Source organism: Coffea eugenioides, chromosome 3 (genome assembly GCF_003713205.1).
Source record: "Coffea eugenioides isolate CCC68of chromosome 3, Ceug_1.0, whole genome shotgun sequence".
Lineage (NCBI taxonomy): Eukaryota > Viridiplantae > Streptophyta > Magnoliopsida > Gentianales > Rubiaceae > Coffea > Coffea eugenioides.
The window spans coordinates 7,370,235-7,513,710 of NC_040037.1; the positions used below are offsets into that span (position 1 = coordinate 7,370,235).

The 143,476-nt window shown below is 33.3% G+C and overlaps 8 protein-coding genes and 2 pseudogenes across 11 annotated transcripts; 7 read left to right on the forward strand and 3 right to left on the reverse strand.

Moving 5' to 3' along the window:
- Nucleotides 1-8,550: 8,550 nt before the first annotated feature.
- On the reverse strand, nucleotides 8,551-9,252 carry LOC113765909 (transcription factor TGA2.3-like). Its single transcript, XM_027310151.1, has one exon. It carries the CDS (start codon nucleotides 9,250-9,252, stop codon nucleotides 8,551-8,553), a length of 702 nt encoding a protein of 233 aa, XP_027165952.1.
- Nucleotides 9,253-26,547: 17,295 nt separating this feature from the next.
- LOC113765580 lies at nucleotides 26,548-30,063 on the reverse strand. Of its 2 annotated transcripts, none has more exons than XM_027309805.1 (3): nucleotides 29,862-30,063; nucleotides 28,681-28,789; nucleotides 26,548-27,057 (listed from the first exon to the last, which is right to left on the reverse strand). In XM_027309805.1, exons 2-3 carry the CDS (start codon nucleotides 28,775-28,777, stop codon nucleotides 26,834-26,836), a joined length of 321 nt encoding a protein of 106 aa, XP_027165606.1. In that variant the 5' UTR covers nucleotides 28,778-28,789; nucleotides 29,862-30,063; the 3' UTR covers nucleotides 26,548-26,833. The 2 variants fall into 2 exon arrangements, with proteins under 2 accessions (XP_027165606.1, XP_027165607.1); XM_027309806.1 differs by having other exon boundaries at nucleotides 28,681-28,798.
- Nucleotides 30,064-31,793: 1,730 nt separating this feature from the next.
- LOC113764861 (3-ketoacyl-CoA thiolase 2, peroxisomal) lies at nucleotides 31,794-36,393 on the forward strand. Its single transcript, XM_027308892.1, has 14 exons — nucleotides 31,794-32,075; nucleotides 33,144-33,220; nucleotides 33,312-33,396; nucleotides 33,496-33,622; nucleotides 33,711-33,809; nucleotides 33,907-33,974; nucleotides 34,071-34,178; nucleotides 34,267-34,344; nucleotides 34,459-34,591; nucleotides 34,672-34,768; nucleotides 35,163-35,286; nucleotides 35,392-35,500; nucleotides 35,829-35,912; nucleotides 36,019-36,393. Exons 1-14 carry the CDS (start codon nucleotides 31,980-31,982, stop codon nucleotides 36,126-36,128), a joined length of 1,395 nt encoding a protein of 464 aa, XP_027164693.1. The 5' UTR covers nucleotides 31,794-31,979; the 3' UTR covers nucleotides 36,129-36,393.
- A 3,099-nt stretch (nucleotides 36,394-39,492) lies between these two features.
- Nucleotides 39,493-49,667, reverse strand: LOC113765270 (E3 ubiquitin-protein ligase RLIM). Of its 3 annotated transcripts, none has more exons than XR_003467709.1 (10): nucleotides 49,638-49,667; nucleotides 47,580-48,484; nucleotides 45,751-46,456; nucleotides 45,585-45,665; nucleotides 44,027-44,227; nucleotides 42,138-42,223; nucleotides 40,594-40,693; nucleotides 40,267-40,365; nucleotides 40,005-40,158; nucleotides 39,493-39,775 (listed from the first exon to the last, which is right to left on the reverse strand). XR_003467709.1 is itself a non-coding variant. In XM_027309389.1 (10 exons), exons 2-10 carry the CDS (start codon nucleotides 48,479-48,481, stop codon nucleotides 40,096-40,098), a joined length of 2,142 nt encoding a protein of 713 aa, XP_027165190.1. In that variant the 5' UTR covers nucleotides 48,482-48,484; nucleotides 49,638-49,667; the 3' UTR covers nucleotides 39,493-40,095. The 3 variants fall into 3 exon arrangements, 2 of the variants coding, with proteins under 2 accessions (XP_027165190.1, XP_027165189.1); XM_027309389.1 differs by having other exon boundaries at nucleotides 39,493-40,158; nucleotides 47,580-47,871; nucleotides 47,968-48,484; XM_027309388.1 differs by having other exon boundaries at nucleotides 39,493-40,158.
- A 5,655-nt stretch (nucleotides 49,668-55,322) lies between these two features.
- On the forward strand, nucleotides 55,323-63,670 carry LOC113767058 (dihydroxy-acid dehydratase, chloroplastic-like). Its single transcript, XM_027311228.1, has 14 exons — nucleotides 55,323-55,934; nucleotides 57,465-57,536; nucleotides 58,124-58,171; nucleotides 58,833-58,987; nucleotides 59,101-59,295; nucleotides 59,365-59,476; nucleotides 59,562-59,631; nucleotides 59,837-59,895; nucleotides 60,056-60,179; nucleotides 60,286-60,356; nucleotides 61,539-61,640; nucleotides 61,870-61,950; nucleotides 63,031-63,189; nucleotides 63,287-63,670. The coding sequence occupies exons 1-14, from the start codon at nucleotides 55,389-55,391 to the stop codon at nucleotides 63,335-63,337; spliced, it is 1,845 nt and encodes a 614-aa protein (XP_027167029.1). The 5' UTR covers nucleotides 55,323-55,388; the 3' UTR covers nucleotides 63,338-63,670.
- Nucleotides 63,671-80,948: 17,278 nt separating this feature from the next.
- On the forward strand, nucleotides 80,949-83,822 carry LOC113764804 (chalcone synthase 2). Its single transcript, XM_027308808.1, has 2 exons — nucleotides 80,949-81,218; nucleotides 82,640-83,822. The coding sequence occupies exons 1-2, from the start codon at nucleotides 81,041-81,043 to the stop codon at nucleotides 83,635-83,637; spliced, it is 1,176 nt and encodes a 391-aa protein (XP_027164609.1). The 5' UTR covers nucleotides 80,949-81,040; the 3' UTR covers nucleotides 83,638-83,822.
- Nucleotides 83,823-85,993: 2,171 nt separating this feature from the next.
- LOC113765910 lies at nucleotides 85,994-86,619 on the forward strand (annotated as a pseudogene).
- A 19,331-nt stretch (nucleotides 86,620-105,950) lies between these two features.
- LOC113764806 (salicylate carboxymethyltransferase-like) lies at nucleotides 105,951-108,327 on the forward strand. Its single transcript, XM_027308810.1, has 4 exons — nucleotides 105,951-106,128; nucleotides 106,400-106,804; nucleotides 106,884-107,138; nucleotides 107,703-108,327. The coding sequence occupies exons 1-4, from the start codon at nucleotides 106,054-106,056 to the stop codon at nucleotides 108,060-108,062; spliced, it is 1,095 nt and encodes a 364-aa protein (XP_027164611.1). The 5' UTR covers nucleotides 105,951-106,053; the 3' UTR covers nucleotides 108,063-108,327.
- Nucleotides 108,328-126,153: 17,826 nt separating this feature from the next.
- On the forward strand, nucleotides 126,154-129,107 carry LOC113764805 (chalcone synthase 2-like). Its single transcript, XM_027308809.1, has 2 exons — nucleotides 126,154-126,421; nucleotides 127,897-129,107. The coding sequence occupies exons 1-2, from the start codon at nucleotides 126,244-126,246 to the stop codon at nucleotides 128,892-128,894; spliced, it is 1,176 nt and encodes a 391-aa protein (XP_027164610.1). The 5' UTR covers nucleotides 126,154-126,243; the 3' UTR covers nucleotides 128,895-129,107.
- Nucleotides 129,108-129,394: 287 nt separating this feature from the next.
- On the forward strand, nucleotides 129,395-131,287 carry LOC113765911 (annotated as a pseudogene).
- The last annotated feature ends 12,189 nt before the right edge of the window (nucleotides 131,288-143,476 follow it).

A 143,476-nucleotide genomic window follows, 5' to 3' on the forward strand; every position in this document is an offset into this window, starting at 1 on the left:
TTTAGCTATTATTTTTTATTTTTTTACAAAAAAAAAACTGGGGTTTGGAAGTTACGTGAAATAAAGTATAAGTAGTAGTTAATTTATTTTTTGCATGGATAGGCTCTAATTGACATTTTGCAACATTTAGCTGTTACTATTCGAATAAATTTTATATATACTATCAGTATTGAATTCATGATACATATGTAAAAGTTAAATTTTAAATTTATATTTTATATAATTATAATTCATCTAAAACTGATAATGTACGTACTATTATTAGTGTATAGAAGATTAATTGTTACCCTTTTTTTTCACCTTAATTTTCCGACCCACAGAAATGGAAATTCAAGGAGCAATGTATCTAGTCCTACGTACCATGTAAAGATGCCACGTACTTGTGGAAACTGTATTCGTGGTCGCACCGTCCTATCTCACCGCCGTTAATGGCCTCCTCCCTCTGTCTCCCTCTTTCCTGCCAATGAGTGTGTCATGGACTCATGGGTGATGTCTTTTCTCCATCTCTCTCTAACACTACCGTCACGTTAAATTGCAAAACAATTGGGTTTCTCATCTAGATACTTTAATTAATTAGGAGTGTCACATTTGCACTGTTTTCTAGTTTCATAGTATTGTGTTTTTCAAGCCTGAGCATTTTTGGCTTGTTTTCCTCGTGCTAAATTCATCCTCTCCTACTCAACAACTCCCTTTTCATATTTTAGGCCGTATTTAGATCAAAGGATTTAAGATTTGATGGATTTCAAATCCTTCTAATTATTTTAGAAAGGACTTGTATGCTGAAAAATAGTCTACAATAAGTTTAATTCTTTCGTTAAATTCTTTGATCCAAATGAAGCTTTAAAGAATTTATGCTCAATGAGTTGATACTCTGATCAAATTTAAGCCTAATTGGCATCATTCTTTTTCTGTTTTTTCACGAATAGGAGACTAGCATCTTTAAACATGTGGTAAATACGTTTTATGTACTAAATTATAATTCATTTAAGCCCTTAAAAGAGAACTTTGCTCCACGACCATCAACAACTTGTTGTGCAAAATCTTTTCCTATACTATGTTAGAATAATAATCAGCGATTGGGAGAGATAATGTACATTGATAAAGTGGTGTCCCAGTATATATTAGCATAAATGGTCTATATTTATAGGCACATATTAATTTAGTAATCAAGAAACAATATAAAAGAAAACGTGTACAATCATCTGAGGATATACAAGTTAGTATACACACATCTTAAGATCATTAATAAACAATTAGGACTATTAATAGGGTCAAGCAGGCTTTAATTTAGGTTGTTTGACATTAAAAGCCACTAGTATTCTGCCATCCTTGAAAAGTGTTAATGATCACTGAAGCTATATGCATTCAATGCTAACCGCTACTCAGGTCATGCATGACCGACCACACAATCAATTGAATACTGCGAACATAAATTGATTCAATTGACAATAATACATGATTTTCTCACAAAAAATCATGTGTTTGAATTCTACCGTCGATGTAAGAGATGAGTTAGTAGGCAATCTGTAAAAATTTTTGTGAATAATCAATGGTTTCATAGGCATGTTCTGACCCACAATAATGATCGGAGTCGAACCTACCCAAACTTGTTATCTTATCAAAAAAAAAAAAAAAAAAAATTGAACACCGTCGTGGATTGCTTGGACGCAGTTCGAACAACGTGCATCATATTTCTTGGCTGTGAAAACGATTGCACAAAATAAATGTGCTTCTTAGCTAATTCTTGGAATAATTTTAGAAACCTCCCTTGAGATTTCTGACAATTTTACTCAACTCCCCCTAGGTTTAAGTTATTATACTTGTCTCTTTTGACATAATAAAGTACCTATAATGCCTCCACTTGGTAGACAATTCACAGTCTAAGGCAATAGATCTACATGATCCAAGAAAAACAAAATCCTATTTCTCTATCTTGTGCCTATTTCCGTTCATCTGTTTTCCAGATATTATACTGCTATGCCATTTTTCTATTGTTTTCAGTTTTCTGGATATTAACAAATTTAAATTGCAAAATCAACAGAAATAGCAGATTATTTGTCAAACTAAAAGGAAATAAAAAGGCTTGAAGTGATAAAGAAATAAATAATGAAATTTATGATTGAAATAGGAAGAATAACAAAAAAAATATATAGAATTTGTCTTATTTTATTTGTTGTCAAGAAAAATTATTGTAAAATGTCAATAACTTGCATAAGAATTTCTTTCGTTGAATTAATAATTGTTGGTTATGATTTTTTTTGTAGAGGTGGAATTTATTCTCTACTTCTTAGATGTTAATATTTTAAAAAACATGGAACTGCTATAATGGTGATTTTAGACTAGATTAGCTTATATTTGAAAGGTATTTGGATATTGTGATTTAATTTTGGGGTATAAAATTGGTTGTCAATAGGAAGTGTATGCATGTGTGTGATGTGTGTGTGTGTGTGTGTTTTTTTTTTTTTTGCATGGCAAGCATTGTTGTTGTATAGCATAGCAATTTGAGATCTTTTGGATGGCTACTTACATTTGAAATTGGAATTTATGTTTGGATGGTTGTTAAGGGCTAGGATAATCGATTGATGCAAAGTGTGGAAGAAAGTGATCTTTTTTAGTTTTGTGCAAAATAGCAATTTAGGATTTTTGAGAGACAATCTAAATTGTTGGGTCTACATTGCTGCATAAATAATAAAAGTAGGGAAGGTATATGTAATTTTTAAAACTTGAGAAGAGATCTCTTTAATTGTTAAATCTCTTAGGGGAGGTTTGCGAAATTATTCCCTAATTTTTTAAACACCGTATTCTGGACCCTGCATGAACCAAGTGCACAATATTTCATTGTCACTCAAAGTCTGGTACATGCTTAGGTTAAAAAACAAAAGTCTGGAACATGCATCTAAAATTATATGATTCATGCTAACTTGGCGCTCTAAAATATCCAAAATGTTTCAATTTGGCCCTCCAAACTTAAAAAGCTCAATAAGGTGCATCCTAAAAGCTACATTTCTAGATATGAACTTTTATACTTCTAGTTTCTTTAACTTTTCAATTGTTTTTCCTCTTGTGTATATTCTTTTTCTTCCTTAAAAAGAATCACATCAACAAGAATAAGCACTTTTTTTTCATTGTTTTGTTATTACGATTTGATTATGTAATGTGTCATTAAAGATGGCTTTTGGTTATTTTTACCTCATTTTGATTGGTCTTTTGTACTTTGTTTAACTGAATTACATTTTACTCGAAAAATCAAATTCAAAAATATGTAATTTGTTAGAAGTTCATCACATGATTGAATTGCGGCTAAAATGTCACAAGTCAATCGCCTGTCTTGTTAGCAACAATCTCACTTTTTCTTGTTACTTTTCTTAGGGTAGAAAGAGAGGGAAAAAAAAGGAATAGAGACGTTTGAGACGATAGAATTATAAAAATTATTCATACATATGTTTTAATCGGTATGTAGGTTCCTTATTGACTAATTAAACATATGAATTTGAATAAAGTTGGAAAGGCCATGTTAGACTGCAGTTTTCAGTTTAGAGGACCAAATTAAAACTTTTCATAGTTTAAAAAGGCCAAACTGAGATTTTAACCTAGTTTGGAGGATTAAATTGGCATTAATCCCTAAATCTATACGAACATACGTGCTGTCAGCTGAAAAGACGTCTTTTCAAATTGCCTTGTCCAAGATTTTCCAGTCTTGGTACAAACGTCATGCAAAATCCAAAACACGGGCATGGACAAAACTATATATTTTGTCGTTATTTTCGACTTTTTGCATGTGTTTTAGACTATGTTTTCGTACTTGAACAGGAATCAACTCAAGTTCAAGGGTCAGAATCAATATGTTCGATTGGAGTCGATAAAAGGTCGAATTGGATAAATATGTCATATATATATATATATATATATATTCTTATAAATCAAATTTACAAAATATAATCAAAGAACCTAATTATCCAAATTTATATCCAATTCATCAAATTTATCAAACTCACAAAATTTATAAATTAGAACTCCCATAAATGTTTAATCTTTGACAAATAGCAATCCAAATAAGGCAACAAGTTCATGTTCAATCCTTGATAAATATCAATCCAAATAAACCAACATGTTCAATTTCTAAACCAAAGAACTATCTAAGCGATTCTTCATCTTCATCTTCATCATCCTTATCTTCAATTTCATTATCATCACTATCATCCTCATCATCAAGTTGCACAATATTTGTGTCTTTTTTACCTAAAAATCATTTAAATACTCACAAATAAAAATATTCAAAAATAGACAAGAACTAAATGAAACTTAAATAAAGTTAACAAACATAATCTTACGTGATTGAGAGGCATTCAAAGTTTAAGTAATTGATATTAATTACATTTTAAAGGAATATAATGATTTCCTTGACTATCATTTTAAAAGAAGTGCCCAAACTCCATTTATTAGTCATAGGAGTTTTCCCATCTTCTAATCTACTATTTTCACTTGTCATCTAATCATATAGGTTGAGCCCATCTTTCGGATTTTCATGAATACAATGACCTAAAATCATAGCATCCCAGGAAACAAAACTCTTCATCGGCATCCTATCAAAAGCTAATCGAGTATTATCCACCCTTTCACATCTACTATACATATCAATTAAGGATGTATTAACAATCACACTCAAATTGCCAGATTCTCTAATAAGAGTTCCATGAACTGATTTTCCTTCTTTCAATCTAGTAGACCTACCACAAGCAGTAAGCACGTTCACTATAGTTGTTTCATTGCCTTTAAATCCTAGCTTCATCATTTCCCTAAATAACTTTAACCCATTTCTGGGATTCCCCAAATCCAAATACCCTGTCATCATTATATTCTATTCCTTTGGGCATTGGTATTAATTCGTTTTCTCTAAATCAACAGATACCATTTTTTTTCTATTATCATATTTGAGTTTATTAACAACTTGTCTCTTTAAATAAAGAAATTAAAAACACCACTACCAACTAAACAACTTTATTTGCACCCATAATATCCAAATCCCAAATACCCAACATAATGAATAAAAAAAAACTTAAATTCCATTCACAAATCAACTTTTGCATAATGAATCAGCTATAATAGCCTTTACGACTGTGTAAGATTTTAAAAATTACCAGATTCAGCTTTGGTTCACCTCACATGTTGATTACTTGATTAAGCCTTGAAATCTGAAGAAACCGGTGGTGTTGCGGCGGTGGAGGCTAGAGGTTGAAGGACAGATGACCCGGCGGCAATCATGATTAGGAAATGATCGGTGAAGCTCAAGAGACGGTAGTGGAGGCCTTTAGGGTTATCAGAGTTGAAGAAAGGAAGAAAACTAGAGAAAGAGAAACAGAGTAGCAGACTAGCAGAGTTTTGTCAATTTCATTTGATTTTTTTTCAGTTGTTTTTTTAGCTTTTTTAGTTGGTCAGTCAAAGTGTCAAACTTTTGACTGAAAAAAAGGCAGAAAAAGGAAAAAAAAATCGTGGTTAATTGGATTCTTGGTTCACCGGTCAAACCTGAGTTTTGACCAAGTTTGACCGATTTTTTAATATCCGAGTTTTTTAGCTAGCTCGGACCGAATGCCTAGCCGGTTCCTGGTTCAAGCGGTTTGATCGGCCGGTCCCGTTCGAGTCTGAAAACACAGGTTTTAGGTGGAAAATATAGGTGAAAGAAAAATGTCCTCATAACTTTAACCTTTAGTTGTGGGATCCAAGTTTAAAAAAGGGAAAAAAAAAAAACTCATTCATGCGCCTGCTATTGAATATAATCATGCCTTTCGTTAAAAAACAAAAAACCAAATTATGTACACAACACACAACCAAAAAGGGAAGAGAAAAAAATAATCGATGCTAGGTGTGTTATTGGCCTGTTTTAGAAATACAAAATATGCTTAAAGTACTATCTACAATAACATTCAAAAACACGCATCTAAAGAACTGTAAAAACACTAGCACAAAAATATGTTAGAGAGGGTACCAGTAGTGAGTGACAGATAATTGAATTCTGAGAAGGGTTCATCTTGGAAAAATATTAGTGTTTCAGGCGAACACCAGTATTGTATATAAAATAATTAAAGTAAATTATAATAAAAACGAAAAATGACCTATTTCATCCCTTACATTTCACAAAAATATTCTTTTCGTCCCTCACTTTTAAAGTGAAGCAATTTGGTCCATGACATTTAAATATTAAACCTATTATATCCCTGAATCTAATTGTCAATCTGAATTAAACCATCCAATAACCCAGTAATAAATTTCGGAGATAGAATTGATAGATCATTCCGTCAACTCCATCATATTCACATGACATTTATTGAACCAAAAAAAATAAAAAGTATAACATAAAAGGTCATTTTTTGTCTTGGAATAATAGGATTTCTTTTTTGGGTAAATCTTTTCGTGTACTGTTAGTATATACGCTTGCAAGTCTACATGTATATCATAAATATAAAATTTGGTGTTTAAATTTAAATTGAAATGATATGGCAGGTACATAAACCCATCAGTGTATACAATGACAATGTAGGAAAGATTAATTCTTATTTTTTATGTTATAATTTTTTATTTTTTATTTTTTATTTCATTAAATTTCACGTGAATATCAAGTTGAGTTAGTCAAGTGATCTACCAATTATATCCCCAAAATTTGTAATTAAGTTGATAGATGGTTTGATTCATATTGAAAATTGGGTTCAGGGATGTAACAACTTCAGTTTTTAAATGTCAAGGATGAAATTGCTTCGTTTTAAAAGTGAGGGACGAAAAGAATAATTTTGTGAAATGTGAGGGATGAAACCGGTCATTTTCCCTAATAAAAATTTAACTAAATATCCAGAAAACACACCACCCAAACGAACAACACTTTTAGATCTCTACACAGCGTTCTTCGCGTCCATAGATGATAGTTTCAAGGGCAGGATAATGTACCATATTAGTTCAAGCTGTATAGATCTTGTTCATGGATTAACGAATATAGGATCATTTCCTGTTCCTTCTATGTCGTAGCAGCGCTGATAGATCGATGCAAGATGTGATAAAACTGCAAAGAATTTTTGTGAGCTTTCGAATTTTATACATGTATCAATGTCAATAAAACTAATCGTTGTCACTCTCCAAATTGTTTACATTCGTCATTCTATAAAGACGTTCTTCTTGGACAGAGTTTGACCATCTTACTTCTGTTGGAGTGTTGGTGCATAACTTTTGTATCTGGGCTGTCCTTGTTTTGTTCTATGTTTAGGTAAACATAGAAATTATATTCAAAAAAATTTGGGCAAAAAATAATTGGCCCTGTAAAGATACTGGGTTGTTTGGGTAAAGCCTAAACAAATCACAATTGGGTAATTAATGTATGCCCACAGTAGTTCGGTTTCAGTAGTTTCAAAGCAATGGGAAACAATTGCCCAAATTCAAATGGTGTTCCAACTGAAGCCCAATACATAAAGGTAAATACATAAAGAGCAGTTTGCCAACTTCAGGGTGTAAACTACTCTAGGTTTGAATAGAGAAAGGAAAAAAAAATAACAAAAAGGTATAATCTACTGCATTTTTTTGTTGTTGGTTGGAGGGTGGTATAATCTACTTTCAAATGAAGTACTCAAGTTCTCAAGTTCTACACCTATTCTGTTTTTTGGAATTAGTATTATTACCTTTTTTTATTTTGTGGCCATGTAGCATCTAAACCGTCTATATACGATTTATAATTGTACAAGAAGTGCACTTTAATATTAACTCTTGGTCAATTGGAATTACAATATGTTACTATTTATCATTTAGAATTATAATATATATTAGCCTTCTTTACAGAATAGTGTTCGAGAAGTATATTTTAATATTAACTCTTTGGTCACTTGGAACTACAATGTGTTCCTATTTGTCATTTAGGACTATAATATATGGATATACGTTGATAGCGACTAATCTGATTTTGAATTTAAAATTTAAATTATGTACATATATCATTCATTCAACGGTGATAGTATATACATTATCAGTGTATATATAATTAATCCATAATATATTCTTATAATCACTTCTTTGTCACTTGAGACTATGATATATTCTTTTTTGAAGTGGTTTAAAATTAGGTTTAAATGGGGCGAGACAAGATATTTTCCAACTTCATTCCTTTTGGATTGGGAAGATTTAATAAGTTGAGGCCTCCACAACTTTTTCTTTTTTGGATAGAAGACCTCCCCAAGCTGACAAAAGCACAAAGGACTCAAGACTCTGGATAACATTGGTTGTGATTCTGTTGGGTCGTCCTTTAGTATAGGTTAAGAAAGGTTAGAATAGAACTAGAAGTAGGAGTAAATGTAAATAATAATAATAGACTGTATATATATATATATAGATATATATATATATATATATAAGGCTCCCCTAAAGGCTAAAGGTCCCCCATGGCCAAAACATAACCAAATGAGAGAACTAGCAGCCTTTTTTCCAAATTCAAACACAGCAATCATCTTTGACAGCACAAGGAAAAAGCTAAAAACATCAGAATCATGATATAAATGGAATACCAAACAAGCATCCCGTTTACGGATGAACATCTCTTGTTATTCTAGAACTCTGGGCATCCCTTTGCGAACCCCACCTTCTTACTTGAAGAGTAAACTGGAAAGCACCAGCCAAGAACTTGATAGCCTGAACAAGGCTCAAAATCTCCACCAATTTCGTCACAGTTGATCCTCGAAGAGCATCAGCATTTTCGATGACCCTCATCATATTTTCCTTAAACTTATCGATAGCTGCATCTAGCTCTGATATTTCGCCATCCACAGTTCTCTCGTGTCTTCTCAGCAAATCAAAGATTGGTGGGGCGACAATGCTTTCTTGAACTGCAGCCATTGCTTGTTCAACTTCCTTCTCTAGTCTCCTAGTCTCAGCTCTGATCACCTGAATCATCTCCCGTTGTTCATCAGCCAAATCTTCTCCTAGTGAGTTATCAATCAGAGGAAAAAGAGTGGTCGGTATGAAGTCAGAAATCCAAAGCAAAGCTCTTTCATAAGAGCTCAACCATGGTGGAGAAAGCATGAGAAATACATTCTCATTTACAGCTCTTGTTTTCTCTTCATAGTACTGTTGATAGTGAGCTAGAACTTCAGCAAGCAAGTCTTGACATTTGTCATTTTTATCATTAGCTAAAGCGTCTAAAGATGAAAAGCTCAAGAGTTTTTCAAGCAAGTTTTGGTGGTTCATCATCCAACCCTCGTAAAAGGCAGGGAATGCTTGAGCCATTTTGGAACTCTAGCCTCCAAAGTTGAATTGAAGAAGCAAGACTGTTTTCCAGTAGGAGAATTTATATGGGATGTTTCTAATCTTGTATTTCTTGAAGTAGCAGAAGTACCCGGAATTTTCTTGGCAGGGAAGCTCATAGAAGTTGATGTTGCCGACAACATGGGAAAAATTGATTAAAAAACTGATTGATTTGTGTAGTTCCAATAAATTTCCTTCTTCGATAAGAATAATGAAGTGCGGATGCGACTTGTTCTATCTTCAGGTGGGTGGGTGTGTGCATGCATTTCTTTGTTTGTATATGTTTAGGTGTTCTTTAAGCTGGGAAAAATGGCGGTGAAGATGATAATGAAGAGAAGCTGGGTCGGTCGGTCACTCGGTCCAGTCTTGATGTATGCTACATCTTTTGTTGTTTCCTACTTTTCTTCTGACCTAATTCTGGTTGATTTTTGTGCTTTATTTGTACAGTGGACTTGATGACAAAAACAAACCTGTCAAGACTTTGACGGTTGAGAAATACTACATAAAGAAATAAATAAAGCAATATAGAAAATAAGGGAAAAAGAAGAGAGGTCTTTCTTCGGATACTGTGCATGAAATTAAATATAAAATTGTTAACTTGACACAGGAAGTTTGCTGCAGAAGTAAAATAATTTATTTTTTTCCTGATTTTGTTCCATATACAACTATTGAAAATGGCTGGGGAAGTTTGTACCATTAGTCTCCAAGAACAACAAAAGGGACAAAAAAATGAAAAATTCCAGTAACAGAAGGGCACATATGAGAATAGTAATTCATCAACGTTATGTTACAGCTGAATTGAATGCAATACGCCGCCTATATATATATAAGAATATGATGCTCATTTCTTTTGAAGTCTGCAATGAAATTTCTCTTACATTGACCGTCCTTTAAATTTTTTTTTTCAAGTTATACATGGCTAAAAGTCCTTTTTTCAATACAGTGCAAAATAAGTGATTAACTTTTATGGGAGGCAATTTTGGGGAAGCGGGGATATTTTCAAGTTTTATAGGCAGGCCAATGTGGAGATAAGTTTTTTCTTAAGATTATTTTGTGATTCAGAGAATTGAAAGGGTGTGTTTGATGCATATAGCTCATTCAATGGCAGGCTAGTTTCAGCACCATTCTATGAATTTATATTCAATGGCTAGTTTTCAAATCCTTCAACAGTATACTTCAAATAATTGCACTTGATACAATCAAAGAGTCACGAACTCCTCTTTTTATCACTCATGGTGTATTAATTTAAGTATGTGACATGTAAAAGAGAGTAAAATATATTATATGAACTTTTAGAATTCGCAGACTTGATTTAATATGTAAATAACACATCGCTGTCATTGTAATTTACAAGCAGTGATTCTGTTACATATATTTAGATGTAAAACCTGTAAAATAAGCTCAATGGCCCTTTTAGCATCAACAATATATACATTGATTGGTGATGGAGTAGGAATGGGAGGATATTGTATGAAGGCATTTTTGCAACCATTAACTCCATCCAAAACTTTTCCAAGAGCCTCGATATAATCTGGATAGTTTGTAGAATTAAACTCAGACCAAAATAACATTTCTAGCGCCGATTTAGCATTAGTATATTGATCTGAACAAGTCTGAAGAGAGTATTTAAGACGAGAGCTAGGATTGCCCCTGAGAAGATCACCAATTTGTGTTTGAGTTGTGATAATATATGACTTGGCTTTATCTGAGAGAATGGTTAGATGACCAGTTGGAGTTTGCTTTAAATTGGCGGAGCCGGATGCATCAATGATCTCATTGCAGAGACTAGCAAAAGTTGTTCTTTGACAAATCACCTGAAAATCAACTGATTGAGGGTGGCCAAAGCGGAATAATGCAACAAAGATGGAAAGAATGAGGCAAAGGTGGACAGTATCAGGCATTGTTTTTGGAGTCTTTGTTTGTTGTGCTAACTAGAGACCTTGGTTGGGTGCTTCATATGTATATGTATTAGTTCGTTCTTGCTCCTATATTTAGGCAAAGAATACGGAATATATAAGACTGATAATGCTGGGGTGATGGGTGCCATTAATATTTGTCGAATGAAACGATTGGATGAAGAATTGTCGAGAAGAAATCAAAAAGGGCTAGCTGTATAGACATGATGGTAATGTGTGGTGTTGGAAATTTTTCAAAATTTGTATGATGTATATACATACATTGTATTGTAAATGAATTGTACATATATTATAATTAATATATATTCATTCATGTTTTTGATGTACATACATGTATAATATTGTGAATGATTCTAAAATGTACATACATTATGTATATTCATTCATGAATATATTCATGTATGTGGGAATCCTTGAATACAAGGATAGATTCATATCTTTGATCTTAGGATTATGAGATGCATGAATTAAAGTGTATAAATTTATACACAATACCTTGAATTTATTCATACAAAAATTTAATAAGTTTTTTTGTTTCTTAAACAATCTCTCCTATATAAAGAGATCAAGTAGCGAGTGATTTGTTGCAGAAAATTACTTTCCTACTATTTTGAATTTTTTCAAAAAGCACTCCTTAATTCAAGAGAGTTTATTTTACTTTGTACAAGAGTCTACGACAAATAAACTTCATCTTGTCCTAAAGGATATTTCCTAAAGGAAAGTGATAATCTATCACGATTTAAAATCAATTCTTGTCACGATATTTTCTAGTTCATTGTAATATTCCCAACAATCTTTAGCCTTTATCTTGTACTCTACAATGGCAGGTACCTTGAAAGAGTTGGCATTCAACATTGTCAAATTCGAAAGGTTTGATGGAGGAAATTTCATTCATTGGTAAAAAAGTGTTCATTTCCTTTTCACTGTACTCCAAGTAATCTATGTTTTGACCACACCAAAGCCATTGATCATAAATTCCGAGAAAGAAACTCTTGAAGACATTCGAAAACATCAAAAATAGGAGAACGATGATGAAATATGCCGTGATCACATCTTTAATACCATGAGTAATAGCCTGTTTGATGTCTACCATTTAATTACTATTGCCAAGGAACTTTGGGATAAGTAAGAAGTTTCTTGTCTCATATTTTAATAATTATAAAATGGTAGATAATAGGTCTATTATGGAGCAATTTAGTGAAATTGAAAGGTTTCTTAATCACTTCACACAACACAATCTGTACATGGATGAATCCATTATTGTTTGCTCTATAATAGATAAATTACCACTTATTGGAAAGATTCCAAGAGAGACCTCAAACATAAAAAAGAGGATATCTCTTTTGAGATTCTTACTAAATCTCTTCGAGTAGAAGAGAAAATTCGCATGTAAGAAAAGAAGGATACTCAAATCGTTGAAGAGAACAAAGATTCTACTTCAAAAGTACATGTGATTAAAGAGGGATAAACTAAGTAGTCTCAAGGAAGTAAGAAGGACCAACAACCCAAGATCCAATCCAAGAAAAGGAAGAAGGGTGCTTCTATTGCAAGAAAGAGGGACATTACAAGTCCGAATGCAAGATTCTTAAAAACAAGAAGGAGAAGCAAGAGTCTTCCAAAAACACAAGCAAAAATTGTGTGGCAATTATCTCCGAAATCAATATGATTGAAAATGATTTTGCTTGGTAGGTTGATTCTGGAGCTACATAACACGTCTGCAATAATAAAATATTCTTCAGGTCCATGAAACTAGTGGATGAAAGCACCGTTATTTATATAAGAAATTCTGTTACAATTCCAGTTCAAGGCATTGGAGAAGTAGAATTAAAATTTACTTCCGGCAACGTTGTAATCTTGACAAATATGTTTTATGTACCGGAAGTTAGGAAGAGCTTGATGTCGACTAGTTTGTTAAATAAATTTGACTTTAGACTTGTGTTTGAGGCTAATAAGTTTATTTTGTCTAAGGGTAGTATGTTTGTAGGCAAGGGTTATTATTGCAATGGGATATTTAAATTGAATGTACTTGCTATTAGAAATAATAAGATTAATATTGTTTCTGTATATTTGGTTGAGTCTTCTTTTGGATTGTGACATAATATGATTGGCCATGTTAATTACAAAAGAATACATAAAATGATGAGACTTAATTTGCTGCCATATTATGATAAGATTGAAGGAAAATGCAAAACATGCATACTAACGAAAATCACAAGAAATTCATTTCCTAAAGTTGAAAGATCATCTAAAATCTTGGATCTTGTTCATAGCGATGTGTGTGATTTGAATGGCACTCTTACTTTAAGTGGTAAAAAATATCTTATGACTTTTATTGATGATTATATTAGATATTGTCATGTTTACTTGTTACACTCAAAAGATAAAGTAATTCAAAAATTCAAGACATCTAAATCAGAAGTTGAACTTCATTGTAAAACATTTATCAAATGTCTAAGAACAGATAGAGATAGAGAATATTATGATATTACCTATTTTGAATCTATTGGGATAAAAAATGAGGTGATTGCTCCTTATATACCACAACAAAATGGTGTAATCGAAAGAAAAAATCGTGTATTGATAGAAATGGTTAATGCACTTTTGTCAAAGTCTGGACTAAGTCAAGGATTTTGGGGTGAAACCTTGTTAACGGTTTGTCGTATTCTAAATAGAGTTTCTAATAAAATGAGTTCTATAACCCTTTATGAATTTTGGAATAAAAAAAACTCAACCTAAACTATTTGAGAATTTGGGGTTGTAGGGATGTTGTAAAATTTTCAGAACCTAAAAAAAGAAAATTGGGAAAAAGAGGTGTGAATGTATATTCTTAAGATATGTACAGAATAGCAAAGCATATAGGTTCATGATAATTGAATCTAATGATTCAATTTCGATTAATATCATAATTGAATCTACGGATGTTATTTTTGAAGAAAATAGGTTCACCTCTATAAAAGATGTTACTCCAAAATCAAGTGAATTGATAAAAGATGATGAACATGAATCCATTGAATTGAAAGGAGCAAAAGAACTAAAAAATCAAAAAAATTTGGTTCGAACTTCTATAAGTATCTAGTTGAAGGAACTAGAGATACAGTGAATAATCAAATTCCATATTGTTTCGATATTGAAACTGATCTCAAGACCTATGAAAAAGCAATGAACTCACAAGATTATCCTTTTTGGAATGAAGCTATAAATGATGAGATGGATTTAATTATGAGTAATAAAACATGAAAATTAGTAGACTTACTACCTGGTTCAAAACCAATTGGTTGTAAGTGAGTCTTCAAGAAGAAAATGAAGATTGATGGAACTATTGATAAATTCAACACCAGATTGATTGCCAAAGGGTTTGTACAAAAGTATGGTGTGGATTATTTTGACACATATTCTTTGGTAGCTATAATTGCTACAATTAGAGTACTACTTGCAATAGTTTCTATCCAAAATCTAGTCATTCATCAAATGGATGTTAAAATAGCATACTTGAATGGTGATTTGGATGAGGAAATATATATGGAACAACCCGAAGGGTTTGTAGTACCCAGTCAAGAACATAAGGTGTATAAACTTGTAAAATCTTTATATGGACTAAAACAAGTATCGAAACAATGGTATTAGAAATTTGACCAAGTTATTCTTACTAGTGGATTCAAGATAAATGAATCCAATAAATGCATTTATAGCAAGTATAATGATGGCAAATGTGTCATAATTTATTTATATGTTGATGACATGTTAATTTTTAGGACTGACTTGGAGCAAGTTGAAGCCAACAAAACTTTGTTTTCAAGCAAATTTGGCATTAAAGACATGGGTGAGGCAAATGTCATTCTTGGTATAAGAATCTTAAAAAAATGATAACAATATAATGTTATCTCAATCGTATTATATTGAAAAGATTCTTAACAAGTTCAATCAAAGTGATTGTATTCCAGTTTCAACACCATTGGATCCCAAAATCAACTTTGTGAAAAATAAAGGGGATCCAAAATCTCAATTGGAATATGCCAAGATTATAGGGTGATTAATACATGCAATGACTTGTACTAGACCTAATATTGCATATGCAATTGGTATATTGAGTAGATATACAAGGAACCCTAGTAGGTTATTGGCAGGCTGTAACCAAAATTTTAAAGTATTTAAAGGCCACTAAGAACTATAGTATATGTTATACCGGTTATCCTTCAGTTTTAGAAAGATTTTCAGATGCTAGTTGGATCACTAATAAAGATGATCACTCATCGACAAGTGGTTGGATCTTTATGCTTAGTGGAGATGCAGTTTCTTGGGATTCTAAGAAACAAACTTGTATTACCGATTCAACAATGACAGTAGAGTTTGTAGCACTTGTTTCGGCTTGTAAAGAAGCTGAATGGCTACGTAATTTACTTTGTGATATACCGTTGTGGCCAACACCTTTGTCACCGATTTCAATACATTGTGATGGTGTATGTACACTTGCTAAGGCATATAGTCAAGCGTATAATGGTAAGTCAAGATATATCGGTTTAAGATATAGTTATGTCAAAAATTTGATCATAAATAGAGTCATATCAATTGACTTTATGAGATATAATGAAAATTTAAGTGATCCTTTGACAAAAGGGTTATCAAGGAATTTGGTGTTAAAGACATCAAGGGAGATAGGTTTAAAATCCAAAATCCTTGATCACTAATGGTGGAACCTCAATTCAATGTTAGATACAACGTCTAGTCTTAAATTCAATGAGTGAAAGTACATCATTTTAGTGGTTGGTGCACTATGTGAAGTTAGACATCCCAATGTAGAACAGTGCATGTTATTCTCGCCAGTGCAAATGTAAGGGTGAGTTATTGGACTCTTAACGAATCTTAAAAGTGCTATCAATGGCGGGGACACTAAGATGTCGCCTATATGATTGTCGATTTTCGGCAAACCACAAAGCTAAAGTACTTTACTTTGTAGCATTTATGAAAAGATAGTGATACAAAGCCATAAAATGTATCATTGAAAAACTTATGGTAGTGTATTGCTCAATGTGTGATGTATTTATGGGATTAGTCCACTATACAAGTGGTTCAAAACTTGTCTACTATATTGTAGGAATGATTTCAAAAAACCTTCACAAAATGGTGGTTCAATTGAAAGACACCATTATTTATGCATATGAGTGTGAGATTATTTTGTGACTTTTTGGAAGTTTATTTTCTAAATTTTGAAAATGAGGGAGGGGGGATTGTTGAAAATTTTTCAAAATTTATATGACATACATACATGTATTGTATTGTGAATGATTCTAAATTGTACATACATTATAATTAATGTATATTCATTCATATTTTTGATATACATACATGTATAGTATTGTGAATGATTCTAAAATGTACATACATTATGTATATTCATTCATGAATATATTCATGTATGTGGGAATCCTTGAATGCAATAATAGATTCATATCTTAGATCTTAGGATCATGAGGTGCATAAATTAAAGTGCATGAATTTGTATACAATACCTTAAATCTATTCATGCAACTATTTAATAAGTCCTTTCGTTTCGTAAACAATCTCTCCTATATAAAGAGGTTAAGTAGAGAGTGATTTGCTATAGAAAATCACTTTGCTACTACTTTGAATTTTCTCAAAAAGTATTCCTTAATTCAAGAGGGTTTGTCTTACTTTGTGCAAGAGTTTAAGACAAACAAATTTTATCTTATTCTAAAGGATATTTGTCCAAGATTATTATACATTATATCGGACAAATGAAGTCTAAAGGAAAATGATATTCTATCATGATTTGAAGGTAATTCTTGTCACGATATTTGCCAGTTCGTTGTAATATTTCCAATAGTTGCATTTGACGGGAAAGATTCTAAGATTCCGTTTGATAAGATTGAATCTGAATTTTGAAATCTGAAATTTGAAATCCGAATATTGAAACAATTAATTTATTGAATTTTAGGCACTGAAAAGAAATATATAAATGTCTGAATTATAATACTAAACCTATTTCTATTGTTTGATAAACATTTATAACTGAATGTTTAATAAGTTAAATTTGATAATTTTGCCCTTATATCTTTTCATCCTAAAAAGAAATAGAATTCATGATTTAATTAGCTTAAAATTGTTAGGTATGAAAATGACAGTATTTATTTTTAAATCAAATTAATATAAAAGATGTAATATATTATATATGAGGAGTATGGAGAAGATGTGAAAGTAATTAAAAAGAGAGAAAAGAGAAATCGAAAACCGTTAGATAGAGAATATCAGGTTATTTAATTAAATAAGAATTTTGAACATAATTAACAAACAAGGATGATTTGGTTGATAAGATAAGATAGTTGAAATAATTTTATTGATTCTTATCAGAATTAAGCATTAAGTTAGAATTCTTGTGTTGAAAAAAATACATACAAGTTCAATACTGCTTAACAAGTTTAGTAAATGGATTTTCATTTATCAAACACTCAAAACATCCGAATGTCTAAAAAAGTTCAGTTTTAACAATTTTTTATATTATCAAACAAACCCTAAATCCATCTCTAATCACCCTATTGTAACTGTAATTAGGTATGGTTTTACAGATGGGGTTAACTTGATCTGGCACCAACCTAAGCCATTTAATTTGGAGAACAAAACATTTTTTTTCCTTAAATTTGAAATAAATTATCTAGATTAGACCAACCTGATATCGTCTATCTATACCTTAGAAGCTTATATCTAGGCCATTAAGTTTGAATTTTTTTTAAAAATAAAATTTGAAATGAACACTTCAGATTGAACTGATTTGATTTGATGTAGTCTGAATTGGGCCGAAAATCTTAGTTTACAGTCGCAAAAGCCCTAGATCTATTGCAATCTACCACTTTAGCTACTTACCGTCTGGATTGCTAAGTTTTTAATGTTATTTGGTTATTTAATTTACTCAAGAGTTATATTTAAAAAATCTATTTTCTTGTGAAAGTGTAGAAGTTTGAGTAGAATCAGTGATTTAATCTCTTTTGAAAGTCACCTTCACTATAAAATTTAATTATTTGTTATTGCTTCAACCTCTTATGCTATTAGTTCTAATTGTTGAGGCTAATTTTTTCTTTTTACTTTATAAATATAGTTTTCATTAAAGTAAAATTTTTAAATTTTCTTAATCAATAAAATATTGTATTTAATTCATATCATTTTGGAATATGTTTTAAAATTTGGTAGTGCTTTTGGGAACTAAAGGAGAACAACGAAACAAATTCTTGTAAAACATGATTGTAAAGAAAATTTTTTGGAAACACTCGACACAATAAAATTTGGTAGTGCTTTTGGGAGGTACTGGCTGGTTTGACTAGTCGGACCACAAATTGATCATGGTTTTGATCCGATTCGTACTTTAGATTGATTGGATTTAAGAACTAGTGTGAACTATGTGAACATTTCTAACCGAAATGAATCATTGAACAGGCAATTTTTTTGTTTTTGTCTATTACATAGAAAAAAATAATAAAGGAAAAGAATTGGTTCTCCTTAACCTCAAAGACTAATCACTAAGCGCCACACTCACTCACTTTTTTCTAACTTTTTGCCTTTTATCACGTTTTCGTCTCCGCTTTCTAATTTCCTGACTTCCTTTAGACTCCAAGTTTCTTATTTTTTTTCCTTAACAAAGTTGCAATGTTTAATTCCCAAAGATTGGTTTAAAGTTTAAACTTATAATGTCTTATTTCCAAATACAAGAATTTTGTTTCATTTCAAAATATTGTGGTGTTTTTAGGTAGGATTTAAGATTATTTTTTGGTAAATACAGTTGAGATGAAATTTATTTGTTTCAACTTATAATTTTAAAAATTTATTTGTGAAAGTCCAAATTCTTTGAAAATATTTTTATCAGATAAAATCTTCAATTTGTCCATTGGATATCTTATTTTGTGCACATGTATTTCTACAATTTATTCTTTAAAAAATTCATTGTACCAATCCGACTAGTTGAACTACGACCGAAACACCTTGCTGGTTCAAGTAACGGTCTGAATTTCAACACATTGCTTTGGATTTGTTGGATTTGTTAAAATATGAGTAATTTGACTTTGACAACTAAAAGAAAAGTCAATGTGTAAGATATCCTACTGTCTTTAAAAGTGATTTCATTCCTATAGAAATATGTTCACGGTGCAACATAATTCATTAAGCGGTCACTTTTCAAGACAGAGTAGCTAGCCTTAGTCACTCGCACTCTTAAGTCAAAAGTTTTGATCTTGTAATGGATTACTCAATACCACGGAGTAATAAGAAAGAATGAAAATAAAATTCACCATTTGACTGAAATTCTAAGTCTTCTATTTATAGGAGCATAAGGGTATAAATACACGTACCATCATTATCATAAGTACATGAATTCAGAAAATTTCATAAACAAATTGATAAATTTCAAGAGGTACATGAATCTTGAAGGAAATGAATGTACAAATGAATTTGAAAGGGTGATGAATGTATTAAGGAATCACAAATGAAAATGAATAGACAACTCTTAACTTAGAGGCATAATTTCCAACATGATCTAATCTTATTGATGCGTATACGTATTCAGTTAATGATGAGAGGAACATAGTATGCATTGGGAATTTACATCAGTATAGTTTATTTAGTTAGCACCAAATTAACAATTGGACTAATTCTAAAAGCGCCTATAATACACGGCTGACAATTGTTTCGATATACAATTTCGGTTGTCAATTTAGCAAAGGACGAATCCTTCAGGGGCCAAACGTAGAACAAAACCCTTAGAGAAAAAATAATTAAAGAAACAAAGCAAAAGCTTCATAGGATCTGGGGTAGGATGATGATAAATCGATCACTGTAACCTACAAGCAGTGATTCTGTCGCATGTATTAAGATTCAAAACTTGTAAAGTAAGCTCAATGAGCATTTTAATGTCTACTTGATACGCATTGAGAGGTGATGGAGTAGGAATAGGAGGAAATTGTGTGAAGACATTCATGCAAGTATTAACTCCATCCAAAGCATCTCCAAGCTTGGCCATATAGTCTGGATAATTGCTGTTGGGATCAAACTCAGGCCAATAAAACCAGTGTAGAGCATAAGAAACTCTCATGTATTGATCTGTACAAAGTTCAAGACAATATTTAAGACGAGTGTCATTAGCTTTTCCCTCGATAAATGGCATAAGAAATTGACGAATTTGTTCTTGAGCGATAAAACTAAAATCCCTGGCTTTTTCTGAGAGTATGGTTAAATGACCAATTGGAGTTGTCTTAGAACCACTGCCATCATCTCCTTCAATGACAGAATTGCAAAGATTGGTCATTGTTGTCCTTTGACAAACAACATGATAATCTACTTGAGGGTGGCCAAAGGGGAATAACGCAACCAAAAGGGATAGAGTAAAGCAAATCTTGATGGAGTTAGCCATACTTGTTTGTTGTCCGATTATGACCTTTGGCCGGATAAAATAGGAGGGCAAATTGCCTAAATAGGTATGTGCAGAAGTTCTTTCTTTGTCTGGGTAAGTCATTAACCCCGTATTTAGGCAGAGAATATGGAAAAAGAAAGACAAGCCTGTGGTGACGGGGAGTCACCAATCTTTTTCCAGTGAAACAATTTGCCAATGCGAAAAAAAAACTAGCATATCCATATTTGTGATAATTGATATCCAACAAAATTTTTTTTTCAATAAAGTGTGCACGAGGTTACCAAAATTTTTAAAGTGATTCATCTCGATCATTATATTACGTTTAATTATGCGTCAAAATAGAGAGAAATTGGCCACGTTAGAGGCAAACTCAGTTTTTAATAAGCAATTTCATCATTTTACACTTGAAATCCATCTGCCTCAATCAATTTAAGTCTTCTATTGCTCCAAAAAAAAAAAAAAAAAGCCCTGAAATCCAGTTTTAGTATAAGGCTAGGAGATTGTATGTTGACATTTGGGACTTATTCTAAAGCGATGCAATACTTTAATTGATTTGGACAGAGCAAGTTTGGCTGCAAAATGATGAAATTGTTCATTCAAGAAGAGATGTGTCTCTTACATGGGGCTAACTTCAAACTATCTGAAGGATAGAATGGATCATAATGGCCAAAATAATTCACTTCAAGAAGTTTGATAAGTTATTTACTACCAAAAATAGTTAAGCATGTGAAATGAATCTTTCGAAACATTTTGGTAACCTCCTGCGGACATCTTATTTGATGATACCTATCATTCAATTGCCAGATTCTCATTTTTCCCCCCCAGAGAAAGCAATTTAGAATCCTATCTTAAACAGGTACTAAAACAGAAGCTTTTTTGAGTGACAATTTTGCTACTTTAGCGTCTTTCTTAACTTGGAATCAAATAATATTTCCAGCAATAAGTTTCTCAGTTAGTATGAGTTAATTTCTGTAGTAGAGGATAAGATTATATCATTTTCACACTTTTGGCTTTGAACTCTAAAAAATAATTTTCCATATGTGTAATATTCATTTGCAACTTTGCGACTTGAAATACCTACATACGTGAAGCGAAAAATAAAAGAAAACAAATTTTTTTTTTAAAAAAAAGAGAGAGACAAACAACCCATAAAGCATGTCCAAAGAACTACAATGTCCATTGATCGAATAAAAAGATAATCAATTGTTTGATAAAATGATTCACATGTAAAAATGCATCATTCTAATCTTAATTGAATTCGTCTATTTGGTACCCAACTAACTAAGAAGTGAATCCAGTACGAAGGATATAATTCAATGGCCTGAATAAAATTTAAAAAAAAAAAAAAAAAACCAAAGGCTTTGAATGGCCTGATCTAAATAACAAATACGATTTGATATAGAAAATAACAAATCCTTTGAATGGCCTGAAATAAATATATACAATATATTATTTATATGTTGAAGACTTTGAAGGAAAAGCTTCTTAAGATGTGGTGTAGCATGACGTTAATCCAATCATGCATACTCATTGCTATAGATACTTAGAATATACAAGAAGTGATTCTCTTACATACATTAAGATTTAAAAATTGTAAAGTAAGCTCAATGAGCATTTTAATGTCTGCATTAAACACATGGATCGGTGATGGAGTAGGAAGAGGAGGAAATTGTGTGAGGACATTTATGCAAGCATCAACTCCATCCATAGCTTTTCCAAGCTCCGCCATGAAATCTGGATAATTGGTGGTGCCATTAAGCTCAGGCCAATATAAATTTTGCAGCACGTAAACAACTTTGTAATATTGATCCAAACATGTTCGAAGACGAGATTCAAGAGGAGGGCTATGATTACTCCGGAGAAGTTCAGTAATTTGTGTGTAAGTAGTAATACTATATTCCTTGGCTTTACTTGAGAGTATGGTTAAATGACCACTTGGACTTGTCTTCCAATAATAGGCATCGTCTTCATCAATGATAGCATTGCAAAGACTACTCATAGTTGTGTTTTGACAAATGGGATGATAATCAGATGATTGAGGGTGGACAAAGGGGAATAATGCAACAGAAAAGGAAAGAGTAAAGCAAAGGAGGATGATGCGATCAGCCATTGTTTATGGCCCCAGAGCCTAATCTGAATCTCATGGAGTAGGTTACCTCTCACTATGTGTGTGTGTATATATATATATACACAGAAGTCATTAACTCTATAATATTTAAACAAAGAATACAGAAAAAGAAAGAAAATCCAGTCCCTAATTCTTTCTTAACAATAAATTAAGGTGATTGGATAATTTCAAGTATATTTTTAGGTTCTAAATTTAGCCTCAGCTACCTCATTTTAGTTTGTAACCATCCACTTCATTTATCTACCATTTGAAATAATAAATTCTCTTTTTGGGTCCCTATTCTTTTTTTCTTTTTTTTTTTTGGTATGCTTATCTTGTTTGCTTTGAGGGGATAGGACGTAAAAGGAAAGAAAAGGAAAGGAAATAGAGGGATAAGGATTTTGATGTTTAGATTTTTATTTTATTTTATTTTTTTTTGGAAGAGGGAAAGGAAAGGAAGGGATCAGGTTTAGTTATTTTTTTTGTTAATTTGCTTGCTGTCTGAAAATGGATGGAAATGGAGGGAAGGAAACCAAAACAAATGAAAATTTTAAAAATTTCTAAAAAATCTGTGTTTTTAAATTAAGGTTTTAAGTTGTTATAAATAAATATGCAACTAACGCATGATAGTTTTCTTTCATTTTTTTTCCTTCCCTAATGCAAACAATAATTTTAATGTATCCTTTCTTTTCTTTTCATATTTAATCCAACCAAAATGGATGAAATGGGCATTTTCCTTCAATCGGCATTCCTCTACTTTCCTTTCTTTTTCACTAGAATTTTTTTCCTTCTTTTCTTTCATTTTCCTTCAATCCAAACTGTGCCTTTAGAGTACAAAGTAGAAATACCAGAAAGGTGCATCTCCTCCTCTTTCTTCTCTCTAACTTCCTCCAAGCCTTTCAAACCAAATATTGCCTTCCTAAGGCCTCATTAATTAGTACGAAAAAAAAGAACAATTCATAAGGTGCCTATTTGTATGAACAACCAATCCACTCTTTTCTTTATTCTCATTTTCTTTCTTGTAGAAAATACTTCACTACTTTACACATCATGCACTTGGAAAATGACATCCGAATTTTCCACCTAAATATAACAGCAAATTAGCAATTAGGCTTAATTTCAAATGCCCCTATAACATTAGGCTACAAACCGTTCGAAATAAAACTTGGGCGTTCAATTTATTGGAGGACCAATAATTCGGAGAATAACGAAGAAGGAGATAATCTAATGATAGTCAAAATAACAAATGCTAAGAATGAAAAGCTTCTGAAGACATGGTGTAACGTAATATTCGTCTATGTACATGGCTATGATTATAAACTACAAGCAGTAATTTTGAGACATATATTAAGATTTAAATACTGTAAAGTAACTTCAATGAGCTTTCTGGTGTCTTCATTATACACATTGATTGGTGATGGAGTAGGAATAGGAGGATGTGAGAAGACATTTGTGCAAGTATTAACTGCATCAAGAACTTTTTCAAGGGTAGCCATATGATCTGGATAATTATTATTGTCAAGATCATTCCAATTCAACTCTTCTAGCAGACAAATAGCTTGAGAATATTGATACGAACAAGTGTCAAGACAATATTTAGCTTTAGAGGTAATATTGATCTTCCTGAGATTATCGCCAATCTGAGTTTGAGCAGTAAGAAGGAACGACTTGACTTTATCTTTGAGAATGGTTAAATGACCAATTGGAGTTGTCTTCAATTTATCCGAGATGGATCTACCAATGACTTCAATGCAAAGATTGCCCATTGTTGTTCTTTCACAAATGGGTACATAATCAACGGATTGGGGGTAGCCAAGGGGGAATAACGCAACAAAAATGAAAAGAAGGAGGCAAAACTTGATGGGATCAGCCATTGTTTCTTGAGCCCTTTTCTTCTGGTTGTGTCCTAGATAGAGCCTTTGGCCGTGTATTCCTCAATATATATACATATATGTGGAGAAGTTCTTAGTATCTTTTTTGTTGGCAAGTTATTAACTCTGCATTAAGGCAAAGAAAACGGAAAAAGAAAGACAAGCCTGTGGTGACGGGGAGTCACTAATATTTTTCGAATGAATTGAATTTGAAGCAATGGGACGAGGCATTGCCAATGCCAAAGAAGAACATACATTTCCATGTTCGTTGTATAGTGACTAGCTAGCCATAAGGGGTTCTAAATCCACCCACGTTAACTATCTACCATTTGAATTGCTAAAGATAAGAATGCTTTCTGAAAATTTTACAAAAAGATAAGCTTTTACATAAAAAGAAAATATGGATGTTACACGCATGAATTATCAACCGAGTTGCAGAAACTTTGAAACACTAGAGATTTTGTCATAGCGTAAATAAATTGTTTAGTTAATTGAAAATCTATTCCTTAAAATCACATCGTAAACAAATTGTTTAGTTTATTAGAAATCTATTCCTTTCTAGGACCTAGGAATATAGACACCCCTATTCTTTTCCCAACACTTTTAACTATGATGTAAAATCCAACATGGTGAAGTAGAATTTAATTGCCCGCGCTGGGTTGGTCTGCTGGTGGAAGTAGCCTCCTTAGGTGAGTTCTATCTGGGTTCGATCCCGGGCAGCAACCCAGTTGTTATCTTCTTCGGCATCGGTCGGGCCCGCTCTGCTGGAGCGCTGTGGGATTAGTCGGGTGTAGACCCGGATACCCACAATGATGAAAAAAAAAAAAAAAGAAGTAGAATTTAATTTGATGTCATGATAAGGATAATTTTACAAATTAATATTATATACATTGTTAACATAAAGGTTCTTTACACTAATAGGTATAAATATATGATACATGAATAAAAAGTGAATTTTAAAATTTGATCAGTGATAATGTGATATTCATCTAAATCTACTTGCATAAAAAAAAAAATTTTATACCGACAGTATATAAAAATTAATCCTAGATTGAGATGAACCGTTGAACCTTACTTGTTGGATAATGGCCTCTCTTTTATTCAAGCAATTCATACACCTTACAATATATGCAAACGATAAATTGTAAATTCCTATCTAACAAGGATTTTTCCAGCCTACGCCCTTTTCTATCAATGCCACCATGATTATAAGGGCGCCGCCATGATTATAAGTGAAATCAATATTTTTTTTTGGCTACTAAAGTTTGTAATTTCTAGATTAAAGTGTATGCGATTTGGGGGTGGGTGATTGTACAATTTTACAACGAACACCCCCTTTCTTTTTGTGTACTTGTGTGCTATTCTGTGTCCTAAGCACATATATTAGGAAAAACCTAAAAGAAATTGTAGACATAATCAAAGGAAAGGTGTATGCAATTTACATGCACCATCTCAATTCAAATGGCAAAAGTTGTAATACTCTGGAAACATATTTTCTAATCCTTTCCCACAAAAAAACATAGGAACACCGAAGGAAGTGTGTGACAGGTATAAATAGCAAAACGAAAATAAACGTTCAATAGATGAAACATCAGTTCCCATTAGAAACATTGCCAAATCTTCAAAGCCTCAAATCCTGTTGGGTAGTTGCGTCTTTATCAAATGTGTATGCAAAATTATTTCATGTGGACCTTCAAAATTCCTTTGTACCTGGTTAAAATTGAGTTAGATGCTTGTTACAAACATTGGAGAATTTGTCGATATCTCCATGATGATCCTATACCCCACGGGTTTCATTCTTTGTAGATTCACTATGCTTAATACATGATAAGTGTGAATTTGGAAGCTTGATATCAAGAAAGAAGCTCCAAAGTTCAACCTACAACTCAATACTCCTGTCAACCTATGGTCCCTTGGACAGAACAACAAAAATGACAAAAAGCAAAAAATAGTAAATCAAAAAAGCCGATGGAATGACAATAACTAAGACAATACCGTGAAGAAGATGAATCAATGTAGCTGGACTACCAGCCCTCTAAAATTACAGTGTATTCCAGTTCTACCGTTGTTACCTGGCGAAATTTGCCAACACTATTTCCAGCACTATAACAGAACCATGACTAGGGAAAATTAATTTGTCGCATTAGCACGCAATTAGTATGTCAATGTACTGGCACATTTTCTCAATTAACAAGTCATTGTGCTGGCACATTTTCTTTTTAATACAATCCAGCAGCTGAGAGACTGCAACCAGATAGAGCTACTCTTGTTTCGTCCGTGTACTTGATGAATCCTCAAGTTCAGTTGATTCAGAGTGCTGAATACTAGCCTTGGCCTCTGCAAGGAATCTAGGATCGGGCTCGTGCTTATATGATGGTTCCTTCATTGCCATATAAATGTAGAATGCGATAACCATGTTCACAGATATGACAGCTAGGAAGCCGCTCAACAATGTAACAGAATAAGGAGACAATTGAGTAGAACCTGTTCCAGAGTGGACATGTCAGTAAAAAATGTCTTATCATCTCAGCAATAATGATACTGAATACTACCACAAGGCCAGAACGGAAAGGGCAATGGAAAATAATCTACACTCTTGAGTTTTCAGGAGGTTAAGCAGCTAAATCACAATCATTTAACAGTGGTCCAAGTGCGACAACGATTTAAACATGACACAAAATGCACACATCTGTAAATAACAACAGCTAAGAGTCTACTTTAAACTATCTAAACTGCCTTCAACAATGAACTCCTAAACTGCAAAAAGAAAAGAGGACAACACTGAAGGATCAGAGCTAAAACTAAGACAAATATTTTTCAAAATATTATACTTCAATGTAGAATCAATGATTTAGATTTTCACATATGTTCCGTCATAATTAACATCTTTCTAAAAATTTCAGATAAGGACAAAGAAATATGATGATATTTAGTAATGAGTTATGAACCATGTTGTGTAATATTCTTTCCCCTAAATGAATCCCCCTCAAGGAAAGGGAAACCAAAAGGTTAAAAAACAAACACAAATCCTTAAGCGAAGGGAAGATTTAGGCTGTAACATCTCAATCAATATATATCTTAGCCCACACCCACAATAAAACTAAACCTGCTTTTCAACAGCAAAAACATACAGTCGGTAATTAAGAAATTTAATGTTGAAATAGTGCCCACTTGTAACAAACATCAAAAGCAAACTACATGTAGCAAGCAAGAACAGATCAACGATGCCCTCAATGACAACTACTAACCTAAAACCATCATTCATGTGACAAGCCACCATTTAGCCTTCCTTAGATAGAATCTGTAAACTGGGCTTAATAAATATTATCACTCTGCAGCATAGCCAAAGGACAACCATTCAATCCTTCCCACTTCTCACGACCTTACATTTTATAGCAATTCCAGTAACATGATAGTCATCAAAAATTGACCAGAAAATATCCTCCACAGGACATTACATTACCGGTCAACTCACAGAAGCACAAATCATTACCTATAATACTTTACAGGATAAATTTAATATTCTACCTCCTTCCTTTGCAAATAGGCACAACCTTTTTATGTCTTTAACCAGTTCATTTTCCTACTTGATTTGATTTCCTAACATGAAAAACTAAAGAAGTTAAAATTCTGTAGGTACCAGAAAAAACAAGTAGTACATCTTAGCAAATTGTGAACAACTCTGCATTTCTCATTTCAATTCAATGGTAACACTTCTGGCTGTTAAATGCTTATTTTTCTAGCAGGAATAAAGTGCCTTGGTCACGAGTGACAGACATATTCCTTCTGCCAAAGATGCACCTCAGAGTTCCATATAGTAATAGAACGTATGCTTAGATGAAAACAAGCAGGTTGTCTTCGATTTTTAAGTCAACTTATCTTTATATAACTGGCAGTTTTCAAGCCCTAAGAACTTCATTACCCTTATAAATCAAGCTTCATGAAATGCCTCTTTCAAGGACAAATTTATGACAAAAATCAAGACTGGCACTTTTCACTGTTTTCACACTACAAAGAGTCAAAAACATCTTTTTTCATGCAAGTCTGTGTATAGAAAATGACTAACTATAAAAGAAGCATGAAGCTGCAAAAGAGAGTTCTACTTACCAGGAAAGAAATTATGGTTGAAACCATATAAAATAGCAACAGGAGCGGCCCACATAAACATAGACGCAATAACAAATTTTTGTATTACTCCCACCATAACACCTTCTACCTGTAAATGCTACGCAGTATCAAATTAAAGTACAAAATGAACCAGCCAAGTCTTTCATTTAAAGTTTTCACAGAAAACATCAAAATGTGCAACAAATCACGTAAGCATCACCAACTATTCACCAAATTTGTAACTCTTATTTAATGTGAAATCCATCCTTGAAAACATTTCAGTTGCAAAATTTATAAATAAATGTGAGAAAATGAATCATATAACCAGGGAATGTCAAAAGGGACTGGAAGGCAATACAACATTTATCAAAGCACTCCATTAACAAGATTGTGCAATTGATTACTAAACATTAATATCAAATATCGCTACAAGAAGGTTTCTCAGCGAAACCTCATTTTCATGCCTTGTTATGGATTGGTTTTTCTTTTTAAAGCAAATTACACGATATCTGTGTGAAATTTCAAAAACATTTTATTCTTTCACATCTTTAAAAAAGCTAAAAGCTGTAACAAACACCATGAGGATCAATTTTTCTTTAGCTTAAAGTAAGCTAAAACTAAACGCTCTAATCAATTGAAAGCACCTCAAAGCAGCTTTTAGCCGGGAAAGCAACAATGAGAGGGCTGCGGAAGTACCAAAATGGTTAGAAGTTTGGCTAGTATTGAGTGAAACTAGGATTGAAAGCCTCCAGGCAAAAATTTAAGTGTAGTAAGGACATGCCAGTGAAGAAAGAAGCACAAATTAATAAATAACATACAATGAAAAGATATGACAGACAGCACGAAAGATTTTGCTATTCCCCTCAAAGTACACCATATGTACATGAATATCTATGCAGATGTGCGTGCCTTGATCATGTGAAAATATAATACCAATCAAATAAATGGATTACTTTTGCATGTCAATACAGCGACTTTCTTAGGAGAAGAAAGCAGTACAAGTAAGTGCATTGCATTTATTGTAAATTGATACTGCTCGCAATTCAACTTATCCAACAATTCAATAAAGCCTACAAAATTAGAAAGGTTGCCATACTCAATCTTCAACCCAATTTGCTTCCGAAAAATAAAACCCTAATATTGACAGTCGTTTACATAATTACATGCATAGATGAACCAACCTGAGGTTGCCAACGGGCTGAATTGAAGGAGGAGTTGCCTCGATGAGAAAAAAGAAGTCCGGACTGTGTAGTAATACTAGTTTGAACGGACAAAGCTGCAGTTCGGATAATTTAAATCAGCTTAATTGCGGCGGTGGCGGGGAGGCGGTGGCAGAGCGATGGGCCTCCGAGTCGCCGACGGAGTCTGACTAAAAGCTTTGACTTTGGATGTTCGAAAGAGAGGAACAAATTTTTAACGTAAATGGGAAGGCAGCTTACAGCATAAGATAGTAGTATTACTAAATCGTACGCCCTACTTGCTAATCTACGTTGCTTTGGTAGACTATGATGGGAAGTTGAATTTTGACCAATGAATTATCGGTCAGATGAATTGCGGCAGACTCGGAAGTTACGTGTTTAATGTATGAAAGGACAGAAATGGGGAGCCCAGTGATGATTTCTTTTCTATTGGTGGCCCGACACGCAATTTGATGTGACGCTGTATCTACAATGAACCACTCACCTATGGGTGCACGTACTAACACGCCAATGCTTTTCAACTTTCCTTTTTGTTTGTTTTATTTTCCAATAAAAGAAAAGGAAAACAAGTTTTATTTGTTTATTAAGGAATTAGATAAGTTGAACCAATCTATGAAATTGTCTAAAATTTAGTTTGCTCAATCAATGGAATTGGAATTGAATTTTTTTTGTAATCTCTATTTCTATTTCGCATAAAAAATTTTAAGTGCAATTTGATTCTAATTTATGTATAGAATGAGAAAACGACTTGAACATCCTTCTATTGACAGGAGAATAACAAAAAATTACTACTAAATAGTAAGAGAAATTCAAGGACACAAAATGACAAGAAAACTTTAATTGTCTCTGCAAATTGTCCGCACATCAATTTTGGAAATAAAAAAAAAGTTAAGTTTATGAGCAAAACAACTTCCTCCTTAATATCAAATCCAAGAACTTTCAATTCTATTAAAAATGAAATTTTAATAATTTAAAATAGATTTTTAAGAAAATGATTTGATATTTTCATATTATAAAAGCATAATGATGACATCAAGAGTAGGATGAATTATCAGCAAAGATTAATTATTCGCACCATTGAGAGAATATTGAAGTTCTATTTTTAGGAGGAATAAATGAAGGATCTTTAAAGACTTAAAAGTAATTATCTAAAATCCAATAATGAAATAACATCAAGCCTCAAACATACACATGATGTGCATTGGATATTCTAAAAATCAATATTCTATTACTGATAAATCTACAATACTTCAAACAAAGAAATATCCCACCATTCAATTACTAACAGAGAATAAGAGTAGTACTCCCTCCTTTTCATTTTAATAGATTTGTTTTCTTTTCGTTCCTTCTAAATTATAGTTCACTTTTTCAATTGAAAAATGTAATTATCTTTTAACTTATTTAAAATATCACTATTTAATGTAGATTGTTATTAAATATAATTTAACTTATTTAATGTAGAGTTAATTAGTCACGCTCCATTTAATACAAGGGTCATATAAAAAGATGGTAAGTTAGATTCATTCTTTCAACAAAGTTACTTAATTTTTCTTAAACTATAACTTCGAGGGAGTAATAAACATTCTCAATACAATCTCTCTTTCCCTCCATATTTTTTAGATTCTATTCCTCCCCTACTAGAAATTTTTTTTTAAAAAAATAAAGTATCATAATATTTCAAAAATAAAAAATGTAATCAAACCTTCTAACGAGAAGCTTCTAAAAAAAAAGTAGAAAATTCATCCAAATACACTAGTAGTAATTTCCACTTGCCAAATAAAGCGCGTGGGCCATAACAAAATTTGCGTAATTTCGTCAGTGCCACATAACATATCCTCATCAAATTCTTATGCATATCCGCTCTCTATTATATCTTCTCTTTGCTTCTTCTGAGAAACATGGTGTATATTTAAAAGATAAAGAAAACAAAAAAGGTGTATTTTTCTTTTCAGTTTTTTCTTAATTGTCCTTATCTCTCACAAATCCCAATACAAGCACACATCTATATAAACGCAGTATTCAGTCGTCCAATTCAATCCAATCGTTGAATTTTCAGAAATATTTTGGGAGAAGAAGAAAAGAGAACGAAAGAAATTGAGAATGGAAAGAGCGATTGAGAGGCAGAGAGTTGTGCTGCAGCACCTCAAGCCATCTTTCACTTCTTCTTCCCTTGAAAATCTTGACTCTTCCCTGTCTGTAAGTCCTTGATTGACCCTTTGCTTTTTTTCATCATTTTTTCTTTTTTGCAGAAAAAAATGGTGTCTTTGAGCTGTGGAATGTTCAATGACCCTTTATCTTTAATTCTGAATTCTGGGTTCTATGAGGAATTATGAGATGATTTGAATTTTGAGTAGAAAAATGGTATCTTGAAGCTGTGGAATTGTTAAATTTCCTGTTTTCTTTATTTCCAAAATCTGGTTTATAAGAAATCGTGAGATGATTTGAGTTTTGAGCTTCTAGATAGAATACGTGCTTACGATCTATGCAAGGATGCATGAATTGCATATCTGTCCAAATAGTTGGTATATCTTTTTTTATTGAATTATTATTTGCTACGAGGAGTTGTTCTTGAATCAATAAATTAACATAAGATGGGGTCGCGGTTCATATTGTTTTAATAGGTTCTATGTTTTCCCCCCTGTTTTTGTTGATGTGTGAAGAAAATGTTCATGGATCAAAGATTAGACTAATCAAACATGTGATATTTACAGGCTATCCTATAGATTAGTTCAAGATCATGGGCCTGTTCTTGTTAACTTAAAATAAGCTAATCACAACATCTTTCAGAGCTACAAGTTGTCCATATGTTTAACTTCTGCTTTTAGCTTATTTTAAGCTGAAAAATGCCAATGTCTGGACACAAATCTTTAATATGTTTTGAAATAGTTTTTGAAAACATGCTTTTAGTGTTGTAAACAGTTTTTGAATGATTGCTTTTTAATATTCAGGTTTAAATTGAGAATGTGCCCTTGATGATTTTGAGCAAACTGACTTATAGCAGGTTTAAAAGGTTTCTAAGCTTGGATTTTCTGATTATCATGGAAAATAATATCATATATTTTTTTGGGTAGTGATAGTGAATAAAAATGAGAAATTTACTGGAGTTCAGTAATACGTTGTATAATAGTAAACTGGAAAGAATGACAGAAATATGCATATGTATCCGTTTTTGTTTTGGTTGAGGAAAAAGTTACTTCAGCAGGGATTTTGCATTAGATGACTCTTATAGTGGGGTCTGCTTAACTTTTTGCGTATTCCTGTCAGGCTTCTGTGTGTGCAGCTGGCGACAGTGCTGCATATCACAGGACATCTGCTTTTGGTGATGATGTGGTCATAGTAGCGTAAGTTATTGCCCCAAATTTTTTTTTTCTTTTTAAGAATGAGTTGCTGCCTTTCCTCAAAATGTTATCTTTGTTGCTTTTGTTTGTACAGTGCATATCGAACTGCACTCTGCAAGTCTAAAAGGGGTGGTTTCAAAGATACTTATCCTGATGATTTACTTGCACCAGTTTTAAGGGTATGTATCCTTTGTCTATTTATCCTATATCACTGAATTTTAATGCTGACATTGCCATACATTTGCTAATAGTTGATGGTATCAAAATTATCTTCTCAGGCATTAATAGAAAAGACGAACTTGAACCCAAGTGAAGTAGGTGATATTGTTGTGGGCACAGTTATGGCTCCTGGTTCTCAAAGAGCCAGCGAATGCAGGATGGCTGCATTCTATGCTGGTTTTCCTGGCAAGGATATATGTTATTGAAGTTTATGGGCTAAAATATCTTGTAGACCAATGCATGTATGCTGATATACTTGTATCTTTTGCCACAGAAACTGTGCCAGTAAGAACAGTGAACAGACAATGTTCATCTGGCCTTCAAGCAGTAGCTGATGTAGCTGCAGCAATTAAGGCTGGTTTCTATGACATAGGTTAGAAGATATCTGTTCTCTGGAGATGCTTTTATTATAATTTGGAACATATGGATGCTTTACTTTGTGGTTGTTGGCTAAAATTTGCATGAATTAGGGATTGGTGCCGGATTGGAATCAATGACCACAAATCCAATGGCTTGGGAAGGATCAGTTAATCCACGAGTATGTTTCTTTCTTTATGCTTTATAATCTGCACCTCCATGATCATGGGTGCTCAATGACCTTGATGTTTGCACATACTGTTTGCTCTGTTCTTAGGTGAAGTCAATGGCGGAGGCACAGAATTGCCTTCTTCCAATGGGTGTTACTTCAGAAAATGTTGCACATCGCTTTAATGTGACAAGGCAGGAACAAGACCAGGCTGCGGTAGTTTTCCAAAATTTTGATAGTATATTTGGTCCAATGTTCATTTTCTCCTTAAATAATGATTGACATCCATTTTATCTATCGTAAGGTTGAGTCACATAAGAAGGCTGCAGCTGCCACTGCTTCTGGAAGATTTAAAGATGAGATAATACCTGTAGCTACCAAGGTGATGACTGTTGAACTTTAGACAGCTACTTTCTTCATGTGCTTCAATTCATTTTGCTCATAGAATATAGGAATAGAATTGGCTTTAATATGGATTTATACCGCATTTGACTAGATTGTTGACCCAAAAACTGGAGACGAGAAACCTGTCACGATCTCAGTGGATGATGGAATTCGGCCAAGCACAACAGTAGCTGACCTCGCAAAGCTAAAGCCTGTATTCAAGAAAGATGGATCAACCACTGCAGGTAGTAGTGGACCATGTATTGTTGACAGTATTAGGAAAATACAAACTTTCCTGTGCCGACTTTATCTTGCTGTTTTGTAGGAAATTCTAGCCAAGTTAGCGATGGAGCTGGTGCTGTACTTCTGATGAAGAGAAGTCTTGCAATGCAGAAAGGACTTCCAATTCTTGGTGTTTTTAGGTATGTCAATGGCAAATTGAATCTTCAGTAAGAATTGAACATAATTTTATCAATAGGCCTGACTGAATTTTTACCTTGTGATTTCTGTAATTTTCCTATCATCTGAATGTTTCATCTCTTTCCATGTTTCTTGGTAGAAATACATATTGTTTATGTATGAAAAGTTGGTATATGACCACCCTATCCTTGATGTTTCACCTGATGGTTCTCTTTGTGCGTGAAATGCCTTGTCTTCTTATATTCTGCCTTCTTTGGTCATTGAGCAGCATACTGTTTGGTAGTTTGCAATATATAGCTTATTCTGGGGGTTTCTTATGGGTGTGAACCACTTCTGACTGAGCGGACAAAGTTGCTTTTCAATGTTGAACAATATTTCCTATTGCTGCTCTGGCAGGACTTTTGCTGCAGTTGGTGTAGACCCAGCCATCATGGGTGTCGGTCCTGCTGTTGCTATCCCAGCTGCTGTTAAATCTGCTGGACTTGAACTTGAGGATATTGATCTTTTTGAGATAAATGAGGTGATTCTTATGCAGCAACTTTAGCATTTTGCCCTTGGATACTTCTGATATTTCTGTTCCTTGATTATAATTTGATTGTGAAACCTGTTAATGGATTATGTTCAGGCTTTTGCATCGCAATTTGTGTATTGCCGTGAGAAGCTGGGACTTGATCCAGAAAAGATTAACGTGAATGGAGGTGCAATGGCTATCGGACATCCATTGGGTGCCACAGGTATTCAAGAAGCAATTGATGTTAATAAGATTCAACGTATACATGGCTCATCTTTTGTCAACCACTAAAGAGCTAATGCTATAATTTGTTTCCTGTGCATGATAGAGATATTTCTTGGTTTCTGATTGAGTCTTCTTTTTTGTCCTTCTATCAGTATTCTTAATTTGCTTGACATTCTAGATCAATTAGCAGTCTAACATAGAATGATGCAGTGATTTGTTATTCGAGTAAATCTACTTTTTGATGTAACGACTGACCATAGATGTGTATGTAATACTCCAAAGTCCTAAATTATGTGTTTGCTGAGATATTCTGCATATTATTACAGGTGCCCGTTGTGTTGCCACCCTCTTACATGAAATGAAGCGCCGTGGCAAGGATTGCCGTTTTGGGGTGGTATCGATGTGTATAGGTTTGTTCTTTCTCTGTTCTTAGTCTCATTGTTACCCAATGGTGCATAGTTATACAATTTTGCTTGAAGATCTGACTTCAACATGTGAATTTGAACATGATTGCAGGTACCGGAATGGGGGCTGCTGCTGTTTTTGAACGGGGCGATTCGTGTGATGAATTGTGCAATGCACGGAAAATTGAAGCCAATAATTTATTGTCCAAGGATGCTCGATAGACTCGATCAAGCACTGTGGGATACAGGATTAAATGACATCAATGGGCTAGATCTTTGTAACAATAAAAGCATGTAATAACTTGGGTTTGTATTGCTTGAGAATAACTTATTATAGACTAAGGTCATTTTGCCATTCCCTTAGCAGTGCAGGCGGAATGTTTCACAGCTTCCTCTGAAATGCGGCCTGTGCTGCTTGATACTTGAAATTCATGTTTGTTTGTTATTTATGAAGGGGCAGACTAGCCTGTTTAATTTTCTTGTTTTTGCTACCATCATCATTATCATTATCATTACTATATAAAAAGTATGAATGTTGGTATTGGGTAGTGCAAGTGTAAGCACTTTTTTATCTTAGTTTTTGTTATTCCTAAATTACCCTCATGACTTTTAATTAGAATTATTGCATTTTAATGTGGCACTAATTAAAAGAAATGAAATACTCTAATTGATTACATTTTAATGGTATTGGTAATTATAATTAAAAATTCCTCATTAAAAACTATTTACCTACCCTGGGACTCCATCTTCTATTATTATACGTATCAAAATTTTTTAATTGAAACATGAAAAATTTCTCATTAGTCATTAGTTGAGATTATTAAAAAAAATCAATTTCAAAAAATAGATACTCTCTAGAAACGGAGAAACATACAATGACAAGAAAACCCTTATTCATCTGCATATCTTCACACAAATATCACAAGTTAATTTTACAATTATGCACTTTTACCAATATGAAGAATTTTTCATGTTGCACCCAATAAAATTTCAATATACAAAAAATAATGACACCTTTATAACTGAAATAGCAGGATTAAACTAGAAAAAAGTAATCTAAAATAGCACCATACAAACCACTATTATCATTAATAACAACTGATCAAAACAAGAAAAACTAAAATAAAATTGAAAACTATTTATAAAATGACATAAAGTAAATACCAAATGAATTAAAAAGCTAGAATACAATTCAAATAATGCCAAAGACAATATCCAAATCACTGATATCCACGGGAAGACAAACATTGTTCTTGACAATAATATAGTAATGCTTCATTTGTATTGGTTTGAGCAAACCAAATCCATCCATCAAGTCAGAAACCATCTCCAATGATAAAATAAGGATTATAATAAGAGTAAATATAAAATGAAGAATGATAAAATGAAAATGATATCCAAATTGTTTTTGGTGATATCCAAAATACTCTTATTTTCTAATGATTACATATATTTAATTGTTTTTGCAATATTAGTGAATAAGGGAAGCGATTATGAAATGAAAAGCTTTAAAATTAAGTAAATTTCATTTATGATGACAATTGTAATTAGACAGATTTAATGCATTCCAATAATTAATAATAATGATAGCGGTTATGGATTAAATGTTGGCAATTAAAAACTAAAACACTGCAATATACAAAAAATTAATATTAAATTTATTAATTAGCCACAATTCTCATTCCAATTTCATGATCATCAAAAAAACTATTATTAAAACCAAAAATATTGTCCTCATATGAAAAAAGTAAACTTGCTCTTGCTTCGCATTGGATTGTGCTAAAAACATGAATAAAAGAAAAGGAAAATAGAAAAACTCCAACTATCTCTATCTATAAAATTTCAATTGTTAGAATGTACAAGCCAAAAAAACTTTACGTGGTGGATCATTTATACTGCATTTTTGACAAAAATAAAATTAACATAATACAAAGAATTCAAATTACATGTATGTTTATTTTTCTAACTTAATTATATTCTTTGTTTGTACAAAATTGTGATGATTGTGGTTTATATGCAATAGAGGCATGAATATACAATAATTTTGGTAAAACATGATATTATCAATATTTGATATGTTAGAGTTCAAGCTATAAATCAAAAAGTGTTTTGTTCATGATTTCAAATTCAATCGTAGGGGATGTGTCAACTACATTGGAATGTTTTCTGTCCCTTTTTCATTTAATAAAATTTTTAAAAGTAACAAGCTTAAAAAAATAAATAACATAAAAATACTATATTATGATGTTGATGATCAAAATTTCATAAAAAATTTTTAGTATCTTTTAAGATATTACAATCACGTGCAAAGCACGTGAACTATTACTAGTTCTTTTAAATAGCTTGTTATGCCTTACCTATTTCTTTCCAGCATCCCCTTCCCCTTTATGATTGATGATAAACTTAAGGATGGTCATACCCTCTATGCGGAATTGCAGATTCCATTATGTTGTTGAGATACTTGTCATTGCAAATTCTTGTGTGTAATGGTTGCTACTTCGTACTCATATATCATCGTAAAAGATTAACAAAGGTGAAATTAAGAAAGAGTACGAGTCATCAATCACATTTTATGATCCCAAACAGAGACTGAAAAAAGAACTGCTGGCAAGGTGAGACAGGTCTGGGGTTCGACCCTGAGCTTGAGCAACCGGGGTATCTTCCTGGGGATCGGTGGGGCCCGCTCTCCTCGGGGTTGGGGGACTAGTCGGGTGTAGGCCCGGACACCCCCAACTGAAAAAAAAAAAAAAAAAAAAGGTAATTGGCAATTAGTCCATTGGACTTTGCGTTGCCTTTGGGAAACGGTGGAAGCCGGGTGCCTTTGAGATGGATTACTGAAGGTGCATAGGTATGGTTTGATGAGATATTTTGATGTAGCAAGCTTTAGAGGCTCCCGGATTGCTTTAGGAGAAGTCTAGAGCTTGTACATAAGAGTGTAGGCTAGTATAAAAGCTTCTAGAGACCAAGTGTGGGAAGATTTAGTGTAGAGTTTTCTAAACTTTGTATGGCTTTTTTGGCTTACCTATAAAAAGGCCAAGCCCCTTCATTTGTGAGACATCTTGTAACATTTGTGCAAGAGCAACACACTGTTTCCGTAACCTCCAATACTTCTTTTTGTTTACTACTTTTATACTTCCGCACATCTTTCACGCACTTAGAGGTTTAGGCTGAACTAGTAAGGCATTCATAGCTAGAGTCTCGGACAATTGCTAGTGCCGCACGATGCGAGTGCTTATAGGAATTTAGGCAGCCCGTGACAAGTTGTTTACAATTTAGAGATAGTATTATTGGTGTACAAGTGGAGGGAGGATTGTGTGGCATTCTATACTTTTGCTTTTAGATGACAGCTTTGTGGGGTGTGCTTGTAAAGTAAACTTGGAAGGACTCTTGAACTCGGTCCCTTTCAAAATTGGAATGAGACTTGCCAACACCAAAAGCTTTGTCTGGTTAATCCTATTTGCATTAATTTCCCAAGAAGCACCTTTCTTTACAGAAACGTCTTTGGATTCCCAGTTCATCTCTTAAAATCCAAGTTAAGAAGGCCCTGATTAAAAGATAGATAAAAACGAACAAAAACTCCATAATCTACTGCATCAAAGCATAAAGCAAACATCTTATTACTGCTTTTCTCAACAAGAAGTTTCAGTGCCAGGGGAAGGCCATCGCACCTTCTGGCTCTGAAGATTCGAAAAAAAAAAACAAAAACATGGGTATATGGATGGCCAACATTTTACAAAATCAATACGGTCATCAGAGAGCGACATCAAATCCATCCAAGATGTGATTGATGCCTAATCAAAAGCTTGTGGCTCCCCTTCTGCACCTACTTTATCATTTCACTATGCAGCTTGCTCTAACCCGTGGAGAAGCTGCATATTTCCATTCATTTCCAAAGCCAAGTAATAATGCTCAACGCAGTTAGCACACATTGTAAGAGTCCATGTGCTTGCTCTCAAGCTTTACCATTAATAACCATAAGACTATATAGCTAAAAACTCAAAAATCTTTATTGGTAGTAGTTACATGAGGCTTTTCAAAAGAAGCCATCAAACGACAAAGCAAAAGTTTGAGGCGACAAAAAGACTTGCCATATGTTACCTGAATAATCCATAAAAGGCCCACCTGTGGTGCCAGGGCCCTGCTCGCCACAAAAATGAGTAATTTCTTTCTTTAGACTGGCAGAAATTACTCATGTTATTGATGACTTGCAGACTGGGCATGATCTTCTTCTCCTCAGCCATGGATCGATGCACTGTATAAGGCCCAGAAAAATTTCAGATTGCTCACTTTCTCGAGAGCATTTAAACAACTAATACATCAATAGAATAAAATATAAAAAAAAAAAAGGAAAGGTATTCACATCTTTGTGGAACTTGTGAAGGCAAGGAAGATGGCGTATAGTGTCCCCCAAGGATGGTGTTTCAAGACAAATCGCACAAGCTTCTTCGAGATTGTCACTCTGCATGGAAGGGACAGAAATGCAGTAAATGAGTACCAAGAACACAAGGTCAACAGCTTACTTTTATGGCTCAGGATAACACTGTCAAGTCCACAGCTTTTATACTTTGCAACTAAGCAACCCGCACATTGTACAATATATTGTGTATACAAACAAGCAAGTCATCAGGTGTATCACAAGGACATCAAGTGCATAGCTTATCAGGAATTCTAGATTTATGACGAGTACCTGAACTGTCGATTGTGGCAAACCATTAATCTGAGCAGTAGATGCACCGCCATGTTGGTGATTATTCTCATCAAGGGCTAACAGCATTTCATAGTCATTCCTTAACCCACAAACAAAGCCAAAATAAATCGAGACATGGACAGAGGACCATTAAAATAAAATAAATAAAATAAAAATAACAAGAACTACTACTACAACAACAGCAATAACAACAACAACAACAACAATAATAATAATATGAAAACCTTTGGCTTTTAGTGAAATCACAAATATTCTTCAGGTCATTTGTAAAGACGAAAACTGTAGAACCCATGCCTTAGGTGATTGAATAAGCATAGAAAACATATTGACACATTCAACAGTCATGAATTAACAACCAAAGAGTAGCTGTTACACTCAAAACCATAGGAAAACCCACCCACCCCATTACACCAAAGCAAGGCCAGCTGCCTCTATATTCCCTCCAAATCTCCAATCCACTAGAATTTACCACCACAACAGGTGAAAGGATGCAGTCAGTTCTTCAAACATTAGGGTTTAAAATTAGAAAATGAAGTAATGTATGATATAGAAAAGAGACTTGTTTGCCAGGAATCAATAACAGTGCACCATTATTGTAAAGCAACAGCTTTCTGATTTTAAGCAGAAGCAAAAGGGACACGTTAGTGTTCTTGTGGTCAACTTTATGTGATGAAGTAAAAAACTTCAAAAATTCAACTACTGGTAAGAGTAAAACAATTATCTAATGAATTTGGTTTACATCATGATCAACTTATGATAGTGGATGTCTTCCAAAAGTATCAGGAAACAATATGCAACTTAGTACTGAAAGATAACATGTGCTCTTCCCAGCTTTTTTTTTTTAGCACATGTAGCTGGTTAAAATCTTGTGCCACAAAAGAATTTTACCTGCTTATCACAATAGTTGTCGAATTTTGTCAAATTAAAATAGATCATCATGAGATTGATCCATCATATGCGAAGTAAACACACACTATCTACAAGGAGAAGAAAGGAAGAAAACACAAATTGCATGGGCAGAAGAGCACTACAAACTTTTAAATGTCAAAATTCAGTGGGGATCAGGAAAAGAAAATTAAACTACTGCAAGGAAGAAGCCTATTCAATATAGGAGACAAGTTAATTTTCTTGCATATAAAATACTCAAGCAACCTAAACCTGTGCACAGGTAGACCAAACAGGAGAGCTAAGCAAATAGATTGCTAACTATTTGCAAATCCAAGATCCCACAAAAAGGTAGCAATTTAGTTTTGGAAGCATATAAAACTCCAAAAATTTTCCAAAAGAAGTATTTCTATGTGACTATTTTAAATCCGGGGATCGAAATGATTTGCATCATGATTCTAAATTGTCTAAAACTCTAACTAAGTGCATGCTGTTTATTTATGCGACTGTTTTACATGTGAGGATAAAACGATTTGACATATGACTCTTAATTGCTTTATGCTAGCTCACTGGAACTTTTCTAAACAGAGCCAATAAAGAAGAAGTATACACAATTATCTACTTCTACAGCATCTTACTCATTAAAGTCACGCTGGGTTTGAAGAAAGCCATTGGCTACGCCCATGTCATTGATCGCCTCTAATGTTTCCAATATATACATCCTCTGCATTGCACAAGAGGGATATCAGAAAGCAACAAGTGGTATAACCAACCACCCAAAAAAAAAAGCCCAATACATTTATATTCATTTCCAACGTCAAATAGATATAGGCATTATGAATACAATGCAGCGTGTTTACTCTATACTCTATACAGATCATGATTATCAATTGTACTTGTATTTTTCGGTAGACACCTATATAATATATCGTGGTCATCAATGGTCTTTGTTCCTCGTCTTAACATAAAGGCAAAATACATCCCCTTACGCTTCCAGTTACTTCATTCTCCCTTACCTTTTAAAAAATATTGTAAACGCATGGCATGCAGGAGTGGTAGGACTACAGGTAAGGGGGGTGGTAGGGCAAGGGAAGTGGGAGACACGTAGGGGTGGCAATTCCTGACACGACCCGAAAACACGACACGAACCTAACACGAAATTAATGGGTTTGGGTTGAGGTTTCGGGAGTTCGGGTCAGAATCGGGTCGAACCCGATGAACCCGAAAAAAAAACAGGTCAATTTCGGATCAACCCGTGGTGACCTGATATGACCCGATGTGACCCGTTTACGAATTAAAACTAATTTAATAAACATTAAAATTATTTTATCTAACTAAACTAAATCATTCTTTTTTTCCAAAGACATTAATTACTTAATCCTAAATGAATTTATTTAACTTGTGTGAAGCTAAAATTATTATATTTGGACAAATAATATATTATGTTATTTTTTACTTTTATGCTGTTTTAATTTATTTTATATTTGGTTTGGGATAAAACACTTTTATGGTGTTTAATTTATTTTAGATTTGGTTTGAAATTATTTATTTAAATTTTTATTACTTGATGATGTAATTAATTTTGTAAAAAATTGATTTTATTAGAAATTACAGTGATAAATTAATAAATTAAAATTAAGTTTCGGGTCATTTCGGGTCGACCCGCCAACCCGCCAACCCGAAAATTTCGGGTTCGTGTCAGGTACCCTGACCCGTTTCGGGTTGGCGGGTCGGGTTCGGGTCAGCAGGTTCCTTGTTATACTTAAGTCTCAACCCGACCCGCCAACCCGAACCCGACCCGATTGCCACCCCTAGAGACACGTCATGCAGGAGGAAGGAAGACATATGGGGTCGGTAAAACACAGTTTCCAATAAGATAAAAAATGAGAAACAGCCCTGAAGAGTTCACTAGGATCAAATTATCCATTCTCTCCCTAGCCATCCCTCCAGAAAAGACATAAAAACAATATAACCGGGTAAGCAACATGGCTAGGATGCCACAAACTACACATTGAATAAAACTGAAAAACATTTTGAGTCTCGGGGTTAAACCTGAAGATAACTTTACTGCCAAATGCTCTTTTCTAATCCTGCCAATGATTTTTTCTTTTTCTTTTTGCAGTGTTTCTGTGCTCAATAAGTAGTTATGACACCAAAGAATTCCTCAAATAGTGACAACCTTCTAATTTGAGCACCTCCTGATTACTTGGAAGTTACTGTAAGAACTCATAAACTTTCTACAATCTAAACTAGTAATAACTGGGGTAGGAGGATAGAGAAAAACTAAAGTAACAAAAGCAAATCCTATCTGAAAGGAAAAACAAATTCTGCCCAACGGGTAGTATAGGCAACCTTCACTCTTGCGTATAAACATTTTTTTTAAATATCCAAAGACATAATTTAAAGACATAGTAAACAGCTTTCACCACAAGACATTTTATTGAACACAAAAAAAAGTAAGGCCTTAACCTAAGATTAGGAAAACAACAATAAAACTGCAAATAAAAAAGGGAAGCAAGAGGCATACAAGGTCAACATCCATGTCTGCAGGAAAGACAGGGTTTCTCTCTCCAGATGATGATATAGTACGAGGCCGTCCAGGAAAACGATTTCTCAACCTAGCCATTCTATTGCCAGAAGCGGCTCGAGCTTGAGAACCTCTACGCAAGAGGCCCAGAGCTGAGCTTGATTGAGACTGTCTAGAAGAGCTAGTTGTAGATGAGTTTCTCTGTGTAACAAAACAAAAGAAATTTTCGTTAAGAGAGAGTCATATGGGAGTAAATATTGAAGACTTAAAAATGTAAATAGTCACATCCCCAGTTATTAACAGTAAAACCAAATCTAATAGCAATTACTAAAGCATGAGAACGAGTTTCCCAGAAAGAAAATTAACTAAGCTTACTGTCATTTTGAGTCAATAGTGAAAATGCATCATTACAGTACTAAAATTGCGTGATAACCTGTATTGCCAGAAAATACTTTGTTGAGGTTTTGGTTTCTTTCAAGAGTCAAACAGGTATTTGCTTCAAAAAATTGCTAATTTTCAATCTTTGAGGGGAAAGAAAAACGAACCTGAAAGCAAACATTAATGATTCTTTTCGATCCAGAATTTTTTTTCCTAAAGTGGTATAGAGGCGCTCAAGCTTGGGCCACAAACTCACTCAGTGTATCTTAATCGATAAGAAAGAAACTAGCAAAGACCAGATATTTTTTCTTTGTGAACTAATTTATTTGTCAGATATACATGATTCAGTAAAAAATTTATTTGAGAGCTATATAACCGAAAAGGAGTGCTGAGCAATTGTAATGCTGAACTGTTTGTTCAGTGGATTATATACTCTAGACTAGGTAGGAACAAAATTCTTAACCATTATACACTAATTAAATTCCTTGGCACACAATATATTAGTCCATCTCCATGGTACCAATATATATTCAGTTGTGACTACAGTGACCGTTACATCTTCTGACCCAGACTCGAGCATGAGAAAGTGAGCATTTGGAGGATGATACTGCAAATCTAAATACCACATCTAGCATTAAACATAAGGGCTCATAAAACCAGCTACTAAATTTCAGGCAATATCCTTTATGCCCATAGCAACCTTTGATACCTTCATGCAGAAGAGACGTCCAATACCTCTTATCAATGAATCAGAAGGGCATATGAGCACATATTTACCAGTCTCTCCACAAGGTTTTCATCCAGATGAGACCCACACAGTTATAGATACTTCAGTAATCCGAGGTTCTACTGGAGGTAGATAAAAGTAGGATATGCGCATAGCCCAGGGAAAAAATATAAAAGAAATAACACCACTAAGTCATGCATGGAATGCAATCAGCGCATTCTAAGAAATAATCTAGAACCTACAACTAGTGCTTAAATCACATAGTTCAAGAACTCAACGTATTGTTGTTTATTATTGTCCATAAAACTTCAGCTACAAGTGTTGATATAATCCTCTAAAATCTAGTAACTACTAGTGTCAAAATGCAGCAAACATGCATGCATGCATGCATGGATGCATGTATGTAGTTCATACAGTTAGTTCAAGAGAATCATTAAACATAAGTTGACTCACAGCATGAAATGCACGACTTCTAGGAAAAATGGGTGATAAATCCTCTCCATGCTGCAAGGCCAATGCCACATGCGCATCGATCTGTCATTAAATGGAGAAACAGTTGGAAGCACCAATATGGAAGACACGTTAAATGAGGGCCATGATCATGAAACTTGGGTATTACCTCACCAACACCAACACCAGGTGCCTCATTATAAAGCTGTTCTTGCAGTTCCCGAGCTAACATTTCATCAGCTTCGATTTGTCTGGCCATATCACCAGCATCATTACTATTGCTACCAACATTGCTAGATCCATCACCTCTAACTTCAGGATTAGTTTCATCAATTTCAATAACTGGCTCTAATGAGTGGAAGCTGTTTTGACTAACTGTCCCACTTGTTCTTGGTTGTCCTGCATTATTCTCAGGTGAGCCAAGAAGTATAACATCTGAATTATCCATGGCTGCTCTAGAGCATTCACCATGGCTACTTGAGGCAAACCCCTGCCTTTGTCTCTTGGACAGTGATTTTGCAAAAGAGCTGTGCCTGTTGAATTGGCCTACTTGAGACCCAACATGGGATGTCCTTTGCTCTCCAAAAGGCAAAGAGGCATCTCGACTAGAGGTTGCATCAAGATCCAAAGGATTGCTGTGACTGGTCCCAGTTGCACTTCCAGTTTCTCCCCTCTCCACCGTATGCCAAGGCAAACCCTTGTTTAAGCCAGGACTATCCCTAGGAATACTGCTATTCTCACGAGAGCAAGGCAAATTGCCTTTCTTACTTCGGTTACGTGTATTTCTCCATCCACTAAGTTCCTCAAAGCTTATACCTGCATCTCCATTGGTGTCACTAACTTCATTAACTACCTCATTGATCACAACAGGATTCCTGCTAGTGTATTAACAGAACAATACACTTTGATTAGCACATAAAGGATTGATAAACTGAAGCGTCCATCAACAGCAAAGCCGCCAATAACTCCAATAAAATTAATAAATTTAGCTAAGAATAGAAGACAATAATTAGTCCTTAGTGTGATTGAGAATTAACCGTATCTTATGGATGCTTACTTCAAAATTTCTCAACTTTTTCAGGAGCAAAATATTAAAATAGAGAATTGAAAAATCCATAATTCAAACCACGTGTATAAATGCTTCAGATACAAAACCACTATGGTACTTTTGTCAATAGGATAAGCAGGATGAAGGCCAAAATGCAAGTGCATGAATATATGTCAGAACAATTTGCTGATTATTAGATATTAACACAACTCGTCTAAAATGAGACATACAAATTTTCACATCAGAGCAGACAAATGCAAACCTCTTTATTGATTACAAAAACAGGACATAATTATTTCCTGTGAACATTTAAATTTGTAACACAATGTTTAAATTGACCATACCACCTTATCGTTATGCAATAAAAATGAAAACTTTAAGGAAAAAATAAAAATGGGATCCAAAGCTATTTGGCCTTCAGTTCTCTTTGATCCTTAATATCAACTCATCATTTTCAGTAAGTGCTAAAATTCTTTCATAATATTCCCTTACCTAAAAATATTGGTTCACTATCTACATATGTGCCAATTTTGGTTTCAACATTCATCTAAAAACTCTGATAACTTTACGATAACGAAGATCTGACATTCTTTTCTCATCAGTTCAGTCTAGAAGGTTAAAAGGGAGGTGCTAGAAACAAGATGGTGATGTCCGAATTATCTATTTAGGAATAATGAAAAGATAGATAATCAAATTCCTCCCATTGCATAAATTATTTATATCTCAAGCTGCTGACCCGTACCAGACGTTTAATCCCATCTACTGTATAGAAAGCATAGAAATTTTATATATAGATGAAGAATACATTAACATTTCCTAGCAGTTTGACAATTAGACAGGGTTAACAATTTTTTTTAGAAATCTAAGACTTTCCATTGTCCTCACCCGTCTCCCAATTTTAGAGAGACAGGTTTATATAGACATGAATGGAACCACAATGGATTAATTACCTGCTAGGCGGATGAGCACTTTGAGCATCAGGCTCTTTGACTGATGAAGGAATCTTCATAACACCTTTGCCCTTTGTTCTATCATAGCTAAGGTCTTCACCAATCCATTCCATTTTACCAATTGGAATCTGTGGAGAACTGGATACAGCCCGTACACTATGATTAGCTCCACCATCCAAGCCATCATTGTCCATCACAACAGACTGTTTAGCCTTTGCTATGTTGTGTGGAGAAATGCATCCATTTCGAACCAATCTCTTTTGACCAGTAGCTCTAGGTAACCTAGTTGAACCTAAAGATGTGGAAGCAACCTTGCCAGCTTTAAGTTGGGTGCAATTAACTACATTACCACGATCAAAGCCTGAAATAGTGTCTTTAGGCTCTTTACCTTTATTAACAAAGCATGATGTTATAGAAGAACTCCCCATGTTACTTGCCGGTGCTCCACGGGGGAAAACATTTTTATGCAGTCCATTATGTCCATGTCGTTCAGTCAGATCTACCAGACAGCCATCTTGGTCAGCAGATGATGGTACATAAACCGATCTATCAGTCTTTCTAGGTTGAAAATTTATGCGCTCATGATTATGAATTTCATCAGTTTTCATTCTTCGAAAAAATGAAGGGTTGTTGGAGTATGATGGATTTCCTGAGACAAAGTCTGAACTGTGGTGATCAGACGAAATAATGGCACTTTTTGGAGTACCCATAGAACACTTCCCACTCCCATTATCATTAACCTTAAACTGAGTTCTAGTTAGTCCATCAAAACTATTGCGGTTACCAGAGATGGACAAATTACTGCATCTTCTTCCACTGCTCTTCCCCTTAATCTCCTGTGCAGTCAGTCTATCAGGGGTGTCAGGAACATCTGGCACACGATCAATATCCATCTGATCCATAATCTGCATAAAAACCCAAGGCAGGTGTATTTAAGGCCTAGAGAGAAAGCAAAATACACATATACATACTTGGTCACATCATAACATGGACAAATAAATGAAACAAGATGAAAGATTGACTAATTGTTGAAGCACGCAGAGTTTTCATATCAACTCCGACAGCATGAAATGAGAATATTCCACTACACTCATGCAGAAGCATTTACAAGTAAAAACCAGCACAGAGGAGGAAGGGGAATGTATCAGAGGGCAAAGCAATTTCAAGAAATGTAGCTCTGTTTCTTCCCTTTACTGTGTTTCTACATCATAGAGATCACCTAATGCTCCTAGTGATCACTACACAATGCCGAGGCATGATACTAAATTAAACAATCAACTGGCAATCTCAACTCCAACCGAAAAATGAGTCAATAGAACATCTGGTGATCAACAATTCGTCCACAAAACATGATCAGATCATAAATTAAACACCAAACTAACTCAGAAATTCCAACAATTTTCCCATTTGCTGGCAATATTGCGAGCAAAACTATTAAGAACTCAGACTATAGACTAAATTTTTTAAAAAATATCAATTCTTTTTTCACCGTTTATTTGTTTTACTAAGCCCAGTTTGGCTTCCATGAAACTGCCATCCGTCTCTGTCCTTTTTGTCTTCCTGGGTGAAAATAAACCACTGAAAGAGGCAAATGCACTTAGACTAATAATCATTAAGAGAATCAACAAAAAAAAGGAAAAAAAATAGAACCCTAACCTATTACCCAAAAATTAGAAAAAAAAAAAGGGAAAAAGAGAAATAACAATATGAAATGCTGGAGATACCCCTTTCCATTTCAATTATTCATGAAAAGCAATAAACTTATAAATAATAATAATACCTTTATCAAAAAAACAACAAAAGAAAAAAAAAATCTCCCAGAGAAACTGCTCTCAAAAAATGGGAAGAAAAGGCCAGAAACCCAATTCAAGATTTAAACTTTCAATCTCAAACAAAGAAGAAAAACTGAGAAAGATCAAAATTTCGTAGTATTTACCATACAAAACCGATTTTTAAGAATTAGAATTTTAGCTCCTAATAGCAGCAAAAAATTTAAATAACAACAATGAAGCAAAAATAAGCAATTCCTTAGTATAAATTGAAGAATAAAGATCTAACCCTTGATGGGTTTCCTTGATTTTCCGAAAATCCAAACCTGTAAGGTGAAATGTTCATTGATGGGTGTAGACTTGTTATATCCCAAAACGAAGATGCGTCTTAAATCACGCGCTGACCGCGAGCGTGGATAAGATTTGGAATTTTAGGTTTTTTTGTTTTTCTTTTTCTGAATTTGAGATTTTTTGGCCAGTTTAATAACTTAATTTAACACTTAAACTTAATAAATTCACATCTTAATATGTAAAATTGAACATTTGAATTTATTAAATGACACTGAATTTTCTAAACAAAATTTAGTTTCAAATATAATGGTAGGTTTAATAAAATTGAAGTTTAAAACCTGAAATTCAAAATCTGAATTTATTAACTTATTGAATTGTTAAGTATTAAATCTTATTCATTTAAATGTATATCACATTTGGAAGTAAGTTTTGCTTAGGAAATTCAGTGTGATTTAATTAATTCAGATATTTAATTTTTGATTATCAAACGTTCTAAATATATTAAGATCTGAATCCATTATATTTAACTGATGGATTGGATTATCAAATAGAATCTAAGCGATAAATTAGATCTGATATATACTCAAATATATTTGATTTAATATTTATAATTTAACAACTTAATGAATAGATTCTAGGGATAATTTCAAAAACCTCCCCTGAGGTTTCTGACACTTTCACTGGCACCCCCTGAGGTTCTCAAAATTTCACTGACCTCCCTTGATAGAAAATTGGGCCCCTTTGCTGACATCATGAAGGCCAAAATTACAAATATATCCTATGAATTTGGGTTTTATTACTGAAGATGGAGTGTATTACTACCGTTTAGTTTGAGAAAAAGGCATCTAAAATGATTAATCAAGCTTAACAACAATAACACAAACTTGATGGCTAATACATGAATTAAAGCTGGATTAGGGAGTAAGGCGCCATTTTTGTGCCTGCTGTGAATATATAAATGTTTTTAAGTAAAATTCAAAAAATGTTACAATAATTTTTTACGAAAGAAAACTAGTAGGTTATCTATTTAACATAAATTAAATATTTTTTAAAAAAGAAATATCCCATAAAGTACCAACTCTTTATGGCTTTTCTTTATTACATGAACCAAGTACCAGGTTTTATGGACATTTTATTTTGAATCATTTAATTTATGTTAAGTTCATAATATTTGCAAATAAAATTCAAAAGCCGTTACACAAGTATTTTTACGAAAGGAAAAGTAGCATGTTTTGTATTTAATATAAATGAAGTATTTGAAAGTAAAAAAAAAAAATTCCATAACATACAAGTTCTTTACGAGTTTCTTCTATTGTATGGATAAAGTACTAGTTATTTATGAGTAATTTAATTTGCATCATTTAATTTATATTAAATACATAAATGTTTATAAGTGACATTCAAAAATTGTTACACTAATATTATTACGAAAGGGAAACTACTAGGTTTTGTATTTAACATAAATTAAATACGTGAAAGTAAAAAAATAAATTACCCACTTTTTAGTAACTCTTTACGAGTTTCTTCTATTATATGAATAAAGTACTAGCTATTTATAGGCATTTTACTCTGAATCATTTAATTTATATTAAATATACAAATGGTCATAAGTAAAATTCAAAAGTATTACACTCATATTTTTACGAAAGAGAAACTAGTAGATTCTGTATTTAATATAAATTAATTATGTAAAAGTAATACTCGCAGGTAATTTAATTAGTTTAATTAGTTACTTAAGTTATGTTAAATATATAACATACTAGTTGACTTAAGATTTATGAAAACCGGCATTTTCCCGGGCACATCTAGTGCTTACAATTTTTTGTATTGTACTTACACCCCCTCAACTTTAGTAATCATTCTAATAATTTATTATTCTTTCAATCTTCTACTAATACAAGGAGCAAAGGGGCAGCCATGGAATAAAAATTCCTTCTCACACATGAAAATAATATTGTAATCAGATTTGGACTGCATTGTTACCAAAAACTCAAAAGCAAGGGAGGTTAGTGAAATTTTGAGAACCTCAAGGGGTGTCAGTAAAAGTGTCAGAAACCTCAGGGTAGGTTTCTGAAATTATCCCTAGATTCTAATTTCATTTCAGTTTCCAGACGCATCTTAGACTTTGACTAGACGTTTTTGAACTTTGACTGGACGTGTAATTAATGGGATTTGGTGCCCAATCGCTGCCGGTTTCATTTTGGGCGTGGAAAAGGTAGCACGCCTTTTATGCCTTACGGTGGACTAACTGCACGGCTTTTCATCTGATTGGATTGGTCATGTGTCTCCCCACCGAGTCATCATTGACAGCAATAAGTGGTAGAGACAAATTGCAAATTAGCCCCTATCTATATGGGACTAGCTATATTGGGCCCCAAAACAAATGTATGCCTAGCTATAAGAGTACATCCAAAAGAGGGTATCTAAACACTAACAACAAATGTGACACTATTTTTTTTTAAGTACATTATTTTAAAAAATAAAAATTTAAAGGCAAATAAACCCAATCAATACCTTCCTAAGAGCATATTAAGCAAGATCTTTTAAATTTTTTATTTTTTTGGTAATTAGAGAGATTAAATTAATGACAAACTAAGTCTAGCTCTAACAGCAAACAGCTATTATATAGAGTCATCTGAATTAAAGTTAATCCCCTCCAGAAAAATGAGAGAGAAACAAAGGGTATACAAAGTAAATGAACAATTTACTAAGAATTGTATTGAAGGGCAAAAAGAGAAGGAATTATAAATAATAAATCTTAAATTCAATGCCTCTTACCTAAAAAAAGAAATTCTGGCCTTTTGCCCTCCTTCTCAGCCAATGGCCAAGTAAAGGTAAATATAGTTCTTGATATACTTACTAGATTTGGGCTGTCTGCAGTGCAGAACAATCGTAGATTGCTGCCAATGACTCAAATTGGTTGAATAAATTCAGTTCAATTTGGACTGCCCATTTAAATTAGTAAATGGGGCCAAAATTGAGCTGAACTCATTTGACTAGGGATGGCAACGGGGCGGGGTTGGGGCGGGGCCCGCTGCCTACAAACTCCCCCCGCCCCCGCTCCGTCCCCCGCCTCCCACTCCCCCCGTCCCGCCCCCGCCCCGCTTCCCCCGCGGGGTTAATAAAATTTTATTATAGTTAAATTTTAATAAATAATCAAGTACTAAAATATCAACACATCATCAAGTTATTATTCATTTTAATTTTACAATTGAAACTCATAAAAACAATCAAACAAAAGTTATTTGAATACAATCCAACATAATGAAATAAATACAACTAAAATAGTTAAGTTTTCACTTTTGGTACAAATACAATCACTAATTCATTATTGTGTTTGTGCTTTTTTTTGAGAAAAAAGTGTTATTCTATTAAGTGTAATTAGAAATTTAGTATAAATGTATTAGTAAATTTAGTATAACTAATTAATAAATTCTATTAGTAGACATGTCTAATTATTCATATAATTGATAATATCAATTATATTACATACACTAATATACATTATATAATACATCTAACTAATACTATCATTATCATAAGTTTATAACTAATTAAATTACATATTATATATAATTATATATATAATTTTGTTTTTGCGGGTGGCGGGGCGGGGGATGGGGCGGGGGTATATTCCCCCGCCCCGTTTCTAAACGGGGGGAAAAAATTCCCCCCCGCCCCCGCCCCGAGAGCCCCCCGCGGGCACCCGCCCCCATTGCCATCCCTACATTGACCAATAGGTCTGTTGAAAGTATGGTGCGATTTATAGATCTTGTAATTGCACCAATCCTCAATCCATCTTTTTCAGTCCACCCCTTTCAGTTAGTGTGCCTCGATAGTATATTATTTGTGATAATTTTTTTTTTAAAATACTGTAATATTTTTTTTAATATGATGTATGAGAGATAAAAAAATTATTGAAAAATGTATTAATAATGCAAATAAATAATTTTTTAGAAATAGTCCACAAATAAATTTTTTTCTCAATGTTATCTTTATATAGGAATTGGGCTTTTGGAAAAAGAAAGGACCGATTTTCACAAAAGAATTATTAGTGATCGATCGTTCTCATCAAAATATGGACCACCCTCCAACATTTATGGCTTCATTAGAATAAGGTTTTTCGAGTTTGGAGCAAATACTCCTGCAATTGTTTCGTCATTGTTGTATATGTTATATGATTTAGTTTATATTAACATTACATTGTTGTGAATTTTGTTCATGTAAAACAACCTAATATATGAATACAACCACATTTATAAATGTGTTCCAACTTTTAAAAGAAATATAACAATTATACCAATTGTATCAAACCTTAAATGTGCTCGCTCTTGTCCCAAACTTTTCTCATCTGTCATTCTCCTCCTATGAAACATACCAACTTCAAACAATTCACACATGGCGGAGCTAGACATTTTTCATAGGGGCACAATTATGTTACATTAGTGTTAAGAATATATTTTTATCTTTTTTACATCCCCTGCTCACACTTGGTGTTGTTCTTTTATATGTCTCCAAAATTTCAAGCTTTTATTAAATTTAAAAATTGTTGTATGCTACGAGTAGACTGCGCATATAAATGAAAACTAAAAGTCAGTCTGTCTCTCCACACATCCAAATTAATAAGACATGTAGTTATTATAGTGCGTTCTTTTGGATATGGTAATTTGGAAAATTTTTTAATTATTTTCAAGATACATTTTTAACTATCCTTTTATTTCATATGCATCACATAAAAATGTACTATAATAAATAATATCAAAAAAATTTATCCAAATAATCTTCAATCGGTACAAAACCATAATTTTTACTCCAATCAAACCTTTTTGTACTCGCTAAACAAATTTAATTACAACAGTGCAATCAATGATTTAAATTGATTAGTACTTTGAACATGCTAGCTATCTCTTTAAATCCATACCATAAGATTACATTAATCTATAGTATACGTCAACCACAAATATTGTTGCTAAAAAATTGCATCATGAATATAATTTTCAACCATTTTTTAAAATTTTAAATTATATTTTTCCTCACATATATCACATTATAATACTTTTAAACAATTTCCTATTCAAACCCACCTAGTGTAAATTAGTCAAATTAGTCTTTATCTCACTGAAATTAAGAAAGAATAGACATTTTTTTTGTTCTCTTCTCAATTCAATTTGGTCACATTTCCACTTCCACGTTTTCCTCTAAAAGGCAAAAGCAACCGGTACGGATCTTCTGTCCCACACCCTGTATCACTCCCTGTCACATTTTTTATTATATTACTATTTCTCCTATATAAACATCATGTTTTAGTTCTTTTTATTTCTTTAAAATCCAATAACTATTAACTGAGTAATACAAAAAAATTAACAAACTAAAAAAATCAAAATGCATAAAAAATGAGATTTTTATGAATTTTTTGCTGTATTTTCTAATTTTCTATTATATATTACATTTTTTAAACTATTGTATTTATGTTTTATTTAATTAATAATTATTAAATTTTAAGAAAATAAAAAAGAACTAAAATATGATATTTATGTAGAAGAAATAACCATATAATAAAAAGTGAGACATGAGCCTGTAAGGGTGTGGGTTAGAAAACTCCTCCATCGTGGCTTCCAACACATTAAAAACTCCTCCATCGTGTCCAACAGTGACTGCTCCCTTTCAAATCCTAGTACCCTGACTAAACCCCTACTTTATCCTTCTCTCTCTCACCAACTCCGGCGCACACACGACCACCGCCGCCACCATGCAAGCTGCTCTATTAACTCCGCCAACCAGCCCAACACCTGTCCCCTTCAAAAGCCACATCCCAAAATTCAATCTTTTACCTAAAAGGGTTCCCAACTTCACCATCCAAGCATCCACGACTCAGACTGCACGACCACCTCCGCCACCACAAACTACCGCTTTATCGGAGAAGCTGAACAAATACAGCTCAAGAATCACTGAACCCAAGTCCCAAGGGGGCTCACAGGCAGTTCTTTATGGAGTAGGATTGACAGATGATGACTTGCATAAGCCTCAAATTGGAATATCATCAGTTTGGTATGAAGGGAATACGTGCAACATGCATCTGTTGAAACTTTCTGAAGCTGTTAAAGAAGGAGTTAAAGAGGCTGGAATGGTGGGATTTAGGTTCAATACTATTGGAGTTAGTGATGCCATTTCTATGGGGACTAGAGGAATGTGCTATAGTTTGCAGTCAAGGGATTTGATTGCTGATAGTATTGAGACTGTTATGGCTGCGCAGTGGTATGATGGAAACATTTCCATTCCGGGTTGTGATAAAAATGTAAGGCCTTACATCTTTTTCTGCTGTAACGCCTTTTTTCTATGAAATGTGGTCAGCATTTTTAGGTAAAGATTTGAGCGTTACAATGCTATTTCATTGTTGGATTAACCTTTGTATAGAGGGATTAATCGTTTGTATAGAAGTTGTGATTTTTGGCATTTCTGGGTCTTCTATATGGAGGATCATTTTCTCATTTTGGAACTATTACCTTGAATTTTCAGATGGAGAACTTATCCTAGTTGCTATATTGTTAGCATGCGAGGGCTGACATTCGCTTTTGATGTTGATTAACTTTTTAAAGGGACAGATTAGTATAATATTGCAACTTGCTCGAACTTTTGATGAGTGTTGCATTGGAAGCTTGAGCTTTGATGAGGGACTTTAACAATTAATGTAAAAGTCTCGATTATTGAATTATTCATGGTTTTTCTGTACAGAGGGGTAAGTAGTTCTCCTTTTGGAACTAACGTGTTGATTTTCCAGCAATGGGTAGTCATTTTAGTTAGCAACACTAGTCTGCGAGATCTTATCTTAAATTGTTTGAATTTAACCCTTCAGTGGGACAGGTTAGCTTAATTTCAAATGCTCAATAACCTTCTCTTTTAAATTGTCAATGTTCTTCAACCTGCCTTCTGTTCTGAGCTAATCCTTTCACTAGTGTAGTGGTACCAGAATATGATCTAGGAATACAATCATTTCTAGTTGTCTTGTTTTTCATTTGTTTTTGATTTTATTATAAGAGGCGCTTGAATTTATGAATGTCAACGCAGATGCTATCTCTTTGTGGATACTTTTGTTGGTGAATGAAGAATCAGATTTTCTGAGCCTGGAGGCCATTAAGAATTATTTCTGAAAGTGGAAGGAAAAATCTTTATGTTTTCTACCATGATGGGATATGACATTTTTGGAGATTGAATACTTTGTCTGATAAACTTAGTACTTAAGCAGACAGATAAAGGATAGGCTTCTTTGCACCTTTTCAATTTAATAGAAGAAAATATGTAGACGTTGCATTTTTTTCTGTATTGGTTGTCCCTTCCCCAATATATTTTACAACTTCTGCTGGCTACCTCCAGAAAGCATGGTTTGAGAATTTTAAGCATTTACTTGTTTGAGGAAATGATTCATTGCAAAAAGTCCTCTAGTTATAGCACATTTTGAAATGCTGAATCAATTTGAGCTCATGATGGTCAAGTAATATAAAAATCATGGCCTCAGACTCAAAATACAGAAAGTTTTGAACTTTGATTGTTTAATTTTCTAGAGACTTTTTGCATGTTAAGCATGATACTTTTGTAATTTTGAGCATTAGAACTCGCCATTTCCCTGATTTTTGTGGGATATACTTTGTCTGCCAAACAAATTTGCCGTAGTTGTCTCCTGTCTTTTGCCTTCTATGTATCTATGATAATTAGTACATTGGAAATTCATTCTAGGAGAGTCAAATTTTTAAAGTTATTTATAGATGAAGTACTACTGAAACAAATCTCAAAGTGAAATGAATTCAGTTTAGTGTTATTAATGCTGCAGATGCCCGGTACAATTATGGCAATGGGACGGCTAAATCGGCCAAGCATTATGGTTTATGGGGGAACCATAAAGGTTAGTTTTATTATAGCTCTGTTTAATACTGTTAACTATTCTTTCCATTCTTAGTTAAAAACAGAAGCTTGTTAAGGATCCTGTGGTGCTTTTCCAAATCATCTAGTAAAACTTCAAGCAAGAAGCTCCTGGGCCTTTCTCTTTTTTCTTTTGCAAATTTTTATGTCGTGGACCATCATTGAGATTAATAGCTAGATTATGTCTTCTGGGAATCACATGGATGGTTATTTAAGAGTTTACCTGGTGAAGTTGGCACCAAGGGACATGGAGTCTAAAAGTCTAGAAGATGATGCAAAAAACAATACTACCAAGTAGGATATTTGGTCAGTACTCTATATTGTGTGTGTATCCAATGTTGGCATTATATCTTGAGATATCCACTCTTTAATTGTAAAAGCTGAAAAAGTCTGCAGATAGTGTCAGGATCAAAGTCACTGCTCTGTTTTTTAGCATATAAATGAATATGCTGTTGAACTGGTTGTTGTATCTGTTATTCAGGCTATGATTCTTAAATAAAATGCCTGTGAATCATTCTTTTGCATCAGGATGTACTGCTTAAAGTTTCTTTTTCTGTTTTTCTTCTGTAGCCTGGACATTTTCAAGGCCATACATACGACATAGTATCTGCCTTCCAGGTATGTATGCTGCATTGCAGTGTTGCTGAATTTTTGCTTATCTTTTGATTTGGGTAGGTGGTTTTTCTTGCTCTCTTATGTTCTGTCCTCCCCCACTCCACCTTCCTAGTTTCCTGTGTCCTTTCTGCTTGTTAGAGTGCTTTTTTGCTTTTTCATACAGGCTTACTGATGGACAATGTCAACTAGTTCAGAGCTGAAACTAAATTTAGTTTTCCTCAGATAATTTGAGTTAGTTTTCATACAACTGAAAGTTGAGGTTTAGAAAACAAAATAACTTCGTAAATATTTTTCTATTTTTCTTGTTTTAGAAGATTTCAAAAAATGCAAGGAGATGAAGAATAGTGAAGTTACTCTCATTCTTCCTTTAATTTCCATCTTGTGCAGATAAATAGGGTCTACCCGCCAGAACACAATCTTATGCAATCTGATTTGGAGGATTTGTTTGTAGTTGAACTAATTTGCTACTCCTGCAAAAGCTTATGCTTCTCCTTCTTTTAATTTAAATTACTGGGAACAACTTCAGCTAATCCTTGTCTGGGGAGCATGTAGTTTAGTTGTCATCCTGTTTCTCTAGTTTCTGTCTTCTCTTACTAATGATTGATCAATTTCTATATCCGTAAATACTTGGATTCCATGAATCTTGTCATAATTCTTACTGTAGGCTTATGGGGAGTATGTCAGTGGTTCTGTCAGTGATGAACAGAGGATGAATGTAGTTCGCAATTCATGTCCTGGAGCTGGTGCCTGTGGTGGAATGTATACTGCCAACACCATGGCGTCTGCCATTGAGACTATGGGAATATCCCTTCCTTACAGGTAGAGAATTTAATAAATTCTTCTCCCATCTTTGATTCAGGTTACTTGGGTTGTCGTATTGTTCTTAGCCTAGATGCTATTATGTGACGCTGTTATGTTCTTTATTCAACAAGCTCTTCAACACCTGCTGAAGACCCACTCAAGTTGGATGAGTGCCGCCTTGCTGGAAAATATCTTTTAGACTTGATAAAGATGGACCTGAAACCACAAGATATTATCACTCCAAAATCACTACATAATGCAATGGTGATGGTCATGGCATTGGGGGGATCCACAAATGCTGTTTTGCATTTGATTGCTATTGCAAGGTGAGATGCCGGATGCTAGCCTTTCTTCTTACCAGTTAATGGAAAGTAACACATGCTAGATGCTGGCAGGTCTGTTGGTTTGCAGTTGACTCTTGATGACTTCCAAAGAGTCAGTGACAAGGTTCCATTCCTCGCAGATCTAAAGCCAAGTGGCAAATATGTCATGGAGGATGTCCACAGGGTTTGTATACTTTTGTGGGTGACTATTTTGCTCCAGTTTTCGTCTTTATGATGTACGAATTACTTTCTCATTGAACATTTTGTAGATTGGAGGTACACCTGCAATCATCAGATACCTATTAGAGCTTGGATTTCTGGATGGGGATTGTATCACTGGTATGCTTATTGTCATTTTTTTAGGTGTCAGGAAATGGTAGCGGGGGAAAATTTCTAATTCTGCTTCAAAGCTCTCTTTCATTTCCAGTTCTTTCTTTAATTCTGCTTTATAGGTTGAAATGTGCATTCCACCCTTATTGTGGCTTTAAATTTCTTAAAAGTTGATTTGGTGTTCTTCAATCTTTTATGCCTGTTTTTTGTGTAGTGACTGGAAAGACTTTGGCTGAAAATGCAAAACTGTTCCCATCTTTGTCTGAGGGTCAGGTAAATTCCTGTCAGCAGAAGATAATGTCAATCTGTGGCAAAGATGTATTGTTATTTTCTGTTGGTTAATTGGTTAGCAAAATTAAGGCCATCTTAGATGTATTGTTATTTTCTGTTGGTATTGGTAAAAGCAAAATTAAGGCCATCTTTCTTTTGACAGCAAATTATAAGACCATTGGCAAACCCCATAAAACAAACTGGTCACATCCAAATATTATATGGGAATATTGCACCTGAGGGTTCTGTGGCAAAAATTACAGGAAAAGAAGGGCTATATTTTTCAGGTGAGGTGTGTTGCAACCATAATATTCCTTTTGATGAAATCTATACCTTTTCTTCTGAACATATCTGCCATGCTAAAGAGAAAATTGTTATGCATTTATCTATCAGGTCCGGCTCTTGTCTTTGAAGGAGAGGAATCTATGCTCCAGGCTATCTCAGAAAATCCTGCAAGTTTTAAGGTGAGGTCTCTACTTGTGTGACTTCTGTTTTTTACCGTGTACTTGCTTTTTAGAAGTAGGAGAGAGGACAAAAGATCTGTCTACGGAAGGTGTAATGCTTAGCTCCTGCATTAATTGCTGATGGCCTATTTATTCCTACCTGTTACTGCCTGATTATGTCATTAAACTTCAAAGACTGGGGTTTGCTAGACTTTGGTCTAGTTTCGTAGTCAATTTTTTTGGCACTTAAAACGGCTCTGCAAGTTCTGTATTGGAAGTTAGCCAATTCAAAAAGTAAAATTCTTTAAAAACCCTTTAATATCTTTTTTCTTTCTTTCTTCAGATAGGGACCTAGTAACTTATTGTTATTCAAGGTTACATGGCATTATTGTGTTTTGGCACAAACATGATTTTTAGTTCATTTTAAGATCTCATGCCTGTCGCTATTTTTGAGAAAAACAAACTGAATATTTTTCATGGCATTTCAGTCTCTGTTTCTGGTGTAGGTGTTAAACTGTACACTTTCTCAGCCCATTTGTGTACAATTATATGCTATTTATCTTGAATGTGCACCTCTTTGCCTCTCATATACAATTTCAAGCAGGGATGGAACCATTTTTGAATCTTTTTCTCATATATTTGACAGAAAAATCTTGAGTTCTTGATAAATGATCCCCTTTTCCACTTTGGATTCTTTCTCATTTGATGCTTTCCCAATATTTGTCTTTGTTTAAGCTGATACTGGTAGGCACTATCCTCTGATATGAATGATTGCTTACCTTTATGTTTTCATCACATCTAAGAGAACAATAAGCAGACCTGTATTTTTTTTCAAGCTTGATTGGTTTTATATTCAAGCCACACTGAACAACATTTAACCTTGCAACTTTAAGTAAAGCCTGATTGGCTTTTTCTTTCCTTTGGCATATTGTGCCATGGTCCAGGTTCATAAGTTAATTAGTGCTAAATAAGTTGAAGAAAGATTGATCTCTTTGTAGTTTAGTGGAAAAATGAACCTTATTGAGCCAAGTTGTACTTGAAATGTGAGCAGCTTGCTCAATAATCTTAGCTGCTCCTACTTTCTCTCCTCTTTATACTTCAGGAAGTAAACTGTTATAATTAAACGCATCTTTTTGGTATGATATTGACTAGCTTTAATTGTAATATTCTTTTATGTTTTTTTATATGTTTCTCATCTTCCAGGGGAAAGTAGTTGTTATTAGAGGAGAGGGGCCTAAGGGTGGACCAGGCATGCCTGAAATGCTTACACCAACTAGTGCAATAATGGGTGCAGGTCTTGGAAAGGTGTGCTATCCTCTGATTACAGTTACAATTGGCTACTTGGGTTCATGTATTCCTTGTATGATGTCAGCATATACTGGGGATGGAACGGGAAGTTCTGCAAAACGTTTATTTGTTGTCTTGAAACTTTTGTTAAAATGTTTTTCTGGTTTAGCTGTGTCTAGACCTGAAATGATAGTGGTGGCAACTTTTTACGCTAAACAAAATTTGTGGCTCAATTTAAATACTGCAGGATGTTGCACTGCTGACTGATGGAAGATTTTCTGGAGGCTCGCATGGATATGTCGTTGGACACATTTGCCCAGAAGCACAGGTATGCTGGTTTTGTGTCTAAAATGTGTTGAAGGAATAATGGAGGTCATGAATAGTTAAAGAAGGAAAGGAACGAGTCAGAAAATACTAATATATAACATTGATGTAGTGTTGCTCTCGGCTCAAATTGTCAACATGCATACCTTGTATCTGGTTACATTTATGCAAATGATCAAGTTGTGTCAGCCCTTTTATTCTGCAGTTCAAACTTGTCTTCTCTTCTGTTGAGCATCTTCTTCATCACATTGCTCCAAGGAGATCATAAATACAACTTGAAGTTGTAAAAGAGATGGGTTTCCTTGATGCGCACTTGGTTAAGCAGTGCTGTTCTTATTTATAAAAAAAATAATAACAATTTGACATTTCTGTATTATAATTTTTGCTTGGCATTCCTTGCACTTTAATGGACTCACCTATGCAAGAGTCAAGATAAATCAGAGCCCTAGTTTGGCAGGCATTGAAGATAACATGTATATTCTTGTTTAACAATTTGAACTGAGAGGACCTAAGTTAGGAACTCATCGATAGTTAATGTTGCATCAGTACCTGACCATGTTGCTACTGCATACTGATCAAAAGATAGTTGTGGCTACTTGATGTTGGTTTAGACAAGCCTTGACCTACAGGAGGGATAAGATGCTTGTTGTTTTCTTGCGTGCTATGTGTGGATTTTAATCAAATTTTGCATCCACAGATGATGTTGTTGAAGAAGAGGAACGCAACCTTTGTTCCTCTGCAGATACCTTTAAAAACTCTCCCGGTCGCCAGCCTTAAAAGATAAATAAATGAATAACGTGTGATTAAGAAGAACTAACTTTTTAGTGTTTTGAAGAGAACACATTCTAAACAAACCTAACCCATTCCCCCTTCCCTTCCATTCCTCCTCAAGTGAACTTCAATGTTTGGTAGGTTCGTGATGCAAGAATGGTACTCCAAATATGATAGGTTGGTTAGTGCGGCAACTAAGCTTTTGATAGAGTTTCTTTCTGCTGAAATGTCAGGCAAATCTACATGTATCTTATGAAGTCTAATTTAGCAAAAGCTTTGTTCTTTAACTGAGTGGAATGCACTTCACTTGCAGGAAGGTGGTCCAATTGGTCTTGTAGAAAATGGGGATATCATTACCATAGACATCCAAAAACGGAGGATGGATGTTGATTTAACAGATACCGAGTTAGATGAGAGAAGAGAGAAATGGAAACCCCCAACGTATAAGGCCGACCGAGGGGTACTTTACAAGGTATGCAGTTTTCCTTGTATTCTTTGATTGAGTTGATCTCTTTCCACCAGACAAAGTTTTGAGACTCGAATCTTATGCCATTTTGTCCTGGTGCCAGTACATCAAGAATGTGCAATCAGCTTCAAGGGGATGTGTCACTGATGAATAATACTAGATACTACGCGCGTTAAGAAGGCATAGAGGCAAATATGCAATGGCCAATATCCTGCATGCATCAATTGGTTAAACATTGCTCGGCTCTTTAGGGAAAGCTACAAAGGGACCGCTCAAAATTCTCTCCTAGTTTTAGTTCCTGTAATATGCTGTGTGGGAATGATATGATATGATTTTGTCTTTCTTTTTCCTCCTTTTACCTTGTAAGTTTGTAACTACTCTGTTGGTAGTTGTATACTACATAACACGTATAACGGTGTTCTCAAAGACATAATCATGCTTTCTATTAAAAAGATGCAACCCAAACAGGGTAGTGTAATATTTTCTATACTGTAGTTGGTGTATTTTCTATTGTAAGTGTGTAATTCTATGGTAATTCTAGTCAAGTAAAGAAATACAAAGTGCTTAGCAAACAGAAAAGAAAATTAAAATGGAGATTGAGAAGAAGCCATTTTCTTGGTTAGCTTACTACTTGGAGATGGATATTGCTGCTCTTGTCAAGCAGATTTCTAAGATAGGCAGAGTAAGTATACTCTGGGAAATGCGACTCAAGCATTATTGAAGTAGTAAGTATGCAATCCAATGGGGGACCTAATTAACAAACAACCGATAAAAATCATAATAAGGTAGCAATATAACACAGGAAAGGAAGTGAAAAAGATGAATGGTACATGCATGTGTTGGTTAAAATAAGGGTTAACCAAATAAATGTTTGTAGGTCTCTGATCGATACTCGTGTGCTATCTCGCTGTGTATCTTTGGAGCAAGGTTCTACACAGTTTCAGGGGATTAATCTGGTCGAAAGGTTGGGATACCCCCAAGTAAAAAAACAAATAAATAAATTTCTGAAGAAGAATAGACAAATCAATAGGGGATTTTCTCTGTTGCTTTAGACAAATCAATAGGCAAAATGTAGTTTAATCAGAATGAGCAAAAGCTATTCCTTCATAGATTTTAAACTTTAATTTTTTGGGTCTTTTAAAAGCATTCTAAAATCTAGGTTTAAAAGCAAATGATAGCATCAAACAAACTGATTTTCGAGTACTAGAAGTTAAAATCAAACTGAAATAATAGAATAAGAACGCCTGTGAAAAGCCATTCGAATAGAAACTTGTCTTTTGAATCACACAATAAAATCGGTTGCATACTAGTTAATAACAGAAATACGTTATTGGTAGTTTGTCACTTCACATTTTTAAATGACACTTTATTTTATTCATGTGCTTTTACAGCAAAAAAAAAAAAGAAAAAAGGATGGAGTATTATTAGTAATAATTGGAGTGCCATGAATAATGGCCAAAAAAATCAATAGGGGATTCATTGTTGGTGTTTTTGTAAAAGCTCGCTAATGACAAATGTAAATTTGAATAATTAAGTTGGGCTATAAGAAAGTGTTTCCAGATTATCGTACAGAACTGGACATTGATGGCACAAAAGCTATTTGGAAGTCAAATGGTTGGCTTGTTTAGGCCAAAAACAACCTAATTCTGCTATTGAGATCCAACTATTTGTGGCCCTAATAGTACTTAGTAGTTAATAACTTCTAGTTATTTGTGTTGTGATCATTAATTCACAATAGTTTAAGATTGGAGGCTCCTAAAAAAAAGAAAAAAGTCGTAGAAGATAGGCAGCCAAATAGCCTACTATTGAAGCCCAAGTGGTGTATCTTTTAGCATGAAATTGAACTGAAAAATCTGGTTAAGATTGATTAGCGTCTTATGTGAGGAAATGATATTCAACACACCCTATTTCATACCTCAGATCTTAACTATTTTAATTTGGCTAAGAATGCAATGAAAATTAAGATAGTATTAGGGGTATCTAGATATCATCTCCCCCTTTATTTTTTGAAAAAAAAAATCAATTAATGATACTTCTTTAAGCCCTGTTTGGGATTGCGGTGCGTTTATAAAAAATAAAAAAAAAAGCGCTTTTAAACAATAAAAGTACTTTTGGGGTGTTTGATAATCAATTTTTCGTAATTTAACGAGTCCAATTTTTGATAATTTAAGAGCATTTTTAATAAAAGCAATTGTGTCAGTAGTGCTTCCCTGTAAGTTAACGTAGCTCCAAATGAGGCCTTAGTTGGCTTTTGATGAAGGATAATTATTAGTCCAGATGGGATTTGAGGATTCAAAGATAATAAGTAAAAGCAACATGTTTTGCATGCAATTTGAGAAACAGTAGAACATTAGCCAGGTAGCATCATATCTCAACCATGGTAAGTGCATTCACCAAGAATTTACTTTTGGTAAGTTAGACATCCTTCTCTATTGGATTTATTTATTTATTTATTTTGGGAGAAGGAGAAGGAGGGATTTGTTTCTCCTTCTTCAAAGTATATTACTTATGTTTCAACCAAGTGACTCTATTTGCAAGTTATATTTGAGCAGGAGATGTATCATAGGAAATCTGCATATAATTTTCAGAAATTGAAACATCAAATATGGACAGCAATAGTTTGCTGTGGAAGAAGGGCATTATTAGTCTAGATAGCAAATTGAGACTTTAAAACTCTATTAGGATAAAGATGTTTTGTATTGGATATGAGAAAGAGCAACAGGTGGAGTCATATTGTGTTGCAGCCATGGTTTTTGCTTGCATTCAATTAGCAACAAGAAGACAAATATTACCATCGAAAACACCAATAAATATTTTGCAACTTTTATCTAATCCTTATTCTTTGATTATATAGAGTAAAGCTTCTCATTGTAGGTCAATTAAAAGCAAAAGTTTGGGTGAAAAAAGGTTTCCGCAATTTGCTATTGTGCATTTTTTCAGGTTCAAAAGCCTAATTGTTTGGATTGTCCTTTTTTACCAAAATTTTTTTACGTTTCTCGTGAATATATTTTTTAATTTTTTTATTTTATATACGTCAAATCGTTACAATGCCTTTTTCTATAAAAACTTCAGAAAGTAGCATCATACCCAAGTCAATATTAAGCACAAGCCTGCGAAATTTGCCTTTTGAATTTGTTAGATCAAATGTAATTAAATTGCAAATGAACGTTGTACTAAATCAATTCAAAAGACTGTTGCATGAAAATTTTCTGTGCTTAACATTTATTAAGTTAAAATGCTTATGCGTGCAAACTGATCAACATAGGCTGTCCAACTTATTTGTATTATCCTAATTGATTCAAAATACAAGTTAAATATCCGAAACTCCTGTGTAATTGCTCCAGCCAAGTGTAAGACTAGAATATATATCAAAGCCCTGCCGTCTATCCTAGCTTTTGAATTGGCTAAATCGCTAAATCATGGCATTTGTGCGTTCGAGTTGAGATTGGAAAGCAAAATTGCTTGAAATCTCATCGATACTTAAGACATCCATTAAGGACAATTATTAGCCTGTGTTATGGAGAAGTCTGAATATTATCCGAAATGATATACTATTACAGTGCGCTTGAAATCGTCTGTCCCGCATTTTGTCTTTGTCCTGTCTATCTCGTCCCTATTTAATTACCATGTGTATTGATTAATAACTCTTAAAATTTTATTGTGAATAAGTTCAATAATCAATAACTTTTAGGATTTTATTGGAATATAAGTCCAACAGTACAATACACGTGGTAGTTAAACAAAGATGAACAAATTTAGGATTCTATTGAAAACACAATACGCGTGGCAGTTAAACAAAGACGAGACAAATAGGATAGAGACAAAATTGGTGACAAAGGATTTGAAGTGACTATCGTGTGATTTTTTTTAGAAATAATTTAATACGTTAAAGGTTTTTAGCATCGAATACGAACAAAGTGAAGAAAAATATGCAATACACATTTCAATCAATGAATAAGTGACAACTAATATAATTATTAATTACGATTGAATTTCTTGTAGGGTACTTATTTTGGCTGAGTCGAAGCACGAGTCTCACGAAAAGTCACAATAATTTTCAGTAAATGTTTAAAAAATGCTTATGCATGCGAAGAACTTGTAAATTTCATTGGGAACAAAGATAACATAGTTATGTTTATTGTTTCATTTCCTCTGAAAATGACAGGTAACAACAATGTTCACCTTCCAAGTAAATATAATACAATTGATTCAAGAAAAAAGTACAACTATAGCATGAATATCATAGCATGAAATGACATTCTGGAATTTACTACGAAACAGCCACCTTCTTTCAAAAATTACGTAGAATCTTTTACAATTGTTCAAGACTGAGTTTTCAAAAGTTTTGTGTTTTATGCCCGACTTGTCTGCAACTCCATGCGAAGATGACACAGTCAAGAAAGAGATGAGACAATACGAAGACTTGGTGAGCAGACGGTGGCACATGCTTTTTTGGTGTGGTAAAAGAAGATCGGGTGGAGATAGGCCTTGTTTGGCATGCAAGTTTTTAACCAAGTTTGTTTGTTGCAAATTTTTTAACAACGTTAGCTACAATAATCTCAAAAAATTTCTCAAAGTTTTTAAACTATATACTTCAAAATATTCAAAAATTAACACACTTTAAAAATTTTTTCTATAAATTCTACAGTAAGTTACAGTAAAGTTTTAGACAAACATCTAAAAAACTCACTTGCAAACGGGCCCTATGTAACAAAATTACTTCTACACTTTTATTCCATGGAAAGTCCGTACAACTTTTTAACTTATACTAGTTAATAATAAGCTACTTACGAGCTACATTTGGATTAATTATTTTTGGAGGTGTTTTTGAAATATTTTACTGTAATAATGTAGGTGCAAAATTTTTACTGTAGATGAGGCTATTTTTGATGTTTTTGAGATTATTTTTTGGCATTTTTGAGATTTTTTTGTGTGTTTTTGGTATTTTTGAGGTTGTTTTTTATGTTTTTGAGATTGTTTTTGTTTGTGTATTACTGTAACTTTATATATGAAAAATTTATTTTTCAAAAAATGACCAATCCAAACGGAACTTTAAGTAAGAAGTTTTTTAAAATTTAAGCTCCATTTCCATTAAATTACGAACCGTCCAAATCGATTAGTTGATGTAAATTTTTAAAGAGCAGTGGTAGATAAACCTGATAATTGACGATATTCACTTGGTTTTATTAGATCAGTATATTCTCAATGCACTTTGAGGTTCAAGAAAGACTAATAAACTTGCGCATCGTTTAGCTCATTATGTAAAAATTGCCTCCCTTTCTGAGACTTGTGAAATTTTCCTCCAAATTTTGTTAAGCAAATTGTACTGGACAATATCTAGCAATCTCATTAATAAGATTTTTATTTCATAAAAAATGAAAAAAGTGACATACAAGCAGATCCCGAACTCTAACACGTCCGAATCCTTTTTTTTTTTTTTTTCTAACAAACGTTAACAGTTTTATATAAACACTTGATAGTACAAGATTAATTACAAAAAGGGATCATTGCCCTCATTTCCTTCTGTGTTAAATCTATCAGACATCTTGAAAATCTTGTTCCCATTCAACGTCATGCACTAACTTAACAACAAATTGAGCTGGTGAATGGCTGATTTCATTTCCTGATCTAGGTATAAATGCAAAACTACAACTTTCGAAGCTTGTTCTGAGTTCCTGCACGTCTCCCAAGATAGTTGCAATGTTGTAATCAGTCAGTGCACCTGTTTATCTGATCCACCACTGATTTGCAGGCAAAACTACAACTTTCGAAGCTTGTTCTGAGTTCCTGCACGTCTTCGAAGATAGTTGAAATGTTGTAATCAGTCAGTGCACCTGTTTATCTGATCCACCACTGATTTGCAGTCTGTATGGACTACCATTTTGGCCTATCCTGCATGTTTAGCCATCAGCACTGCGTCCGAATTCATCGAAGCTTCTTCAAAATGGTACAGCGGTTTCTACCATTTCATTGGTATTAGACTGACACACAATTGTACATGGTATTCTGCCGCACATCAAGTCAATAGGAACCAAACGACAACAACTGACAAGGGTGACTTCACCTTGAAAAATGAAGCACAAAATAAAAGAATAGAAATAAAAGATTACCGGTAACCTGATAAAGAAGTGTGCTGAGAATGGCGCACAAGATAGGCAGGTCATGAATGTGAATGTTTAGTTACATATTAAAATGATAATATTTCAATAAAAATAAATTTGGTCTCTAAAATTTATAATTTTAAGCACATTTAAAACAATTGATGGAACTTAACATTTACTCAAAATCGATTTAGCAATAAAATCCTATTTCAATTTTTCCTATACTACAACCTCCTATATCAAATGTGTATTATTATCCAATTTTAACTTATTTAATGAAGATATACTTTCTAGCTTAGATGATAATGTTGTGCCTATATTATTCTATATAAAGTACATAGTGGTTAACAACATTGTGTCATCTTATTTGAATTATTTATCTATTGAACCAAAGAAGTAAAACAATCAAAATATATTTCATAAAAAAAAGACTATAGTAGGTCAACTACATATAACCAACAGACATTTAAAATACTTTGAACTCGTGCTAAATTGCTCTCTTAGTGGGGACACAATTTATTTACTTTTCAATCTATTAAATCCAATTAATTTATTTTTCTATCTATTAAATCCAAAGTTTCAATGGAAAGTTTTAAAATAGTTACTTGGCTATTTTGTTTACCTTAATATTTTACCCTACACCTTCCCCCCGTTACCTTAATAATTTTATTGAATGATTCAAACAATTATACAAAATATTAATTTCATCTTAAATTCAACTGATAATCTATTAAAATTGAAAAAAGAAAACGAATCTGATTTACTTATAGTTCATATTCTTTATAGTTTGAATGGATATCTAATTGAGCATTTAAATATCAACACAAGTAACAAAAAAATAATAGAATTCTTTATCAATTAATTCTCCATAATGCAAAACCATACATACATATATTATGCTACATTTGAGACCAGTTATGCAAGAGTAAAAGTCTATGAGAACAAATGGGATGAATACACAAATAAAAAAAAATAAAAGAAAGAAGTTTCTTGAACTTTTGCACATTTTCAACATAATTTTAATCTAATTTGCATTTCTTTTCCTTTGAAACCATTAATATCACTATTTAAAATCTAAAATACCATGATGATCCAAATTCGAAACATTGCTATAAAAAATGCAAAGTCAAAACTATTGAGTAGTGGCAAATTGACTTTGATCCTTAATCATCATTTTTTCGTCAATTATCCTAAATATGCTTAAGATTTGAAACGTTGGGAACCAAATTTGTTTTTATCCAAACATTAATGATCAGTCCTACACACATGCAAAGTATTATAAACAAAAATTGTATTTCTTCCAAAATTTTGGATATATGTCATGTATTGATTTAAGAAATAATCTTTTCTATAATGACAGTATATACATTATCAGCATTGGATGAACGACAACTATGAAGAATTTGAATTTGAAATTCAATCTTTGCACACATGTCATGAATCAAACGGTGATAGTATATACACTGTTAGTATATATAAGATTTACTCTTGATTTAAATTACAACTTTTAAACTTATTTTCTTCATAATGGTTGGTTAGTAATGATTTAGTTTTAATATTATTGTGATGTCATTTTCTAATAAAGTGGAGTTGATTTTGTCACTTAATCATAAATTTTTATCTCTTTTTGCCTAAAAATATGTTCAAGTTCGGGAGTACCAACTGTAAAAAGTTTTTTTATGTTGTTTGAAAGAAAATTATTCATTCATTAGTAAATTCGGGCATGTCATCTTGTATTATATTATCCATGAAAGTATATGGAATACTTTTAATGTGAAGATTGTTTGTTGTCATACTTTTAGAATAGATAATGAGGAATTATATTTTTGTATTTACACCTATTAAAAATATTCTTAACTGTATCACTAAATAGTCTAATCAATACGGATATTTGATTTCAAGCATGTATACATTAGTGCAAATACCATTAGTATTACTAGTGATAAAGGGCACACTCAATCTATGTGTAATTTAAAACAATCACTTTATATATGGAAGAAATTGGTATAAAATCTTAATAAACAAAAAAACTTTGATCTTTTAAAAGCTTTTTTAATATTATTTTATGAATTAGGTAATTATAATGTTTATGGTTGTTTATCGATGAAAGTTAGTTGTGCTATTGAATGACAATACATAGACAATATGTTAATCAAATTATAAAAGTATAGTTAAGTGATTATGATGATAATGTTGAAAATTTAAAAGTGACAAGTGTGGTCTAATTAAATTTCACCTATTTGCACTCCGGTTATTATGTCATCACTTTATTCTCATTAATTTGGACTAATATCATTACAAATGCATTTTTTAAACATTTATTTATGTTCTACCCGCAAATATAATAAAAGAATCATATTAATTACTTCTCATATAATAAAACAACATATTACTTCTCCTACAAATATTCTATCTCAACTAATTAATTAACCATTCGTTTACTCCTTTACAATTATTAATTCCTATGATTGGTTTAATTAATTGTACATATTATTCCAAAATTTCTTCTAAAATATTTAAATTATCTACTCTTTTGTCAATTTATGTAATTAAATGAATCAAAGTTTATCTAATTTTGCACATACATATATTATTTATTTTTTTAAATTTCTTTTTAGTTATGTATCTAATTTTGCATTTTCTTCATTATGTCTATTGTTCATAAATTAGAAAACAATAATAATGTCTTGGGTCTTTTCACATGGGTTAACGTGGGTGAACCCACAGTGGAGGTGAACCCAAGGGATGTGACTGACAAATTGTCTTGGGTCATTTCAATGTGAAACCCACCATTACAACACTCAGAGCCCACACCAAAAACAACCTTGAATTTAGCTTTTCCTAACGTGTCTTGCTCGTACCACATCCGTACCACATCAAACCACTTTACCAACGCATTGGTACAAACCACTGTACCAATCCTTAGAATTTTCGAAATGTTTCACTCCTGAAAGGGTTCGGGATTGTTTCGTCAGCGTCAGCTTCCATCGGGCAGCAGGAGTGGAGTGGGAGAGCAATTGAGTCTGATAGTGCATCATTGGCAGCAGGCCTAGGACTTGGGCTGCCATGTGATGGTGGGTCCCTTGGGTGGAATTCTTTTTGTCAACCATTAAAGACTTGCCAACAACGAAGGCAGAGGTACCTTTGGTTGATCCAGACACAAGGAAAAAGTTATGTCTGAGATTTATTGCAACACCAAGATACTCTGCCACTTCCGCAAGTACTTTGGCAGAACCTTCAGAACCAGAACTCCATTTTATGTATTTACCTCCAACAGCCCAACATGCAGATGTAGGAAATTTGAGTTCTGTGAAGGCGTATGGACATTGAGATGTCCAAGCACTGCAGAATACTCGGATTGACCAAGAGCAAACAATGAATTGTGACCATCTGGTTCCAGTTGATGCACAACAATTAGCACTTTTGCTGCAGTATCCGGATCGAATAGTTTGATTTTTTCGCACTAGGGTTTTGTAGCAAAAGGGGTGGAAATTGTTGGAGGAAAAATCAGTGGTGAAAGTGTTTTTATTCTTTCTTTGCTTAGAGACTATAACACCCTTAATATTTGGCCGTGCGTCTCACAAAATGATGCTTCCCGTCAAATTTAACTGCTAGATTTGACAGAAGGGTCACGAATATTCTATTTTATTAGATTGAGGGCCAAAACTTTACCGTTAATTGTTGGAGGGCTAAAACTTTACCTGGTAAAGAGTTGGAGGGCCGTTGGGACTCTTTTCCCAATTCGAAATTATCCGTCTTTCCTCCAACCAATCACTGGCTTCTATTCTACCTACTTTCAACATTTGACCCAACCCTTTCCTATATGGCGATCAATTACACTGGCAATTCAAATATCTCGCAAGTTTGGTAGGCAAGATGGCTTTTAGACTTAATCGCAAGTCCATCCCCGCAAAGTAGGTTGAATGCTAAATTGTTCCGTGTAACATAAATTGCCCACTACAGACAAATGGGTAAACATTTCGGGTGATTTTCTGTATATGAAAGGTGTGACAAGACATTCATACCCTCGTGTACATAATACTTTGATAGTTTTATCTTAGAAAATGATCTTATTATATTTTTCTTAGTTAAAAAACATTGTAGAGTCCAAAGAATAGTGATACAATTGCATATGTAATTATAAAAATGAAATAAGTTTTTTTTTTACTAAATAAATTCTATAGGTTCTTGTGATAATTTATGATATTTGAATATTTGTGTAAAGAAATATCGAAATATTTAAACATCAAAAGGAATTATCAATAAGGACAATCAAGGTAAAAGAAGTGAAATTCTTTTTTATGAATACAAGACTATTTTACAAAAAAAAGACAACAGTATATATTTAACTATGGACAAATACCAACATTTTACTACCTATATAGTTCACTTTCAAAGAAAGAAAATGAAAAGCGGATATATGCATGTGGAAAAGATTAGTATTATTCAATGATTAAGTATATACTTTTATTTTATGGCCGAAAAGTATACTATGTGATTCCTATGATTATTTATACAATTTGATTATTTTTTGTAATAACTCCAACTTATGTGAAAAGTGACTAAAAATTTTTTATTTAGTAAAAATAGCTTATGTGATTTCTATGATTATTTGCATCTGCAGTTGTATCACCATTTTTTCGGTCACGACAATAATATGTTCTTTCACTAAAAAAGATATAATAACACCATTCTCCAAAAATAAAACTATCAAAGTAATATATGTACGAGGGCAGAATACTTTTGCTCATCTTGATATTCTTTATAGTAATTAGATTCTGCAAAGCTTCTAACAGCTAAGTACAAGCCCTATACGTATAATATATGATCCCAATGGTCCAAGTACAAGATGACGGAGGAATGCTGGAATGGCTTAACCCTCCACCACTATTCTTGATGTCCTGGAACTAACTAATTGGTTCGTCATAAGTTTTTGCCGTTGGTTTTCTTTGTATTCAATAGGCGGTGAATATGAAAGCAATTTGGGTTGATTATTTCTTTGGTTCAAATGCTTATTACTTGCAAATGAATATCATACCAAGTCAATGTGAAGCATGAGAGTGAAGGGTCGGCAAATATCGGCTTCTGTATTTGTTTGCTTCCACGCTTATGCATGTAAAACCAAGTCATCAAATTAAAACACCAGCCTAGAAAGATTCAGAGAACTTCAAAATTTTCTTTTATATCTTTACAGATTCTTATGATTCAAACTAATATTTATGTCCTCCTACTTATAATTAGCAGTATCCTAATTATTTTATAGCTAATAGGTTAAAAATCGTGTGCTCCTATTTACCTTGCCCCAGCCAAGTGTCAGCCAGAAATCAAAGCCCTGCTGCAGATGTCAATTAGGGGCAATTGCTAGTAAATGCTTAGCATGATGGATACGACAAAGTGAAGATATTTTGGTTGGTTTACGCTACAGCCATGGCTGGCATCTGTATTGAAAGATCCACAAGAATCCAGATTTCTATAATAATTGCTATTAAAAGCTTGAGTGGTCCTATTGGTTACAAGTTATAGAGTAGGATTCTTTTTCTGGGGAAAGTTTTAAATTGAGAGCTGAAACAATCTGTTCTGGACTATTTCGCCATTGGGCAGCATGATAACAGGTGCAGATTCGTCCAAGATGCGCAGGTCGACTTCACTAGATGCTAGAAGTGCTTCAAAACCATTCACATCAGTTAGTTGGTGAACTATTTTATTACCAAATGTAAAGAGTTTGGCTAGTAAAATAAATTCTACTAGATCAGGTTTGAATCCATTATAAAAATTTGACGATATTATGGATTGAAATAATCTACCTATAGCTGGACTGGATTACGTGCTTGATTAAATTGAAATTGTTTTGCAGACGTGAAAGTCTAAGCAGCTGGAGCATGAGAAGTTAGTCCATAATAATCGAAACTAGCGAACTGATTCCATGTGTTCTTAAGCTTTCCTAGTAGCAAGACTTAAAGCCTCTTTATTTTCTGCCAAACAGTGTAGCAAAGAAAGCCCTTTTGTTTCTTTTTCCTTTTTGGTCAATCAGAGAAACACTTTTGAAGACGGTTTTGAAAGCTGGTGATATGGTGAACAATTTTACAAGTTGATGTCGAAATTCTGGAAGCGTTTAATCCTCCACAACCGTTCATTGATGTCCTGGTATGGCACTGAGTTGGAGATTGCATTGATGACGAAATGGTGGTTGGTAAGTTTAGAGATTTTCATTCCGCCAAGTCTCTCGTATCACAACCTTAATAACATCAAAGCTATTTCACTTTCAATTACAGCACAAGATTCATGCTGATGCCTTGTTCAGTAATTGGACCTTGCACTGAGATTGGTCCCCCAAAACAAGAATCTTGGTCACATGCTTACAGTTAGACGCGGACGAGAATTAAATTGTACATTTTTTTTTTGTCGACACAAAAAATTCTATACTATAATTACTCCTACTCTACACTAGGGGAAGAGAGAACTAAAGAGGTGAAGGGGAACCGAATGAACCATTATCGGTCCAGACGAGTGCATAAGCACCCGTTGGCGAAATATTTTCAAGAAAGCTTGGATATTGATCTCTCGGTCTACACCAAATCTCTTGATCTACACCTAAGTAGAGGTTTTAAAACTCTCTTGGTGGCCTACAAGAATCTTGTACGTGGAATGTAGCAAATGAAACCTTTGGTGAAAGTCTTAGGTATTTGTCTAAAAGCATCAAATGAACATTCAATGTACGTGTTGTGCAATTGTTTGCCAAATATCATGAACAAATCCTAACCATTTGTACCAGGAAATGGAAAGTAGATGTGCATGTAAATTGATTTGATGTGATGAGTTTGGTTCCCAAGTACTCGAGTATAAAGGAAAGTTGAAAATCATTAAGGGTTTTTTAAACTAGTGTCATAGTCATTCGTTAAGATGTTAACATACTAACAATTATTACTCTCTCTTATATTTATACACTTTCTCTAATTAATATTATCTTTCTAAAAATCTAATACCAGAAATATATTTTAATGAGTATTCAATGGGCACCTTTAGACATATTCAATCGTTAATTTGAAGACGAATTTTCTGGCCTGTCCTAATCATGACAGGATTTTAACTTAATTTGGTTGTTTGATCATATGCCAGAAAAAAGCCTTCAAATTTCATGGAAATGAACAAAGTTGATTGTTAGGAGCAACAACGTGCTGGTTCCCGTTGGAATAATCTCATCTTTGATGCAGGATCAGTAGATAAGCTTGATAAATTGGTAGATATTTTGTTTGTTAGTTCGAGTTGATATCTTAAATACTATGTAGTCCACGTAACAAAGACGGTTGAACAGAGAAATCACAACTACCAAAAGAAGAAAAGACAAATCAAATGGAAATATTCGTGATTCAAAAATATACAAGTCATTTTTGCATTTTATCCAAATAATTAAGCTTTGGTTAAAACTTATACAGATCACAATATTAATTTTGGAATAGCTATAATAAAACAAGGATTTAGGTACATTCTAGAGAAGATCAAATGTTTTGCTGATGCAAGAAATAGCGACAATCCCTCTAAACCAATTTCATGGTAATCATCGTGGTTTAGTAGAACGATAATTCTGTAATGAACTATACAAGGAATAAAGTCTCCTGCAATGCAAATGATTCTGTTAACCTTAATCAGAGGAACTAAATTCAGGAAACACTTTAAATTTTGTTCATTATTTTCCAAGTATTTAGATCTTACTAAGTTCAGAAACCAAAGATTTTGATCATTAACTTTGATCCTCAAGTTTTTGCATCATTTTGCAGAAAATTCGTTTCTATGTCTATTTGTCTAAGCTGAAACGTGTTTAAATTCTTTCTTGATCCCTCAAGAAAAAGAAGCAAAGATTTCTTCTTTTGCCTTCTATGAATTGCTCTTTTGTCAACCTTGTTTGGAAAGTCATTTTCTCTAAAAAAAAATTTTACGTTTTTCGTGAATACATTTTTCATTCACCTTATTTCAAATCGCCATAGTACATTTTTTTTTGTTACAAAAACTTAAGAAAATATCAATCGAAACTCTTTTTCTGTACGCTAATGTTTTTTAAACGCAATGAATTTCAGACAATGCGATGTAGAATACCTTGAAACAACACTGTCCTAGATCAGTTTCTTCGTGTTTGACTTGAAGATTATGCCTTTGCATGCGTCATGCATACTTCTTTTGCCCAAGTAGTTGGGGTAGATACTCTTTTAGATACTCCTTTTTTTTTAGTATGTTACATAATTACTAGATACTTTTGTTTTTCCTTCTTAGATCCTCTTTTGCCAAAGCGTTTCTAGATGCTTTTTTTTTTTTAATTTAAGTAGATAATTGCTAGGGAAGAAAAGCATTTTGACCTTAAATTAATCATGCCAATTTTACCAACTACTAAGTTTTTTTTTTTTTTTTTGACACAGGAAGAATTCTAACTTTGCCGGACTAATCTCTTTGCGCCTGTACACCCCACCCTCCAAGGATACACAGCACGGTAGGAGGGACGACTCGAATACACGACCTCAGGACTCAAAGGAGCTACCCTGATGCCATCCAAGCCAACCCCGAGAGGCTTTACCAACTACTAAGAACTAACTGTTTTTGAGGTTAATTACTCAAGCCAATATACTCCAACATGTTGTATGTCGTGTCAAGTTCATACAAAAATCTGGACCACAGGTCCAGACACATGGTAAACATAAATTAAGTGGCTAGAAAAGGTGAAGCAGAGAATAAATTACACTTTTGTGAGCATTGAAAACCTTCTCCTGAGTAGCCACAATCTCAATTGTCCGTCCGGATTGTTTGAATGATTGGTTTTGCTGCAGAAAGTATATGTGCAAAAACTTTTTATCTCTACTTGTTTTGGCTAATTTGATCTGCTAAGGCTGTGTTTCATTGGAAAATTAAGTACATGAATAATTCGTGGCAGTTCAAAAGTTTGCATTTTAGGGCCAACAAGTAATTGGCCAATAACTGGATAACAAATGGGCAATCTTTGAATATCTAGACATACAATTTCGATGAGGACCTCAATTTAGTTTAATGAAGCCGTCAAGCTCGAAACCACTGGATGACAATGATATGGAGAGGGATAGGAAATTATGGAAAAAGTACTTCAATTGTTGCATAGGTTGCCCAATCAAATTATAGCATTACACGAATAATAATTTTCTTCTTGTTGCTAGAAGCTTTTTCAGCAGATATGACCTTTTACCACACAAACCAGCAATAGAGACTCCAGCCAAAATTTGCTAATTTCCAATCTATCTCTCCCAACTCGATTTAAAAACAAGGGATAGTTTTAGAAACCTCTTCCAAGGTTTCTAACAGTTTCATTTAGGACTCTTAAATTTTGAAAAATGTCACTTGTTTTCTTTACTTTAAGTCTTTTGCATCATTTACAACCCGTTTTAATATATAATATTAAAAATTCATTTTGGAAGAGTAAATATAACAAAATGTGAGTATGTTAAGAACAAAACGTGAGCAAATCCAACCCATTCCAAATTTGCCCTTTTATTGTCTTACTTTTTATTACCAAAATGTGAATATATTAATAACAAATGAAAAACAAAAACAAAAAGTATAAAGGTTTATTCTGATGGGACAAAATGTAGTGTATTTTTTAAATAGCAAGAGTATATATCTGAAAGTCTATTTGAAGTTTTTACAAGTGACAAAGATAATATTTTCTTTACTGTATAGTGTTTTGAGTTAATTTATAAATCATTTACATAATTTGGAATTTTCTAATTTTTGTGTCCAAATCAATGGCTTGACAACTAAAAAGATACAACATGCTAAAATTTATATATAAACTTATTTGTATTATGTTTAAATTAGTGTAAAAAGGTATTCTCACGGTTGTAAATTATTGCAAGTTATTTTTAAATCATTCGTAATTTTATAATTTAACCTTTCTTGTCCAAACCAATGACACAAAAAATTGTTAAAGAGTTTTTTTTTTTATCTTATTATCAACTCTTAAATTTTCATTAAAGAACAACATCGATTAATTTACAAGAGTTAAGCAATAAATTTGGTGTGTTATGACAATTAAGAAATCACAAGCAAATGGCAAAGTTGGAATGAAATTGCATATATATCCTCTTCCAAAATGAGTTTTTTAATATTATATTTCAAAATAGGTTTCAAAGGTCACAAAAAGTTTGAAGTAGGAGCGTCAAATGAGATTTTTTAAAGTCTCAGAGCACTAAATAAATAAAACTACTAGAAATCTGAGGAGAAATCTCTGAAATTATCCCTAAGAGCAAACTCCTTTAGTTTCTTGAGTCCATAATCCTTCTACTGATTTCGTCCTAAAATTTTCATCATAATGATTGCCGGAAAATTATTCTTAGGCAGAACTCTTGATTGGAATCTTACGTTAACATGAACACATATGCCTGAAGAAGTACATAGGAAGCTACTTTCAACTCTAAAAATGCCTCTGGTTTTTTTTTTTTTTCTTTTTTGAAGTGTTTGTGGAGTTTCAATCACTACCTAGTCAACGCACTTAAATATCCATCTATTAAAATAAAGAGTCTTTATTCTAACTCATGAAAATTGCTGGTTCTATGGCAGAACAACTTGCATTTAACAACAGAATGCAGCTTTTCGGAGATAACTCCAAAAATATAACTACAGAGTAATTTCCTTTTTAAAAAAAAAAAAAATGAGTAATACATTTTTATTTTTTTATATATATGTTGTCAATATAAATTAGCCGGATTTTTAAGAAATTAAGACTATTTTATTTGCTTATATCATCATTACATTTTTCAATAATCTTTTGATCTCACATACGTCACATCAAAAAAGTGCTACAGTATTTTTTTTTTTATACAAAATTATCTTCAAATAAACTACTATCCAAACACACACTAACCAGAACATATCTTATAACTGTAATGAAAAATTACTCAATGCTGATACTTGAACAACATTTCTGAAATAAGATTACAAGAAAGTCACCATCGTTTCTTGGACCAGCACAAACAAATTATGACGTAACAAGAGATGTATACTAACATATGCTTAGATTAGAAGAAACTTACATAGAGCAAAATTTGAACTTAAAAAACCTCTAACTCATAGATTTTCAACCTCGAATTCTTATTAGAGCAAGACTTACTTAAACAATATTAAGCAATTAAACCATTAATGAAAGACTAGTAAAAAAAAATAGTAGTAATACTAGTGAACCAAAATTTTTTTTCTTTTTTGTCCTTCCTCTTCTCTTCACACCCTTTTTATCCTCAAAATTGTTAGACCCAAAATTCGGATCGTAAACATGACGGGTAGCATGAAAAAATAGTAAATCAATTTTTTCTCAAAAAACCACCATATCGAAATAGGTTTATTATAGCTTATTACTAGCTTGAGTGTTGATTGATGACACTAAGGTGCAAACATGACAACAAAATTGCGAGTGTATGCAGGGAAATTGGAACTCGGGGTTAGGTACCAAATTTCGGAGTCATGTAGATGGTTTGAGGGGCAAGTACAAACCACACGAAACTATCACGTGCGGCCGGCAACCTTACGTTCGCTAGGCATGTGATTCTAAGCTACCATTATAGTAATTACCCCATCTAACGTTTCGACCAAAAAAAAAAAAAAAAAAAAAAAATTACCCCATCTTCGAGTACTATATGTACCAAACCATTTTGCAGACTTGCACAGCCACAACTTCTTTCGGAGCTACAAAGCTAGCAGCTACCTGCAAAAGTCTACGTACCTTAATTTTTCTCTTTTTCCGAGCAAAAATGGTTACCGTCGAGGAAGTTAGGAGGGCTCAAAGGGCCGAAGGACCGGCGACGATCATGGCCATCGGAACAGCTACGCCACCAAATTGTGTCGAGCAAAGCACTTATCCGGATTATTATTTTCGCATTACTGATAGTGAGCATAAGACTGAGCTCAAAGAAAAGTTTAAGCGCATGTGTAAGTATATATAACGCTTTTGCTTTTGTGATTAATCTGTTTGATTGATCATAATCTTTTTTTTTTTTGTTTTTTCTTTAAGAAAGTCAGCCATAATACCGTAAAACTTGATGATCACCTAGGGTGTCTTGGTTAGATATTTAGACATGCATTAGAGTTTGGAGGCTTAGAAATGCATGGTCTTGAATATTTTGCTTAAATCATTGATTGATTGGTTTTTTGTTGAAGGTCTTGAAAGAGAGAGAGAGAGAGATATATATATATATATGTATAGATATATAGAAGATTGGAAAAACAAAAAGAAAAAGAATAGTGTGAATGATTTTCTTTTTTTTTTTTGGGTAAGTAATTGGTGGGAATGATATTAATTGCACCTTTTTCCCGGAATTAGGTGAAAGATGGAGGGGAGGATTGAATAACAGGGATTAATTGTTTCCTCCAATAAAAGAAGTTAGTTTGCTGAAATGATATGAACCAGCTGTATTCTAGGTTCCATAACACAGTTTGAAGCTTCTGACTTCTGAGATCATTTTCCTTTCATTCCTTCATTTCGTTTTGCTACTTAATAGAAAAATTCTATGCATAAATCCATTCTAACCTGACCTCATTAGGTTTTCATTTTTTTTTTTGTAATAACTCACCTGCATTCTTGTAACTCTCATAATTATAGTGCCTTGAAGATCAGAAAAAACATTCGTACGTTGAAGTAAAACCTTAGAATTGTTATGGACCATGCATGATAGTTAGTAACTTACCTTTTCCTACTAATTAAAATAAACTGTGTTTAGTTTCTTCTTTGCTGAAAGACACAGAAATTTTTGAATGATTGAGAAATATCCATATTGAGAGCTCAATTTACTTAGCCTGCAATTTTTTTTTTAATGTCTAGTCTGCATACTTTAATACAGAATTTACAGCCTCTACCGCCCTTATAAGAACATTTCAACACCATCAGCATCTGAGTCCGTTGATGCAGTAAAAGAGACAAAATGTATGCTTTCAAGAGTGAAAATACCAAAGGATAAATGGAAGTTTTGTTTTTGGCCTTACAAAGGTAGGAACATGACTCAAAGGAAAAAGACAAAAAGAGAAAACTATCACATGATTTATGAAATATGTTTATGGAAACTCCAGATTGAAGAATTGAAAAGTCAGATTCTTTCTTGGTTAAAGGTTCATGCTAAGATGTGTGTTAATTTCTTAAGTCTTTTCTTTGCAGAAAGATAGGGTAGACTTTTCTGAATGGAAATTAGATATTGCCCCAAGTGGATAAAACTCAACTTTCTTGCATTAGGAAACGTATTCAAACTGTTCAACCATGATGACTTGATAATTCCCAATTCATCATCTAAGTAAGCAGCTGGATGATCCAAATTGGTTCTAATGAACATTTTTTTTTTTTTTTTTTAATTTCATTTCAGGTGACAAATCGATGATTAAGAAGCGTTACATGTACTTGACAGAGGAAATCTTGAAGGAAAATCCCAATATTTGTGCTTACATGGCACCCTCACTAGATGCTAGGCAAGACATGGTGGTTGTTGAAGTACCAAAACTGGGCAAAGAAGCAGCCCAAAAGGCCATTAAGGAATGGGGTCAGCCCAAGTCCAAGATCACCCATCTAGTCTTCTGTACCACTAGTGGTGTGGACATGCCTGGAGCAGACTATCAGCTCACCAAACTCTTGGGCCTTCGCCCGTCCGTCAAGCGCCTCATGATGTACCAACAGGGTTGTTTTGCTGGTGGGACGGTCCTCCGGGTAGCCAAGGACTTGGCTGAGAACAACAAAGGTGCCCGTGTCCTTGTCGTCTGCTCAGAAATCACTGCAGTTACATTCCGTGGCCCAAGTGACGCGCATTTGGATAGTCTTGTAGGCCAAGCCCTGTTTGGAGATGGGGCAGCTGCCATCATTATCGGCGCCGATCCGGTTCCCGAAGTTGAGAGGCCCTTGTTTGAGATCGTTACAGCAGCCCAAACCATTCTTCCCGACAGTCACGGGGCTATCGACGGCCATCTTCGTGAGGTTGGGCTTACGTTCCATCTTCTCAAGGATGTTCCCGGGTTAATCTCAAAGAACATTGAAAAGAGCCTGAAAGAAGCATTTGAGCCTCTTGGTATTTCTGACTGGAACTCACTCTTTTGGATTGCACATCCTGGTGGACCTGCAATTTTGGACCAAGTGGAGGAAAAACTGGCTCTAAAGCCCAAAAAATTACGGGCTACTAGGCATGTGATGAGCGAGTATGGAAATATGTCAAGTGCCTGTGTCCTGTTCATTCTTGATGAGATGAGAAAGGCCTCAGCCAAGGATGGATTCAACACCACAGGGGAAGGCTTAGAATGGGGTGTGCTCTTTGGTTTTGGGCCTGGACTCACAGTTGAGACAGTGGTTCTTCACAGCGCCACGATTCAAAAGTAATAATGTTTGAATCTTTCAATGAATATTCCAAATCTGTATTACTATGGAGTACTAAGTAATTTTTTTTATGTGTGCCTTGAGTTTATGTAACAATCATGACAATAAGGTGTTACACCTTGTTCTGGTATATTTTGTCATATATGATATGAAGAACTTGATTTCAGTGCATCAAGAAGTTTGACGTATTCCCTAGTAATTCTTCATTGTTGTGAATCTTGTGATACATGAATTGGATTCAGAGCATAAACCATAGTGGATCAATTGTCTTGAAGGGTGTGAAATTATTTGTAACTTCATCTTTCTGTTGTCCACATGAAAGAGGATAAGACAGATAAATGTCATAATCATGAGCATGATCATCACAGGAAAATCCCAAAAGAAAGGCATGGTCACAGACTCAGTCTTAGATGATGCTATTGACAAAAAATGGGACTTGGAGATGAGGAGTTGAAAGGCTCAAATGCAGAAGATTCAATATACATATGATGATGCTGTATGCAATTATAGTCCACACAAAGAAAAACAAAATCCAGATCAATAAATGTGCAAAATCAAAACATAAACACTTTTTGTCTGTGACAAAAAAAAAAAAAAAAAAAACCAGCCCGGACGGTTTGACTATGTCCTCTTCCACTAAGATGGCAGTGATTGATTGCAGCAGCTTTCTTTGTGTCCTATATATGTGTTTGCAAGGCACAGGATCTATTAAACTAAAGGAAGGAAAACAATGCTTTGTCCACAAATTTACGAATCAACTTTGATCGGTTTGAGTGGCCCTGTCAACGTTCAGCCGGCATGTAAACTTGTTATATAGAAGCCCCTAAACTGGTACTATATGAACCAAAGCATTTCCCTAAACATCAATATTAGCAGCTACCACCTGAACCTCAGCTTACCTTTCTTTCTCCACCAATTAATCAACCTTAAAAGTCTTTTTTAAGGCAAATATGGTTTCTTTTTATATTGCCATTGATTTCTTTTTCTTTTTGTTGTTTTTAAACTGGCCTGCATCTCTCGCTACACGAAGTGATCAGGAATGTATTCATAATCACAAAAACATTGGTTCAAGTGTGTAGAATTTATTCTACTTGCTGCATTGAGTCTTATGCTATAGTTGCTGAACTATTTATTCAACATAATGTAGGGTTACTCAATTACCCAAAATACTTTTTAACTTCAGTAACTTAACTAATCCTATATTTATGACTATCTTCGCCAGTTTCTTGCGTGGTAAAAGACTCAGAAATTTTTCAAAGATAGAGAAACATGCATATGGGGAGCTTACAAATGAAGTATGCATACTTTGGTCCCAGTTATCCATGCATAGATGACTCTAAAGAACAAGACAGAGACAGTGTAAATAATCAAGCAACAATGTTGAAGAAGAGATGAGTACGTATTTCGTACCAAAAAATCCAATATATGATTTGGACAAAGGTATTTTTCTCTGTTTCTCGTGCTCGTTGCTTATTCATGGCCAGCAAGTAATAGTATACATGAAACATGTATTTGACCAAATTCATGCAAAAATGGGTTAAAGATCATCAGGATGAAGGTACAATTGAAATTAAGATATATTCAGGGTTTTATAGGCTTTTGTAGTTTTACAAAATTGGAGTTGGCAAATTCGTGCACTTTCTGCTGCATACTTGTGCGGTTGAATGAGATGAACAATTCGTCCAAATCCAATTTAAAAGACAATAAAAACCCTAAGAATTTGCTTACTTCTTGGCTAAACTTTCATGTCAAGAAATAATATAATTTTCACGTCAATGTATCCTATATTCATGGTGTGAGTTCCACTCAAAATTTTCTTCATAATCAGGTGATGACGGAAATTAAAATTTGTGCCAAGTAGGTAAAATTTTGTTCATGCCACTAATAGACTTCTTCAAACTGCTCAAATATGACATTATAATTGCTTAATTGGTTCGCGGAAACAGAAGTTTAGACTATCCAAATTAATACTAATGGATTTTTATTTTACTATACTTTCAGGTGAGAGATCCATGATCAAAAAGTGTTACCACAACGATAACATTAGGTATACAGATCTGACTTGACCAAATGATGGATTTTTTTTTTACTACAAGTGAACAACGATAATATTAGGTATACAGATTCGACTAGATCAAATGATAGATTTTTTTCTTTTTTTTTTTACTACAAGTGATGTTCGAACTTTCAACCTACAGTTCAAAGAGAAATTTAATCCTTTTTTGGTGGTGAGACAAAACTCGGCAGTTGTTACATGTACTTTTTTTTTGTCAAAACGTCATCAGTTGCTACATTTACTTGACAAAGGAAATCTAGAGGGAAAACCCCAATATTTGTGCTTACATGGCACCCTCATTGGATGCCAGGTGAGACATGGTGGTTGTTGAAGTACCAAAACTGGGCAAAGAAGCAGCCCAAAAAGCAAATCACTACAGTAACCTTCCGTGGTCCAAGTGACACGCATTTGGATTGTCTTGTTGGTCAGGCCTTGCTCGGAGATGGCACAGGAGCACTTATAATTGGTGCTGACCCTATTGTTGGAGTTGAGGCCCTTGTTTGAGATTGTGTTGGCAGCCCAAACTATTCTCCTGATAGTCACGGTGCTATTGATGGCCATCTACATGAGGTTGGGCTTCCATTTAATCTTGTCAAAGATGTTCCCGGATTAATGTCGAAGAACAATGCATGACAGAAGCATTTGAGCCTCTTGGTATTTCTGATTGGAACTCAGTGTTTTGGATTGCACATCCTGGTGGGCTTGCAATTTTGGATCAAGTGGAAGAACAACTGGCTATAAAACCTAGAAAGCCACGTGCCACAAGACGTGCTGAGTGAGCATGGACATGTGTCAAATGCTTGTGTCTTGTTCATTGTTGATGACATGAGAAAGGCCTCAGTCAATGAAGGCTTAGAATGGGGTGTGTTCATTGGTTTTGGGCCTGGATCACTGTTGAGACATTGGTTCTCCACAGCGTGACAATTTGAAAAACAGTTTTGCTTGATTTGATGACTAGGTTTCAAGATTCAAAATGAATGATCAAAATTAGGGATGGTAATTTTTGACACGAGTTGAACCTAATACAAAATTAATAGGTTTGGATTGAGACTTCGCTAGTAAGGGTCAGAATTGGATCGAATTCGATGAATTCAAAAAGAAAACAAGTGGAATTCATGTTACCCACGTGTTGATTCGATAATCCATTTATGAATTAAAAATAATTTAATAAATATAAAAAATATTTTATCTAACTAAACTTAGTTATTCTTTTTTTTCCCCAAAGGCATTAACCACTTAATCCTAAATGAATTTGTTTAACTTGTGTGAAGTTGGAATTGTTATGTTTGGACAAATGATGTATTACATTATTTTCTACTTTTAAAGTGTTTTAATTTATTCAGATCTGACTTGGGATAAAACACTTTTACAGTGTTTTAATTTATTTCAGATCTGGTTTGGGATTGTTTTATTGAGATTTTTATTACTGATTATGTAATTGGTCTTGTGCGGAATTGGTTCTGTTAGAAATTATAGTGGTAAATTAGTAAATTAAAATTATGTTTCGGATCATTTCGGTGTCCCGCCAACCTAAAAATTTCGTGTTCGGGTAAGGCATATTGACTCGTTGCTTGTTAGCGGGTCGTGTTTGGTTCAACGGGTCTCCTGTTATACCTGAATCTTGACCTGACCCGCTAACCCCTTTTTGATCCGATTGCCACCCCTAACCAAAATAAAGAAGTTTGTAATTTTGTATTATGCATCTACTTATTGTATGTATTTTTCATTATTAATGATCTATTGCCTTATTCCCGGACCTTCCAATGTTTCAAGAAGCCAATATAACAGTCACGATATTGCTTTATAAAGCACTAGACTTAGCTTAAAGAAAAATTTCAGCACTTGTGTAATACCTCACTTTCTTTAATTTGTTTTCATTGATCATTGATTTGTGATAGCTTGCGTGTAGAAAAAAAATACGATTTTGACTGAAATAATTTCAGATTTTGACTGATACAATTTCAGAATCTAAATGAGATTGAGTTTGAAATTTGGGGCTTTATATAGATTTTTTTTTTACTAAAAAAAAGCACCAAGTTTTCAGTGTCAATTTAATCCAATTTCTTTGTAATTTCGCCATTTTTTAAATTTTAAGAAGGGCTGTTGGTGGTTTTTCTAGTTTGCCCTCACTTTGACGGTCATTAATCATTAGCAAAGAGATATTACTAATTAGGTGGTTTAGCCAAATAAGGATCCAATTCATTACAACAAAATAGTTGAACGATGAAACTGGCTAAGAACAAAGTTAGGGGAATATCTTGACTTTACTAAAATAGTTGAGGGACTATTTGTGTCATTTGCTCTTATTCGGGATTTCATTTACAAAAAATGAAAATTCATCTATTAGCCAGGTTCAGAATCTCACATTAGAGGGTTTGTTTGGATTAGTTGTTTTTTGAGATGTTTTTAAAAAATTTTATTGTAGTTGTATATATGAAAAACTTTTACTATAAATGTTTTTTGGATTGTTTTTAGAGGTATTTTTAAAATATATTTTTGAGTATTTTTATAATTTCTAATTTTTTGAAATTTTTTTTAAAAATTTTACACGACCCACCACCACCACCACCCCCTCCCTTTTCCTCCCCTCTCTCCTTTCTCTTCCTCCCCTCCTCCTCCTTCTTTCCTCTCCCTTCTCCCTTCTCCCTTCTCTCTCCTCCCCTCTTTCCTCCCAACCCCAAACCCCTCTCCTGCTCAGGGGTGGTGGCAGGGACTTTAGCCACTACTTTAATCACGACCGTCTTGGTCGCGGCTTCTGGTCACAATTAGATTTAAGAACGAAATTGCAGGGGGGGCGAGGAAAAGAAAAGAAGAAAGGAGGAAGGAGAAGGAGAGAGAGGAGGAAAGAGGGAGGAAAGATGAGCCGAAAGAGAGAGAGAGAGAGAGAGAGAGAGAGGATCATGGATGTGGGGATAGTGGCGATAAGGTGGTGGGCGTGGTGGTGGAGAGTGATGGGTAGTGATATTTTTTTTGGAAAAATCGTTCAAAACGTCCCTCACATTTTACAAGATGACTTTTTTCGTCCCTCACTTTTAAAAGTGTAATTTTACGTCCCTTACAAATTCACATTGACCAAATTTGGTTCCTACCTAGGTTTCTGACTAGTTTTTGGCCGGAATCCACCACGTGACTTGCATATGATCATTTTTTTAGGGCAAAATTGTCAAATCAAATTTTTACATAATCTGATTCATAGTCCCTCACATTTCACAAAATGAATTTTTTCGTTCCTAACATTTTACAAAATTAATTGTTTCGTTACTCACATTTCAAAAAATGAATTTTCCATCCCTCACATTTTTCAAAATAAATTTTTTCATCTCTCATTGATCATATGTATGAATAGTTTTTTTTCTATAAACCCACGTATATGTCTATTTGATTTTACCTAAACAGTATGAATAACATGTAATTTATCTCTATTGGATTTCATCTAAACATGCTAATCATAGTTATATACATGCTATTCAATAGATATATATAGGGGTTTAAAACTAATAATTTTGTTTGAAACCGATGTAAATATTTATATGATTTCACCATTTGAAGCTATTCAATATTTGTGACATTTCTCTTTTGGTAATAATTTATTTATTGAATTGTATAATAAGGTCATTTAATTAATGGGTCCTAACTCGAATTCTATAATTATACTAACAAATTTTAGTTTAAATATGAAATTTCTACTCGACACTTTTAAGACCAACAGTTGAATTACTTACCTTATGATTGTCTTAAAATTTGAAAATGCCAATCACTTATTTCTTTTTGTCATACTTTTCTTTTGTTTATTTTTTCTGTCCAAATTTAATTCGATATAAACACTCGATAATATTTAGGATTAAATGTTTTCTTTATTTTCAAATTTCGAGTCAAAGAAAATGAATATAAGTGAAAAACTAACAAATTTTTTAAATATATGTATATATCTATTTGATTTTACTTGAGTAGTACGAATAATATGTAATATATCTCTATTTGATTTCACATGCTATTCATACTGTTCAGGTGAAATCAAATAAATATATACATGGATTTAAAAAAATTATTCACACACATGATCAATAAAAGATGAAAAAATTCATTTTGAAAAATGTGAAGGATGAAAAAATTCATTTTGTGAAATGTAAGGGACGAAAAAATTTATTTTATGAAATGTGAGGGATTATGAATCGAATCATATAAAGTTTGATTTGACAATTTTGTCCTTCAAATATGATCACGTGTAAGGCACGTGGTGAATTCCGACAAAAAACTAGTCGGAAACCTAAGTAGGGACCAAATTTGATAAATGTGAATTTGTAAGGGACGTAAAATTACATTTTTAAAAGTAAGGAACGAAAAAAGTTATTTTGCAAAATGTGAGGGACGTTTTGAATGATTTTTTAATATTTTTTTTGTATATTTGAAGTTATTTTTGATATATTATATGAATATAATATTTTTTGAGTTATTTTTATTTATATATTACTGTAATATTGTATATGAAAAACTTATTTTAAAAAAATTGAGGAATCCAAATAGAGCTAGAGTTTTGGTGGGGGTTTTGACTTTTCACTCTTGACGAGGCTTTGAAGAAATTGAAAACAGACGGGAGCGCGCTTTAGCTTGGAGTTAAATGGCAGAAGGCAACTCTTTATCATCCGTTCAACAAATTCAACTTCGTCATCGTGCAAGAGGGCGCGCTCAATCATTTCTTCCTCATCAAGACCTGGTAAAGATCTTGTCACCCTTCTCATCACAAACAAGACAAAGGGGAGATAAGTGAGATATTCCATCCCAAGCAATTAAAGAACAAGATTATGAAACATTATTGCATTTCATAAATGTTTTGACCAACATATAAACTAAAAGAAAAGTATAGGAAATCCCAATTGGAGGATCGTAAAAGAGTAGATAACAATGAAATTAAAAACTTAAAATTCTTTGTGCATAGAAAATCTTCAAGTAAATATTTCCATGCGATGTAGAAAAAGGTTGATTTTCAATAAGATTAAGAGGAGTTAGGAGCACCGGCTCCATTTGTAACCAGTGAAAGTTCCCTGCTACATCAAAAAAGAAATATCAATAACGACAACGACAACAAGAAACAGAAGTTAATGATAACAGTAGTGATGGTAACCGATGCCAAGTCAAGTCAAACAAACAGTTGATTACTTATTCGACCGTCGAAACCCTCCTGTTTCTTCTTCTTGGGTCCACTATTAAAAACCTTGGGAATGTTGCATAGGTAAAGGAGGAAGGGGAATGCTGCATAGTTAATTAACTAACTTCAAAAGTCTGATAAAAAAAAAAAAAGAATGGAGGAGGAGAGACTCCTGAGATAAACCACAGTCGAAGTCACCTGCCTACCGGCTGCCAATTAGGACTATCAGATAGGCCCGGACTGTGCCGACTCTAGGCTGGCTGGCCTGAAAATTTTGGAGCCGAACCTACTTTTTTTTTTTTAGCCAGATAGAGACATAGAGTTTGGAACTAAATACGAGTCCAATTTAATTGTAATTGGTCCAGTTTGAGCTTCATTGGGCTGATTCAATAAAAGCCAAGCAAAAATAATTATTTAGATAAATATATTTTATGCGTTTAATACATTATCTAATTTTTAATTTGTATAGTCGATCCGAAAATCCGATGAATCCGATCTGATCCGATTTGAAAAATAAGAAATCTGATATGATTTTTCTTAGCGGGGCAAATGAGGGTCGGGTAACCACAAAAAATGGATATAGATACGGATTAGAAAAATAAAAACCCACGGATTATATAAATATTAAAAAATTAGGGGGCATTTTATAATTTTATAATTTTTAATCCTAAGTGTAAGTGAAGTGGCTCATAGCCTCACATTCTAATCCCATATGATTTGTCTCTCCTCATCTTGTCTGAAAAAAGCAAAGATTCTCGGTGACGCTTGAACCAAACGAAGAAAAATTTGTGAAGCTCTTTCGTAAAAATTTTTCATCCCTTTCATCCTTGTCATTTTTATTCAACCTCCATCAATCTTTCCTGCAAATTTTCTATCAATTCAATCAAAGATTTGTGTTTGGAGCTACAATTTTCTGTTAGCTAGGTAATTAAAAATGAGTACATTTTATTTACACTGACAGTGCATACACTATCACAGTTGAATCCATGACACATGTGCAAAAATTAAATTTCAAATTCAAATTTTGCATAGTTATCATTCATCCAACGCTGACAGTGTATATACTGTCAGTGTAAGAAAAATTAATCCATTCAAAATTTGTGTCTTTCATTTATTTATTTATTTGATTTATTTTACTGCAATTATGTCTCTTAAATTTGTCTCTTTTTTTTAGTGCAAGAAATTTATTTTTCTTTTTCATCAACTTTAATGCCATAAGGTCTATTCCAAAGATGTAAGGAAGTTGGGGAAGATTTTTCAAGCTTATTTTGGTTATATTTTCTCCAAAAATAATTAGTTTTGTTCAAATCTTTTTCGGACTTGATGCCACAATCTACTTATTTGAGATGTAGCTTTGTATCATAACATCCTTAAGGAAGTTAGAGAAGTTGCTGGATACTTATTATCCTTGTGTTTGTTGTGTTATAGAAGGATGAAATATGTGGGATTGGTGATGTATTCAAAATTATTATGAAACTTCATTTTGTCTATTAGATATTATAATTCTAATATGTACTAAATTTATGAGATTGGTTTGATTGTTGGATGAAACGTGTGAAAATGGTGATGTATGGATTTTGATTACATTGTCTTTACCAATATTAATTGGAAAGCAATTTTTTTTTTATCGCAAAACAAGTTTTTTTTTTAGGGACGGGTACCCTATAACCTGCTCCTTTTTTCAGGTACCTAGAGATATTAGGAGCGAGATGTGATCGTAAAATGGCTAATCCGATATATTAGGGTCGGATCAACCAAATTATGTTAGGAGCGGGTATCTGAACCGTGCCCACCTTTAGTTTGGGGTTAACACTTTATAAACTTCCTTTTTTGTCCTTATAAAAACTATTTTTACTTTATTTACCTATAACTACTTATGACTATTTTACTTTTAACTATTTAAGTGTACATTTTCAACAAAACTTACCCCTAAATATTATAACAATAAATATAAAATTATTTTAAGAAAAATATTTGAAAGATTAAAGTTTGCTTTAGTAAAAGAAATTTTATTTAAAATATATGACCGTAAATGTTATGTATTTTTTTATTACACACATTGGATGTGCATTGAGCACTAATATACATAATTGTCCATTAATTATATCGAGAGAGCCCGAAACCTCCAATCAATCAGTGAGTGTGGGTCTCATAGTCTGAACTCGAACCCCAATATTTTAAAAACTCAAACACTCTACTTTTTTTTTTGTTCCGAGCTTGGGTTTGCTCATAAAATCCAATTAATACTCCTATTACTGGGCGCTTGAGGACATAAGCCCTATTTATATTGGTAGGGACTGGCGTTAAAATACGTTTTCTACTCCCTATTAGTTTGTTTTGTCATATAATAAAAGTACAACATTTACACAACTACACAAAGGGGAAGAAAATATCCATAAGTAAATTTTTAATTTAGTTTTTTCCCCCTTCTGCTATTGGCCTCATTTGAAACAATCGTTTAATGTTATGTTACTATATGCAACGGCTGGAGACCCGTATGGTGTTATTAACTTTGTCATCCTTTGAATTATCTTTTTACTATCACATTACATGGTAGTTTAACCATATTAAAAAAAATAAAATAAAAAAATATATATATACTTTATTTTGTGTAATTATGAATTTTAAATTATACTGATAGCTACCATAATTGTAGTAATGTATTTTTTCTTTTTAATTTCGATCACTTTTCCAACAAACTAATCTTAAAAGTGTAAAACTATTCTTCGAAATTAATTGTTACAAACAAATATAATAAAATTTTCGTTATTCACACAATCACACACATATAGACTGTACCTTGATCAGTAGTTGTACATAATGAGTGAGCAGGCTTTCGTCTATTATGTTAGTACTTGATTTTTTTTGGTCATTTTTAAAAACCACAAGAAATTGTCAGTAGTAACTATCCATCATTATGCCCATATCTACCTATTATATAAGAAAAAACCCAAGTTACTATAGCACCCAATCTTTTTGACACATGTTTTGCACATATTTTTGACAAGTGGATTCTTAGTCATTTTAGCTAAACTTTTCCTTCCCTTTTTTGATTCAATTGGGCCAAAATAATTAAAATATTTTTCTTCCTTCAGAAAATCAACTGTGTCGCTTCTTCTTCTTCTTGCGGCAAGTGTTGTTATTTTTTATTTTTTAAAACTAATCTAACTAAAATTGTTGCCATGTTCTTTTTTTTTCATCGAGATGATTAGCTACTTAACAAAGAGAAGTTTTTATTATTTTTTTATCCCATTTTACATTTTCTTTTCTTCCTTTTTTTTCTTCATGTCTAATCTCTCATATTTGCTCTATTCTTCGATCATAATGTTATAGTCAACTGGCATTTGTTTGTTAAATTTATAGGATGATGCTATTATTTGGTATTTTTCATGGATAAAAGGTGAAATATTAAAATATGCCTATTATATAAGAAAAAACCCAAGTTACTATAGCACCCCATCTTTTTGACACATGTATTGCACATATATTTTGACAAGTGGATTCTTGGTCATTTTAGCTAAACTTTTCCTTCCCTTTTTTGATTCAATTGGGCCAAAATAATTAAAATATTTTTCCTCCTTCAGAAAATCAACTGTGTCGCTTCTTCTTCTTCTTGCGGCAAGTGTTGTTATTTTTTATTTTTTAAAACTAATCTAAATAAAATTGTTGCCATGTTCTTTTTTTTTTCGTGGAGATGATTAGCTACTTAACAAAGAGAAGTTTTTATTATTTTTTTAATCCCATTTTACATTTTCTTTTCTTCCTTTTTTTTCTTCATGTCTAATCTCTCATATTTGCTCTATTCTTCGATCATAATGTTATAGTCAACTGGCATTTGTTTGTTAAATTTATAGGATGATGCTATTATTTGGTATTTTTCATGGATAAAAGGTGAAATATTAAAATATGTAAAAAGATCTTAGAATTCATTTTATACCAATGATCATTTTCTATGAAGAATAGAACAATAATTCTTTCTTTTCATTTCTCCTCCCACGATTTGATTTCTTACTTCACATTTTTTTTCTTTTTCTTTGTTTTTTGGTTACATTTTGTAATTATCTACAATTTTGTGTATTTTTTAAAGAGAAAAGATATATCATGTGATGCTTCCACCAAGATAAATCTAGCTAGGCATTCTTCTACCTCTGTGTTCTATAAGATTTTGTATATATTTAAACTAACGTTAATTTTTGTTTGTTTTTTAATTATTCAGGTTCTGTAGTATCAATTGGGTTGGCATATAAAAATTGTAGTTGGTGGTAGAAGTCACAATTAAAAATTGTTAGAAAATTCAATTTTGATTAGGAAGATGTTTTTGCAATAAAAAAAATGGTTCAATTCTAATTTGTATATGTAGATCTAGAAACGTAGCAATTTATATTTTTTATCTAACCTTACTATTTATATTCTGGAGCTGCAGGATAATGTTGTCACCTTTAAACGGGATTTAAATAAATAAAGAAAGAAAAATGTGAAACTTTAGAGTAAGTTATATTGATGTTGAAGATTGTGACATGTTTTAGTGGCTTTCTAAACTTTTTCTCATTATTAAAATACTGGAAGCATTATGACTGCTTTTGATTTAGTTACAACTAAGACTATGCTGCTAATTAATACAGTAATGCACTTGTAGTGTATTGATTTTCTCTCTTTTTTGGGCATTATCATAATAATAGTTCAAAAATCTTTATTCAAATCACAATAAATAGGGGTATTAACTTCATAGATGGAATTTCTCTTCACAACAAATTTTGAGGGAAATTTTATTTATACTCCATATTTTATTAATTGTATTCCTACAATAAATAAAAACTATATGATAAAAATAATAGTGAAAATGTGATTAACAAAAATGAGAGTTCAAATAACATTTGTTAATTTTAATTGTTTTGAGACCCAATTTTCTCCTATATTTCTATTGATTTATCATGTGTCAAAATAATTTGATGTTATGTGTTTGACTAAATTTCTAGGGGGCCCAAGCTGTGCTTTGCACAGCTTAAGTACCTCTAGTATATATATATATATATATATATATATATGTATCCATCATTTCGCCTACGGTGCCATTGACCAGCCTACGGTACTTGATGAGAAGTTTGTGCCATGGTTTCTGGTCCATAGAAGGCGCGGATGGATTTGGACAAGGGGCACGGACGGTTGCACCCCAACGGTTTTGGCCATTTTTAATAACGTGTAACTTTGGTTGCACATGGCGTAACTTAATTTACACAACGTGTAACTTTAGTACAAAATTTTGTGAATTCCACACATAGTGTGAAAATCAATGCACAACTTGTGATCTGGACCGCACAATTTGTTGAGACCAAATCATGGCCATTAAGATGACCGCTCCTACCCTGTTTCCGGATGGATTTGGCTTTGCTGAACTGCACCAGCAATGTCAGGGTTGGTGCTTTGACATTTGATTCGTATGAGTTATCTTGCATGCTCTTGTGGTGAAAAGATATCCTTCGATGCAACAAAGTTATGGGCTGTAGTTGCTGGATATTGCACGGGGCGGAATTTACCCGGTGTGCACTCTCGAATAGTGATTGCGGTTCTTTCGTAAAAAAAAAAAAAAAAAAAAGTTATGGGCTGTTGTTTTACATGTAACCTGCATCGATGGAATTTTACTGTGATGCTGCACGTTTAGACTTGAAAGGTTGGCATAGTAGTGTAAAGCCTCAAATGCTTGATCTTAGCATTTTGGTCTGCAACCTGTTTATAATCGTGAGATGTTCTACCATTTCAGTTCAGCTGGACTTAAATTTCTTTCGCAGTTCAGCTTGACTTGGTTAGGTTGTTTGTTGGATTTTTTGGTGACTTTAATACCAAATTATTGGATTAAATCCACTAATAATGGCGGTAAATGAATAATTTTATTACTATATACAATAACAACACTTGTAAAGTAAATTTATACTGGACACTGCTAAATTGAATTTCACTTTAAAAAATATCTGCTCTAATTATATCTGACTCTCACTCTTCAAATATCTACTTAAACACTAACTCAACGCCTAAGCTCGTTTACTTACTATCTTCTCTCGAGCTTTGATGCTTTTATAATGAAAAAGTGACCCATATTTAATCCAACCAAGATTCCAAACCCGCCATCGGAACAACCCTCTCTTTTAGGTTAGGGGTAGTTAGTTCGGCACCACCATCTATACAATTCATAATGCCAAAGGAGTGGCAGTTGAGATAAATAATTCAATGTCACTTTATATTATTTCATATTTAACTTTATGATCAGCTGTTCAGTAATCACGTCTATCATACAAACTCCACTCCTAATGACATGTAGTCACGTATCTCATACAAATTCCATTGTTAGCATCACATAATGACTAGTACATCACGTTTATTTCTTTAACTTAACTGTTGCTTCTACACAACTACAAACTACTAATCCTTTCTCCTCCATCTCCTTCATTTCAATAAAGACTTCTCTTACTATAAGATTTTTATGCTTTTATCATTGAATAAAATAAGTCTATGGTTGATCGTAAATTTTCATCAATAATCGTAAGGTACATCTTTCTTCTTTTTTATTTTTATTTTTTTATTTTTCTTTTTCAGATATTACATCAAATTGAGTGGTTAATTTGCTATATTTTTTGAACTCAAGATTCTAAATTCCTTAGTTTATTCATCGCCACACATTGAGTCTACATTCAATCACTAGTTTTATGTAAGTCGGAACCACCGGCTTTTTGTCGTGAGCATCTCTATCTCCCTCCAATCTTCCTGCTAGTGCCCCACTCCCCCCGGCGCCATCACCGCCGCCGCTTACACCTAAACCCTCCTTCCACACCTCTTTCCCAACCCCCACTCCTGGATCCCCCGTCCCTTTTCCCTTACCCTTCCCCTCGTGCTGCCAAATTTTGGTCACATTTAGATATGTAAATGAAGCTTTGTAATTGACTTATTGGTTGGATTACATCGAGTATTGGATAATATGCATATAAAGGATTATACGGGCAATATCGTATTTCTCTTATTCTTCTCCCGCGATGGGTGGGGTAAGGGTTGCAGACACTAGCGGATGCAATGGAAAGTGGGGAGCGACCCGCTTCCTCCCCAAAATTTTAGAAATTCTTCTATAACTCTTTAAAAATTTGTACATGTTTCATATATATCCTTGTAGAAATTAGGTTTTGCTCCCTTCTCCAAAATTTTAAAAGTCCTTTTTATCTCTCTTTAAAATATTAAAAGTTTCACTTATATCTCAATGAATATTGTGTTTTTGTCCCTCAAATTTTAACAAGAAAAGAAAAAAAGAATGACATCTTCACAAATTCGCCCCCCAATGTCCCAAGCTCTGGTTCTGCCAGTGGTTGCAGAGGTAGGAAGTGGTAGATATTGTGGATTTTCAAAATCGCCCCAAAACTCTAATAGTAACACCTAAAAGAAAAACTCCGTTAGAAAATATTTTTTTTAAAAAATAAAAAATACAGCAAAGTTTTATAAAGCATTCCAAAAAATCTAATCCAAATGGACATGTTTTTTATTTCGCCCATTTTATGGTGATCGAAAACAGAATAATTCAAAACGCAAATTACTTGAACCAATATTACTATATAACTAGTGTGAATACCCGTGCTACGCACGGTGCTGATATTATTAAAAAAATAAAAATAAAAGGGTGAATTAAAAAAGATTAAAAAATTGTACCAACACAATTAAAATATAATATCTGTCTAACAATAGTTTGAAATATGATAGAATGTGTATATTATTCAAAAATTACCTTTTTTCAGAAGATAGATCCTGAAAAAATAATAGAAATTTATATTAGAAAATGAATGATATATGAATAAAAATGAATGTAATTAAATGTTGTTAAAATAAAATGCTTACAAATATTATGCATTCGATTTGATAATCTTGCAGGAAGGTGCGAACACTCTTCACACCAATCAACTTTTAGTACGAAAGCCAAAATTGGTAATTTAATTAATTCTGTTGAATTTTGTCGAATGCGTACTACAAATAAAAATGCACGATCTTTGCATGAATTGATTCGTTGGTTGAATAACCTATCACCATTGTCCTGAGAATTAAGTACGTGCGAAATTCAAAATTAGTGTATTTTTTTTTACATAGTTTATAAATAACATTATAAAAAATAAACATATATCAAGAAATTCTACCTTCCTTTATAATTCTCTAAATTAAGAAGCATTACAATCAAATACGAATCGTGCATATCTGTCCCGTAGATTAAGATGCATGTTACCACTGGAATATTTGATTTGTATGTTAACATTGTACCTGTTTGACAAATAAAATGTTATATACAATACAGAAAAATTTGTTGAAATTAAAGGTACATGAAATTAATTACCTAACAACAGTGTCGACCACGTCATTACAATGCATATACACTGTTTTTGAAAAACGATCTTCACATAGTTATCCACATTTTTTGCATAGCTCATAGAACATGTTTTCTATGTTAATGCTCTGAATGTAAGCAAGTATTTGAAAATAATTAATCTAGTAAGAATGAAAGAAGGTATAGGTTATGATTATAAATTTAAAAAATTTGTGCAGTAATTAAATTAAATAGAATAAGTTTACCGTACGCATGATTGTATATTCGGATATCCATATTTTTTTTTGAATTTGCTATCAACAATGCTTGTGATGTTGTAAAATTGCTTGACCTCAACCACGTAACTAACTTTCGAGCATATGTATCATTTTCAAACCTACAATTTTTTGAAATACATGTTGATAAGAGTATGAAATAACATTAAAAATTTGATATAGTGTTACTGATGGAACTCACCAACTGCGCAGGTATCGAGCAAAATCTAAATTGTGATTGATATACAATTTGCTAGCTCCAATTGTACAAAGTAATGGTCCTGCATAGGATGGTTATATTCACTAAAAAACTATTCAAATTTAATAGAGTATAAGTAAAAACATTTGATTTATCTCTGAAATTTCGTACGCAAATGCCACATGCTAGTAAAATATTATTTTTTGTAGCAGACTAATATTATAGGATTTGTAGTATATTCAATAACTTGATACTCAAATCACCGATGAGGCAAAGTTTGTCTAAATAAACTTTACAGTGTCCTAAATCCTTGCAAAAAAAAAGCATTAAATAGTCCTAATTGGCATCGCAAGTTACGGCAACGTGCCAGTGCCATCTAGGCCTAATTTATTTTTTTGGGTCAAAATCTAGTCCTAATTGGTTATGTTGTTTCTTGATCATGTTGTATGCTTGCGAATTAAAATTGTATTAAAATAGCATGTGAATGAGCATTTGTCTTTAATTAAGGAGTAAAAAGGATTTAAAGTATAAATAACAAACTATAAACGGTTTATGAAGTAGATTATGAGAAGTTTTAAATTTTAAATTTGACTAGTGATAGGGTTGGTTATAACCCACTACTTTTTATGTATTAAAATAAATGCAAAAATCTATAACCTACTAAATGTTACGTTCTTGGGATTTTTTTTAGAGTTAAATATAGTAAACCCTTAACTTTACATTTAGCTGCACTTTACCCCCTCAACTTTACATTTAGTTGCACATTTGTGATTTTTTTTTAAACGTGATTGTAATTTGCAAAGCTCATTTGTAGGGGTGATTATAGGGTTAGTGTGGTGACAAATATTTCTTAATTATAAAAATGTAACATTGTATTAAAATAGCATACGAATGAGCATTTGTCTTTAATTAAGGAGGAAAAAGGATTTAAAGTATAAATTATAAACTATAAACAGTTTATGAAGTAGATAATGGGAATGTTTTAAATTTTAAATTTAATTGGTGATAGGGTTGGTTATAACCCACTACTTTTTATGTAATAAAATAAATGCAAAAATCTAGAAAAAAGAATGAGAAGTTTGGAAGCCATTGAGAGGGTCTCTGCTAAAAATCCCTTCTGCAATACATATAGATATAGATATAGATTCCCTATATGTTAGGCCAAGTGTAGTTTTTTCACACCATGAACATATTACTTCTAGAAAGACCAACACGAGACACCACCCTCCATATAGACGAATCAGGCTGGTGATAGAGGTTAGTTTCCTAAACTTTGTGCCAATCGTCCAATTTGGGGTCTACAATAAACTTTTAATCGCATTGTGTGCTCTAGAAGCAGAGGAGCGCCACACTGGAACAATGTGGTTTTGGTCTATAAGCATTTTGTCTACCTATACACTCAAACTTATTAACCCTAAACAAGGGGGAAAAGAGGTAACTTAGGGTCCGTTTGATTCAATGTAAAATATTTTCAATGGAAAATGTCTTCCATGGAAAATTTTATTGAGGAAAATAGTTTCCTTCTCCATGTATTTTTCCTGTGTTTGGGAGGAGATGGAGACTACAAATCTCTAGTGGGTAATTGTACAAGTGATGGGTTTTGTTCTGAATCTTAAAGCTGGTGGGGGAGCTTGAATGGATAGTCCTACGACTTATGAGGCAGACATGGAAAATAACTTCAGCTCATTTATATGGGAAGTCATTTTACACCATCTAATGTAAAATATTTTTGGTAGGAAAAAATTTTCCCAAAGCAATAACCCAACCAAACAATAGAAAATCAGGAAAACATTTTTCGGAAAATATTTTCCTTCCAAACAAACAGACCCTTAATGCTCATTAGATTTCTTCTTTTTCCTTCTTTCTTCCATTCCTAAAATGTATACCAAATATCAGCCACTCCAAAGAGTTGAAGATATCTGTATGCTCCTGCTGCTTCGCTTCACTTTGAGATATTCATTTGAGTACCCAAAATTTGGCACCATAGGCGACATTTGTCCACTTAGCCAAATTTGAACATTTCTATTCAATAAAAGCGTGTATTAGTGCTTATAATCCTAAATCCTAGGATTTTTGTTTCAAATATGGGTTATATAGAAAATTTTCTCTACTATAATCTTTATTAGGGTCAATCAGATTACAATATTTTGCTTTGAGATCATTTAGCTAATTAGTGTTGAATCTTAGGATATTAGTACGAAAGTCGTTTATAAACATGTGAAAATCAATTAAGAAGATTCATAACAATTGTTATGAACTAGATATGGACAGTTCAAATTAGATTTTATTCTTGAACAAGAATCCATTTTTTGATTTATTTCATTTGTTTCATGTCCAGAACAGGGGAGGATACATCTTATACCATGATTTTGAATTAGAAGAGAAATTTCAAAAAATGACAAATCTATTCACTCTACTAATAATTGAGTTGAATCTAGTGCATCATAAGGAATTTGCCTTTTCTATTGATTCCTATGTATTGGATCAAAAATAATTCTTGAATGAGGTATTTAACTCCAGGGATGAATCGAAAAAGAAATCTTTATTGGTTCTACCTCTTATTTTTTTACGAAGAGAATGAATCTTTTTCTCAAATCCTCTATAACTCAGAATTCTCTATTTCTCTAGCCAGTTCCGCCCCACCTTTTTCTTTTCCTGATGTAAAATCAGACATGTATCCGACACAGTCTTGGTGGTTGTGGTACGTGATACTGGTGCTTGTCCTTTTCAATGCCAGATTTCTTTAGGTAGACAAAGTTGACACGTACTTCTTACGCTGATGCAGATTATGGTTCATAACATGACCTAACTTTGATGATGTTAGCATTATTGTTGGATTCAAATAGAACAAAACTTGAGGTTGTTAAGCTGTAGTTCTTTGCTGGGCCATTTGTCTTTAATGCCCTTCTGCATAGAATTGCAAATATCAATGGCCTATATCACTGGCATCTAATTAGTGACAGGATTTTGATGAATATGCATTGTTCTCCTTTCTGAATCTTGACGTCCAATTCTGAAATGTCTTCTCTTTCTCTCTTTCATATTCTCAGGCGGGTTCTTCAAGCATTAACTCCAGACCGGAGTGAATCATTGAACACTTATTTCTCCTACCAAAAGGGAAAGGAAAACAACAACTAGGAAATCATATTCCATGGAAAACCATGATAAATTATTGAACCACATTTGCAGGCAAAATGCCAAATATTGCTGCTCCCAAATATAGAAGTATGTGCATTGATCACGTGACTTGTCCCTCAATTTCTTACATTGTTTTCAACATTAGATTGGGAATATTACGTACACGCTATGGTTTGCAACCTTTTTCAACATAATGATGTGAATATTGAGAAGACAGAATAACTATTCTTTTTTACTCCGATTGGTAGTGGAGAAGTTTTTTGCACTTTTATGAAATTGGTGTGTGTTTGGATCGCACCTTATTTTTTTCAAATTTTTTTGCTTGTATCATACACACATTTTTCATTTTTTTTTCATCTTACACAAACATCACATCAAATGAGTGTTATAGTATTTTTTTTTCAAAAAATTATCCTAAATAATCTTCTATCCAAACACACTGGTGTCACTTATCATAGTTGCTAGTTATAGTCGACTCTTTTTTCTTTTGGGGTTTTTGGATGTAGTCATTACTCTAGTACTCCAGTTTTTATTTTTAAATCATAGTACAATTGTGTGACAACTATATGCTTTAAAGGTACGTAGATTATTGGTTGACGTAACTGATCTAGTCATTGTATAATTGATTTGAATGATTTGATCGGGTATGATATGGGTGGAATGCAAAAGCAAAAAAATTGTTCAATTACATTCCACTGGTCTATGAATCATCCAAAATTGATTCTGATCTGATTGTACAAATTTTAACTCCATAATTATTTCAAAGATTGATTTAATTGGATTCTCCATTGTTTAGGAAAAAAAAATTCGAATCATATATATCCAATTCCCATGATGTTCGTTTGTTTTAACCAATCTTAACTGTTTCACAGCAAATGAAGCATCATTTCAAGTCACTCCTAAGACTCCTAAACCAGACTGGAAATGCCCAGTTAAAAGGAACCAAATATAATCAACAACAAAGATTTACCACTAAATTTTACTTATCAGTTGGGTAGCTCCAGATGAATAGCAATTTGGCTCTTCATTTTATTTAATTTCATGCATTTGTATGATGCACATGTCTAAGGGAAAGTATTGCCAATTTAAATAACTTCCAGATTTCCCTACATTCTATTTCGTAATTCAAGCATTATGGTACATGGTGCTTGTGGTTTATAAAAAAAAAAAAAAAAAAATTAAAAAACGAGCAACCTATGGGTATGGACACGATTGCTCAGTCTTTAAGTAAACTACTTTCTTCAAATCGCAGTACACTTGCAATGTTGATGTTAAAATATGCGAATGATTTCTCAATAATTGCATATCAAACGTACTTTAAAGTTCAGGGAATCCTATGACGAGTTTTAACTTACAGACGGTCTGTCTATCAGAAGGGAATTGAATATTTTCATCAATTTGAAAAGCTGCCTACTCCTACATAACGGTTTAAAATAAGTTCAAAGAATGCAGCGAAACATTATGACATGTTATTTGGAATACACATTATTTACACATATTGACTTATTTACATCGTTAACGCATTTTTTAATCACTTTTTTTTAATTTCATATACATCGTATTAAAAAAGTGTTACGATATTTTTAAAAAAATTTATTCCGATTCTCAAGTAGTTCAAATCCATTCTATCTCTTTCTGTGACCAATTTTCCATGCCTTGTGACGAGGACATGCAAGCTGTCTGTCAAGTTCTAGATGATTTAATGTTTGTTTTATTATCTAGAACAAACATTAAATCATCCTCATCAGCTTTGGTGATGTAACCAATATGACCTCATTGTTACGATGTCAGCTTGTATGTCAATAAGATGACCTCTTGTCGTTTTTGCTGTGAGCTATGTTGGCTGGTTCAGAAATAATTACAAGCTCAGGGTTGCTGACTCTGCAACTTTTTATCCCATCATCCTTCATGTTGCATACCCTCCTCAATCATTATCTATTGAAGACGGTGACTGGTACATTCCAAAAGGAAACAAAAAATAAAATAAGAAAAAGAATGATCTACAGGCACAAACCTAACTTTGAAGATAGATATTTTACCTTTTCAAAAATTTTATTCGAATGAAAAATCAAAAAGTTTGAAGCCATCTCTCACACCATTTAGGTGCATCTATTTTGACTATTTTCCATGGCTGGGAATGTGTCGAGGGACCAGGAAAATACGTTTTGAAGTTGTAAGCGGCTAAAATCTTTATTTTGTATGTAAGGAGCTAAGATTTAACACCTGTAAAATGTGAAGAACAATTGTTATCATTTACTCCAAATTTTTTTCTTACTTAGATAATGCTTCAAACTTTTTCGTTTGAGAGCATTTTGTTCTTATGGCTTATATTATTCTGGTTACATCAAAACACTTGGATATGCTATATTACATTTCAAAAACTTGCTTCTGAGCACTAAAGTAGATTATGTTTCAGTCATAATTAGTTTGCAATTTTAATGATACCATCTTACGATTATGCTGTCTTAGACAGTTGGTAGGTTCATGTTCAAGAACACATTAACCTACCGACTGGTTCATGTGTATGCATTAAACATAATTAAGCATATATACTATAAAAAACATGTAGTATCACATGTATAGTATTATGCTTGCCTTTCTTAAGTTCCCCACCTTAATTGATGTATTTGTTTGATGATGTGTATGCGTGGGACTTTTGTATCGATAAAATTATCAAAACCCCATGAACGAAACTAACCAATGTTTGTCCATATCTACAGGCAATTATTAATCTCCACAAATTAATTAATACTCCATTTTGTAAGACAATGAATTACTTATTTTACTGGGAGGGCATAGTTGTCAAACTTAATTATTTATTAGAGTGAAAACACACATTCAAGAAGGAAAGTGATGCGAATTAGAAAGTTTAAAGTCTAATTATGCAATTAAAGTTACACAAGTTATGTTTTAATATCAGAGATTAGGGTTAATTTTGAACCCTCCCACTTACATTATATATAAAAAAAAGTTACGTTTTTAATAAATTTTGACAAACTCTCTATTGGTGTGCTAATCGTTAACAGCAGTGCGAATTGAATAAAAGAAAACGTTGCTGAATTGAACACGTAGAGCACTCGGAGTCGTTACTGCTACAACTGGTACTCTATTTCAAATCCTAGAGGACAATTCTGTTTCACCTTCCATGTTGTCACAAGACCATTATAAATGGGACTTGAACACATTGAGCACAACACACAAAATCAAGGCAAAGCAGATCAGCTTATTCGGCTTTGCTTCATCAAAAGAAAGTAAGAGACGAAAGGGAAATTGAGAGTGATGGAGGTGATTGATGTTCTTCGCATGAATGGAGGGATTGGAGATACAAGTTATGCAAACAACTCATTGGTTCAGGTAACACTAAACTATATTGTACTTGATCTTAATTCTGCCCCATATTTTTGACAATTTAGTGAATCATTTTCTTCGCTGCACTTTTTCATATAATTTTTGAGCGTCTATTTGGTTCTCTCGGATCAATTTTAATCTTCAAATTTGGCACCCAAGTTTCTATCTTGGTCTTCATTGTTTAAGTGCATAGTCTTTTAATTAATTCACTACCAATTTGGAGAAAGAAGGAAACCAATTTGAATAGTAATTTTTTACCTTCAATTTGGACATGCAGCAAAAGGTGATACTAATGACCAGGCCAATAACAGAAGCAGCCATTACTGATCTCTACTGCAGCCTCTTCCCCAAAAGCATCAGCATTGCAGACTTGGGATGTTCATCTGGACCTAACACTTTTCTGGCAGTTTCTGAGCTTATCAAAACTGTCGAGAAGAAACGCAAAATTTTAGGACAAAAATCTCCGGAATATCATGTATATCTGAATGATCTTCCTAGCAATGATTTCAACACCATTTTCAAGTCTGTGCCACGGTTTCAAGAAAATCTGAAGCTGCAGATGGAATCAGAGTTTGGACCATGTGTTTTCGCTGGAGTTCCTGGTTCATTCTACCAAAGGCTCTTCCCCGCCAAAAGTCTTCATTTTGTTCACTCTTCGTATAGTCTTCAATGGCTATCCCAAGTATGTCTTCCCCATTTTCTTTTATATAACATTCATAATGTTTTCATTGATTATAAGTAACGTTGATTTTGCTTCTTAGGTCCCTGAATTGGAAGAGGTTAACAAAGGAAACATTTACATGGCATGTTCAAGCCCTCCAAGTGTGATAAAGGCATACATCGATCAGTTTGAGAAGGATTTCTCGACTTTCCTGAGCTGCCGAGCAGAAGAATTGGTAACTGGTGGCGGCATGGTTTTGACAATTTTGGGGAGAAAAAGTGAAGATCCTTGTAGCAAGGATGGTTGCTACATTTGGGACCTTTTAGCTCTGGCCCTCAAGCAGATGATTTCTGAGGTACATATCTGAATATATGTTGAATAACCTTAGGAAAATTGTCTAAATTGCTTGCAATGCACACTGGGTTTCAGCATAGAACAATTTTTGTTTACTTTCAAACCACTAAACAAATTAGAAATTAGGTTTAATCGAGTTTTATACAAAGAAGTTAATACGCTTGCAATCTTTAAACCAGACATCCGAGTTGTCAATCGTAGAAGTAAAAGAGTTGTACTTTTAAATTCTCAAATTACAAAATGTAACTAGCAGAAGTAGAATAATACTCATGAATTCTTAATTGTGCATAGTACTTTAAAGAGAGGACATATGTTCAGAAACAAGTTATGCGTGGTCGGAATTGATTGATTTTGAGGGGTCAGAAATTGGAAGAACCAAATCTTACAATTTTGATAACATTACTACATATTTAGTTAGGATTTCTCCACATGTTTGTATGATCCTCGAGGGATTAAAGATATTAATTAGACAACTTCATGTCGACATAACAACTTTGACCGCATAAACAAAGTATTTAGCAAGGATTCTATGGATTGGTGCTAACAAATCAACATCACGATGCAGGGCCTAATTGAAGAAAAGAAACTAGATTCATTCAATATCCCACAATACACACCATCACCTGCAGAAGTAAGATCACTTGTTGAGATGGAAGGGTCTTTTACGGTTGATCGTCTCGAGGCAACTGAGATACATTGGAATGCACATGATAGTGAATATTTTGAATTTGATGAATTCAAGGATGGTGGCTATAATGTTGCCAAATGCATGAGAGCTGTGGCTGAACCCTTGCTTGTTAGTCACTTTGGTGAGGGAATAATAGAAGAAGTGTTCTCCAGGTACAAGAAAATACTTTCTGATCGCATGTCCAAAGAGAAGACTCAGTTCATCAATGTGATTGTCTCTCTGGCTAAAAGGGCATGATAATATGCAATGTGTTCCCCTAAGAACCACACCTTGACAATGGTTTGTTATGAAATTTCTTTGCCTATACTTGCAAAGAAGCAGTCAAAAGGGACCCGAAAAGGGGGTCCATTGTTATGCTGTACTCTAGTCGTTCATTTTTCGTGCAATAAAAGATTATTGTCGATTGCTGTTGTTGTATTGGTAAAACAATGTCTTTTACCAATTTGCTTCGTAGATGTATTAAACATAATGAAAAAAATCTTACCATTGATCTTTGAGATTATCTTTTTATTGCCAAGGTTTAATGGTAAAGTTTGAAACAAATATCCACTGCCAGATACATTAAGATACATTAAGCTTTTCTGGGATTCAGAGTTTCAAAATGTGTTTATTACGTGATAATGAAAATACCTCGAGAGTGTCTACCAAAGAGTCCAATATGTAAGTCAAAAACTCAATTCTGACCCAAAAACTTAAACTGTTTGGTCTCGGGTCCTTAGTTTCGGGTCCTTAGTTACATCTAAACCCTTCTTTAACCTGTAGACTTTATTTTTTTGGCCTTTTTTCACATAACTTGTAGGTTGCTCGACATATACTTTCTCTTCAATAATTCCATTCAAAAAGCAGATTTCACAACCATTTGATAAATATTTCAAGAATTATTGGCAGCAATAGATATAATCATGCGAGCAGTATCAAGTCTGGCAACTGGAACAAAAATTTCAAATTAATCAATACTTGCCTTTTGCTTGTATCCTTTAACCACCAATTTTACTTTGTAACGGTCTATCTCACTAATTGGCTTGTACTTGGTCTTGTAGACCCACTTGACACCAATGAACTTCTTCCTATATGGAAGTGTGATCAACTCCCATGTCTTATTTTTCTCAATTGCATGTATCTCCTCATCCATTATTTGACTCCAATGATCACCCATGACAGCCTCCTCAAAGGTAACTCGGTCTCAATTTACAAATAAAGCAAATTTTACAATATCTTCATCAAACAATTCATTATCATTACCAACAACATAATCTTTCAAGCGAGCTGGCATGCAATGTTCTCGTTGTGGACGATTAGATGACTGCACAAGATTTGATTGCACCCCAGAAAATGAAGAATCACAAGTGTGTTGTCTAGACTGCTCTACTGGTTGATTAGAAGAATTCCCTTCATCCAAATAAAATGGCATTGGTGGATACTTTGGTGTAGAATCTGTAACTTTTTTAGTCAAATCCCAAACTCCTTGCTCATCAAATGTGACATCTCTGCTAATAATCATCTTTCCTGTATCTGGATTGAGCAGCATGTGACCTTTGGTTTCATGACTATAACCAAGGAAAATGCATTTTTCTGTTTTGTCATTAATTTCTTCCCAATAGCATTTGGAACATGGGAATAGGCAAGACAACCAAATACTTTTAAATGAGAAATATTTGATTTCTTACCAGTCCATAACCCCTGTGGTGTCTTTCCGAAATTGCATTTGTGTAGGAGACTTGTTAGATACATATACAGTATAAGCAACTGCATCGGCTCAAAAATCTTTAGGCATGTTCTTGTGATAGGTTGCATTTTAGTGGGTATTTTGGGCATTATTGCACAATTAATTGACTAAATATTTTCGTTAATTGGGTGGATTCTACTGATATTTTGTTTTGGTGCTAATTGCAGGAATGGTTGCTGAAAAGTGCTTAAATTCAACTTTTAGAAGATTCATCGGACGTGGGGCCCGTTTGAGAAGCTGAAGAAACCTAATTGTAATAGATTTTATTTTAATATATTTCTAGGGAGTCTGGCTGCAATTTTAAACAAGTAACAATTTTTCGGCTATTGTGGGGGATTGTATTTATCTCTCGCGCGGCTTAGGTTAGAGGAGAGTTTTTTTCTTTGTTTTTGAATGAGAGGAGGGAGCCGCAGCTTGGCAGAGAGAAGGCAGCAGACATTAGCCACTTTTGTTGACTTTGAATGCTAGTGAACTTTTCATGAGCTTTTGAACGGAATCGAACAATTGGAAAACTTCTTCTCGTATGAATTCGTTTGCCAATTAGGAGAAGCAGAATGGGCCATTATTGTTGACTGTGTGTTACTTTTCATCTTGTGGTTGACTTTGGTAATTCCTTGGTTTTTTGATTAGTCTTGACCGAGAAATCAAGCAAGTGAAATTCTTTCTCGTATGCGCGCCTAACACCAAACAGGAAGAAAAGCATCGATGACCCTTCCCTACCTTGTACGCGCGGCCTGTTCACTAATGGGGAACTAAACCCCAAATTCTAGTCAAGGGAACAACTGACGAATTGGTTCAACAATTACTGTGAGATCTAATTTATTTTAATTACTTCCTTCATTTATTGGTATTCATATGTTTCCTGTTTTTAATTGTTATAGTCCTTGTGTATGATTGATTAGTGCGCAATAATTAATTATTCATATAGGCTATTTTGCTAAATAAAGGTAATTGAATCCGTAATTGTTCGTTATCTCTATCTTAGTAGCGACTGGCGTAATTGGGTTTATGTCAGGGGAGCATACGATTTAGTTTGAACAAACCCTCGTAGCGTGTTTGTTAGTTAGGATTGGGTCTTTCTAATTATTAATGCAATCTAGAAATTAAATCCTACGGTCGTACCTAGCGTTGTTTTTGGGTTAGAGAAATAGCTAACGATCGTACCTTAGCTATCGATAAATTAAGGAAGGGTTGGCTGTTTAGCGCGTGCGAGACAACTATAACCAATCTGTTAATAAATGTTGAAATTATTTCTGCATCAATGATCAGTGCATGAACCATTTCTGAAGTATACCCTTGGCTAGAGTTTCTCTCAGTTATTTCTCTTAATTAATTATTTTCTGCATTTAATTTGTTCAGTTGGCTTTTGATATCAAAACCCCCCCATTAATCTTGATTTGAAAAGAAACAAATATCTCTCCAGTCCCTGAGGAGACGACCCTGCTTACCACTGTCTACTAGTTAGGGAATTCAGTTAAATAATTAATTCAGGTATATCGGATTAAGCAAACTCTTCGGGAACAGGGTGAATCAAGTAACCCATTGCACACCTAGGGTCCCTGCTCCAGTACTCGAATTGATTACTGACTGTTTCAGGTGGTAGTTAGGATTCATTTATTATTATTACACAGGTTCGGCACCTGTCATCTTGGCATGCATCATTGATCTCACTATATCCATTATAGTCTGATTTTTCCTCTCTGCTATTCTATGCTATTGAGTAGTGTATCCGGTTGTCAACTATTGTTTAATCCCATGTTTCTCCAAAAAATCATCATAGACAGTAAATTCAGTGCCTCTGTCAGCTCTCAAAATTTTAATAAATTGGCCACTTTACTTCTCAATATATACTTTAAAACTCTTAAAAATATCACAAGTTTCAGATTTATTCTTCAAAAAATATACCCAAAATTTTTTGTTAAAATCATCAATGAAAGTAATAAAATATTTACTACCTCTATTGGAAGGTACCTTAATTGAGCACAGGTTTGAATGTAACAATTCCAACGAACGATCAGCCCTCCAAGTCTTGTTTTTAGAAAAAGAATCTCTGTGTTTCTTTTTCAAAATACAAGACTCGCAAAAAAGTGCTTTGTAGAAAAATCAATAGAAGACAGTCCATACACCATATTCTTTCTAACAAGAAAACTCAAACTCTCAAAATTCAAGTAACCAAAAGGCATGTGCCACAAGCAAATATCATAAAAAACAACATAACTAAAGTAACGCAAATCATCACAATTAAACGTGATAGGCCATAAGCGCTAGTGTTCATGTGTACCTTTGCTATTAGTTTCAAACAATCATCAATAATAGTACCAATGCCATATTTGAATCATAAATCAAATCCTTTTTTAGTAAATTATCCAAGACTCAGTAAATTATGATGAAGGTTTGGCACATAGAAGACATCAGAGATAAAATAAGATTTTTCATTCTTCAAAGTAATCTTGATTTTTCCTTTCCCAAGTACAGGCACTCTTTCATTGTTGCCAAACTTAACAAAAGATCTAAAAGATTTATCCAAATCATCAAACATATTTTTGTCACCATAGCATCCGGAATCCAAAAACTAATTATTCTTTTTATTTTCTTCCACTTCTGAGTTAGAGAATAAAATAGTTTCATCATTTTCATCATTATTCTCTGCTATATTGGCATGACCGCCTTTATTGTTAGAATTATACAAGCATTCACTTTTCTAATGACCAATTTTTTTTTTTGTAATTATGGCACTGAATATTATGTCTGCGAGAATCATTATTTTCTAACTCGCTATTGGGATAATTATTGTTACCTCTCTGTTGGTAAAAATTACCTCTGCCACGACCTCTAAAATTGCCTCTACCACGGTCTCATCCTCTTCCTCTGAAATTTTAATTTTTTTGACCGGAGCCATCACCATTCTCTTTGGGTTTATCTATCTGCACCTGCAACGCTTTCGCCACCGTTTCTTTTCTGCACCATCTTCCAATTTTTCATTAATTTTTTGTTCATGAAGAGTTTACTAACCCTGCAATTCTTCAATGGTCATAGTTGAGAGATCTTTTGCCTCTTGAATCACGGCAACCACATGATCAAATTTCATGGGTAAAGTATTGAGGGTTTTTTCTACTAGCACCTCATTACTGAGATCATGAGCGTTGTGCTCCATCTCATTTTTTATGTCAATCAGTATGAAAAAATATGATTCAATTGTCTCTGATTTTTTCATAGTGATCAACTCAAATTTCCTTTTCAACATCAGCAGATTATTTTTCTGAACTCTGTCAACTCCTTTGTATGTTTTCGCCAAATTATCCCATGCTTGTTTTGCAGTTTTGGCATTAGCAATTTTTTCAAAAATCGAAGCATCAATTGCCTGGTGGATTTGAGACAGCACCATACTTCCTTGCATCTTGACACTTCTTCTTCATGTGCAACAATTTCTTACTGAACAAATTGAAACAAATTATACGCGTCAAGATGAGTTTCCATCTGCGTTCTCCAAAAACTGTAATCTTTTCTTCCTGTGAGTTTTGGTACTACACAGGTAATATTACTTGGTACAATTGATGTAGTTGATGCAGCCATGGCTTATAATAAAGCTAACTCTGATATCACTATGCAGGCCCAAAAAAATAATCAATATAAGTCACAAGGCTTTTCACGATTGAATGAAACCACGAGAAGACAAAATAAATCCTAAAAGACTAGAAGACAAAATAGAGGAAAGGGGACCAGAGGCTTTTATTATCTCTCTGAATCTTTTCTTTCTTTCTTACATCGATAGACCAAGACCTATGGTCTATATAAAGACTACCAAATACCAAAATTCAATTGGAATTTAAACTACCAACCCTCCATATACACGAATCAGGCTGGCGATAGAGGGTAGTTTCCTAAACTTTGTGCCAATCGTCCAATTTAGGGCCTACAATAAACTTTTAATCGCATTGTGTGCTCCAAAAGCAGAGAAGGGCCTCAATGGAAGAATGTGGTTTTGGTTTATAAGCATTTTGTCGACCTACACACTCAACCCTCAAAATTTATTAACCCTAAACAAGGGGGAAAAGAGGTAATTTAATGCTCATTAAATTTCTTCTCTTTCCTTCTTTCTTCCATTCCTAAAGTGTATACCAAATATTAGCCACTCCAAAGAGTTGAAGATACCTGTATGCTCCTGCGCTTCACTTCCTTTGAGATATTCTTTTGAGTACCCAAAATTTGGGCACCATAGGTGACATTTGTCCATTTGGCCAAATTTCAACATTTCTATTCAATAAAAGTGTCTATTAGTGCCTATAACCCTAAGTCCTAGGATATTTGTTTCAATTGGGGTTAGATATAGCAAATTTCTCTACCATAATCTTTATTAGGGTCAGTCAGATTACAATATTTTGCTTTGAGATGATTTAGCTAATTAGTGTTGAATCTTAGGATATTAGTACGAAAGTCGCTTATAAACATGTGAAAATCAATTAAGAAGATTCATAACAATTGTTATGAACTGGATATGGACAATTCAAATAAGATTTTATTCTCGAACAAGAATCCATTTTTTTTATTTATTTCATCCGTTTCATGTCCGGAATAGTTGATGATACACCTTACACCATGATTTTGAATTAGAAGAAAAATTTCAAAAAATGACAAATCTATTCACTCTACCAAGAATCGAGCCGAATCTAGTGCATCATAACGGATTTGCCTTTTCTATTAACTCCTATGTGTTGGATAAAAAACAATTCTTGAATGAGGTATTCAACTCCAAGGATGAATCGAAAAAGAAATCTTTATTGGTTCTACCTCTTATTTTTTACAAAGAGAATGAATCTTTTTCTCAAATCCTCTATAACTCAAAATTCTCTATTTCTCTAGCCAGTTCCGCTCTACCTTTTTTTTCTTGATGTAAAATCAAACATGTATCCGACACAGTCTAGTTGGTTTGTGGTAATTATGATGCTGGTGCTTGTCCTTTTCAATGCCAGATTTCTTTAGTTCATCAGATGACCAAACTTTGACGATGCTAGCATTATGGAAAAATTGTTCAAAACGTTCCTTATATTTTGTAAAATAATCGGTCATAAGTCAAATTCTATAGTCATGCTAATAAGTTGCAATTTAAATATGAAATTTTTACTCGCCACCTTTAAGACCATCAGTTAAATTTCTTATCTTGTGAATATTTTAAAATTTGAAAGTGTCAATCACTTATTTCTTTTTTCATACTTTTCCTTTGTTTATTTTTCTGTCCAAATTTAATATGATAAAAACACTTGATAATGTTTAGGATTAATTATCTTTTTTGTTTTCAATTTTCGAGTAAAAGGGAATGAACATGAGTGAAAAACTAACATTTTTTTAAAATTCATGTATGTATCTATTTTAATTTCACCTGAACAATACATTCAAGCGAAATCAAATAGAGATATATTACGTGCTATTCATATTGTTCAGGTGAAATCAAATAGATATTTACATGACTTTAAAAAAAGTTATTCGTACACATCATCAATAAGGGATGAAAAAATTTATTTTGCAAAATACGAAGAATGAAAAATTCATTTTGTGAAATGTCAGGGACGAAATAATTCATTTTGTAAAATGTGAGGGACAAAACAATTCATTTTGTGAAATGTGAGGGACAAAAAAATTTATTTTGTAAAATATAACGGACTATAGATTGGATTATGTAAATTTTGATTTGCTAATTTGCACTTCAAAGATGATCATGTGCAAAGTACGTGGTGGATTTCAACAAAAAACTAGTTAGAAATCTAAATAGGGGCTAAATTTGATCAATGTAAATTTGTAAGGGATGTAAAAGTACACTTTTAAAAGTAAAGGACGAAAAAAGTAATTTTACAAAATATGAAGGACATTTTCAATGATTTTCCCTTTTGAAAGATTCAAATAGAACAAACTTGAGGTTGTTAAGCTGTAGTTCTTTGCTAGACCATTTGTCTTTAAGGCCCTTCTGCATAGAACTGCCAATACCAATGGCCTATATCACGGCTAATTGCTTAGAATATATGTAAAAAAAAAAACATCACACAAATGTATCTCTGGCACACTCTATTTCTCATTCTATGACTCAGCACGGCTGCAGAATGCATTGTCAGAAACTCTGCAAAAATGTCAGTGGGTCAGCGGCTCACAATTTTTTTTTAAATTAGCCTGTCCCCAGCCGTGCTAACTGGGCACGGCTGCGGATAGGCGGTCAAAAAAAAAAGGGCCAGGGGCCTTTGTTTGTCAGCCTTTCTCAGGCTGATTTCTCAGCCTTTCTGTACCCTAAATAAATTTCATTACTTTAATTTTCAAAATAACTTGATTAAACTAAATTTTAACCATAATCTTAAATATACTTCATTTCATTAATTTTTAAAATAAATACATTAACCTAACCTCACTATTCATGTGCCCAGATGCCTTTTGTATTGTAAGTATCCCATTTGTTTTTTACTTCAATTTTGTATTATTATTAAACCATTATTAAATGCATAATAGTTGTTAATTAAAGAAGGATTCATGTATTCCAATAAACAGGAATTAATTATTATAATTACTTTGGCTTGGTGTACGTAATAGTACAACCAATTCGGATCAATATTTTTTCCGAAACAACATTTTTGCATCTTCCAAGAATTTTCCATTCTATATATTTTTTAACTACATTTTTACATCGCACGCAGCATATATGATATTTTACAAAAGTCCACGACTACAGGAATTCTTCATCTATATCAATCTCTTCCCCAAAATTTTTTATTGATATTTGTAGATTATAAATTTTTTCTTTTTTATTGTTCTCATCACTTGTCATGACAATTGATCGTGAGTTAAAATATTTACAATCGGATAAACCTCTCGGAATTTTGGTAACAATTTCTATTGATTAAATTCTATTTTTGATTAAATAGTCCAACTTCTATTTTTTATAACAATTAAATTATTGAATAAATAGTGTATCTTGAAAGGCAAAGCTTTTGTCCCGTAGCACGACAAGGTCGTACTTCGATTGACGGGCAGGTTTCTTATATTTACCTAATTAAAGTATTTTATGCATGTAAAAACCAATAATTTTAATTAATTGTTCCCTCCATTCTATATGAATTATATTATATAGTAATTCTACGTGAATTATATAATTTTATATATTTAAGATTATGGTTAAAATTTAGTTTAATCAGGTTATTTTGAAACTTAAGGTAATGAAATTTATTTAGGATACAGAAAGGCTGAGAAAGGCTAAGAAATCAGCCTGAGAAAGGCTGACAAACAAAGGCCCCTGGCCCTTTTTTTTTTTTGGACCGTCTGTCCCTAGCCGTGCCCAGTCAGCAGGGCTGGGGACAGGCTAATTTAAAAAAAAAATTGTGGGCCACTGTCCCACTGGCATTTCTGCAGAGTTTCTGACAATTCATTCTATAGCACGGTAGCTATAGAATGAGCAATAGAGTATGTCAGAGATACATTTGTGCGATGTTTTTTTTTTTTTTACATATATTCTAAGCAATTAGCCCTATATCACTTGCATCCAATTAGTGCTAGGATTTTGATGAAGATGCATTGTTCTCCTGTCAGAATCTTGACATCCAATTCTGAAATGTCTTCTCTTTCTCTCTTTCATATTCTCAGGAGTTCTTCAAGCATTAACTCCATACCGGAATGAATCATTGAACACTTATTTATCCTACCAAAAGGGAAAGGAAAAAAAACAACTGGAAATCATATTCCATGGAAACTATGATAAATTATCGAATCGCATTTGCAGATAAATTAATGCCAAATATTGCTGCTCGCAAATATATAGAAGTATATGCATTGATCACGTGACCTGTCCCTCAATTTCTTACAGTGTTTTCAAAATTAGATATTACGTACACGCAATGGTTTGCAACCTTTTTCAACATAATGATGTGAGTATTGAGAAGACAGAATAACAATTCTTATTTACACCGATCGGTAGTGGAGAAGTTTTTTGCACTTTTTAAGAAATCGGTGCGTGTTTGGATTGCACATTATTTTTTTAAATTTTTTTACTTGTATTATAAACACATTATTTATTTATTTTTTATCTTACAAACAACACATCAAATGAGTGTTATAGTATTTTTTTTTCCCAAAAATTATCCTAAATAATCTTCTATCCAAACACACTGGTTTCACCTATCATAGTTGCTAGTTATAGTCTTTTTTTTTTTCGGAGACGATAAACCTAATTTATCCTACACTAAGGGGAACAGGGCGGACCTAAGGAGGTCCAGGAATAATCCGGAGGGGACTGAACCACCATCGGACCAGACGGGTGCACAGCACGCCCACCTGAAATTTTTTTTGGAAACAAGCCATTTAATTGTGGCATTTTGGTGTCCCACTCCACCAACTAGGTGGTGGCCACTTGGCCAATGGCCCAGTGGTTAGTTGCTAGTTATAGTCGACTCTTTGTTTTTTTGGGGCTTTTGGATGTAGTCATTACTCCAGTACTCCAGTTTTTATTTTTAAATCATCATGCAATTGGGTGACAACTATATCTTTTAAAGGTAGATTATTGGTTGACGTTACTGATCTAGTCATTGTATAATTGACTTGAATGATTTGATCGACAGTGACTGGTATATTCAAAAAGGAAAAGAGAAAGAGAAAGAGAAAGAGAAAGAATGATCTATAGGCACAAACCTAACTTTGAAGATAAATATTTTAACTTTTCAAAAATTTTATTCGAATGAAAAATCAGAAAGTTTGAAGCCATCTCTCACACCATTTAGCTGCATCTATTTTGACTATTTTCCACGAAAATATGGCTGGGAATGTATTGAGGGACCAGAAAAATACGTTTTGAATTTGTGAGGGACTAAAATCTTTATTTTGTATGTAAGGAGCTAAAATTTAACACCAGTAAAATGTGAAGAAGAATTGTTATCATTTACTCCAAATTTTTTTCTTACTTAGATAATGCTTCAAACTTTTTCGTTTGAAAGCATATTTAGCACCAATAAGAAAACATGCCTTTAGAGAATTGGCAATACATATCAACCTAAATAGAAGTTATTACTTCTTTATCCTTTATTGAGATAATTTATTATACTATAAAGAGTGTGTTTTTTCTATATTCAACTTTGACTACTGTTAAAGCATATTAGAGTTTTATGTAATTAATTTCTATTAGAATGTGAAATAAGTCTTGTACATAAGTTTGTATTTTGAAAAATAATAAAGGGTAAAAATGCCAGTATAATCAATTTTGGGTGAAGTTGACTTTTCTAAAGTTTGACCAGTTTTCGTGACAGGTAAAGTATGTAGCTTTAAAATTGAGGATGATGAAGTGTGACTACCCCAAATCATCGAGGGAGCTAAGTGTGATTAACCCTTTTAGATTATGTGGTTGAATCCATCATTGAACTGTAAATTTATATATATGGTGCTGTATTATGGCATACATTTGGTGTTTTAATGTATGCATTTATTGTTTAAGCACTTACATTAAATTACAATTAGATCTTGCAATTGTATTGGCTCTTGGTCTAGTTTCGTATTAATATGTTTCAGTCATAAATAGATTGCAATTGCCAATATTGTGGTCCAAATTTTAATGATACCATCTTTTGATTATGTTGTCTTAGTCCTTTTTTTGTTTTTTCACAGTAACGATAACAATTCTAGAGGGAGGGGAGCCAAAAGAGGGAATGATATGATTATGTTGTCTTAGTCGGTAGGTTCATGTTTAAGAACACATTAACCTAACAACTGGTTCATGTGTATGTATTAAAGATAAGCGTATATAATATAAACACGTATTATCACATGTTTAGTATTATGCTTATCTTTCTTAATTTCTCCACCTTAGTTGATGTATTTGTTTGACGTGTATGTGCGGGACTTTTATATCCATAAAATTATCAAAACCCCATACATGAACGAAACTAATTAATAAAACTGTCCCTATTTCAAATACTAAAAGGACATTTCTGTTTCACCTTCCATGTTGTCACAAGACCATTATAAATAGGACTTGAACACATTGAGCAAAATACACAAAATCAAAGCAAAGCAGATCAGCTTATTGGGCTTTGCTTCATCAAAAGAAAGTAAGAGACGAAAGGGAAATTGAGAGTGATGGAGGTGATTGATGTTCTTCGCATGAATGGAGGGATTGGAGATACAAGTTATGCAAACAACTCATTGGTTCAGGTAACACTAAACCATATCGTGTACTTAATCTTAATTCTCCTCCATATTTTTGACAATTTAGTGAATCTTTTTCTTCTCTGTACTTTTTCATATAATTTTTGAGCGTGTATTTGGTTCTCTCGGATCAATTTTAAGCTTCAAATTTGGCACCAAAGTTTCTATCTTGGTCTTCATATTTTACGTGCATAGTTTTTTAATTCACTACAAGGAAAAAGAAAGAAACCAATTTGATTAGTAATTGGACCTTGCACTGAGATTCGTCCCCAAAACAAGAAGGTCACGTGCTTACAGTTAGACGCGGATGAGAATTAAATTGTACATGTTTTTTTTGTCGACACAAAAAATTTTATACTATAATTACTCCTACTCTACACTAGGAGAAGGGAGAACTAAAGAGGTGAAGGGAAACCGGATGGGCCACCCCCGGTTCAGACGAGTGCATAAGCACCAGTTAGCAAAATATTTTCAAAAAAGTCTGGATATTGATATCTTGATCTACACCAAATCCCTTGACCTAAACTCAAGTAGAGATTTTAAATCTCTCTTAGTAGCCTACAAGAATCTTGTACGTTGAATGTAGCAAATGAAACCTTTGCTGAAAGTCTTAGGTATTTGTGTAAAAGCATCAAATGAACATTCAATGTACGTGTTGTGCAATTGTTTGCCAAATATCATGAACAAATCCTAATCATTTGTACCAGGAAATGGAAAATAGATGTACTTCTAAATTGATTTGATGTGATGAGTTTGGTTCACAAGTACTTGAGTATAAAGGAAAGTTGAAAATCATTAAGGGTTTTTTAAACTGGTGTCATAGTTACTCGTTAAGACGTTAATATACTAACAATTATTGTTCTCCCTTGTATCTATACACTTTCTCTAATTAATTTTATTTTTCTAAAAATCTAATATCTGAAATACATTTTAATGAGTGCTCAATGGGTACCTTTAGACATATTCAATCATAATCGTTAATTTGAAGACGAATTTTCTGACCTATCCTAATCATGACAGGATTTTAACTTAATTTGGTTGTTTGATCATATGCCAGAAAAAAGCCTTCAAATTTCATGGAAATGAACAAAGTTGACTGTGAGGAGCAACAACGTGCTAGTTCCCGTTGGAAAAATCTCATCTTTGATGCAGGATCAGTAGATAGGCTTGATAAATTGGTAGATATTTTGTTTGTTAGTTCGAGTTGGTATCTTAAATACTATTTAGTCCACGTAACAAAGACGGTTGAACAGAGGGTAGATGTTGAATCACAACTACCAAAACAAGGATTTAGGTACATTCTAGAGAAGATCAAATGTTTTGCTGATGCAAGAAATAGCGACAATCCACCTACACCAATTTCATAGTAATCATCGTGGTTTAGTAAAATATTGGCGATAATTCTGTAATGAACTATACAAGGAATAAAGCTCCTGCAATGCAAATCAGAGGAACTAAATTCAGGAAACACTTTAAATTTTGTTCATTATTTTCCAAGTATTTAGATCTTACTAAGTTCAGAAACCAAAGATTTTGATCGTTAACTTTGATCCTCAAGTTTTTGCATCATTTGGCAGAAAATTCGTTTCTATGTCTATTTATCTAAGCTGAAACGTGTTTAAATTCTTTCTTGATCCCTCAAGAAAAAGAACCAAAAATTTCTTCTTTTGCCTTCTATGAATTGGTCTTTTTGTCAACCTTGTTTGGAAAGTCATTTTCTTCCAAAAAAATTTCTACGTTTTTTGTAAATATATTTTTGAATCACCTTTTTATTTTACATATGTTAAATCGTTATAATATATATATATATATTTACAAAAACTTCAAAAAATATCAATCGAAACTCTTTTTCTGTATGCTAACGTTTTTTAAATGCAATGAATTTGAATTTGAAACAACACTGTCCTAGATCAGTTTCTTCGTGTTTGACTTGAAGGTTATGCCTTTGCATGCGTCATGCATACTTCTTTTGCCCAAGTAGTTAGGGTAGATACTCTTTTTTTTTTTTTTTTTTAGTATGTTAGATAATTACTAGATACTTTTTTTTTTCTTTCTTAGATACTCTTTAGCCAAAGCGTTTCTAGATACTTTTTTTTTTTTAAATTTAATTAGATAATTGCTAGGGAAGAAAAGGATTTTGACCTTAAATTACTCATGCCAATTTCACCAACTACTGAGAACTAACTGTTTTTGAGGTTAATTACTGAAGCCAATATACTCCAACATGTTGTATGTCGTGTCAAGTTCATACAAAAATCTGGACCACAGGTCCAGACACATGGTAAACTTAAATTAAGTGGCTAGAAAAGGTGAAGCAGAGAATACATTACACTTTTGTGAGCATTGAAAACCTTCTCCTGAGTAGCCACAATCTCAATTGTCCGTCCGGATTGTTTGAATGATTGGTTTTGCTGCAGAAAGTATGTTTAGTGCAAAAACTTTTTATCTCTACTTGTTTTGGCTAATTTGATCTGCTAAGGCTGTGTTTCATTGGAAAATTAAGTACTCGAATAATTCTTGGCATTTCCAAAGCTTCCATTTTAGGGCCATTGGGCAATTTTTGAATATCTAGATATACAATTTCGATGAGGACCGCAATAGAGACACCAGCCAAAATTTGCTAATTTCCAATCTATCTCCCACAACTCGATTTAAAAACAAGGGATAGTTTTAGAAATCTCCTCCAAGGTTTCTAACAGTTTCATTTAGGACTCTTAAATTTTGAAAAATGTCACTTGTTTTTCTTTACTTTTAAGTTTTTTGCATCATTTACAGCCCGTTTTAATATATAATATTAAAAATTCATTTTGGAAGAGTACATATGAAAAAATGTGAGTATATTAAGAACAAAACGTGAGCAAATCCAACCCATTCCAAATTTGCTCTTTTATTGTCTTACTTTTTATTACCAAAACGTGAATATATTAATAACAAATGAAAAACAAAAACAAAAAGTATAAAGGTTTATTATGATGGGACAAAATATAGTGTATTTTTTAAATAGCAAGAGTATATATACCTAAAGTTTATTTGAAGTTTTTACAAGTGACAAAGATAATATTTTCTTTACCATACAGTGTTTTGAGTTAATTTATAAATCATTTACATATTTTTGGATTTTCTAATTTTTGTTTCCAAATTGATGGCTTGACGACTAAAAAGATACAACATGCTAAAATTTATATATAAACTTATTTGTATATTTTTTTAAAATTTGTGCAAAAAGGTATTCTCATGGTTGTAAATTATTGCAAGTTATTTTTAAGGGTATTATAAATCATTTGTAATTTTAAGTAATTTAACCTTTCTTTTCCAAACCAATGACACAAAAATTGTTGAAGTGTTTTTTTGATCTTATTATCAACTCTTAAATTTTCATTAAAGAACAACATCGACTAATTTACAATAGTTAAGCAATAAATTTAGTGTGTTATGACAATTAAGAAATCACAAGAAAATGGCAAAGTTGGAATGAAATTGTATATCCTCTCCCAAAATGAGTTTTTTAATATTATATTTCGAAATGGTTTTAAAGGTCACAAAAGGTTTAAAGTAGGAGAGCCAAAAAAACTGTTAGAAATCTGAGGAGAAGTCTTTGAAATTATCCTTAAGAACAAACTCCTTCAGTTTCTTAAGTCCATAATCCTTCTACTGATTTCGTCCTAAAATTTTCATCATAATGATTGCCGGAACATTTATTCTTAGGCAGAACTCTTGATTGGAATCTTACGTTAACATGAACACATATACCTGAAGAAGTACATAGGAAGCCTCTGGTTTTTTTTTTTTTCTTTTTTGAAGTGTTTGTGGAGTTTCAATCAACGCACTTAAATATCCATCTATTAAAATAGAGAGTCTTTATTCTAATTCATGAAAATTGCTGGTTCTAAGGCAGAACAACTTGCATTTAACAATAGGATGCCGCTTTTCGGAGATAACTACAAAAACATAACTACAGAGTAATTTCTTTTTTTTTTAACTAAAAAAAATAAGTAGTACCTTCTATTTTTATATATATATATATATGTTGTCAATACAAATTATATGGATTTTCAAGAAATTAAGACTATTTTATTTACTCGCATCATCATTATATTTTTTAATAATATTTTTATTTCACATACATCACATCAAAAAAGTGTCACAGTATTTTTTTTTTTCAAAATTATCCCAAATAATCTACTATTCAAACATACACTAACCAAAACATATCTTATAACTGTGATGAAAAAGGTTATTCTTATTAGGAACAATTACTCAATGCTGACACTTGGACAACATTTTCTGAAATAAGATTACAAGAAAGTCACCATCGTTCCTTGGACCAGCACAAACAAATTATGACATAACCAGGGATGTATACTAACATATACTTAGATTAGAAGAAACTTACATAGAGCAAAATTTGAACTTAAAAAACCTCTAACTCGAATTCTTATTAGAGCAAGACTTACTTAAACAATATTAAGCAATTAAACCATTAATGAAATACTAGCAAAAAAAAATAGTAGTAATACAAGAGCTACTAAAAAGAGACAAAACATCAAGCAAAAAAAATGAAAGAAGAGACAACCAACTGCCTATTCAATGCTTAACAACTCGATCTTCAATGGAAATTCTTTCTTGGGATGACCAAAATAGTATGCAGAATCCCCATTATATCATCAGATTTGCAACTCTGTATCAGCAATATGAGGTTGACAATTCCACCTCTAGCACTTTTGTAAGACAAACGTGCTAGATATGCAGCAGCCCCTTTCGAGATTCTATAATGCCCTTGACACATGCAGCGGTAATTTGGTTGGTATAGAAGTGTCAAGTGTACCTCAATAGCTAACAGTGGTATAGTGCCTGGCTTTGCATTTGATTACTGAACAATGATGCCACGTATCGCTTGACGAGCAAGATGGAACTAACAAGAGCAGGTTCGGTACTTTTACTTGGGCCAACCGGAGAAGAGAACGCCAATTCGTTATAGATGAACTCAAGTCCAGACCCCTATAAACTGGAATATTCATGATATTCATTGCGTTGTTATTCAGTCAATTGAGTCATAGCTAAACTAAATCCTCTCCTGTGAGACTTGAGTCCAACTTCAGCGTTCTATGATGTAGCTCCTAATTTCCAGCAATTATAGGATATGATCACTTGTTAAATATCCGAGAGGAAGAAAAGGAAAAGGAAAAAAGAAAAAGGGTCTGCTCACATCCAGACTTGTAACGGTCAAAAGAGAGAATCCATCGGACGGCCCAACACAACACAATGTGGGCTATCCGTACTGCTGCGGTTCGCACTATCCTAAAAGGAGTGCCCTGCATGCTGCAGCCTTCTTCTTGCAATTATTTTTTACTATATATCCTATTCAATGGACTTTTCTGATTAGCTCACTAACATTTCTTTTTTGTGCTGAAGCTGTTTTCCTAGCAAACTCAGTATATATGTAAATTAGGTTTAGCTTTGAAATGGAGAAAGGCGAAAGAATAATGGCCCAGAAGCATATACTGACGATTAGCATGAGAGACAACAACGAACATGGTACTGTAATTAGTAGTGTAAGTACACAGCCAAATATTGAGCAGCCAAACTCCTATATACAGTTCAACTCAAATAGTACGTTTGTAAAACAATTTAATTAACATTCTCAACAAATAAAATAAATGCAGTTTACTATTCGAATTCTGAATCTAACAGTCGATGGTGAAAAAGGGTGTGGAGAAAGGTGGAAGGCCCAAAAAAAAAATTCCAACATGCCTGAGTTATACTGGACACTATTTTTTTCTTGCGGACTGCAAGCAGTAATTCAAACAAATAAGGATCCAATGGCCAGTAAAGGAGCCACTGACTGCATGAAAAAGACGAAGCACTGCCAAAGCTTATTTTATAACCCTTTTAATACGTGTTGGTACTATATGCAGACCTACTGCTGCTATTTCTGCAGTCCAGCAGTGCACTACACCTCCTCTTCATGTAGGGGCAGTGCAGACCACATCCACTCATTCAAAGTTCAAAGCTGAACCACATTTTTTTTCTTTTTTGTCCTTCCTTTTCTCTCCGCACCCTTCTTATCCTCAAAACTGTTAGACCCAAAATTTGGACCGTAAACCTGATAGCTAGCATGAAAAACTAGTAAATCAAGTTTTTTTTTTTCAAAAAACCACCATATCGAAATAGGTTTATTATAGCTTATTACTAGCTTGAGTGTTGATTGATGACACTAAGGTGCAAACATGACAACAAAATTGCGAGTGTATGCAGGGAAATTGGAACTCGGGGTTAGGTTCCAAATTTCGGAGTCATGTAGATGGTTTGAGGGGCAAGTGCAAACCACACGAAACTATCACGTGCGGCCGGCAACCTTACGTTCGCTAGGCATGTGATTCTAAGCTACCATTATAGTAATTACCCCATCTTCGAGTACTATATATACCAAACCATTTTGCAGACTTGCACAGCCACAACTTCTCCAGGAGATACAAAGCCACCTGCAAGAGTTTACGTACCTTAATATTTCTCTTTTTCCGAGCAAAAATGGTTACCGTCGAGGAACTTAGGAGGGCTCAAAGGGCCGGAGGACCGGCGACGATCATGGCCATCGGAACAGCTACGCCACCAAATTGTGTCGAGCAAAGCACTTATGCGGATTATTATTTTCGCATTACTAATAGTGAGCATAAGACTGAGCTCAAAGCAAGGTTTAAGCGCATGTGTAAGTATATATATATATATATATATATATATATATCTCACTTTTGCTTTTGTGACATTGATCATAATCTTTTTTGTTTTTTCTTTAAGAAAGTCAGCCAAAATACTTGGGCTTTTTTTACGGTTGAAATTTGTACACGTAAAACTTGATGATAGATATTTAGACGTGCATTAGAGTTTAGGAGACTTAGAAATGCATGGTCTTGAATATTTTGCTTAATTCATTGAATGATTGGTTTTATGTTGAAGGTCTTGAAAGCGAAATTTTATTTTATTATTATTATTTTTTGGCTTCTATGGCTTTTCTCAGAAGAAGATTAACTTAGTGCGCTAAGGCCAAAAGTTTAGAAGATTGGAAAAACAAAAAGAAAAAGAATAGTGTGAATGGTTTTCTTTTTTTTTTTTTTGGTAAGTAATTGGTGGGAATGATATTAATTGCACCTTTTTCCCGGAATTAGGTGAGAGATAGAGGGGAGGATTGAATAACAGGGATTAATTGTTTCCTCCAATAAAAGAAGTTAGTTTGCTGAAATGATATGAACCAGCTGTATTCTAGGTTCCATAACACAGTTTGAAGCTTCTGACTTCTGAGATCATTTTCCTTTCAGTCCTTCATTTCGTTTTGCTACTTAATAGAAAAATTCTATGCATAAATCCATTCTAACCTGACCTCATTAGGTTTTCATTTTTTTTTTTGTAATAACTCACCTGCATTCTTGTAACTCTCATAATTATAGTGCCTTGAAGATCAGAAAAAACATTCGTACGTTGAAGGAAAACCTTAGAATTGTTATGGACCAAGCATGATAGTTAGTAACTTTCCTTTTCCTACTAATTAAAATAAACTGTGTTTAGTTTCTTCTTTGCTGAAAGACAAAGAAATTTCTGAATGATTGAGAAATATCCATATTGAGAGCTCAATATACTTAGCAATTTTTTTTTTTAATGTCTAGTCTGCATACTTTAATACAGAATTTACAGCCTCTGAGTCCGTTGATGCAGTAAAAGAGACAAATGTATACTTTCAAGAGTGAAAACACCAAAGGATAAATGGAAGTTTTGTTTTTGGCCTTCCCTGGATTACAAAAGTAGGAACATGACTCAAAGGAAAAAGACAACAAAAGAAAACTATGATATGATTTATGAAATATGTTCTGGAAACTCCAGATTGAAGAATTAAAAAGTCAGATTCTTTCTTGGTTAAAGGTTCATGCTAAGATGTGTGTTAATTTCTTCATTCTTTTCTTTGCAGAAAGATAGGGTAGACAAATATGTAAGCATACTTTTCTGATGGAAACTAGACATTGCCCCAAGTGGATAAAACTCAACTTTCTTGCATTATGAAACCTATTCAAACTGTTCAACCATGATGACTTGATGATTCCTAAAATTCATCATCTAAATAAGCAGCTGGATGATCCAAATTGGTTCTAATGAACTTTTCTTTTTCTTTTTCTTTTTTGAATTTCATTTCAGGTGACAAATCCATGATTAAGAAGCGTTACATGTACTTGACAGAGGAAATCTTGAAGGAAAATCCCAATCTTCGTGCTTACATGGCACCTTCCCTAGATACTAGGCAAGACATAGTGGTTGTTGAAGTACCAAAACTGGGCAAAGAAGCAGCCCAAAAGGCCATTAAGGAATGGGGTCAGCCCAAGTCCAAGATCACCCATGTAGTCTTCTGTACCACTAGTGGTGTGGACATGCCTGGAGCAGACTATCAGCTCACCAAACTCTTGGGCCTGCGCCCTTCCGTCAAGCGCGTCATGTTGTACCAACAGGGTTGTTTTGCCGGTGGGACGGTCCTCCGGCTAGCCAAGGACTTCGCTGAGAACAACAAAGGTGCCCGTGTCCTTGTTGTCTGCGCGGAAATCACTGCAGTTACATTCCGTGGCCCAAGTGATGCGCACTTGGATAGTCTTGTAGGCCAAGCCCTGTTTGGGGATGGCGCAGCTGCCCTCATTATCGGCGCCGATCCCGTTCCTGAAGTTGAGAGGCCCTTGTTTGAGCTCGTTACAGCAGCCCAAACCATTGTTCCAGACAGTCACGGGGCTATCGACGGCCATCTTCGGGAGTTTGGGCTTATGTTACATCTTCTCAAGGATATTCCCACGTTAATCTCGAAGAACATTGAAAAGAGCCTGAAAGAAGCATTTGAACCTCTCGGTATTTCTGATTGGAACTCACTCTTTTGGATTGTACATCCTGGTGGACCTGCAATTTTGGACCAAGTGGTCGAAATATTGGCTCTTCAACCCGAAAAATTACGGGCTACTAGGCATGTGCTGAGCGAGTATGGAAATATGTCAAGTGCCTGTGTCCTGTTCATTCTTGATGAGATGAGAAAGGCCTCAATCAAGGATGGATTCAACACCACTGGGGAAGGCTCCGAATGGGGTGTGCTCTTTGGTTTTGGGCCTGGACTCACAGTTGAGACAGTGGTTCTTCGCAGCGTCACCATTCCAAAGTAAATCATGTTTGAATCTTTCAATAAATATTCCACATCTGTATTACTGTGGAGTTCTAAGTAATTTTCTTTTTTATGTGTGTCTTGCTTGGTTGAATGACCATTTAAGGTGTCGGTTTAAGCTTATGTAACAATCATGACAATAAGGTGTTACACCTTGTTTTGGCATATTTTGTTATATGAAGAATTTGATTTCATTGCATCAAGAAGTTTGACATATTCCCATTGTTGTGGTACATGATGACATGAATTGGATTCAGAGCATAAACCATAGTGGATCAATTGTCTTGAAGGGTGTGAAATAATTTGTAACTTTATCTTTCTGTTGCCCATACAAAAATGTCTCTTAATCTCCTTTAAAATTTAAATTTTATAATTCCCATCCAAATATATTCTTGGAAGATTTTCTTTGCCCAAATTAGTAGTTACTACACTTTCACAATTGCTGACTGCTGATTAATTTACTAGCCTAGATTGAAGAAGGCTAACAAAAAATTCGTCCACATGAAAGAGGATAAGACAGATAAATGTCATAATCATGAGCATGATCATCACAGGAAAATCCCAAAAGAAAGGCATGGTCACAGACTCAGTCTTAGATGATGCTATTGACAAAAAATGGGACTTGGAGATGAGGAGTTGAAAGGCTCAAATGCAGAAGATTCAATATACATATGATGAAGGAAATTAAGATATATTCAGGGTTTTATAGGCTTTTGTAGTTTTACAAAATTGGAGTTCGCAAATTCGTGCACTTTCTGCTGCATACTTGTGCGGTTGAATGAGATGAACAATTCGTCCAAATCCAATTTAAAAGACAATAAAAACCCTAAGAATTTGCTTACTTCTTGGCTAAACTTTCATGTCAAGAAATAATATAATTTTCACGTCAATGTATCCTATATTCATGGTGTGAGTTCCACTCAAAATTTTCTTCATAATCAGGTGATGACGGAAATTAAAATTTGTGCCAAGTAGGTAAAATTTTGTTCATGCCACTAATAGACTTCTTCAAACTGCTCAAATATGACATTATAATTGCTTAATTGGTTCGCGGAAACAGAAGTTTAGACTATCCAAATTAATACTAATGGATTTTTATTTTACTATACTTTCAGGTGAGAGATCCATGATCAAAAAGTGTTACCACAACGATAACATTAGGTATACAGATCTGACTTGACCAAATGATGAATTTTTTTTTTACTACAAGTGAACAACGATAATATTAGGTATACAGATTTGACTAGATCAAATGATAGATTTTTTTCTTTTTTTTTTACTACAAGTGATGTTCGAACTTTCAACCTACCGCTCAAAGAGAAATTTAATCCTTTTTTGGCAGTGAGACAAAACTCGGCGGTTGTTACATGTACTTTTTTTTTTGTCAAAACGTCATCAGTTGCTACATTTACTTCTCTTGACCTTTTCTAAACAGAAGTTTAGAAATTCGGCTTTTATACATCAGTTGCTACATTTACTTGACAAAGGAAATCTAGAGGGAAAACCCCAATATTTGTGCTTACATGGCACCCTCATTGGATGCCAGGTGAGACATGGTGGTTGTTGAAGTACCAAAACTGGGCAAAGAAGCAGCCCAAAAAGCAAATCACGATATGGGGTGAGCCCAAGTCCAAGATCACCCATTTAGTCTTTTGTACCACTAGTGGGGAAGACATGCCTGGAGCGGACGGTTAGCTCACTAAGCTTTTGGGCATCGGTCAAGCGCTCGATGATGTACCAATAGAGCTGTCTTGTGGGTGGAACGGTTCTCCAGCTAGCCAAGGACTTGGCCGCCAACAACAAAGATGCTCGTGTCCTAGTTATTCACTCAGAAATCACTACAGTAACCTTCCGTGGTCCAAGTGACACGCATTTGGATTGTCTTGTTGGTCAGGCCTTGCTCGGAGATGGCACAGGAGCACTTATAATTGGTGCTGACCCTATTGTTGGAGTTGAGGCCCTTGTTTGAGATTGTGTTGGCAGCCCAAACTATTCTCCTGATAGTCACGGTGTTATTGATGGCCATCTACATGAGGTTGGGCTTCCATTTAATCTTGTCAGAGATGTTCCCGGATTAATGTCGAAGAACAATGCATGACAGAAGCATTTGAGCCTCTTGGTATTTCTGATTGGAACTCAGTGTTTTGGATTGCACATCCTGGTGGGCTTGCAATTTTGGATCAAGTGGAAGAACAACTGGCTATAAAACCTAGAAAGCCACGTGCCACAAGACGTGCTGAGTGAGCATGGACATGTGTCAAATGCTTGTGTCTTGTTCATTGTTGATGACATGAGAAAGGCCTCAGTCAATGAAGGCTTAGAATGGGGTGTGTTCATTGGTTTTGGGCCTGGATCACTGTTGAGACATTGGTTCTCCACAGCGTGACAATTTGAAAAACAGTTTTGCTTGATTTGAGACCAGGTTTCAAGATTCAAAATGAATGATCAAAATTAGGGTTGGTAATTTTTTACACGAGTTGAACCTAACACAAAATTAATAGGTTTGGGTTGAGACTTTGCTAGTTAGGGTTAGAATTGCGTCGAACTCGATGAATTCAAATAGAAAACAAGTGGAATTCATGTCACCCACATGTTGATTCGATAACCCGTTTATGAATTAAAAATAATTTAATAAATATAAAAAATATTTTATCTAACTAAACTAAGTTATTCTTTTTTTTTCCCCCAAAGGCATTAACCACTTAAACCTAAATGAATTTGTTTAACTTGTGTGAAGTTGGAATTGTTATGTTTGGACAAATGATGCATTCCATTATTTTCTACTTTTAAAGTGTTTTAATTTATTTCAAATCTGACTTGGGATAAAACACTTTTATAGTGTTTTAATTTATTTCAGATTTGGTTTGGGATTGTTTTATTGAGATTTTTATTACTGATTATGTAATTAGTCTTGTGCGAAATTGATTCTGTTATAAATTATAGCGGTAAATTAGTAAATTAAAATGATATTTCGGATCATTCGGGTGACCCGCCAACCTAAAAATTTCGTGTTCGGGTCAAGCATATTGACTTGTCGCGGGTTAGCGAGTTGTGTTCGGTTCAACGGGTCTCCTGTTATACCCAGATCTTGACCTGATCAACTAACCCATTTTTTATCCGATTGCCACCCCTAACCAATATAAAGAAGTTTGTAACTTGGTGTTATGCATCTACTTATTGTATGTATTTTTCATTATTAATGATCTATTGCCTTATTCCCGGACCTTCCAATGTTTCAAGAAGCCAATATAACAGTCACGATATTGCTTTATAAAGCACAAGACTTAGGTTAAAGAAAATTTTCAGCACTTGTGTAATACCTTACTTTCTTTAATTTGTTTTCATTGATCATTGATTTGTGATAGCTTACAGTCAAAATACGATTTTGACTGAAATAATTTCAGATTTTGACTGATATAATTTCAGAATCTAAATGAGATTGAGTTTGAAATTTGGGGCTTTATATAATTTTTTTTTTTACTAAAAAAAGCACCAAGATTTCAGTGTCAATTTAATCCAATTTCTTTGTAATTTCGCCATTTTTTAAATTTTAAGAAGGGCTGTTGGTGGTTTTTCTAGTTTGCCCTCACTTTGACAGTCATTAATCATTAGCAAAGAGATATTACTAATTAGGTGGTTTAGCCAAATAAGGATCCAATTCAGTTCAACAAAATAGTTGAACGATGAAACTGGCCAAGAACAAAGTTAGGGGAATATCTTGACTTTACTAAAATAGTTAAGGCCCTTTAGGGACTATTTGTGTCATTTGCTCTTATTGGGGATTTCATTTACAAAAAATAAAAAATGTCCATGTAAGTAGAAGAAAGGCCCATGATTGTGTGATTCGTCGATTATTATTATTATTATTATTTTTTATCTGAAACGATAGATCCTATATTTATTCTATTCTATACTATCATGTGATTTATTGATTAGCCAGGTTCGGAATTTCGCATTAGAGTTATGGTGGGGTTTTGATTTTTGAAGGGGTTTTGACTTTTCACTCTTGATGAGGTTTTGAAGAAACTGAAAACAAACGGGAGCGCGTTTTAGATTGGAGTTAAATGGCAGAACGCAACTCTTTATTATCGCTTCAACAAATTCAACTTCGTCGTCGTCCAAGAGGGCGCGCTCATTTGCTTCCTCATCCAGACCCGGTAAAGATCTTGTCACCCTTCTCTTCACAAACAAGACAAAGGGGAGATAAGTGAGATATTACATCCCAAGCAATTAAAGAACAAGATTATGAAACATTATTGCATTTCGTAAATGTTCTGGCCAACATACAAACAAAAAGAAAAATATAGGAAATGCCAAGTGGAGGATCGTAAAAGAGTAGATAACAATGAAATTAAAAACTTAAAGTTCTTTGTGCATAGAAAATCTTCAAGTAAATATTTCCACGCGATGTAGAAAAAGGTTGATTTTCAATAAGATTAAGAGGAGTTAGGAGTACCGGCTCCATTTGTAACCAGTGAAAGTTCCCTGCTACATCAAAAAAGAATATCAATAACAACAACGACAACGACAACAAGAAACAGAAGTTAATGATAACAGTAGTGATGGTAACCGATGCCAAGTCAAGTAAAACAAACACCATGGTTACTTATTCGACCGTCGAAGCCCTGTTTCTTCTTCTTGGGTCCACTATTAAAAATCTTGGGAATGTTGCATAGGTGAAGGTAGGGGTGAGCAAATTCGGTTCTTACCGAATTCATAACCGATTTCAAATTCAATTCGGTAATTTGAAATCGGGTATTTGGTAATTTGGTACAAATTCGGTACGTACCAAATTCACCGAATTCTAATATGGTATGAAATAGGTAATGAGATTATGAATTAGGTAATAACCGATTTCGCATTCAAATTCGGTAATTGAAATCGGGTACCGCATTACCGCATTCGAATTACCAAATTGGTATATAAAATTATATAATATATAGATAAATGCTATTTAGTATTAGTATATACTACTAATACTTTATTATATTATATAGGTAAATGCTATTAATAATAATTAGTATATGGTATTATCAATTTATCATCATATCATGTACTTATAATAATAATAATATATAATAATGTACAATATATTATTTTAGTATTTGTTAATTGTTATATGACTATAATAATACCAATATATAGTAATACATAACAATATAAGATAACTATAATACTTATTATTTTATACATGAGTAACATGACTAGAATTAGATAATAATTAACACATATATGTATAATACTAAATATTAAACAATAAACATAATTAGTAATTAAATTTAGATATTGGTAATTTGATACATCATTCATGTTTGAATTATTGAATATTTGAATGCGTAATCTCTAACTTGCAAGTATTAGTGTACTCTACATATTTAACATAAAAATTCATATTATCTATTCACTAATCTTAATTCTTAAGACTTTAAGTATAGATAAGATAACTAAGTAGTTAGCAGTGTAAGTGAATGCATATGAATTGCAAATCAATGTACTAGTGTATTGACTTTCACAATAATATATGTAAGTAAATAAGTTTTATTTTGATTTGAAATAAATTATAAGTTTGTAAGTAATATAACTTATCACTACTCATTGTAATTTGTAAGTTTGTAACTAATATTACTTATTATTAATCATTGTAAATTATAAATTCATAAATTATCACTAATCGTTGTACAGTCTAAGGTTTATTCTAGTTTAAATTAATCACTTTTTATGTGTTCCTTAAATCATAGACTAATGATTTTACGCATAAGTTATCAAATAAGTTAAAATTCATATTATCTATTTACTAATCTTAAGGCTTTAAGTATAGACAAGACAACTAAGCAGTGTAAGACTGTAAGTGAATGTATGTGAATTACAAATCAATGTATTAGTGTATTGACTTTCACAATAACATGTGTAAGTAAATAAGTTTTTATTTTGATTTGAAATAAATTATAAGTTTGTAACTAATATAACTTATCACTAATCATTGTAATTTGTAAGTTTGTAACTAATATTACTTATTATTAATCAGTGTAAATTATAAATTCATTGTAACTACTAACTAATATTGCTTATAATTAATCATTGTAAATTATAAATTCATAAATTATCACCAATCATTGTATAGTCTAAGGTTTATTCTAGTTTAAATTAATCACTTTTTATATGTTTCTTAAATCATAGACTAAGGATTCTAGGTATAAGTGATCAAATAAATACCAATTAAACCACAAAATGATTAGAACATAAGTAATGTGTTCAATTATGAATAAATTTAGGGATCAAATCAGTAATAATTTATAAATCATAGATGAATTCGGTTAAAATCGAATTCATTACCGTTTTCGAATTTGAAATCGGTTGCGGAATGAATTCGGTTATGCCCAATTCGGAATTGAAAACGGTTTAAATTTTTACAGGTAGAATAACCGAATTCACCGAATTCAGTGCACCGAATTACCGAATTTGCACCGAATGCACACCCCTAGGTGAAGGAGGAAGGGGGAGAGACTCCGGAGATAAACCACAGTCGAAGTCACCTGCTTACCGGCTGCTAATTAGGATTATCAGATAGGCCCGGACTGCGCCGACTCTGGGCTGGCTGGCCTGAAAATTTTGGAGCCGAACCTACATTTTTCTTTTTAGCCAAACAGAGACATAGGGTTTGGAACTAAATACGAGTCCAATTTAATTGTAATTGGTCCAGTTTGAGCTTCATTGGGCTGATTCAATAAAAGCCAAGCAAAAATAATTATTTAGGTAAATATATTTTATGTGTTTAATACATTATCTAATTTTTAATTTGTATAATTTGATAATGATATATAATATTATCTCTCCTATATATAAGCCTGAGGAAGGGGCTTAGGGTAGGGGTGGGCAAAAAATCCATCGATCCATCGATCCGATCTGATCCAATTTGAAAAATAAGATATCTAATCCGATTTTTTTTAGCGGGGCAAATAAGGATCGAGTACCTGCAAAAAAGATATAGATACGGATTAGAAAAATAAAAACCCACGGATTATATAAATATTAAAAAATTAGGGGGCATTTTATAATTTTTAATCCTGAGTGTAAGTGAAGTGGCTCATAACCTCACATTTTAATCCCATATGATCTGTCTCTCCTCATCTTGTCTGAAGAAAGTGAAGATTTTCGGTAAAGCTTGAACCAAACGAAGAAAAATTTGTGAAGCTCTTTCGTAAAAATTTTTCATCCCTTTCATCCTTTTCATTTTTATCCAACCTTCATCAATCTTTCCTGCAAATTTTCCATCAATTCAATCAAAGATTTGTGTTTGGAGCTCCAATTTTCTGTTAGCCAGGTAATTAAAAATGAATAAATTTTATTTACACTGACAGTGCATACACTATCACCGTTGGATCCATAACACATGTGCAAAAATTAAATTTCAAATTCAAATTTTGCATAGTTATCATTCATCCAACCCTGACAGTGCACTGTCAGTGTAACAAAAATTAATCCATTCAAAATTTGTGTCTTTCAATTATTTAATTATTTGATTTATTTTACTGCAATTATGTCTCTTAAATTTGTCACTTTTTTTTAGTGCAAGAAATTTATTTTTCTTTTTCATCAACTTTAATGCCATAAGGTCTATTCCAAAGATGTAAGGAAGTTGGGTAAGATTTTTCAAGCTTATTTTGGTTATATTTTCTCCAAAAATAATTAGTTTTGTTCAATTCTTTTTCGGACTTGATGCCACAATCTACTTATTTGAGATGTAGCCTTGTACCATAACATCCTTAAGGAAGTTAGGGAAGTTGCTGAATACTTATTATCTTTTTGTTTGCTGTGTTATAGAAGGATGAAATATGTGGGATTGGTGATGTATTCAAAATTATCATGAAACTTCATTTTGTCTATTAGATATTATAATTCTAATATGTACTAATAACATCCTTAAGGAAGTTAGGGAAGTTGCTGAATACTTATTATCCTTGTGTTTGTTGTGGTATAGAAGGATGAAATATGTGGGATTGGTGATATATTCAAAATTATCATGAAATTTCATTTTGTCTATTAGATAATATAATTCTAATATGTACTAAATTTATGAGATTGGTTTGATTGTTGGATGAAATGTGTGAGAATGGTGATGTATGGATTTTGATTACATTGTCTTTACCAATATTAATTGGAAAGTAAGTTTTTTCTTATACTGGAAAATAGGTTGATATTAATTGGAAAGCAATTTTTTTTATTGGAAAATAAGTTTTTTTTTTAAGGACGGGTACCCTGTGACTTGCCCCTTTTTTCAGGTACCTAGAGGTATTAGGAGGAGATGAGATCGCAAAATGGCTAATTCGATATATTAGGGTTGGATCAACCAAATTATGTTAGGAGCGGATATCTGAACCATGTCCACTCTTAGTTTGGGGTTAACACTTTATAAACTTCCTTTTTTGTCCTTATAAAATCTATTTTTACTTTAATTACCTATAACTACTCATGACTATTTTGCTTTTAACTATTTAAGTGTACGTTTTCAACATAACTACCTCTAAATATTATAACAATAAATATAAAATTATTTTAAGAAAAATATTTGAAAGATTAAAGTTTGCTTTAGTAAAAGAAATTTTATTTAAAATATATGACCGTAAATGTTATGTATTTTTTGATTACACACATTGGGCGTGCATTGAGCACTAATTTACATAATTGTCCATTAATTATATCGAGAGAGCCCGAAGTAAGCCCGAAACCTCCAATCAATCAGTGAGTGTGGGTCTCATAGTCTGAACTCGAACCCCAATATTTTAAAAACTCAAACACTCTATCTTTTTTTTTTGTTCTGAACTTGGGTTTGCTCTTTTTCAAAAAAAAAAAAAAAACTTGGGTTTGCTCATAAAATCCAATTAATACTCCTATTATTGGGCACTTGAGGACATAAGCCCTATTGATGTTGGTAGGGATTGGCGTTAAAATACATTTTTTACTCCCTATTAGTTTGTTTTGTCATATAATAAAAGTACAACTGTAGACAATGGAATTTTAATCAATTCTTAAAATTCCCATTGGTTTATAATTTATTTTTGTGACTTATTTCTATCCAATCGGATATTGCCACATGTCATGTATGCTTAGAAAGATGGGTCACTAAATATCCAATTATATTTTGCCACATGTCAAGTTGAGGTTTTCCAATCAATTGAAATCACTGGAATGTCTCCACCAACCAGATCGTATCATATCACATGTCTATTGGATAGATATCTAAATATTTATTTCTTATTAAAGAGGTAATATTTGGACTCGTTTAATCCATATATACTTCTCATATATTGCAATAGCTCGTCCAATCAAATGGCGCCACGTCACGTGTTCCTACAAGTTCAACCAATCAAGGAATTACTTATTGGTATTATTTCTTTATTAGTAAATATAAAATAAAGAGATAATATTTAACTGATACAATCCTAATATGACTGCACGTCTTGCAAGACAAGTAGAGTGGTATACATGGTTTCAACCTTTATCTCATACCACAACTATAAATAGGGGTCTCTGACAAGGGTTTATTTTACGTATTTTTAGTGTGTTTTATTAGTTAATTTTGGTTTGATTATTTAGTTTTATAACTAAAATAACTAAGGTTTTGGTAAAAAACTACATTTTATGTTAAAGTGGCTAAATATTGCATTTTATGGATTTTTATGGGAAAAACTTCATATTTTGTAGGTTTAATGATTCAATCATCAAATGAAGTGCATTGAGAAGATATTTGGATGATTGAAGATGGATTAAAGTGAGGAAAATAAAATATGAAGTGTAAAAGGAAGAAATGCAATTTGAGGACAAAAATCAAGAAAAGTCAGCTTTGACAACTCAGACATATTTTCGTATTTTGACTATATCAGGAGCTACAATGATCGGATCAAGGTGATCTTAGTACCATTTTGAAGCTAAGAGATATATCTACATTTGGTATGAAGACATCAAAGTCCAATTCATCCGTTTTCATAGTCCAAAAGTTGAAATACCGAAATTCAACTCAGCTGTCCAAAGTGGAAAACAGAGTTCCGACCAGTGTTTAGTATTTTGATCATATCTCAGTCTACAAAGCTCCGATTTGGATGATTCTTGAAGCATTGGAAATCTAACTCAAAGATCTACAACTTTGGTGTTTTGCACAAAAGCCAGTTCGGCCTGCATCATGGAGAAAATGGCAGTTGAAGTAAGGACAAAGTGAAAACGCGAGTGCACAAAACGCGAGTTGTAGACGCGTTTTGTAAAGGCGCGTTTTCTGGCCGAAATTCTGCAATTTGCTCAGTCAATTCTCTTGTGTTCATACCACTTTCCAGCTATAAGTTGCAAGAGAATTCGGTGCACATGCTTCAGAAGACAAAAGGGCAGACAAGGTGGCTTATTTTCAAGTCAAAAATATTTGTTATTGACTATCCTAACAAAGTTGAGATTTGGGAATCAAAATGTGGAATTTGACTTGGAAAAATGGAGCTCTTAAGCAGTTTATATGCAGAGACATTTTGGGTGGTCTGAGAAGGGGGAAAGATACGGGAGAAGCTTGAAGAGTGCAGAAATGTAGTTCTTCCATTTCCTTTGTGTAGGATAGTTTAGCTAGTATAGTTCATCCATTCTTGTATATTGCTAGATTATGATGAAAATGGAGATGAAGAAAGAGAAGTTGAAGCTCAAGTGACATGGGTTATCTCTTCTCCAACTCTTTATCTTTTGTATTGGATTCTTAAATATAGTTAATATGCAATTTCTGGATTTTATATTTAATATTTGTCTTTAAAGTTTATGCCTTGGGTTTGGTTGAACTTTCTATAATTGTTAGTATTTATTATTTGGTTATTTGATTGCTATGATTTGAGCAAGTTATTTAGTACTTTAGCTCTTTAAATCATGATTAATCTGGTACCATTAATTGTGATTATCTAAGGTGTTGTTTCTGCAATGAAAATTGAGATTTAACATTAGTTCAAGAAGTGCTAAACATAGGGAGTACACTCACGAAAGTAGAGGTGCACCTATGTGGTTTTTAGTGATTTATTTCATGTAATTTCACTGAAGAAATGAACTTGTAGCTAATTTCATAACCATGAGAATAGGTATGGATTAGTTATAAGTATAATTGATTCACTACGAAAGTAGGATTCAAATGCATAAGGAAATTACACCATAATTAGCCTAGATGTAGTATTCAATGATCCAAATATAACACTTGCATGAGTAGCTAGGGATACCACAACCCAAGGAGCTTTCATTTGTTATTTTGTATAATTTCAGTAGGTTAAATTTATTATGATTCATTGATAGTCTAAATAATAGAGAAGCTTTAGTAATACCGGTAATTGTTCACTCTTCCCTGTGGGATCGACCCGATATATACCCTAAACTACTAGTTGATCTGTATACTTGCAGTGAACGGGTGTAATTCGGTATTTTTTAGCTTGCACGTATGTAAAATACCCGTCAAGTTTTTGGCGCCGTTGCCGGGAAGATTTGGCAATATCGGTGTGAAGAGCAACTTTATTAGTTTAGACATAATATTAGTTATAGTGTGAATGTTATTTTCTGTTATTTTTGTGTTTTATTTGTGTATGTGTTTCATTACCTATTTTTCTTACTAATTTTGCTTTTGAGGTTGTTTAAAAGCAATTTTAGGTGATGAGAAGAGTAGGACAATTTGGAGGACAATGCTTGAGAAATGGAAGATTGGCAATGGATGGTTATCAAGTGCAAAGCTCCTTCAACAGAGGTAACCAAGAAATTACTGAAGGTATGTCTTTTGAAGATGGTATGCTACAAGTTCAAATGGACAAAATTGTGCAGGAAATTGAACAAAGGAGGAATGCAAATGTTTTTAATTCTTATCATGTGATTTGTGACTTGTGTGGAGATTATCATGCTACTAATACATGTATACAAGTACAAAATGTGGATTATTATGATGAATTAGAGCATTACAATCCTTGTTTTGATCAATATAGTGCTAATTGGAACAATTCTCCTGTGTATGGTTGGGATAATCAATGTACTTATAATAATTCCTCATATTTTTACGATTACCAACCTGAAAGTGTTCAATATGAATCAAAACCATCTTGGGAGTTGGCAATTGAAATGGTAGCTAATGATTCTAAGCCATCTTGGGAATTAGCTATAGAAAAATTAGCTAATGTGACTTTCGACCGTTTTGATAGGATTGAGGAAAGGATAGATGAATTGGCTTCTCACTTTGGTAGAATACAAGATCAATTACATGTATTGTGTGAAGTTATTTCTTCTAATAATTTGCAAAATGATCCTAGCATGAATGGTGGGAATGTTGTATGTGAAAATGGGTTACATTTTGATGAAAATGATGAATTTCAATTGTGTTTCAATGAGCAAATGTCCATTTCACATGATAATATCTTTGGAACTAACTTTGAATCTCAAGAGGTAAGTTTTAATGACTCATTTTTCACCCCTCTTGAGGAGTGTATAAAAAGTATATGTTTTAAAGGTATTGCTGTCCAAGATACTCTCATGACATTTTCTTTGGTAAGTTCTCAAGTGGTGTATTTTCAAGGTAATATTCATGAAACACTTGGAATAGGTAAGCCACTTCCATTTCTCACATCATTAGAACATGTGGCTTTCGCGATAAAGCCACCTTTTAATGATCCACCACGGCCTAAAATGGTGGATTATTCGCTAACAAAGCCTCCTTGAAAAAATGAGGTGAAATAGTCAAGCTATTGACTTTAAAGAAGCGCTTATTGGGAGGCAACCCAATGTTTGTTTAAGTTTATGTTATTTTGGGGTGATTTTATGTTTAAAGTATATGTTTGAGTTATTTTGTTATTTTTCATTTGTAGGTATTGGAAATGGAAGCAAAAGTGACCAAATGAGGTGAAAAAGGCGAAATTTGATCAAGGAACTCAACCCCTCAATTTGAGTAATTGTTGTTTTTGATTTGTTAGAAGGGGTTAAAATGCATATTTTGATCATTTTACATGTGCATGCATTGAGAATTTTAGCAAACAAATGATCTATGATGCATTTTGAGTGATTGGGGTACAAATGGTAATTTTTCAAAATTGGCTTTCTGCAAAAATTTCGCAGAAGAAAACGCACTTGGGCTGAAAACGCGCCTTAGAATCGCGTTTTCAAATCTGCGCTATACTGAAGAAAACGCGCCTTAAAAACGCGACAGGAAGTCGCGTTTTCTACCAAGTCGCGTTTTCCAGCCTGACCAAAAATTGAAAACGCGACTTCAAATACGCGACTCCAAGTCGCGTTTTTAAGCATAGTCGCGTTTTCGATCCTGCAAGATATGTGAAGAAACGCGACTTCATAAAACGCGGCTTGATGGCGCGTTTTGATGAGTCGCGTTTTCGGAGAAAAAAAATGCAGATTCCTTGATTCTCTTTTTTCTTCTTTTCCTCATATATTTTCTTGTACCTTGAGTTGCTTATTGTATATTGTATATAGGTACATCACCAAAACAAAGGTTTGAAATTACGGATCGCCGTTTTGTTTTATTAAGCCTTTGTTATCACTTTTGTTTCTTATTTTCTATGTTTCGATTATTATTACTAATGGTTATTCAATGGAACTTATGAAGCGTTGGAGATAAACGGACAATGGATTTTGAAGCTTCATATTCAATCACATCATAGGGGAGTATTACTTTCTTTATCTTGATTTTCCTTTTTACACATTGAGGACAATGTGTATGTTAAGTGTGGGGGGAGAATTGAGATTATATATATTGTATGTGATTGAATTATTAGTTGCAAATATTGGACTTGTGTTAAAATTCAAAATTTTTCTAAAATCTTGTCCAAAATTGCAAACTTGCCCCAAAAAGTTTCATATTTTTTCAATTTTATCCAAGGGGTAACAAGTTTCATACCATTAGTAGTTCAAATTCCTTCTACATTTGAGATAAATATATGTGATTTGGAAACTTCTTTTCTCATTTAACTTGGAAATGACTATTATGTGATTATAATTTTTGCATTTGTAGGAAAGTATATCTTTTAAAGTGGAGAAAATTATGCCTATATTTTTTTGCATATTTGATGAAATTTCTTCTCTTTATTGGATTTTATAAGTTAAGTGATAAATATGGTCAATAAGTGCAATACTCTTCTCATGATTATTTTTTTAGAAAATTATTATTCCCTTTGCTATTAAAAAAAAAAAAAAGAAAAAAATGATGAAAAATGAAAAAAATGAAGAAAAAGAGAAAAACAAAAAACAAAAGAAAAAAGAAAATAAATAAAAATTCTTCTACTCCAATGATTCTTGTACTTAGTAACCGGGAGTCTTCATCTACAAATGTCGACTTTCGCGTAAAACGGTACTTGAATTAAGAGTATGCAAAGCAACTTGAGTATGTGAAGTGTTGAGTAACCGGTGATCTTCATCTAAAAATGTCGATCCTCGCGTCAAAAGGCATTTCACGTCTTAAGTAATATTTAGATATGTAATATTAATAAATATCTTTTTAAACAGAATTAAAAGATGATCATGAGTTTAGGAAGCATTATTATTGACCATATGAGTTACTTACTTGTAAGATTGGGTAAGGATGAAAAATTG

Bases quoted from the DNA above. Each gene is read 5' to 3' on its own strand.
- LOC113765909 (XM_027310151.1), bottom strand. From the start codon at position 9,252: ATGGCTCAAGCATTCCCTGCCTTTTACGAGGGTTGGATGATGAACCAC.
- LOC113765580 (XM_027309805.1), bottom strand. From the start codon at position 28,777: ATGGTGGGAGTAATACAAAAATTTGTTATTGCGTCTATGTTTATGTGG. The intron at 27,058-28,680 runs GTAAGTAGAACT...ACTCTGGAACAG, and splicing joins CAACCATAATTTCTTTCCTG to GTTCTACTCAATTGTCTCCT.
- LOC113764861 (XM_027308892.1), top strand. From the start codon at position 31,980: ATGGAAAGAGCGATTGAGAGGCAGAGAGTTGTGCTGCAGCACCTCAAG. The intron at 32,076-33,143 runs GTAAGTCCTTGA...TATTCCTGTCAG, and splicing joins ATCTTGACTCTTCCCTGTCT to GCTTCTGTGTGTGCAGCTGG. The intron at 33,623-33,710 runs GCAAGGATATAT...CTTTTGCCACAG, and splicing joins ATTCTATGCTGGTTTTCCTG to AAACTGTGCCAGTAAGAACA.
- LOC113765270 (XM_027309388.1), bottom strand. From the start codon at position 48,481: ATGGATCAGATGGATATTGATCGTGTGCCAGATGTTCCTGACACCCCT. The intron at 42,224-44,026 runs GTATGCCTCTTG...TGTGCAATGCAG, and splicing joins CAGACATGGATGTTGACCTT to AGGATGTATATATTGGAAAC. The intron at 40,159-40,266 runs GTGAATACCTTT...GGCCTTATACAG, and splicing joins TTCACAAGTTCCACAAAGAT to TGCATCGATCCATGGCTGAG.
- LOC113767058 (XM_027311228.1), top strand. From the start codon at position 55,389: ATGCAAGCTGCTCTATTAACTCCGCCAACCAGCCCAACACCTGTCCCC. The intron at 55,935-57,464 runs GTAAGGCCTTAC...TTAATGCTGCAG, and splicing joins TTCCGGGTTGTGATAAAAAT to ATGCCCGGTACAATTATGGC. The intron at 60,357-61,538 runs GTGAGGTCTCTA...CTCATCTTCCAG, and splicing joins AAAATCCTGCAAGTTTTAAG to GGGAAAGTAGTTGTTATTAG.
- LOC113764804 (XM_027308808.1), top strand. From the start codon at position 81,041: ATGGTTACCGTCGAGGAAGTTAGGAGGGCTCAAAGGGCCGAAGGACCG. The intron at 81,219-82,639 runs GTAAGTATATAT...ATTTCATTTCAG, and splicing joins AGAAAAGTTTAAGCGCATGT to GTGACAAATCGATGATTAAG.
- LOC113764806 (XM_027308810.1), top strand. From the start codon at position 106,054: ATGGAGGTGATTGATGTTCTTCGCATGAATGGAGGGATTGGAGATACA. The intron at 106,129-106,399 runs GTAACACTAAAC...TTGGACATGCAG, and splicing joins CAAACAACTCATTGGTTCAG to CAAAAGGTGATACTAATGAC. The intron at 106,805-106,883 runs GTATGTCTTCCC...TTTGCTTCTTAG, and splicing joins GTCTTCAATGGCTATCCCAA to GTCCCTGAATTGGAAGAGGT.
- LOC113764805 (XM_027308809.1), top strand. From the start codon at position 126,244: ATGGTTACCGTCGAGGAACTTAGGAGGGCTCAAAGGGCCGGAGGACCG. The intron at 126,422-127,896 runs GTAAGTATATAT...ATTTCATTTCAG, and splicing joins AGCAAGGTTTAAGCGCATGT to GTGACAAATCCATGATTAAG.